The sequence below is a fragment of the Anomaloglossus baeobatrachus genome, chromosome 2 (assembly GCF_048569485.1).
Source record: "Anomaloglossus baeobatrachus isolate aAnoBae1 chromosome 2, aAnoBae1.hap1, whole genome shotgun sequence".
In the NCBI taxonomy this organism is placed as follows: Eukaryota; Metazoa; Chordata; class Amphibia; order Anura; family Aromobatidae; genus Anomaloglossus; species Anomaloglossus baeobatrachus.
This window is the reverse complement of record NC_134354.1, coordinates 400,151,643-400,295,821: the sequence shown is the minus strand read 5'-3', so window position 1 is coordinate 400,295,821 and position 144,179 is coordinate 400,151,643. Positions and strand designations below refer to the sequence as shown.

Sequence of the window (144,179 nt, the reverse complement as noted above, 5' to 3'; positions counted from 1 at the left end):
CTACAGCCGATCGTCACCCATCAACCGCTGGAGTTGGTTGCTTTGGACCACGTCAAGCTCACACCCAGCCGGAATGGATATACCTACGCCTTGACCATCGTGGACCACTACTCCAGATTCATGGTGGTTGTTCCAGTCAAAGATGTGACCGGCCATACCGCAGCTAGGGCATTCCAGGCCTACTTCTGTCAATCGCATGGATACCCGGAGAGGGTGCTTAAAGACCAGGGTTAAGCCTTTGAAGCAGAGGTGTTTCAAGAGTTCTGCCAATTGTACGGTTGTAAGAAGATCAGGACCACGCCATACCATGCCCAGACTAATGGGATGTGTGAGAAGATGAACCACCTGGTCCTGGATCTCCTCAGGTGATACCATTTGAAGAGCGGAACCTGTGGCCAGAAAAGCTGCCTGACCTGGTAGACATGTACAATAACATCCCTTGTAGTTCTACCAAATGCACCCCAGCGTATCTGATGAGAGCCCGACCGTGCCGGCTGCCAGTGGACCTAGAAATGGACTTGGAAGCTCCAGAGGCCCTTCCGTCGACTGCTGGCTGGGATACCCGGCGACAAATCCAATACCGACAGTTCCAGGAGTATGTGGAGAAGAATCTCGGTCAGAGCCGAGAGAAACAAGCACAACGCTTCAACAATCGAGCGTCAGCCGTCCCCTTTGAGCCGGGAGATGTAGTGCTGAAGCGGAAGAGAAGGACCCATAAGCTTGATGACCAGTGGGAAAAGACCCAGTATGTCATACAGCCCACTGAATGGGAGAATGAGAAGGCTTATCTGATCAGTCGGTTTCCAGGGACCACCTGAAGAAATTCCCTCACCCCTTGAGAGTGACAAATGAGGTTCCGGTTCCCACGCCGAGCGGGAAAAAGGAGAAGGAGGTGATCCACACAGTGATGGGTGATTTTCCAGCAGACTGGCCTATGCAAAACGGTGCGGTGATTGTTCCGGTGATAATGTTCCCACAACACGTGGAAGAAATGGAGACAGAGATGCCCGCCAGTGAGCCACTCGAACAAACGCCCAGGGATGCACCTATACCCCCTCCCCTTGGGTCTCCACTTGCCATATCTGACAGACGGGAAGAGGAAACGGTCGTCTCCTCTATCCCCTTGCCTGCTACTAGCGACCTTGTCCTCCGAAGGTCCACACGCCCCAACCTAGGTAGGCCCCCGCTTAGGTATAGGGAAACTACCATCTAGGGGTGAAGTATGCTGATTGTGTAAATATTGAATGAATGAATGAATACTAATCAATCCGAAGTTTCACCTGATCATCAACCAGTTGATTGCCATCTGTTGTAAGACAAGTTGTCCCTGTTGGGATCATCAGTGTGTTTACCCAAAACAGCCCACATGAGGAACTGCTCATGAACATGGCCGAGAACTTGCAGGCCACCCACGAACTTGCGGGCTTGTAAATAGTTTGTGGGCCGTTTTCCATTCTGTGCCACCTCCGGAGAGGCAGATTGGAGGAAGGGCCCGCAGCAGAGCAGGGTGGGGCTCGGCCACCACCAGGACCGCTGGCCATCCTCCGGGGGTCAGAGGTCCCCCTGGACGTGGGGTCCCCTGAAGTGACAGCCGGGTGCGAGACACTGTACCCGTTCCCGCTCGGGTAACCTGGACCAGGACTGGGGTAAAGGGGTGCTGCCTGTTTCTTAGGGGCAGCATCAAGGTTTAGTTTGCTTGGGTGGGGGAGCGGATGACCATGAACCTGTCCGTCAGTATAAAAAAATGTTTTTATGTGTTTGAAACGTTAAAGTGCCATGCCTCCCGTAAGGGAAGAACTGAAAAGAATGCTTGTGTTCAATGTTTGATATGTTAATTTATATTTTGCAGAAAAAATAAAACCGGTGATGAACGGGCAGCCCGCGGACGGTCTGCATTTTACCAAGGGGGAATGTGATGCCCTGGACTAGCCAGGTAGTCACAGACATAACACCATACACACCCCTTCCCCTAGACAGTTACACCAGTCAAGCAAAAACCCTTGTTGCCTCCCTCCAGGGTCTGATGTCCACACCAGGTGGGGCGGAGCCAGGCGGTTGACCCCACCCACCGAGGAGTTCACAGGTCTGGAGGTGGGAAAACAGACAGATCAGTTTTGGAGGTGAAAGGGAGAGGACACAAACTGTCGGTGTCTGGGTAGGGGCCCAGACACAAACAGCAAGGTTGGCAGACAGTGGTGACCATCTGCAGGAGTTAGTGAATCTCTGCAGAGCCGTAGGACCGAGGTCGGGCGTTGGCCCGCCGGTACCGAACCGGGGAGTGGAGTGAAGCTAAGCACACAGGCAGGGCCATCGGACCCCGACCAGGCTTGGAGCCGCCGACAATAGTCAAATCCGAGTGTGACAGGAACCCCAGCGGTTTCCCAACAACCAAGACCCGACAGAAGGCAACAGTCCACACCGAGAGGATATACAGCCACCGCCATAGGCTAGAGATCCAAGGGCCAGCGCCTTCGGGCAAAACGGGCTCCAACGGCACCTACTGTATACGCCGGGGAGCGGACTACCGGTGGGCAACCATAGGAGTCAGAACATTCTAACAGGTGCAGGGAAAGACAGCCACCATCAGCCGTCCGGGGAGAGCACAACACTGCAGCCGGCTGCGGAACCCGTCCATCCAGCCGTTTGGTTTGGTTGGTGAGTACACCAGTGCCATCTGGCACCGTGCCGCGCTGCCCCTGCAACCCTGCATCCCAGCCATCCAGCCTCCCCGTTACACCACCGGGCCCCGGGATCACCAACCCCTACCCACGGAGGGGACAACATCCTAGCTGCTCCCTACCATCCTTCCCGGGATCCCCGTCACCAGCAGCGGTGGTGCTAATAATCACCACGACCCATGGGTGGCGTCACGAACTATCTCCCTAAACAAACCACCCCCTTTTCACTCGTGGACGAGGAGCGCTGCTCAAGTCCTCGGGTCCGGCCCACCGCTCGAGCCATCGAGCAGCAGCAGAAGCCCCAGACCCAAGCGTGGCGAGCGCGTCCCCTCCGCCCGCGACACATGCAAAGGGATGAGTCATCCTCCCTAATTATCATATACATGTGGGAGCTTAGTAATGTTTTACACTGAAGCACCTATGTAATAATGATACATTTTATAAAAGGATGTATAAGGTAATGTAATAAGAATTTATATATGAAATGACACTAAAGAATCCTTATATTTTTATATGAATTTGTTAATAAAAACACAATTATGAAGTTAATGGATAATTGCTTGATATATGTTCTCAGGAACTGAAACGTTGCCACTGGGTTCAATAAAGTCCATATTTTTCAGTTAAAAACCTGGAGTGCTGCCGATGCCTTTTTTTTGGATTTACATACTACAACTTTTTAGATAATTGAGGTAAGGCCACCTAGTACCTGCAATAGTTGTGCTGTTCTATTTTTTTTGCCTCTATAAATAAATACATAAATAAATACAAAGCTTCTCATTTTCTTTGCAATGCTAAATACAAACAGAACATTAATCAGATCTATGAGCTGTACGTGTTTTTCATGGACCCATATTACATATACAGAAAAAAATGAGCATGTCTCTGGGTTCTGCATGGATACACGGTCTGTGAAAAAACACAGATGTGCCGCCCCCCGTGACAGCAGTCGCCGCTGCTCGGATCCGGACCTTCCAAGGGGGTGGCTTGAGGGTCTCCGGACACGGGGGTCTCGCGGACACGCCGAATAAAAAGGGGGGACGTAGATGTACGGGCTAGGCCATATCCTGTTCGTGACGCCAAGTTTTCGGGGTGTGCCGCCCCCTTGCCAGCAGCCGCCGCTGCTCGGATCCAGGCCTTCCAAAGGGGTGGCTCGAGGGTCTCTGGACCCGGGGGTCTCGCGGACATGCCGAATAAAAAGGGGGGACGTAGATGTACGGGCTAGGCCGTATGAAGTTTGTGACACCACCCACGATGTGTGGTGAGGTGGGACACCACCGCTGCTGTTATGAGGCACCCAAGGGAGATGTAGTGGCAGCTGGATGTTAACCCCTCCATGGGTAGGGGTGGTTGCCGTGGGACGCGGTGTCTCTGTGCAGGGTATGGCGATGGCAAGGGTCGGCGCACCTGAGCAGGCAGGGGGGATGTTTGGTTACTCACAGTAAATGAATCACACGAGTCTTTCGGTAAACCAAAGGTGCTGGTGGCCGGTTGCATTCAGGTCCCCCACCCAGGCTGGTGGTCACTGTCCTTTTCTTCTGCACTGACTTTGTGTAAGGTGGACTTCCTAGTCTGGAACTCAGGAGTCCGCTCCCGGCTGGATGTGGCCTAAGGGGCCGTGACCACAGACGCTGGCCCGTGGGATCTATGGGCCCTGGTGGTGACCTCCTATCCCTATCGGTGAGCTGTTGTCTTATATGAGAGACTTTGAGGCTAGGACTAGAGGTCATGTCCCACCCAATCGGTTAATTAACCAGGCCGTTGGTTTCCGGTCCTGGCTTCAGGGTCCGAGTACCCCCCTTTGTGCTCCGGTTTCCGGATCGGTTCCCTGTGTCGGTACCGGCGGGCTACAACCCTGTCTCGGTCCACCTCGGTTCTGCCGAGCCGTGTTCCTGTCTCCTGCTGAAGGAGACCACCTTCTGCCTCCTAGCCAAGGCACCAGAGCTCCTACCCTGGCACCGTTCAACTTGAACCTCCTCTGCTGGAGCTACACCTAGCTCTAGCCCACACTCCTCTCAACTTGAACTACAAAGCTTAACTGTTTGTTTTCCCACCCCGGGCTGTCTAGACGCCTGGGTGAGCGAGTCCAACCACCTGGTCCTGCCCACTGGTGTATCTATCTTTCCCTAAGGGGGGGGTGACAAGGGTTTCAGGTCGGCTGTGTGTTTCCTAAGTGAGGGAAGGTGTTATGCAGGGGGCCTATCTGTGACTACCTGGTTTTGCCAGGGCGTCACACAGACATGTGAACAGCACCATAGACTTTAAGGGGTACGTGCTGTATTCATGAAAAACACAGACAGAACAAAGTATGTGATACACACGTGTGCAGCGGCGGACTGGAGTACCTGGGGCCCACCAGGAAAAATCAATCTTGGGGCCCACCAGCACCATGCAGTTACCGTACTGTAAATAGCAGGGGTGGGATTAAAATTTTTTACCAGGTTCTCTGTAAACCCCGCCCATTTGAAAACCACACCCATTCTGTAACCACACCCATTCTTTTAGCCACACCCATTTTCACGCAATTTCCTCAACCAAAAATACAAGTAATTTAAAGTAAAATCTCCTTCCCCTCCTGTACCGTCACTGTCCTGTCCAGCACCAGTTGTTCCAGTCACTGTCAGTCTTATTGTATTAAATGATTTTTATACAGTTTTTAAAAATTATTACTAAAGGAGCCCTGCTAAAATTGGAATGGACGACCTTCCCGATACAGATCTCATCCCATTATGGCCTCTTTCCCCTGCAGATCCCATCCCATTATGGCCTCTTTCCCCTGCAGATCCCATCCCATTATGGCCTCTTTCCCCAGCAGATCCCATCCCATCTGCTCCTTTTCCCATATAGCTCCCATCTTATGTGGCCCCTCTCCCCATATAGCTGCCATCTTAATGCGGCTCCTCTCCCCATATAGCCACATATAGCTGCCATCTTAATGCGGCTCCTCTCCCCATATAGCCACATATAGCTGCCATCTTATGTGGCCCCTCTCCCCATATAGCCACATATAGCTGCCATCTTATGTGGCCCCTCTCCCTGCATCTTCAGCTCACTGAACGCTTACCTGCTCCAAGCACCGGTGACCTCTCCTCTGTCTTCCGTCCTCCGCGGCTCTCTGCACACTAAGGGTATGTGCGCACTAGGTGTTTTTTTCACACCGCGTTTTTTGTGCATTTTTGGCCGCAAAAAAGGCACAAAAACACACTCGCGGTAAAAACGCAATGCGTTTTTGGCTGCGTTTTTGCTCACTGCTTTTTTATGCGTTTTTTTATCAGTGAACAATGCCATTAAAGATTGTTGAAAAAAAGGCCTGATGTAATTTCCTTCTTCAATATGTTCTTCATTCTCCACTAGTGTATGCAGGAGAGCAGACAGCAGCTGCAGAACCACAAGGCTCAGCATGCTCCATCCAGGACTGTATGCAGGAGTTTTGTGCCCCCCAAAAAATGACGTGGGCTTCGCCATATTTTTGTATGCTAGCCAGGTACAGCAGGCAGCTATGGGCTGCCCCCAAACCCCAGCTGCCTATGTGTACCCGGCTGGGAACCAAAAATATAGAGAAGCCCTTTTTTTTTTTTATTTCATGAATTTCATTAAATAATTTAAAAAAAAAATGCCGTGGGCTTCGCCCAATTGAGTCCAGCCAGGTACAACTAGGCGGCTGGGGATTGGAATCCGCAGTGCAGGGTGCCCAAGATTTCTGGGCACCCACTCTGCGAATTGCAGTCCGCAGCCACCCCAGAAAATGGCGCTTTCATAGAAGCGCCATCTTCTGGCGCTGTATCCAACTCTTCCAGCTGCCCTGTCGGGTGGCTCGCTGGGTAATAATGGGGTTAGGGCTAGCTGTATATTATCAGCTGGCCTTAAGCCCGAAATTCATGGTGTCACGCCAATATTAGACATGGCCACCATGAATTTCTAATAAAGATAAAAAAAAAACACAACACACAGAAAAATATTTTTATTAGAAATAAAACACAACACAATTAGTGACTCCATCTTTATTGAAATAAAGAACCCCCCTCCTCCGCAGAAATCCTGGGTCAAGGGTCCCGCGCCGTCCAATCCGGATCCAATATCCTCTGATCGGTTTGCTGGAAGGCAGAGCGATCTGATGATGTGTCAGGATCAAGGATGTGAATTCCATCACACAGCAGCTGATTGTATAAACATTAAGGAATAACGTTTGGAACTCCACTCTATGTCTGAACTGGGTGCAAAAAACCTAAAAAACATCACCATGGGGAGACAAGGTATGCACACCAGTGACTATGGAAGGGGAATTCCCCTTCCATAGTCACTGGTGTGCATACCTTGTCTCCCCATGCTGATTGTATAAAAGCCGTTTATACAATCAGCTGATGCATCACTGCAAAAAAAAACCAAAAAAAACAAACTACACACTTCAGTGCAGACTCCTGTCAGACCGATCAATGCAGGACCCGGCGGTAATCAGCTGATAAAGTCTCCTGACGGCATCAGCTGATAGTTTAGCCGGCCGGGTAGTAAAAAGCCGGCGTCACCACTGTCACTGTCAGCTGATTCCGTCAGGTGACCGCATCAGGTGATCAGCGCCAGGTCCTGCAGCTATCGGAGGTGTCCCGGCTGTCTGCACACACCCGGATCATGGGTGGCGGTACCGGGAGAGGAGCTGGGAGCACACATGGCACCGGGAGGCTGCAGACAGGTGAGTATGAGATTTTTTTCTCTACTGTTCACTTTTGACTTCGCAGCTGCTTCCATCTCCTGCCCATACATGGCGCCGCACGGGAGCGGACGTGTCACAGGACGGGAGATGGAAGTAGCAGTGCCGGTACCGGGAGGATTCACACTTCTGTGTTTACCAACAGAAGGAATCCTCTTCCTGTACACATCACTGTACTTCTCACCCCTTGCGTTTACAGCTGCGTTTTTAGTCATAGAAACGCAGCTATATTTGCAATATGTGTTTTTCATTGCGTTTTTGAACATCTCATTGAACTCAATGGGTGGAAAACGCAGTGAAAACGCAAAAAAGCGCTGTGTGCGGACAGCACTTCTGAAAACCCATAGACATTGCTGGGGAAGCAATGTCACATAGTTTTCTGCAAAAAAACGCGGTAAAAAACGCTGCTAAAAGCGCAGCAAAAACGTCTAGTGCGCACAGGGCCTGACGCTGACAGACGGCAGGAGGAGGAGCTATCTCCCCACACTGCCATGACCTCTGCAGCATCAGCACGTCGCTGCACGCCGGGTCAGGGTCCACTGAACCCGGAAGTGCGGCGCATACGGAGGTACAGGGATTCATTTGTGTCAGTGTCTTAAAGAGACACTAACACAAATGAATACAGGGAACCGGATCGCTGGAGCTGTTTCTTGCTGGTTCTGGGAACCGGCTGCTATTTTAACAACCGGTTCTCCAGAACCAGACAGAACCAGCTGAATCCCACCCCTGACTGTGCAGACATTTGAATGGAATAAGGGTTAATGTTACTGATCTGATTGCCCACAGTCTCCACATGACCAACCGCCCCTCCCCCCCGGACCCCTGCTTGCCCCCCTGGGCCCCCGTACACCACCCCTGGGCCCCCACACCACCCCTGGGCCCCCGCACCCCCCCCCCCGGGGCCCCTGCTTGCATCGTGGGGCCCCGCACCCCCCCCGGGCTCCTGCTTGCCCCCCTGGGCCCCCGTACACCCCCGCACCCCCCCGAGGCCCCTGCGCACCCCCCCGGGCTTGTGCTTGCTCCCCTAGGCCCCCGTACACCCCCCTGGGCCCCCGCACTCTCCCCGGGGCCCCTACTCGCTTCTCGGGCCCCCGCACCCCCCCGGGGCTCCTGCTTGCCCCCCTGGGCCCCCGTACACCCCCCCCTGGGCCCCCTCCCCCCTGAGGCCCCTGCTCGCTTCTCGGGCCCCCGCACCCCCCCCCCCGGGTCCCTGCTTGCCCCCCTGGGCCCCCGCACCCCACCGGGGCCCCTGCTCGCCCCCCTGGGTCCCTGCTTGCTTCTTGGGCCCCCGCACCCCCCCTGGGCTCCTGCTGGGCCCCCGCACCCCACCCCCCCGGGCCCCTGCTTGCCCCCATGGGCCCCCGTACACCCCCCCTGGGCCCCCGCATCCTCCTCAGGGCCCCTGCTCGCTTCTCGGGCCCCTGCTTGCCCCCCTGGGCCCCCGCACCCCACCCCCCCAGGCCCCTGCTTGCCCCCCTGGGCCCCCGCACCCCCCCGGGGCCCCTGCGCGCTTCTTGGGCCCCCGCACTTCCCCATGGCTCCTGCTGGGCCCCCGCACCCCACCCCCCGGGCCCCTGCTTGCCCCCCTGGGCCCCCGCATCCTCCCCGGGGCCCCTGCTCGCTTCTCGGGCCCCTGCTTGCCCCCCTGGGTCCCCGCACCCCACCGGGCCCCTGCTTGCCCCCCTGGGCCCCCGCACCCCCCCGGGGCCCCTGCTCGCTTCTTGGGCCCCCCGCACCCCCCCGGGGCTCCTGCTGGGCCCCCGCACCCCACCCCCCCGGGCCCCTGCTTGCCCCCCTGGGCCCCCGTACACCCCCCCTGGGCCCCCGCATCCTCCCCGGGACCCGTGCTCGCTTCTCGGGCCCCTGCACCCCCCCGGGCCCCTGCTTGCCCCCCTGAGCGCCCGTACACCCCCCTGGGCCCCCTGCTTGCCCCCCTGGGCCCCCGTACACCCCCCCTGGGCCCCCCCCCTCCCCGGGCCCCTGCTTGCCCCCCTGGGCCCCCGTACACCCCCCCTGGGCCCCCGCACCCTCCCCGGGGCCCCTGCTCGCTTCTTGGGCCCCGCACCCCCCCTGGGCTCCTGCTTGCCCCCTGGGCCCCCGTACACCCCCCCTGGGCCCCTGCACCCCCCCCCGGGCCCCTGCTTGCCCCCCTGGGCCCCCGTACACCCCCCCTGGGCCCCCGCACCCTCCCCGGGGCCCCTGCTCGCTTCTCTAGCCCCCGCACCCCCCGGGCCCCTGCGTGCCCCCTTGGGCCCCCGTACACCACCCCTGGGCTCTTGCACCCCCCCTGGGGCCCCTGCTCGCTTCTTGGGCCCCCCCACCCCCCCTGGGCTCCTGCTTGCCCCCCTGGGCCCCCGTACACCCCCCTTGGGCCCCCGCACCTCCCCCCCGGGGCCCCTGCTTAGACCCCCTGGGCCCCCGTACACCCCCCCCCCGGGGCCCCCGTACACCCCCCCCCCGGGGCCCCCGCCTTCTATACTCACGTGCTGCTGCTCCTGCAGCCTGGCCTGGGGCGACGCCGGGTCCGTCCTGTGGAGCGCGATGCTGCCAGCACCTGCACAGGAAGGAAGCAGTCATCGCTCTGAGACTGCTTCCTCCTGCAGTGTCGCTGGCTGCATAGAAGAGTCAGAGCCGCGCGGCACTGACAGTGACAGCAGGCAGAGCTGCAGATCGCTCTCCCTGCTTGCCGCTGAAGAGGCAATGGAATTGTCACTAATCATATCGGCAATGTGCCGATATGTTTAGTGAAATTACCGGCCGGGGGAGGGGGGGGGGGGCCTCTCACATATATCCATAGGGGCCCAAGGGGGGTAGGGGGGCGGGGCCTAGGGGGCGTGGCCATCAATAGCAGGGGCCAACCGGGGGTTCTCCCGACCTCCTGGTGGGCCAGTCCGCCCCTGCACGTGTGAATGAGGCCTAACTTGGGGTTGGAAGCCTGCGTACTTTGGTCATAATATTGACCATAACCTCCATGCATATTTTACATGTTTTTTGTTGCATATTTTTCTTTTTTTGCAGCATGCAGCCATTTAGCCCTTATAGTAATTTATGTGGATTTCAATCCACATTTCTTAGCATCCCATAATACTGCCATGTTACCAGGAAAAATTGATTTTAACTGTTTAATTGTTTAGAGATCAAGAAAATAAAGTTCTTTCCTTTTTATTTTAAAGAAAACAGTTTAATATTTATACTATATCACATAAATCCTATTATTAGACACACAGGAGAAGCTTCTGTAATTTTAAAATGCATAGACATAGTTTTTAATATTGCAAGTGAACAATCAGTATAGAGCAATTTCGTTTCTTACCACAAGAGGGCAGCAAAATACCAGTGCATAGTTTATTTATGGCTTCATAACATTGTGGTTATTACTGTAATGTATTTTAAAAAATATTTTATAGAAAATTGTATTTTCTTACTTTTTTTATTGCAAGAATCTTTATTATTATGACATGAAATAGCTGAAAAATCCAATATATTATATATTTGGAGAGAAAAAGTGCAAAAATAACTTAATAACCTGACATTAATTGTAGTTACATAGGGAAACAACTCTGTAACCTGTAACAGGAATGAATGCAAAATCTGATGATGATAATAATAGTAATCCTTGTACAGCACTAACATACGGTATTTATCATCACTTGATGACTCGGACGGCCGAGAATATCAGACATGAAAGGCTAAAGAAAAAAAGGGAACCAGCACGATCTGAAATTGGCATGCATCATATAAAAAGTGAAAATTCACAAATTTATTCCAACTGTACTATAATAAAAAAATGAGATTTTTAGCAAATAATTGATCAATTTTTTGAGCCACCCCTGCCAACGTCACGGCAAATCTCAATAGGGGGGTCCTACTCTACATTCTGTATTTCATGTGCCATGCGGCCTCCTAGATAAAGTTAAAAGCAGAACCATAATGGAGCACACATACCTGTAACCTGTATATAGCCGCTTCCATGTTGCAAAAAAGGCACTTGTGGATAGAGACCAGCCCAGGTCCCAGCATGTGGAGCAAGCCCTACACATACCAGGACTATATCAGAACTGACCCTCCCAGTGTCAAACAGCAACCATTGATAAAGGCGGACCAGATCCAAGAATGGTGCTTAATTAGCATTGCCTTGGAAAGGGGTGAGGTAACTGAGTCTGAACAGCTACCAACAGGAGGAATATATTGCAAACCAAAATCAGGCGTGCATGGTATGGTGTTGGTCAGACACCAGATTTGTAGCATAACTACGGTCAAAACAGAGAAAAATTGATCAATTATTTGCTAAAAATCTCATTTTTTTATTGTAGTACAGTTGGAATAAATCTGTGAATTTTCACTTTTTATATGATGCATGCCAATTTCAGATCGTGCTGGCTCCCCTCTCTCTCTGTTTGGTCGTAGTTATGCTACAAATTCTGGTGGCCGGTCACCACCATGCCATGCACGCCTGATTTTGGTTTGCTATGTATTCCTCCTGTTGGTAGCTGTTCAGATTCAGTTACCTCACCCCTTTCCACAGGCAATGCTAATTAAGCACCATCTTGGATCTGGTCCGCCTTTATCAATGGTTGCTGTTTGGCACTGGGAGGATCAGTTCTGATATAGTCCTGGTATGGTGCAGAGCTTGCTCCACATGCTGGAACCTGGGCTGGTCTCTATCCACAAGTGCCTTTTTTGCAACATAGAAGCGGTTATATACAGGTTACAGGTATGTGTGCTCTATTATGGTTCTGCTTTTAACTTTATCTAGGAGGCCGCATGGCACATGAAATACAGAATGTAGAGTAGGACCCCCCTATTGAGATTTGCCGTGACGTTGGCAGGGGTGGCTCAAAAAATTGATCAATTATTTGCTAAAAATCTCATTTTTTTATTGTAGTACAGTTGGAATAAATCTGTGAATTTTCCCTTTTTATATGATGCATGCCAATTTCAGATCGTGCTGGCTCCCCTCTCTCTCTGTTTGGTCGTAGTTATGCTACAAATTCTGGTGGCCGGTCACCACCATGCCATGCACGCCTGATTTTGGTTTGCTATGTATTCCTCCTGTTGGTAGCTGTTCAGTTTCAGTTACCTCACCCCTTTCCACAGGCAATGCTAATTAAGCACCATCTTGGATCTGGTCCGCCTTTATCAATGGTTGCTGTTTGGCACTGGGAGGATCAGTTCTGATATAGTCCTGGTATGGTGCAGAGCTTGCTCCACATGCTGGGACCTGGGCTGGTCTCTATCCACAAGTGCCTTTTTTGCAACATAGAAGCGGTTATATACAGGTTACAGGTATGTGTGCTCTATTATGGTTCTGCTTTTAACTTTATCTAGGAGGCCGCATGGCACATGAAATACAGAATGTAGAGTAGGACCCCCCTATTGAGATTTGCCGTGACGTTGGCAGGGGTGGCTCAAAAAATTGATCAATTATTTGCTAAAAATCTCATTTTTTTATTGTAGTACAGTTGGAATAAATCTGTGAATTTTCACTTTTTATATGATGCATGCCAATTTCAGATCGTGCTGGCTCCCCTCTCTCTATGAAAGGCTAAAGGCCTCATTCAGACAGCCGTGTTGTCCTAACGTGTTGTATCTGGGGGTTTTCATGGATAACACATGTATCCATTACAATCTATAATGCTATTCACATGTCTATGTTTTTCACAGAGCGTGTGTCCATGCAAAACACACAGAGACATGTCTGGGTTTTTCGATATCACAAATGAAAACGGCCAATATAAATCTATGGGTCAATGAAAAACACATACAGCTTACAAATGGCATCCATGTGCCATTCATGTGCTGTACATAAATACCATTGAAAAGTATAAGAGAAGCCATGTAAGTAGTGATAGGCGAACCCAGACTGTAAAAGTCCTGAGAGGTGCAAGTTCAAAAGTACCTGAGCACCGACTCTAGGCCTAGAATTCTCAGAGAACTCTGAGTAATGATCCGAGCTGGCAACTCGGGTAAGTAAAATAAAGGAAAAAATAAACAAAGAAAGGGGAAAGGAGGTGCATTATACTTGCCAAGTCTCTTGCGTGGGTGTATACTGCTTCCAGGCCGCTGATACTACTTCTGGGGCCGCCAATTATCCTTCATGCATAAGCACTGCTTACCCCGCCCACTGGCAGTCCCTGTGTCTCTAAGTGGTTACAGTCAGATGTGCCCCTCAGCCTGTGTGACAGCATGTCTGACTACTTTCAATCAGGGATGCTATCTGTGTGTCTCTATTGATGTAAAAATAAATTAATTAGTAAAAATATTGGCATTAAGTCCCACCAAATTATGAAACCCAGTGCAGGTAAAGCACATGGCTACAGCATGTAGTGGCCAGCTGTGCAGTTATCTCGCTGTGTATCAAAATAAGAGGGACTCCATGCAGCTTTTATTTATTTAAATAAAAATAATTTTATAAACAGCGTGCGGTCCCCCTGAATTTTGATACCCACCCATGATAAAGCCGATAGCTGGGGGCTGGTATTCTCAGACTGGGGAAACCCATGCTGATTGGGACCCCAGCCACTTAAAAATAGCAGGCTGCATCTGCCCAGGATTGTCACATCCATTAGATGTGACAATCGAGGAACTTTAAACTGCTCATCATGAATTGACTTAAAGGTTCTGTCCTGGGGCCAGTGCAGTTTAATATCTTTTTAAATGATCTGGACAATGGAATTATTGGGAAACTCATAAACTTTGCAGCTAATACTAAGATAGGAGGAGTAGCCAACACTAGAGAGGAAATAGATCGTATGCAAAGAGATCTATACACATTCGAACAGTGAGGTGAGGAGAGCAGAATGGTTTTTAACAGGGACAAATGCAAAGTCCTACATCTGGGTAAAAGAAAAGTAAAAAGCATATATAGTATGGGAGGAATAGAACTAGGTGATAGCAGCGGGAAAAAGGACTTGGCTCATGTTGAATCTAGGATCCACTATTATACCCAACAGTGCGGAGCTGCAGCTAAAAAGGCCAGCAAAATTCTGGGATGTAGCGAGACAAGCATTGAATCTAGATTAAGAGAGGTAATTATTCCCGTATACTCTGCCCTGGTCAGACCCCACCTGGAATACTGTGTACAATTCTGGGCGAACCAATTCAAGAAAGACATCGATATATTGGAGCAAGTCCAGAGAAGAGCAACCAAGATGGTAGAAGGGCTGCAAACCATGTCATATGAAGAACGGCTAAAAGAACTAGGGATGTTTAGTTTGAAAAAGAGAAGGCTGAAAGGAGATTTAATAGTGGTCTACAAATATCTGAAAGGAAGTCACAGTGCAGAGGGAACTACCCTATTTTCATTAGCACAAGGCAGTACAAAAAGCAATGGGATGAAACTTAAAGGAATGAGATTCAGAATAGACATTAGGAAAACCTTTCTGACAGTGAGGGCAGTCAGGGAGTGGAACAGGCTACCACGGGAGGTGGTGAGCTCTCCATCAATGGAAATCTTCTAGCGGAAACTGGATAAACATATAGCTGGGATCAGGTGCGTAACTACCGCGGTCGCAGGGGTCGCAATTGCGACCGGGCCCGCAGGTTAGGGGCCCGCGCTGCAGATCAGCAGCCGCTCCTGTCAGTGAGAGGAGGTGCGCTGTTCCTGCATTTTCAGTAGAAGCGGCCAGGCAGCGTGAGCTCTGCCCCCTCCAGTCTCTGCCTGTGATTACTGTACAGTGTGCTGCCGGCCTCTGCAGGAGATAGATCAGGTGAGGGCAGCAGTGCAGTCTTACCGGCACATGTTTGTGAGGCAGCACTTACCGTGCCTCTCCGTCCCAGCAGTGCAGGCATGGCTGTATATACTCTGCCTCCCTTCCCATCGCTCTGTGCAGTCACTGACAGTGTCCGATTGTTTATTTACTGATGTGCGACCATGTGGAGAGGGGTGAGCTGTATGGCAGGAAAGTTTATCTGACCTTCTTTATGTTCTATGTTATCTTAATGTAAACCGTTCAGGTGCTGCTTTGGATACTTTGGGATTTGGGGTGGGGGGGCTGAGAAGGTGATTGGGGTCGCCAGCCCATAGAATCAGGCACACTGAGCAGTGGGGGAAGTGTTTGCAGCAGTTTGATGAAAGCAGCACAGCCAGGTCCTGTATCTAAATCCAGCTAAATTACTGTGCACTGCTCAGCTACATACACAGAATACCTTGTGCACACGTGGCTTTTTTCATGCATTTTTCCTTGCTTTTTTAATCGATAAAAGCAAGGAAAAATCATCCCAGCAAAGTCTGAGAATCCTGACTTGCTGTGCCCTCGCTGTTTCTTTCAGTTTTTGTTGCTGAAAAAAGAAGCAGCGTGTCAGTTGTTTCTGCATTTTTTTTCCTGCTTTTTCACCAATTGACTTCAATGGAGTCAGTGAAAAATGCAGGAAAAAATGCATGTGTAATGCCCACGTTGAATATTTGTGTGTTAAAAGTGCTTTTTTGACGTCACTGGGGCTCCCTGCAGCCATTTCGTCATCTCACAGTCTTTACTGCAGGACATTGCTTCTGGGAAGTCCGGTGATATCACAAGGAAAATCGAGTTCATGCCTGTGTGGCGCCCTGGACAAGCCAGGACGTCACAGGTACTGCAACACACCCCACACCCCGGTTAGGAACATCAAGGTCAGACACAAATCCTTGTTGCCTCCCTCCAGGGGCTGATGTCCACACCAGGTGGCATGGAGCCAGGTGGTTGGCTCCTCCCACTGAGGAGTTTACAGTCCTGGAGGCGGGAAAGAAGGTCAGATAGTGAAAAGGAGTTGGAGTTCCGTGAGGGAAAGTGAAGGAGGAGAAGTAATAGTTGAGGGGCTGGAGCAGACTGACCGTGTCCGGGTACGTGGCCCGGGCACCTGAGAGCAAGGTTGGCAGACGGTGGTGACCGTCTGCAGGCAAGGCCGATCGACGCGGAACCGTATGACCGGGGTCGGGCGGTGGCCCGGCGGTACCAAACCAGGGAGCGAAGAGAGGCCAGCACCATTCGGCAGGGCCTACGGACCCCGACGAGGCTTGGAGTCGCCGTTAAACCGGTCAAATCCGTCAGCGACGGGAACCTCCGGGGTTTCCCAGCAGTAAAGACCCGACTGAAGGCAACCGTCCAAACCGTGAGGGAGATAAAGCTACCGCCAGAGCTAGAGCTCCCAGGGCCAGAGCCTGCGGGCAAAGGAAGGGCTCCCTTAGCCCGCTCCCCAGCGGTATCAGTGGGAAGCCATTGGGGCCGAGAACAGAACACCGGTGCAGGGAGAGACAGTTGCCGCCAACCTACCGGGAGTGACCGCCGCAGCCTTCTGTGGGACTCGTCCATCCAGCCGTTTGTTTTACCAGAGACTCTGTGTGCGTTACTGGCTGAGTAAGTACCACCGTGCCGTCTGGCACTGCGCTGCCCCGCGACCCTGCACCCGGCCAGGCCCCGCAACCCACCTTCCGACCTCCACCACCGGGCCCCGGGACCACCAATCCCCCCCTACCCATGGAGGGGAGAAAACATCTCAGCTGCTCCCTGTCAACGCTCCCGGGATCCCCGTACAGAGCAGCGGTGGTGTCCCAACCTCACCACAAACCGTGGGTGGAGTCACGGACAATATCCCTAAACCAAACCACCCCTTTCACTCACGGGCGAGAAGCGCTGCTCGAGTCCCCGGGATCCAGCCCACCGCTCGAGCCACCGACCGAGCGAGCAGCAGCCGGACCCGAGCAGTGGGTGAGCGCAGCGCCCTCCCCGCCCGCGACAACTTGGCGTCACGAACAGGATTTGACCGTTCTACCGCTGGTGGAAGTGCGCCTTGTGTCCCGCCGGAAGTGTCCGGCCGAAAATTTTCAGAATCCGCCATCTTGGGCGCGAAAAGTCCCCGCTCGAGTGTCTTCCCGAGCAGTGGAGGCGCAAAAGCCGAAGCTCCGCCCCTGAAGAGGAGGTGCCGGAAAGAGATCAAGGGGGCACGGATGGCGTCTGGCCGCATGTAGCCCGCGGCTATAAAAGCGGGGACGCCAGGACCCTGCGGCCATCTTTTGGTTCCTGGAAGAGGCCGCCGCAGTGATGCACCAACCGTCCAGCAGCACCGTAGCTCCCGCGCCCGGGACCGCGGCGTGGGTGGAGGTCCGGACCGCTCAGCTACAACAACGGCTGCAGATCCGCGTGCAGCTCCTCTTGGAGGAGTGGGAGGCCGACATGGCGGATGTGGTGGCGGCCATATGGAGACGCGAGGTGGAGGGAGTTCTGGAAGTGCGGGTAAGTGACCCATCCCAATGTACCCCTAGCGGGTCGGTCATCGTGGCTGAGGGGCCCGGTCTACACCCGCTCACCCTGCTACATCCCCCACTACCCGTGTTGGCTGCTGCACCGCCACTAGGCCCGCTACCACTGGAATCGGTAGCGGCACCCAGCCAATCCGCCCAAGCGGACCGACCTGCAGCCGAGGTCCGTGACCGTCAGGAACCGCTTCCGTGGAAGAAACCGAAAGCTGAGCCCGTCAGCCGAGATGCACCGGAGGCACCTGTAGAGGCCGTACCCGGGCCCGAACCGACTCCGGCAGCTTGTTCCGTGCACGAGGAGACGGAGGCTCAGCGGGAGAGGACCCCTGTACCCATTCCCCACGCCTCGGCTGAGGCTGCGCCGGGTCGCCGCTGTGAGGCAGCACCCCAGGCCATGACACCGCGGGACCTTCCACCCAGATTGCCAGTGGTGGGCAGCGTAAAGTCGGTCTCGCGGGGCCCGACCCGTGCGCAGGGGCCCGCAGCAGCCCCTTACTGGGACAGGGAACCGACACCGCTGGGTCGGGAGATTGCCGAGAGAGAGAAGAGGAAAGCGGAGCTGGTGGCCCGCACTATCGAGGAGAAGGGGCATCTCCGCGGAGCCACCTTCCGAGTATGGGGCCCGAGATATGAAGGGCAAGTGAGGAGGTTCAATACCCGTAGAGGATACGGCTTCATCTATGAACCGGGCCTGGAGGCCGAGATTTTTGTGGCCCGGAGGGATGTGAATGACCACCTGCCGGAAGACCGCCCGGACCGCAACTTGCTCGCTGGTGACCTAGTTACCTATAACCGGCGCTGTGGGGAAAGGGGCTGGTACGCCCTGGATGCTAAGCTGAGAGGAGGCCAGGGGCCTCAAGCACCCGCTCAGCCCCCTCCCCCGGTCGGTGGGCTGGACCTGAAGTGAAGGCAGCGGTCCTCCGCTGCAAGTTGTCCCCGTTGGGACCACCAGTACTGTAATGTAACCGAATGATAAGAGAAAGTAATCAACCGAACTGTGACCAGATTAGCACCGTGATTGAACCGTCCGTTGTCGGCAAGTAGTCCCAGTAGGGACTTTCTGCAACCGTTGCATAAGGAACTGCTTACGGACACGCCCGTGAACTTGCAGGGCAACCATAAACTTAGTGGCATGTAAATATATTTGTTGGCTTAATACCGTGACCACCTCCGGAGAGGCAGATTGGAGGAAGGGCCCGCAGTGGAGTAGGCTGGGGCCCGGCCACCACCTTGACCGGTGGCGATCCTCCGGGGGATCAGGGGTCCCCCATGGACGTGGGTCCCCTGAAAGAGACCGTACCCGCTCGGGCAACTTGGGTCTGGACTGGGACAAGGGGTGCTGCCCATTTTCTTAGGGGCAGCATCAGGGCCAGGTTGTTTGGGCGGGGGGAGAGCGGAAGCTGTTACCGTTTAATAAAAATGTTTAGTAACGTTAAAAGAAAGTGCCTCCCGTTAAGGGAAGTTTTATAGAAATGCTTGTGTTTTATATGTTTTACCGTTTTCTTTTTTTCCTAGTTGTGAAAATGAAACCGGTGATGGACGAGCAGCCCGCAGACGGTCTGCGCTTAACCAAGGGGGAATGTGGCGCCCTGGACAAGCCAGGACGTCACATGTACTGCAACAACACACCCCACACCCGGGTTAGGAACATCAAGGTCAGACACAAATCCTTGTTGCCTCCCTCCAGGGGCTGATGTCCACACCAGGTGGGGTGGAGCCAGGCGGTTGGCTCCTTCCACTGAGGAGTTCACAGTCCTGGAGGCGGGAAAGAAGGTCAGATAGTGAAAAGGAGTTGGAGTTCCATGAGGGAAAGTGAAGGAGGAGAAGTAATAGTTGAGGAGCTGGAGCAGACTGACCGTTTCCGGGTACGTGGCCCGGGCACCTGAGATCAAGGTTGGCAGACGGTGGTGACCATCTGCAGGCGAGGCCGATCGACGCAGAACCGTAGGACCGGGGTCGGGCGGTGGCCCGCCGGTACCGAACCGGGGAGCGAAGAGAGGCCAGCACAATTCGGCAGGGCATACGGACCCCGACCAGGCTTGGAGTCGCCGTTAAACCGGTCAAATCCGTCAGCGACGAGAACCTCCGGGGTTTCCCAGCAGTAAAGACCCGACTGAAGGCAACCGTCCAAACCGTGAGGGAGATAAAGCTACCGCCAGAGCTAGAGCTCCCAGGGCCAGAGCCTGCGGGCAAAGGAAGGGCTCCCTTAGCCCGCTCCCCAGCGGTATGTTGGCTATCAGTGGGAAGCCATTGGGGCCGAGAACAGAACACCGGTTCAGGGAGAGACAGTTACCGCCAACCTACCGGGAGTGACCGCCGCAGCCGTCTGTGGGACTCATCCATCCAGCCGTTTGTTTTACCAGAGACTCCGTGTGCGTTACTGGCTGAGTAAGTACCACCGTGCCGTCTGGCACTGCGCTGCCCCGCGACCCTGCACCCGGCCAGGCCCCGCAACCCACCTTCCGACCACCACCGGGCCCCGGGACCACCAAACCCCCCCTACCCACGGAGGGGAGAAAACATCTCAGCTGCCCCTGTCAACGCTCCCGGGATCCCCGTACAGAGCAGCGGTGGTGTCCCAACCTCACCACAAACCGTGGGTGGCGTCACGGACAATATCCCTAAGCCAAACCACCCCTTTCACTCACGGGCGAGGAGCACCGCTCGAGTCCCCAGGATCCGGCCCACCGCTCGAGCCACCGACTGAGCGAGCAGCAGCCGCAGCCGGACCCGAGTAGTGGGTGAGCGCAGCGCCCTCCCCGCCCGCGACACCTGCGGATCACCAGGGTTTCCTGCAGATCCGCCGACATGAACTCCCGTTCACCTTGTGATGTCACCAGGGTTTCCTGCACCTATGCCTTGTGGTCTTTACCACAGGACCTTGTTGCAGGGAAGTCTGGTGACGTAGGTGCCCTGGTTTGTGAGGCGATCCATACCTCAGTAAACCGGGGTCATCATGGTGATGAACCAGGGTTGCCATGGCAGTGATCGGGTCCCTGTGATTGCACTACAGGGACCTGATCGCCAGAGAGGGGTAAGCGATTCCTCTCCCTGCCTTCTGAATGCAGCAATCGCATTGATTGCAGCATTTAGAGGGTTAAACTGCCGAGAGCGGCGCGGGTACTGCTCCTGGCAGCGAGAGCCAGGTCCTGGCGACCGCGGGGGTACAGCGCTTGAACCCCCATGATCGCCATGACTAAAAAATGCTCAAAAAGAAGTAGGTGAAAAACACGCAAACGCAATAAAAAATGCTCGCTTTTTTTCGTTCCAAACATGCGTTTTTATGTGCAGATTTTCTGCACATAAAAACACAATGTGGGTACATAGCCTAAAGTAGATTTGATGCAGTATGTCCTGGGAGGGTGCTTTATCTTTACAATATGTGAGCTGACTTCAGCAACCATAGTTGGTGGTTGGGGTGAGGAGAGCAGGCAGGGGAGTAACAATCACAAACGTAGAGATTGTTACCAGGCCCAAAGGTACACACCAACCCCAGCTCCTACTTCAGCTGGATGTGCGTCTGAGGGCACACATCCAGCTAAAATGCATCATAGCACATAGACCCGCTGGGTCCCTGCACTGCGATACACGCTGCCGGGCAAACAGTGTCTGGCAGCTGACGTTCATACCATGACTGGGGGCAGCGCATGGTAGTACTGTCATGCTCTATAGCACACACTCTGATGTCAGCTGCAGGCCACTCCGTGCTCGATACAGAGGACACTTGATGAAGTGGGAGCAGAGGCAAGATGAGTAGAATTTTTTTTAAATTATTTATATTTTTTTAATTATGCATTAGAGACAGTCCCAGACCATATATACCAGGATGGGGGACATATATACCAGGATGAGGAACATATACTGCATATCAGGATGGGAGACATATATTAGGATGGGCCCAGGATGTGCAACATTTTTATTAGGATTGGCCCAGGATTGGATAAATATATACCAGGATGGGGACGTTATATACCATGTATACCAGGATGGGGAACATGTATACCAGGATGGGGACATATATACCAGTATGGGGGACATATGTACCAGGATTGGGAACATTACTGCATAATGAAGGGGGGGGAAGGGGCAATTAATATGTCTCTATAGGATTTAGAACGCTACAGGTGCCCATTCATCTGACCAACGTCCGGAGGGGGGCCCAGGTCCAACTTTCGCACCGGGGCCCATTGCAGTCTAGTTACGCCACTGGCTGGGATGATCTAGAAAAGTCTGCACTCGCAGGGGGTTGGACCCGATGGACCTTGAAGTCCCTTCCAATTCTACCATTCTATGATTCTATGATTCTATATGCAGTGGCAATCAGGCTAATAAGATATTAAAAACAGCTCCAAGCTGCCTCTAAGCCCTAGATTGGTAATTGGAAGCATCTATGAGACCCCCCCCCCATTACTAATCTGTAAGTGAAAAGAAATAAACACAAAACACAGAAAAAAAATCCTTTATTTGAAATTAAATAAAAGCATCCTCTTTCACTCACTTATTAACTCAAATACACCCAGACATTTCAGCACCAAATTTGCACCTCCTGGTAGAAAACAACACTGAATTGGCATCAAGACTATTTTGTCCATTTTTTGGCCAAGAGATGCAGATTAGGTGCTGAAATTTTTACACCATTGTCCTGCACCAAATCAACACCTGGTGCAAAAAAAAAAAAATCGCATTACCATCACATCAAAACCTCATGGTGTTTTAATGCATTTTTTTGCCAGGAGGTGTAGATTGGGTGCAGGAATATGGTGTATAAATTTGAGGTCACTGAGTTCAATGAGGTCACCTGAGGTCAAGTTACCTGCCTGCGGTCACAGGTGTAGGACTGTCGGAACTTCCAGCTGTGACAGCAAATAACCTGAGTAACGCCATAGCGCATCACTGCAGCTCAGTCTCTCCCTGAAGTCTACAGTGGGAAGTTATGTTTTATGCCTGCACACTGTGCCTTCAGTAATGTAGCAGAGCTGGAATCATCATGGGTCCTTGGGTGGATTACACACTAGGGCAATCAGGATGAGTCTGAGAAAGTGCTGGAATTGTCGCATCTTCTAATGGATGGGCCAATCCTGGGTAGCTGCAAGCTGCTATTTTTAGGCTAGGGGGCCCAAAAAGTATGTGTCTCCAAAAGTCTGAGAATACCAGCCCCCAGCTGTTGGTTTCATAATGGCTGGGTATCAAAATGGGGGGGAGAGAAAGACCTTTTTCTTAATTATTTATTTAAATATTTTTTTTTTTTTACAAAATCCACATGCGGTTCCTCTTATTTTGATACACAGCCAAGATAAGCGCATGTCTGGGGTTACAGCCTATAGCTGTATGTTTTATCTGTGCTGGGTATCATAATATCCATCCCCAATTTATTTATTTATTTTTGCACCAATATAGACACACACACAGAGTCTCTGATTGCATGCAGCCTGTCACACAAGGTCTGGGCGCGTCTGACTGCAACCATCAGAGACACGGGGACTGAAGGTGGGGGAAGCAGTGCATATGCATGAAGGTTAATGAGCAGCCTTAGAAGTAGCGTTACAGCCACGCGACGACTGGTATGTATAAAGCAATTTTTTCTAAATTTTGAATTGTCACTTCCAAGTTGAATATGTATTATCAATCAAATTTTCTACAATGGCATTTGTTACTTTATATTCATATATATTTCACTCTGTTTAATAGCTCAATGGCCAATTTTTATTTAACCCCTGTGGTAGATCCACTCACTCAGCTGCATTATGAGGTAGACACAGGAATGCTTCTCGGTTTAAATTTCAGCTGTTTTATTAACTCCATAAACCAGCCTGAACAAAATAAAACAAAAACAGCCTTGCTGGCATAAAAGAAAACAAAACCTCATGTATCAAGTCCATACACTGCGGGTTCAGCCCGCTAAAGTTTGTGGTTCCACACTGTTCACAGAGAGGAGGAACTGCTTCCTCCAACACAGAAAAACACATGACCCTGGAATTGTTGATTCCAGTCTTCCTTCATACCCCACCCCTCCATTTCCATTTCTTATCTAAAATGATTACACAGACAGCAATTTATAATTTTGGCCATTGCAGCCATTTATTAAACAATATACATAACAAGTAAAATTGCAATATGGTAAGGTCCTTGAAGCTACAAACCCTGGTGATTCCTACAACTGAACCATAAAAACTAACTTGCTCCCAGCCGTTACCCACACTGGCTCAAGAGCACCAAACGGTAAGGGTTAGTCCTCCATTAACACCAAGCCCACCCACAGGGGCCCCGACATACCCCGTCGGGATCCCCCCAAAATCACCAGGTGACCAGCCATTCTGCCAATGAGGCGATCCATACCCGGATGGATTCCCCGAACCAATTTTTAAACCAACTTCAAGGACCCACCAATAAACCTGCCACAACGAAGGCACCTTGATAAACCTCAAGTGCCTGAGACCCCCCGCAACTGCAGAGCCCTCTCAATACCTCCCTACAGGCCAAGGGCCCACAAATCAATCCCCACCGCATTCAAGTGTACTCCGTCTGCCAACCAAAATTCCTCTTCCGTCCTTTCCAACTAAACATGCCGTATTGAAACTCCCCCGTTCCGAATAACAAACTTCGAAATCGACCTATTAACTTTTGCCTGCGCCTTGTTCAACCTGTCAACAGACCGCGCTTTTCGCCATCTCCTTCTCGCCACCATCTCAGACCAAACTATCGTTAGACTTGGAAATGACACCCATAACTGTAATAAATAATGCTTGATGTCTTTTATCAAAATTCGAAAAGGACGCTCACCAAGATCATTTCCCCCGACATGAAAAACCAAAACGTCAGGAGGCTTGTCTAAACGGGCATACCTATGCACCTCTTGCAATACCCTGTTCCACCCCAAACCCCTAACTACAAGTCATCGAACGAGAGCCATATCCCTTTTAAAACCTAGTTGTCTCCAGTTTCTACTCGCATCCGCTCGCCGGGCACCCCAGTACACGTTATTATGGCCCAGGATCCAAACCAGATAAGGGGGGGGTGTTTCTGCAATACAAAATGCACAAACAAACAACACCATTTAATTCCATTACAAACCCAAATTGAAAAACACACTGTCCAGCCACCCATCCCCCCCTCCCGCTGCTACTGAAGCACCCCCAGCTCATTTGCCGACGACCGCCTGGGGGCGGACATACAACTTAAAACGCTGCGACTTCCACCTACCAATATGCTTAACTGTCTCTTCCGGCAAACCACACATAGAGACCTCTATCGCTGCCCCAATGCGAAAAGAATGTGACGCGAAAGACCTCGGATCCAACCCCAATGACTTTAAACACGCCCTAAAAACACTCACAAATTGGTATCTAGATAAAAAAGACCCATCTTCATGACATAACAAGGGGCCATCCACATTCGAACGGATCTGTTCAAAATTCCCGAGACACTTAAACGGGCACATATCAGATACCACAACCACCCCCAAACGAACTAGCCTGCCCGCGCCTCTTTGATCTGTTTTGGATTTCCTAATCCAAAATTCGATTCCGTTTTCAACAGCAATAATGTCACCACGACCCAGGCCCCTGGGGGACGTCTTACTGGGCGATACCAATTCTCCAACCTGCAGAGCCCCAAAATGCGCCAAGGAAAACGCTAACCTAAACAAACTCACCTCAAACGGAGATATACAAACCCCCCGCAATGCCCTACCCAACCGCTACAATAAGCTAAATGACACAGGCCACCTACCATCCCACGGCTTGCGCCCTTTACGAAACCCCTTCAAAGCCTGGACAACCCAAAAACTCTTAGGCGGGCTTTGCACACTGCGACATCGCAGGTGCGATGTCGGTGGGGTCAAATTGAAAATGACGCACTTCCGGCATCGCATGCGACATCGCAGTGTGTAAAGCCTAGATGATACGATTAACGAGCGCAAAAGCGTCGTTATCGTATCATCGGTGCAGCGTCGGCGTAATCCATGATTACGCTGACGCAATGGTCCGATGTTGTTCCTCGCTCCTGCGGCAGCACACATCACTGTGTGTGAAGCCGCAGGAGCGAGGAACATCTCCTACCGGCCTCACTGCGGCTTCCGTAGGATATGCGGAAGGAAAGAGATGGGCAGGATGTTTACATCCTGCTCATCTCCGCCCCTCCTCTCCGATTGGCCGCCTGCCGTGTGACGTCACAGTGACGCCGCACGACCCGCCCCCTTAACAAGGAGGCGGGCCGCCGGCCACAGGGACGTCGCACGGCAGGTGAGTGTGTGTGTGAAGCTGGCGTAGCGATAATTTTCGCTACGCCAGCTATCACCACATATCGCTGCTGCGACGGGGGCGGGCACTATCGCACTCGGCATCGCAGCATCGGGCTGCGATGTCGCAGTGTGCAAAGCCCGCCTTAGTCAAATCCCATAAACCTCGCAACCGAAAACCAAATGCTAAATCTGCAATAAAGCGATTTACTTTTGCAAAAGAGCACCCTGTAACCGCCAACCTCCCCCAACTTTTCCAACAATACTCCCAACTGATCGTCCTCAGAAAACCCACACCCATGCAACCACTGCTCCCAAAGAACCCATGCTGCCTGATATGCCGTCCATGTGTTACCAGACAAGGAAGCCCGAATCAGTGATCCTGCTGCCTGAAGACCACGTTCCAAAGCTGTGCTGGGCACTCCAAGCCGCTGGCCTCTGCCTCTGGCGCGCAAACCCGGACCCGATCCCACTGGAAACGAGAGAGGGAATTGGCAATTAGGTTCTGAACTCCTGGCACATGAGCTGCCGTAACGCATGCATTGATTTGCAAACAAACCAACACCAGCTCCCGTAACACCCGAACAACTGGAGGAGAGGGCGCTGAAAACTTATTAATTACCAACACCACCCCATATTGTCACAGTTAAAACGAATCTTCTTGTTGGCTAACTGGTCTCTCCAAATATGGAGCCCCACCAATATCAGAAAAATGTCCAATAGCGCCACATTTCTCGTCAAGCTTTCAGCAGTCCACTTGTCCGGCCACTGATCCGCACACCACTGAACCTGGAAGAATGGTTACAAGCCTTCGCAATTTTGGCAAGTGTGATTGGCAAAAAGGCGCCGGAGAAGTGTTCTCATTGTTTTGCTATATGGATTCAATTAGCAAGGCTTACAGGGTGTATGGGGGGCAGACTTGGCTTAGGTATGACGAACAGTTTCGTCAGAGGAAGGTCGTACGTCCATCTATAAGATGGGATCAAAATTATATAGGGTTGTGGTTGTGGTCTGCCGGCCAGTCTGGAATGCAGGGTGCCGGTAGTCAACAGGGTCAGGCGGGATCGCATAAGTCAGGTGTATGCTGGCAATTCAACGAGGGGCAATGTAAGTTTGGGGCCACCTGCCGTTTTAAGCACCTCTGCACCCATTGTAACGGGACATCCCATGGAGCGTCTAAGGGCGGCTTTGCACGTTGCGACATCGCAAGCCGATGCTGCGATGTCGCACGCGATAGTCCACGCCCCCGTCGCAGGTACGATATTGTGTGATAGCTGGCGTAGCGAACATGATCGCTACGCCACCTTCACATGCACTCACCTGCCCTGCGACCGTCGCTCTGGCCGGCGACCCGCCTCCTTCCTAAGGGGGCGGGTCGTGCGGCGTCATAGCGACGTCACACGGCAGGCGGTCAATAGCGGCGGAGGGGCGGAGATGAGCAGGATGTAAACATCCCGCCCACCTCCTTCCTTCCGCATATCCTACGGAAGCCGCGGTGACACCGGTAGATGTTCCTCGCTCCTGCGACTTCACACACAGCGATGTACAGCACAGCGAAGAACAACATCGGACCGTTGCGCCAGCGTAATTATGGATTACGCCGACGCTGCACCGATGATACGATTACGACGATTTTGCGCTCGTAAATCGTATCATCTAAGCTTTCCACACTACGATGTCGCATGCGATGCCGGATGTGCGTCACTTTCAATTTGACCCCACCGACATCGCACCTGCGATGTCGTAGTGTGCAAAGCCTGCCTAAGTGTTTTAAGGCCCTGTCACACACAGAGATAACTCTGTGGTAGATCTGTTGTAGATCTGTAGTAGATCTGTGGTTTCAGTGAAATTGTGGACAATCAGTGCCAGGTTTGTGGCTGTGTACAAATGGAACAATATGTCCACGATTTCACTGCAACCACAGACCTGCCAAAGATTTATCTCTGTGTGTGACGGGGCCTTTAAGAAAGGAAAACCCAAGCCCGGTACCTCTCATACCCAAGGGTCTGATGCCGGTGAGCTTGGTCGCGATGCTTCCGTACCTAAATAGGTACCCGGATAAGGAAAAGGCTGAAGTGTTGCGGTTGGGTTTTGGGGACGTCTTCAAAAATGAGATTCTCAAAGCGCAATCCCTAAAAGATGGAAGAATAAGAAACATTTAAGGAAATCAGGATGCATGAACACATGATGAGAAAAATGTGAGGGGGCACAGAATAGAGACTGGGTAGTGGAGGGACATGGTATGGAGAGGGGGCAAAATTGGAGGACAGTGTGAGGCCATAGCGAGGAGGGGGTAGGATGAGAGGGCACAGTATAAAGACTGGGCAGTATAGGGTGATACAGTGAGAGGACAGTGTGAAGAGTAGTGTGGAAAGGAGAGGGAGTGTGGAGGGCATGTACCATAGGAGGGACAGTGTGGGTCATATTTTGTGCAGAGAATACTGTGAGGAGCCATTATTTATTCTGGGGCACAGTGTAGGGAAGATATTTTTAAATAGAAGTATTATAATCATTCTGCTATTTTAGGGGCATTGTGATGTGATGTGCTGCAGAAGACCGGAGAAGATGGAAATCTGCAGGGATGAGATGTGAATGGGAAAAGTCATCATGGTGTCAGGACAAGATGAATAGAAAGAAACGACTCAGAGGCAACATCATCTATAAGGTACCTGTATGTAAATGTTTATTTGTGATACTGACTATGTCCCATCTTTAGGCCTTGGTCCCACTTGCGCATTGTTTCTGATGTGAGCACAATTGGACCCCCACTGATCAGCTGTTCTTGGTGCAGGTGGCCGGAAATGCTTATTTCTGGATCTGCTCCATCCTCTGATGGTATCCGCAGCCGAGTACTCCACATCCACCTCATTGATTTTAATAGGAGACTGCTGCCACTATCAGAAGATGGAGCAGATCCAGAACTGAGCACTTCCGGCCACCTGCCACCACCGGCACGACACCTAGAACAGGCGGTTGGCAGGGGTGCCAGGTGCTGGATCCTGACCAATCAGACATTGGTGATCTATCCTAAAGGTACCGTCACACTAAGCGACGCTCCAGCGATCCCACCAGCAACCTGACCTGGCAGGGATCGCTGGTGCCTCGCTACACGGGTTGCTGGTGAGCTGTCAAACAGGCAGATCTCACCAGCAACCAGTGACCAGCCCCCAATCCTACCCTCCTTCCCTGTGGAAGACTTGGATTTTAGAACAAAGTGGGAACAGGTCTGTGACACTTGTTCTAGGGACCTGATCCGGCTGCTAGTTGATATTAATCAAAGTAGTCTGGTGTCTGCGGAGAAAGAGATTAAAGTTAACCAAACTAAATTGAATGAGATCTTGTCTACATTAAGTATGGAATCCTTCAAGGCAGAAGTTGACAAGCAATTTCTCATTTGTGAGAAAGAAGTTCAAGAACAAAAAGTTAAAAAATTTCAGAGAGACCTCCAAGATTACCAACTTAGAGTATACAGATGGCAGGGGACAACGCAGAAGAAGGGGCCTTCTAGACGACCTATAGCTTCCACCTCTATCTCCTCCACTGAAGATGATTCAGAACCCTATAACTTGAGGAGTAATATGAATGATCGGATTGGCAAACAGAAATATGTTGGTAAGAATGTTGTACATAAAAAGACTCCTCACCTTCCGGACACTCCCAAGTTGAAGGTAATTAAGTTATCTGACATACATCTTACTACTGATCAAGTAGATGTCTTGAGTCTAGGTCTGAGCTTTTCTCCCACTTGTTCATTTGATCCTTTTATAGCAATAAAGGACTTGCATCTCTTTGCTCGCAAACTTGTCCTAAAGAAAATTCACGAAAAATCAGATGGCTGGTCTAGTGAAGAACTACAGGCAATTGAAAATCTTAAAGAATTGAGTGGTGAACAAGATGCCCCTGCTGAATGTGGTAAGTTTATGGTTCCGAAACCAAAGAAATTTCCTCCTCTTGCCATGTACCCTGACATTGATGTATTTGTGCGCCATGTCTCTGAAGAACTTGGCAGAATTTCTACAAGGGTACAAAAGGATAACCTCTCAATATCTTAGAGAAGGGCCCTACAGGATCTCAAAAGACTTAGGGACGTAGTCATCAAACCCACCGACAAAGGGGGTAATGTTGTTGTATGGCCCTCAGCGATGTATGAGAAGGAAGCATTTAGGCAGCTGAATGACAGCACTTGTTCTAAAAAAAACTTACTTTTAACCCTACGTCTTCCTTCCATACACAGTTATCTGCTATTTTGGAAGAAGCCTGTGAAAATGGCATCATCAATAAAGAGATGAAAGAGGGTCTTATTCCCAAGTCCGGACGGCTTGTTTATATTTACTACCTAAAGTCCACAAGGACGCGGTGTCACCCTCTGGACGTCCAATTGTATCCGGAAATGGGAGTCTATGCGAAATCATAGGTAGGTACATAGATTTTCATCTTAAACCTATTGTGGAAAATCAACCTTCCTTTTTAAAAGACACCAATGATTTCCTTAAGAAAATTGAGAATATCCAAATGGATGCTGATATGTGGTTGGTGACTTGTGACATTGAGTCATTATATACGTCCATACGCCATCAGGATGGGATGAGAGCCGTGGAAACTTTCCTCAATATGACTATGATGGATCAGGGGGATATATATTTTCTTCTCTCCCTTATTGATTTTGATCTCACCCACAACTATTTCCTGTTCAAGGGCGCCCTCTACCTGCAGCTCCAGGGCACTGCAATGGGGGTGGCTTTTGCACCCTCTTATGCAAATTTCTTCCTGGGGTTGTGGGAAAGGGGCGTCTTTTTTTCACCTGATTTCTCTGAATATATTGAACAGGTTCTTGTTTGGACACGTTATATTGATGATGTCTTTATGATCTGGCAGGGTTCTGAAGGAGATCTGGTGGTGATCTTGCAGAAGCTCAATTCGAACTCCATGAACATCAAGGTAACACATAAATACAGTCAATCTAGTATTGAATTCCTTGATGTTCTTGTTTCTAAGGATGTTGAAGGCTTTTTACAGTCTGAGGTCTTTCGAAAACCCTCGTCTGTCAATGCACTTTTGCATGCTACGTCGTCACATCCTTATTCCCTCATTTCTGGTATCCCCACAGGCCAGTTCCTGAGGACCCGACGAATTCGTTCGTCTGAAGAGACTTTTTCCAAACAAGCAGAGGATTTGAGTAATCGCTTTAGGAATCATGGCTATTCAAATAGGAGTATCAAGAAAGGCTTCTTGAGAGCCAAGAGTACCAAGAGAGAAGCTTTGTTACATTCACGCAGGCATAAGCAAAACGACCAGCAGGTAAGATTCATCTCTACCTATAATAATAGATGGCAAGAAGTTAAGGCAGTCTTGGAGAAGTTTTGGCCCATCCTCCGGTCTGACCCTACTTTGTCTAAATATCTCTCACCAACTCCTGCCATTACTTATAGGAGATCTCATAATTTGAAAGATCTCCTCACACACAGCTGTTATGAAGGTCCTCAGACTAACTTTTTCAGAACAACTGGACCTAAATGGGGTTTCTACCCATGCCGTAGCTGTATTGCAAGCCCTAATATGGTCAGAGCTTTGAATTTCAAATCTAGCGATGGTAATCGTGAATTTCGGATTACTCAGCATATTACTTGTAACACAACGCATGTAGTATATTATGCAATATGCCCATGCAATTTAATATATGTTGGTCTCACATCCAGACCATTAAAAACGCGCATTAGAGAACATGTACGCGATATTGAAAAGGCAGCTACGATCCAGGACACCTCCACGTTGAAACCCATTCCACGACACTTTAAGTCTAAACATGGCTGCGACAGTAGAAGCTTGCGGGCTTTCGGCATTGACAGGGTGATCCTGGATAATAGAGGAGGTGATTTCAAAAAGCGGCTAGCCCGACTGGAAACCCGCTGGATCTCCAAGATTGGTTGTGTTCGCCCATTGGGTCTTAATGACGTTATGAGCTTTGTCCCGTTCTGATGATTTTATTCTGCGTTTTTTAGTCTATGCCCGTTGGTATATTTTAATATTTTTGTATGTTTTCGTAATAAATATGGTTTTAATTTTCCTCTGTCTGTTTGTTTTTTAGTTTTTATCTCCGCTGGCATCTTTTCGAGTGGATCTACAAAACAACACCTATGCACATTGCACTTTTGGATCTGTATTGTTAATATATTGATAAAATTATTGGCACATCCTTCGTAATTTTCTGCATTTTACATGCATTTTTATGCACTCCTTTCACTTTCTTTCTCATATTCATTTTTACCATCCTCTTTTTTATGTTTCTATATTTATATATATATATATATATATAATATATATATATATATATACACATTTTAATATCCACACATATTTTATACTCTCACTTACCTTATTTGTAGGCATTTCATACACCCTTCATGTTTTTACAACACTTCTTTTACCATAAAATATTATAAACATTATGTTTCCATTATTATTATACTTATTGTAGGTATTTCTTTCCCCTCTCTTTTTGCTCACTATTTCATGTTTTACTGTACCATTACCACTATTCCCCTTTTCTTATTGTTCTTACACTTTTTCTCGTACACCCTGCACTTAATGCACCTTTTTTGCACCTTGTGTCAACATGGATGGTGCTTGCTTGTGTGCCACCGACACGCTGTTGTTTTGATTCCAATAGCTACGCTAAGCTATCTCCCAGCGCTGTGTGGAGCGCTCCTTATCTCCGCCCACCTCCTGCACATTGGGGCGACGTGTCTTTGTATCTCGCTGCGCTCCTCCCATGTCATGACGCGTCTGACGTGGGCGGATCGCAGAGACGTCAGACGCCAAGCCCCATGTGCGTGATGGTGGAGCTGAGATGGAGCGCCGCTGTTACACATTACCTTGGTAAGTAGGGGTATATATACCTGGGCATTTACCCCCTTGGAAGAAGCTTTTGCAAAACACGTGTTGGGGTATCCTGTTACCCTCAGGTTGTTATCTGCTTGTATTTTGTGTCTTTATCTTGTGTCTTTACCACTGTTATGGCTGGTTTCTATGGCCTTTGGCTATATCCTATAGGATCACTATCCTGTGGATACTATGGGCATTTACCCTTGATTGCCATCTGAATATTTTCTCCTATTGTCTTGGCATTCCTAATGCATTATGGTTTTGGGATTAAGGCCTTTGTAATACTAGTCCTTTTTTGGGGTAAATTGTCTTTTTCTGCTACGAATGGATTATATATATTTTCCTTGCCTTCAGTATTCCCCTTTTCTTGGGGTTTATCTCCTTCCAGTCTGATTTATAAGCTTTTTTTGCACTTACTGTCCAGTATCTCACTTCCTATATTAAAATTATTTTCTATTCTATCTTAGGCCTTATCATTATGCTATGAGCATCTGCTGTCATTTAGTGGATAAAACGGGCTTTTGCCTTTGAATTTCTCTTTCCCATTGGAACAGTATCATATGGCATCTATATGTGTTGTATTTACTCAGTATCTTTGTGGATGTTTTCTACCTATCTCAGGCCTTATTACTATGCTATGAGCACTTGCTGCCATTCAGTGGATACAACGGGCTTCTGCTTTTGAATTTTTTCTTTCTCATTGAGACAGTATTAGATGGCATCTATGTGTGTTGTATTTCATTACTTCTTCTGACACATTTCCACTGTGCATTTATGCCACTTATAGATTAAAAATTTTGATCACCTGAGGGTACTTGATCGTGACCTCATCTTTTGTCTTTTATATGTCTGTGTTTTTTAATCATTATCTAATAAAAATATGTTTTTATTATCTGGCTTGTTCACTCCTTGTTCTTTATAGGTCTTGTTGCTGAGTGAGTGGAGCCATTATTTATATCTAATTCTTGGTCAAAAAATTGTTTTTTCAGCCCCCAGTCAGCAGCGACGCGTGGAAGCGATGCTGCGCTTGGTAACTAAGGTAAATATCGGGTAACCAACCCGATATTTACCTTGGTTACCAGTGCACACTGCTTAGCGCTGGCTCCCTGCACTCCTAGCCAGAGTACACATCGGGTTAATTACCCGATGTGTAGTCTGGCTATGTGTGCAGGGAGCCGGCACTGGCAGCATGAGAGCGGCGGACGCTGGTAACGAAGGTAAATATCGGGTAACCAAGGAAAGGGCTTCTTGGTTACCTGATATTTACATTGGTTACCAGCGTCCGCAGAAGCCGGCTCCCTGCTCACTGCACATTCAGTTGTTGCTCTCTCGCTGTCACACACAACGATGTGTGCTTCACAGCGAGAGAGCAACAACTAAAAAATGGTCCAGGACATTCAGCCACAACCAGCGACCTCACAGCAGGAGCCAGGATGTTGCTGGATGTCACACACAGCAACATCGCTAGCAACATCGCTGTTGTGTCACAAAAGTCGTGCTTCAGCAGCGATGTTGCTAGCGATGTTGCTTAGTGAGACGTGGCCTTAAGGAAAGGCCTTCAGTGTTAACGTAGTGGACAATTGGACAATCTCTTTAATAAAGTCTTGTGCCGTCTGACATGTTAAGGGTAACTATGTTTTTATTTATGTTGTTAGGAGCATTAAAGGGGTTGTCCAAGTTTGTGATGAGTCTGCAGTCACTCCTTGTGTCACTCTATGTGACTGCAGACATCTGAATTCTCACAGTGTGCACACTGCACGCTGTCAGTATTCTCTGGTGTCGGCAGTGACAGTGGGAGGTCACGAAGCTGACAAGTATGCAATTTACATAGATGTGGTCACGTGTTGAACAGACACGCTCAATGAAAATGAATTGACTGAGGCTGGACACATCAAACCAGAATGTGTCCAGAAGTCTACAAATCTCATACTTGTGCTCACATGATCGTCCATTCTCGTCACTGGCACCGGAGAATCCTAAAAGTGTGCAGAGCATGCGTTGTAAGAATTCAGAAGCCAGAAGTCACAAATAGATTCACTGCAGATTTTCATCTCTAATCTGGACAATCCCTTTAATTACAAAATTAAGTAGTGTAGTATGATCAGTTCTACCAGCGTGTAATATACCCACTGTCACAATTCAGCTCTGCTCGCTGGTCACCACATGGCCACTCCACTCATATGTGATTTTCACACTTGCATGTGACAACTGGCTTTTCTTCATACGTTTCTCATTGAACATTGAGAGAATTATTAAGAGAAGCTCGTCCTCACGTGACTAAAGGCACGCTGCGACATTGCTCAAGCGAACTCGTTGGGGTCACGGAATATGTGACGCACATCCAGTCGCTTTAGCGATGCCGTTGCGTGTGACACCTTTGAGCGATTTTGCATCATTGCAAAAACGTGCAAAATCGCTCATCGGTGACATGGGGGTCCATTCTCTCATATCGTTGCTGCAGCAGTAATGAAGTTGTTCCTTGTTCCTGCGGCAGCAAACATCGCTCCGTGTGACACCGCAGGAACGAGGAACCTCTCCTTACCTGCCTCCCGCCCGCAATGAGGCAGCGTCGCTGTGACGCTGAACGAACCGCCCCCTTAGAAAGGAGGCGTTTCGCCGGTCACAGCGATGTCGCACGGCAGGTAAGTAGTGCGACGGGTCTGGACGATGTTGTGCGCCTCGGGCAGCGATTTGCCCATGTCACATAACCGATGGGGGCGGGTACCCACGCTAGCGATATCGGTCACGATATCGCAGCGTGTAAAGCGGCCTTAAGTGTGCAAATCATATATGAGTGACTGGTCAGATGACGACCACCCAAATTGCTTGGTGGGGAGCGGGGCGCCAAACTGGATTCTTACCCCGGGTGCTGGAAAGCCTAGATACACCTTGTGGAGACACGGGGGTCAGTGGGTGCTCTCGTCCGCTGGCCCGGCCGCCTTTAGAAAGACAGAGTGGCCCAGGGCTCATCCCAACTGAATGCCCGACCTCCGTAACCGTGGACGGAACACTACTCACACAGCACAGGGTGAGGGAATCACAATAGTAAGACTTTATTGGATCCCCAAACAATTAACGGCACATAGCACATAACCAGCAAAACACACAAATGTAACAGGCAACAGTCTCACCCTTCCGCTGGCTCACCAGGGATTAGAATGTCCGTGCTTCAGACCTTCCAGGGCTATTTACTCCAATCCAGCAGCACCCCACTTTTGGCGGGCACGCACCGAGAATGGAATAACGCCAGATTTAGGAAGCTGGCTGAGGTCCGCAAAGTCTGTAGCCAGGTGACCAAATTGTCCCAACCTGGGTTTTTTCCTTAAGTAGTCTCTGGTATGATGAGATGATATAATCCTGGCAGCCGGAGTCGAAATCCCTAGACTGTGGTATGGTCTCCAATCGGAATCGAAGTCCCTAGATTGAAGCTATGTAGCCAAGTGATCCTGTAGTCGGAGCCAAAGTCCCTTGACCGAGTCCACAAGGCATCCTGGTTCTGATCCCCTAGCCAGCTCCTAAGAGCTTAGACTGGATCATGCAACATCCATCAACCACTGGTGACTTAAAGAAGTCCCTTTTTATAGCCATAGCCTTCCCTTCGGATATACTGTGTCCTTATCGGATTGGTTGCACAAGATTGCTTCTCTTATTGGATGAATTTCAAGCTATATTCAAATATCCAGAGACAATGGTGAGGCAGGTAAGTTACATCACATCTAGCAATTCACTTAGTAATACAATGGGAAGTTCGCATAATTGAGTTATCTGGTTGTCTGGCCTTCAGTGGCCAAAACAATTACATAAGTCAACAAAAACTTCAATACTAAACTCCCAAGAGTCTTGTAGAATAATGAGGGATTATCCCCCGATTTATAAACAAACTGTCTTCATGTCTGGCTGAATTTTAAGAAAGTTAAACCATGTTAGGCAGTGAGTGTCCATGTCATCACATTCCTCCCCCTTCTTAATATTAGCCAGAAAGGATGGGCTTCCGATCACCCTTCTCCTCTTGATGGCATTGTCCTTTTTAATGGTGAGGTCAGCATCAGAGGCTCACATCTATACACCTCCTCCTGATTACCTCCCCCAGGTTGAGCAGCCATATTGCGGACAAGCACTAAGGTGGGGTCCATGAGTTGGCTTGCATAAATTCCTTACTATCAATCTTCCTCCAGTCAATAGCCACAGTCTGGTTAGGCTTACTCACGGTTGTTGGCTCAGAAGTGGATGATGGAGACTGAGAATGTGAATTATACTTGGAAAAGATGTTAGAAAGTTCCACATCAGGGTCCTGCTTGGCTTGGAAGTGGGTGATGGCTGCTACAAACTGGCTGGATAGTCCTTGTCCTAGGTCATACTCCAAAATTACTGGTGTGAGCAGGTAATCCACAAGCCCCACTTCCACTTCCCTCTGGGTGGTATCTGAAACAACAGGCTTGGTGGGGCCATCCATGAACCCCACTTCAACTTCCTCCTGGCTAGTCCCCGAAACAACAGAAGTGGGGAGACCATCCATGAGCCTTACATCAACTTCCTCCTGGTTAATCCCCGAAACAACAGGGGTGGGGAGGCTGTCCATAAGCTCCATATGGACCTCTTCCTGGTCAGACCCCAAAATAACATAGGTGGAGATGCTGTTCATAAGCTCCACATCAGCCTTGCTCTGGTCAGTCTCCACAATGACAGGTATGGGGAGGCTGTTCACAAGTCCCACATCGATCGCTTCTTGGTTGGTCCCCAAAATAGCAGGTGTTAGGAGGCTGTTTACAAGTCTCACATCAACCTCTCCCTGGTTGGTCCTTAGGTCCAACTGCACACATGCCAGAGGGATGTTCGAGCGCTGACCCTCAGCCAGGGAGATGGATAATTGGGAATCTGGTAAATGGTCTTCTAGGGAAACAATAACTGGTCTTACCAGGGTAATGGAGGAACTAGTGCCTCGTAGTCCCTGGCTCTGAATATCACAGACCTTGACCGGCTGAGCTGGCAGATGGGCTCCAAGCATGGGGCCTCGGTTTCGGAGACAATCTTTATCGATATGTCCAAGGCGCCCACATGTATAACAGCGCCGTAGATTGGGCAAGTCACAGGCCCTGTTTGTAGACCTTTGTTTTGGTGCAGCTTCTACTGAGTATCGGGACCATCCTTCTCGAGTGGCTGGTGTTAGCAGTACGGCAGCTGGAACCCCATAAACATATTCCAGAACACAAGTCCTCTCTTCTCTTGAGGATTTAGGCCCCAATGCAGCGAACAATGCTGTGGCTCGGGCCATTTGGGACCAAGTTGATTCCCGATTGTCACTAGATCCATGATGCGGCACATAGTTTAAATCCTCTGTGTCAATATCGGTGGGATCCTCATCATCCTCTGCATCATTCTGGGCATCCCAACGGACTAATTTCCGGATCAAGTCCGACTGAGTGTCAGCGTTCCTGTAGTCAATCTTTCGCCTCTGGCACAGATCCTGTAGCATCCATTTACTGCTGCAGTCCTAACTCCTCTCTTGTCCTTGTCCCATGGCTGAGCTAGTGGAGTTGCACATGGCAGTGTCCGAAACCTGAATGCCTCCCCTATGGCCTGCTAGGTATGCTTATGTGCCTCCCTTGTTGTTGAGCCCTGGACGGTGTCCGCGAACACCAGTCCTCTGCAGCTCCCATGGATAAACCAGGCTGAGTAGTATCCCACCGCTGCCACCAATTGTGGAGACATGGGAGTCAGTGGGTGCTCTCGTCCGCTGGCACGGCCGCCTTTAAAAAGACAGCGTGGCCCAGGGCTCATCCCAACTGAACGCCCGACCTCCGTAACCGTGGGCGAAACACTACTCAGACAACACAGGGTGAGGGAATCACAATATTAAGACTTTATTGGATCCCCAAACAATTAACGGCACATAGCACATAACCAGGAAAAACACACAAATGTAACAGGCAACAGAGTCTCACCCTTCCGCTGGCTCACCAGGGATTAGAATGTCCGTGCTTCAGAGCTTCCAGGGCTATTTACTCCAATCCAGCAGCACCCCTCTTTTGGCGGGCATGCACCGAGAATGGAATAACGCCAGATTTAGGAAGCTGGCTGAGGTCCGCAAAGTCTGTAGCCAGGTGACCAAATTGTCCCAACCTGGGTTTCTTCCTTAAGTAGTCTCTGGTATGATGAGATGATATAATCCTGGCAGCCGGAGTCGAAATCCCTAGACTGTGGTATGGTCTCTAATTGGAATCGAAGTCCCTAGATTGAAGCTATGTAGCCAAGTGATCCTGTAGTCGGAGCCAAAGTCCCTAGACCGAGTCCACAAAGCATCCTGGTTCTGATCCCCTAGCTAGCTCGAGCTTAGACTGGATCATGCAACATCCATCAACCACTGGTGACTTAAAGAAGTCCCTTTTTATAGCCATAGCCTTCCCTTCGGATATACTGTGCCCTTATCGGATTGGTTGTTCAAGATCGCTTCTCTTATTGGATGAATTTCAAGCTATATTTAAATATCCAGAGACAAGGGTGAGGCAGGTAAAGCTGTGTTCACACATCGCAACAACGACAACGACGTCGCTGCTACGTCACCATTTTCTGTGACGTAGCAGCGACGTCCCATCGCTGTCGCTGTGTGTGACATCCAGCAACGACCTGGCCCCTGCTGTGAGGTCACCGCTCGTTGCCGAATGTCCTGCTTCATTTTTTGCTCATTGCTCTCCCGCTGTGAAGCACACATTGCTGTGTGTGACAGCGAGAGAGCGACGAACTGAAGCAAGCAGGATGCAGGAGCCAGCTTCTGGCAGCCTGCGGTAAGCTGTAACTAAGGTAAACATCGGGTAACCAAGGGAAGCCCTTTCCTTGGTTACCCGATATTTACCTTCGTTACAAGCGTCCGACGCTCTCACGCTGCCTGTGCTGCCGGCTCCCTGCACGCCAGAGTACACATCGGGAAATAAGCAAAGGTTTGCTTATTAACCCGATGTGTACTGTGGCTATGAGTGCAAGGAGCCAGCGCTAAGCGGTGTGCGCTTGTAACCAAGGTAAATATCGGGTAACCAGAGAAGCACTTTGGTTGGTTACCCGATATTTACCTTAGTTACCAAGCGTAGCATCGCTTCCACAGCGACGCGTGTCGTTATGATCGCTGCTGCGTCTGCTGTGTTTGACAGCTAAGTAGCGATCATAACAGCGACTTACAAGGTCGCTTTTACGTCACAGAAAATGGTGACGTAACAGCGACGTCATTGTCGCTGTCGCTATGTGTGAACCCAGCTTTAGTTACATCACATCTAGCAATTCACTAAAGGCCCCGTCACACTAAGCAACATCGCTAGCAACATCGCTGCTAACGAACAACTTTTGTGACGTTGCTAGCGATGTTGCTGTGTGTGACATCCAGCAACAACCTGGCCCCTGCTGTGAGGTCGTTGGTTGTTGCTGAATGTCCTGGGCCAGTTTTTAGTTGTTGCTGTCCCGCTGTGAAGCACAGATCGCTGTGTGTGACAGCGAGACAGCAACAACTAAATGTGCAGTGAGCAGGGAGCCGGCTTCTGCGGAGGCTGGTAACCAATGTAAACATCGGGTAACCAAGAAGCCCTGTCCTTGGTTACCCGATATTTACCTTTGTTACCAGCCTCCGCCGCTCTCACTGTCAGTGCCGGCTCCTGCTCTGTGCACATGTAGCTGCAGCACACATCGGGTTAATTAACCCGATGTGTGCTGTAACTAGGAGAGCAAGGAGCCAGCGCTAAGCATTGTGCGCTGCTCCCTGCTCTGTGCACATGTAGCTGCAGCACACATCGGGTTAATTAACCCGATGTGTGCTGTAACTAGGAGAGCAAGGAGCCAGCGCTAAGCATTGTGCGCTGCTCCCTGCTCTGTGCACATGTAGCTGCAGCACACATCGGGTTAATTAACCCGATGTGTGCTGTAACTAGGAGAGCAAGGAGCCAGCGCTAAGCATTGTGCGCTGCTCCCTACTCTGTGCACATTTAGCTGCAGCACACATCGGGTAATTAACCTGATGTGTGCTGTAACTAGGAGAGCAGGGAGCCAGCGCTCAGTGTGCGCCGCTCCCTGCTCTCTGCACGTGTAGCTCCGTGCGGTGGTAACCAAGGTAAATATCGGTGTGGTTACCCGATATTTACCTTAGTTACCAAGCGCAGCATCTTCCACGCTGCGCTGGGGGCTTGTCACTGGTTGCTGGTGAGCTCACCAGCAACTTGTGTAGCGACGCTCCAGCGATCCCTGCCAGGTCAGGTTGCTGGTGGGATCGCTGGAGCGTCGCAGTGTGACATCTCACCAGCAACCTCCTAGCAACTTACCAGCGATCCCTATCATTGTTGGGATCGCTGGTAAGTTGCTTAGTGTGACTGGACCCTTAGTAATACAATGGGAAGTTTGCATGATTGAGTTATCTGGGTGTCTGGCCTTCAGTGGACAAAACAATTACATGAGTCAACAAAAACTTCAATACTAAACTCCCAAGAGTCTTGTAGAACAATGAGGGATTATCCCCCCATCTGTAAACTGTCTTCATGTCTGGCTGAATTTTAAGAAAGTTAACCCATGCTAGGCAGTGAGTGTCCATGTCGTCACACACCTCTGCTTAAACACATGCTAAAAAGAAACAAAGAAATGTTTATTAAATGGAAAGAGGGAGGCATATCTAAAGAAGAATATAACACCATCTACAAAACCTGCAGGGTACACATCAGATTAGCCAAAGCTGATAGTAAAATAAGGCTTGCAAGAGATGTCAAAAGCAATAAAAAAGGATTTTGGAGTTATGTCAAAAATAAAAGAAAATTCAAAGATGTTATAGGAATTTTACAGGATGAAAATGATGACGTTGTAAAAGATGATGTTGAGAAGGGCGAGCTTTTAAATTCTTTTTTTGCATCTGTTTTCTCTGAAAAAGTAAATGTAAAATCAACTGATCTTCACCGTTCTATTGTAGGATTAGAAAAATCCAGGCCATCAATAAACAAAGAGATAGTGAGGTAATACTTAGCTAACATTAATGAATTTAAGTCCCCAGGTCCAGATGAATTACACCCCAGAGTACTGAAGGAGATAGCAGAGGAAATGTTAGAACCACTCTTCATAGTTTTTGAAAATTCCTGGAGAACAGGAAAAGTTCCAGAAGACTGGAGAAGAGCAAATGCTGTCCCTATCTTCAAAAAAGGGAAGAAGGTGGACCCAGGGAACTACAGGCCTGTGAGCCTGACTTCCATACCAGGAAAGATCTTTGAACAAATTATTAAGCAACATTTATGCGAGTACCTGGATGAGAATGAAGTGATTAACCAGAGCCAGCATGGGTTTGTAACTAATAAGTCATGTCTTGTTATTTTTCATTTTCAGATACCTTGCAACTGGGCAATCCATCAGCAGTCTACATTTCGAATTCTTATTGGGAAGATCTACAATAGGCAAGATAATCCTGCATACCTGCACTGTGCTGTGGGAGACCCTTAGGCATCATGTCATGCAGCAGCCAACAACACAGGATTGGATGCACATTTTGGATGAATTTTTGGAGAAAACATCTTTCCCAAATTGTATTGGCACCATTGACGGAAAGCACATTAGAGTGAAGAAACCACCTAACTCTGCATCATGATTTTTTAATTTTCACAAGTTTTTCTCTGTATTCATATTGGCAATGGTAGATACAAACTACTGCTTTGTTTTTGCTGATATTGGGGCCTATGGCAGTGCCTCAGATGCGCACATTTTCATAAGCTCACGTTTAGCAAGACAATTAATGTCTGATAGTTTAAGTTTGCCTGCACCAAGACCATTGCCTGGTACTAATGGGCCTATTTTACCTTTTGTCATGGTTGCAGATAAGGGGTTTGCCTTGTCTAGGCATTTGATGCGTCCATATCCCAGAAGGGGGCTGGACAGATCAAAAGCCCAATTTAATAGCAACTTGGCAAGAGCACGTTGCTATGTTGAACGTGCCTTTGGCATTTTGGCCTCAAGATGGCGCATTTATCAAACCACCATCCAACTCCAACCATCCACCGTCAAGGCTGTCATGAAAGCTACAGTAGTGTTACATAATTACTGTACAGTGCCTACAAGTAGTTTTCAACCCCCTGCAGATTTAGCAGGTTTACACATTCGGAATTAACTTGGCATTGTGACATTTGGACTGTAGATCAGCCTGGAAGTGTGAAATGCACTGCAGCAAAAAAGAATGTTATTTCTTTTTTTTTTTTTAATTGAGAAAAGTTTATTCAGAGGGTCATTTATTATTCAACCCCTCAAACCACCAGAATTCTGTTTGGTTCCCCTAAAGTATTAAGAAGTATTTCAGGCACAAAGAACAATGAGCTTCACATGTTTGGATTAATTATCTCTTTTTCCAGCCTTTCCTGACTAATTAAGACCCTCCCCAAACTTGTGAACAGCACTCATACATGGTCAACATGGGAAAGACAAAGGAGCATTCCAAGGCCATCAGAAACAAGATCGTGGAGGGTCACAAGGCTGGCAAGGGGTACAAAACCCTTTCCAAGGATTTGGGCCTACCTGTCTCCACTGTTGGGAGCATCATCCGGAAGTGGAAGGCTTATGGAACTACTGTTAGCCTTCCACGGCCTGGACAGCCTTTGAAAGTTTCCTCCCGTGCCGAGGCCAGGCTTGTCCGAAGAGTCAAGGCTAACCCAAGGACAACAAGGAAGGAGCTCCGGGAAGATCTCATGGCAGTGGGGACATTGGTTTCAGTCAATACCATAAGTAACGTACTCCACCGCAATGGTCTCCGTTCCAGACGAGCCCGTAAGGTACCTTTACTTTCAAAGCGTCATGTCAAGGCTCGTCTACAGTTTGCTCATGATCACTTGGAGGACTCTGAGACAGACTGGTTCAAGGTTCTCTGGTCTGATGAGACCAAGATCGAGATCTTTGGTGCCAACCACACACGTGACGTTTGGAGACTGGATGGCACTGCATACGACCCCATGAATACCATCCCTACAGTCAAGCATGGTGGTGGCAGCATCATGCTGTGGGGCTGTTTCTCAGCCAAAGGGCCTGGCCATCTGGTCCGCATCCATGGGAAGATGGATAGCACGGCCTACCTGGAGATTTTGGCCAAGAACCTCCGCTCCTCCATCAAGGATCTTAAGATGGGTCGTCATTTCATCTTCCAACAAGACAACGACCCAAAGCACACAGCCAAGAAAACCAAGGCCTGGTTCAAGAGGGAAAAAATCAAGGTGTTGCAGTGGCCTAGTCAGTCTCCTGACCTTAACCCAATTGAAAACTTGTGGAAGGAGCTCAAGATTAAAGTCCACATGAGACACCCAAAGAACCTAGATAACTTGGAGAAGATCTGCATGGAGGAGTGGGCCAAGACAACTCCAGAGACCTGTGCCGGCCTGATCAGGTCTTATAAAAGACGATTATTAGCTGTAATTGCAAACAAGGGTTATTCCACAAAATATTAAACCTAGGGGTTGAATAATAATTGACCCACACTTTTATGTTGAAAATTTATTAAAATTTAACTGAGCAACATAACTTGTTGGTTTGTAAGATTTATGCATCTGTTAATAAATCCTGCTCTTGTTTGAAGTTTGCAGGCTCTAACTTATTTGCATCTTATCAAACCTGCTAAATCTGCAGGGGGTTGAATACTACTTGTAGGCACTGTATATATTAAACAATGTGTAGTATATAAATACTTACACAGAAAAATAATTTATCAAGTGCAAGAAACATTCATAGAGAATCTACAAAATCCGCCTAGTGCGCACAGGATTTTTTTTTCCCATAGGTTTTGCTGGTGATTCACTGCAGAGATGTTATGAACATTTTCTGCAGCGAAACATGCAGCAAAACCGCAAAAAATCCGCGGCAAATTCCGGTAAGTGCGCACATAGCCTTAAAGTGCATATTATACGTACGATTAATTGTGTCAAGGTTTTTACATTGAATACTGATGTTTGTTACACTGTAGATTCTCTATGAATGTTTCTTGCACTTCATAAATTATATTTCTGTGTATTTATATACTACACATTGTTTAATATATACATGAACATTCTTTGAGATCTCCATTGTTTCTAAAAAATTGTGCTACATAGCAGCTTCATTGAATGTACCAACCTGCATGCATTCTTGTCCCTCATAGAAGTGTTTCTGTTTGATGCTAGTATATTTCGTGTAATTTTTCTTAAAATCTTTTATTAAAATATTTTTGCATGAATCTCTTGTTTCCATTGTTTCATATAATGATGGTTCATTGAATAAGTTGATGATGAAGTGTCATGTTCTTATGCTGTTTTGGACTATTATAAAACTAATACATACATACACACACACACACAACTTGAACAAAGGACCGGCACTCCAAATCTTCTGGAATTTTTTACAATTTATTCCACATCATAAGCATACAGGTGAACGCGTTTCGGCTAATAGTGAGCCTTTTTCACTGTTAGCCGAAACGCGTTCGCCTCTATGCTTGTGATGTGGAATAAATTGTAAAAAATTCCAGAAGATTTGGAGTGCCGGTCCTTTGTTCAAGTTATACTGTTACTGTGAATGCCTTCCTGGACACGTGCACCTTGGATTGTGTACCGCCTGGAACTTTTGTTTCTGTGTGTGTATATATACATTATATATATATATATATATATATATATATATATATATATACACACACATACACACACAATCTTATTTTTCGCTTTATAAGACGCACTTGATTATAAGACGCACCCTCAAATTTGGTGAAGGAAAAGAGAATTATTTTTTTTATGTTAAATAGGGTCCGTCTTATAATGCCAGTGTCCATCTAACAAATCATATAGAGAATATGTCCCTCATGGCCCCCCCATCCTAAAATTAGCCCCGTTAATCTGGATCTGGCCCCCTTATATTGAATATAGCCACTTGTGCTGGCACACGTCCCCCAGTGATGCCCATTGCCCCCTATGGATGGCACACGTCCCCCTGTTTCATATGGCCCCCTATGGATGGCACACCTCCCCGTGTTTCATATGGCCCTCTATGGATGGCACACCTCCCCGTGTTTGATATGGCCCTCTATGGATGGCACACCTCCCCGTTTGATATGGCCCCCTATGGATGGCACACCTCCACCTGTGTTTGATATGGCCCCCTATGGATGGCACACCTCCCCGTGTTTCATATGGCCCCCTATGGATGGCACACCTCCCCGTGTTTCATATGGCCCTCTATGGATGGCACACCTCCCCGTGTTTGATATGGCCCTCTATGGATGGCACACCTCCCCGTTTGATATGGCCCCCTATGGATGGCACACCTCCGCCTGTGTTTGATATGGCTCCCTATGGATGGCACACTTACCCCTGTGTTTGATATGACCCCCTATGAATGGCACACGTCCCCTGTTTGATCTGGCCCCCTATAGATAGCACACGTCCCCCTGTGTGTGATATGGCCCCCTATGGATGGCACATTTCCCCCTGTGTTAGATATGGCCCCCTATGAATTGCACACGTCCCCGTGTTTGATATGGCCAATATGGATGGCACACCTCCCCCCGTGTTTGATATGGCCCACTATGGATGGCAAACTTCCCTGTGTTTGATATTGCCCCCTATGGATGGCACACCTCCCCCTGTGTTTGATATGGCCCCCTATGGATGGCACACCTCCCCCTGTGTTTGATATGACCCCCTATGGATGGCACACGCCCCGTTTGATCTGGCCTCCTATGGATGTCCCCCTGTGTGTGATATGGCCCCTATGGATGGCACACGTCCCCCTGTGTTAGATATGGCCCCCTATGTATGGCACACCTCCCCCTGTTTGATATGGCCCACTATGGATGGCACAACTCCCTGTGTTTGATATGGCCCTCTGGAAGGTACACCTCCCCCTGTGTTTGATATTACCCCCTATGGATGGCACACCTCCCCCTGTGATTGCTATGGCCCCTTATGGATGGCACACCTGCCCCTGTGTTTGATATGGCACCCTATGGATGGCACACCTCCCCCTGTGTTTCATATGGCCCCCTATGGATGGCACACCTCCCCCTGTGTTTCATATGGCCCCCTATGGATGGCACACCTCCCCGTGTTTGATATGGCCCACTATGGATGGCACACCTCCCAGTGTTTGAAATGGCCCCCTATGGATGGCACACCTCCCCGTTTGATATGGCCCCCTATGGATGGCACAAGTCCCCGTTTGATATGGCCCCCTATGGATGGCACACCTCCCCCTGTGTTTGATATGGCCCTCTATGGATGGCACACCTCCCCGTGTTAGATATGCCCCATCCTGGTTCTCGGTGCCGGTCATGTGATCGGCACAGCAGAGTGATATCATCTCTGTGTGCCTGATCACAGCGGCAGCAGATAGACCAGGAGATCAGCGCTGGAGGAGGCAAGTAAAGAGTTTTTTATTTTACTATGAGCAGCAGCATGGAGGCCATCTCTAACACAGGGGTGGCATGTGCCATCAAAGGGGGGGCGCAGGTAGATATATGCGCCGCTGCCCCAGCCCATCACCGCGGTGCGGTTCAGCACCACAGTGATTGACAGCGGCAGTGCATATTATATGAGCGGGAGCAGAAGATCTCCTGCTGCCTCCTGCAGCTTTCACCAGCCCCCAGCACTACTCCAGAGCTGCCCCTACCTCCCCTGGACTCTGTAGTAATTTTATATATATATATATATATATATATATATATATATATATATATATATATATATATACACACACACACACACACACACAGTGTATATACAGTATATATATATATATATATATATATATATATATATATATATATATATATATATTTTTCCCCCGCACACATTCATAATAGGAACATACATGGAAATAATGTATATGGAAAATAACAGCCGGCATTCACAGCTCCACAATCTATTGTACTAATACGTGGACTATAATGGAGTATATACTGTGAAGCTGTGTATATAGTATACACATACATTGCACAGTAACACTTTCGTCCTGTATCATAGGTGTAAGCTTTACTAAAAAGTGCACCTTATAGTCAGAAAAATACAGGAATCACATTCAAGCCAACTATTATATGGGCACCTATAGACTATGGACGACTTAACATCCAGAAAGTCATTCTCCAACCTGCTCCAAAAATGCAGGATTGGTAAAGTCTTTTGTCACCAAAGCCAAACTCACATGGGAGATTTTGTTCAAGGAGTAATATAAAACAAGACTCAAGTCCAGACAATTATCATTCAAAACTTTAGTTGTATTGACCAAGAAAATTACAAATTAGCAAAAGTATAAACCACATTTAAAAAGCAAAAACATAAGTTGCAGGGCCATCGCCTCTTCTTCTGAGCTTCTTGGTGGACAGGTTGCTCGGCCGTCGGTGGCCATGCTTGTTCCTGGTCTTCCGCTACATGTGGATTCTGAAGTCGAGGAGGCTGCTGAGGGTCAGTCTTCCCGGCCTGCAGCTGCTCTTCATTTGCAAAGAGATCAGAATTCCTTGGAGATATGTTGCCTTCAGTTCAGGAAAGCAAAAAGGAAAAAAAATGTGATGTACTAACAAGAGAGTTAAAAATCATACATGAAATATCAAGGATCACTGCAAGCTGCACAGAAAATGACCCACATTAAGTGGTGCAGCACTAAAGAGCATGGCAAGCACATGACATAAACCTGTTACAGTGCTGCTCACCTTTACTGGCACTCCATCTTTTTCATAGAAGGTAATATCTTCAGAAATAAATGGAAATGTACATGTATGTATATACTCAGGACTTTTTAAGTGGTCCAAAGTAATACAATAATAAAACATTGTCTACTTACATGTGGCAATTTCACAGAAGACACCAAATAAACAGCATGTGCTTCAAAAAAGGCACCCCTCTTTAATACTTGGTTGTACACCCTCTGGCATTGATGACAGCCTCCAAACGTTTCTTGTAGCCATCTATAAGCTTCTCGCACTTGTCACCTGGTATTTTCTTCCACTCTCCTGTTGCTGTTTGTTCAAGCTTTTGAATGTTTGCAGGGGTTTTTTTTCCCAATGGCAGATTTCAGCTCACCTGAAAGATTTTCAATGGGATTTAGGTCAGGGCTCATTGCTGTCCATTTTAAAATAGTTCATATATTCTTTTTCAACCATTCCTGTGTACTTTTGAATGTGTGCTTTGGGTATTTGTCTTGCTTGAAGACCCATGATCTTCGACTCAAACCAAGTTTTCTTACACTGGGTAGGAGATTTTGCTCTAAAATCTCTAGATAATTCTCTAATTTCATGATTCCTGTTATACAGGCAAGTTCTCCAGGAGCAGACGCAGCAAAAAAATCCCACAACATTCTGGATCCTCCGCCATGCTTAACTATTGGCAGGATGTTCTTTTCCTTATAAGCTTCACTACGCCGTCTGTAAACAAACTGTTGCTTTGCATTGCCAAAAAGGTCTATTTTTATTTCATCTTTCCACAGAACATTTTCCCAGAAGGATTGTGGTTCCTTTTTATGTCTTTTGTTCAGTAAAGAGAATTTTGTTTACTTACCGTAAATTCTTTTTCTTATAGTTCCGACATGGGAGACCCAAACCATGGGTGTATAGCTTCTGCCTCCGGAGGACACACAAAGTACTACACTCAAACGTGTAGCTCCTCCCTCCGGGCTATATACACCCCCTGGATGACAATCTAACCAGTTCAGTGCAAAAGCTGAAGGAGGACATCCACCCATAAGTAGAGATAGAGTAAAACTCGGAAGAACCGGAACTCTGTCTACTAACAACAGCCGGTGAAACACACGGAACAAAAAACTGCCAACAGGCAACAGGGAGGGTGCTGGGTCTCCCATGTCGGAACTATAAGAAAAAGAATTTACGGTAAGTAAACAAAATTCTCTTTTTCTTTATCGTTCCTTATGGGAGACCCAAACCATGGGACGTTCCAAAGCAGTCCATGGGTGGGAAATAGACCAAACTGAGAAGTAGGCAAAACCTAACTTCACAAATGGGCGACAGCCGCCTGAAGAATGCGTCTGCCCAAGCTCGCATCTGCCGAAGCATGAGCATGCACTTGATAGTGCTTCGAAAAAGTGTGCAGACTGGACCACATGGCAGCCTGACAAACCTGCTGAGCCGTAGCCTGGTGCCTGAAAGCCCAGGAGGCACCGACAGCTCTGGTCGAGTGCGCCTTAATCCCTGGCGGGGGAGGCACCTGAGAACACTGGTAGGCATCGATGATAGCCGACCTGATCCAACGAGCTAGGGTCGGTTTAGAAGCAGCGAGACCCTTGCGCTGACCAGTGGTTAGCACAAAAAGTGAGGTGCACTGCCTAAAAACGGCGGTGCGTGACACATAGATTCGGAGCGCCCGCACCAAATCTAAGGAGTGCAACGCCTTCTCAAAGCGATGCACAGGGGCCGGACAAAGAGAAGGCAATGAAATGTCCTGGTTAAGGTGGAAAGGAGACACCACCTTAGGGAGAAAGTCCGGAGTCGGACGAAGAACCACCTTGTCTTGGTGAAACACCAAAAAGGGGGATTCCGAAGAGAGCGCAGCCAAATCAGAAACTCTCCTGAGAGAAGTTATGGCTACTAGAAAAACAACTTTCTGTGAAAGTCTAAACAAGGGAACCTCCCTGAGAGGCTCAAAGGGGGGTTTCTGTAAGGCCGTGAGGACCAGATTAAGGTCCCAGGGATCCAAGGGCTGCCGGTAAGGAGGAATGATGTGAGATGCGCCCTGCATGAAGGTGCGCACCTGGGCCAGTCGGGCGATACGCCGCTGGAACAATACCGACAGAGCCGACACCTGTCCCTTGAGGGAATTGAGGGACAGTCCTAGCTGTAGACCGGACTGTAGAAAAGACAGGATGGTCGGCAAGGAGAACGGCCAAGGAGCATGGTCGGAAGAGCGACACCAGGACAGGAAAATCCTCCAAGTCCTGTGGTAAATCTTGGCCGAGGAAGACTTCCGAGCCTGAGTCATGGTGGAGATGACCTCAGAGGGAATGCCTGAAGCCGTCAGGATCCAGGACTCAAGAGCCACGCCGTCAATCTGAGAGCCGCAGAATTCTGGCGGAAGAACGGACCTTGAGAGAGAAGGTCTGGGCGGTCCGGGAGATGCCACGGCACCTCTACGGACAGACGGAGCAGGTCTGGGTACCAAGCTCGCCTGGGCCAGTCCGGAGCAATGAGTATGACTCGACGGCCCTCCATTCTGATCTTGCGCAGAACCCTGGGCAAGAGCGCTAGAGGGGGAAACACATAGGCCAGACGGAACTGAGACCAATCTTGAACCAGTGCGTCTGCTGCGAAGGCTTGAGGATCGTGAGAGCGAGCCACGTAAACCGGAACCTTGTTGTTGTGCCGGTATGCCATTAGATCCACTTCCGGAGTGCCCCACTTGCGGCAGATTGATCTGAACACTGACGGATGCAGGGCCCACTCGCCGCTGTCCACGGTTTGACGGCTGAGGTAATCGGCCTCCCAGTTTTCCACGCCTGGGATGTGGACTACAGATATGGTGGACTTGGAGTCCTCCGTCCACTGGAGGATTCGTTGAACCTCCAACATCGCCAGACGGCTGTGAGTCCCGCCCTGGTGATTGATGTAGGCAACCGCTGTCGCGTTGTCCGACTGAACTCGAATGTGTCTGCCCGCCAACAGGTGGTGAAAGGCTAGGAGAGCTAGAAACACAGCTCTGATCTCCAGCACATTGATCGAGAGGGCTGATTCGGACGGAGTCCAAGTGCCCTGTGCTCGGTGATGGAGAAATACTGCTCCCCAACCGGAGAGGCTGGCATCCGTGGTGAGGATCACCCAGGACGGAGTCAGGAAGGAGCGTCCCTGTGACAGAGAGAGGGGCCGAAGCCACCACTGAAGGGAGCTCCTGGTCTGTGACGACAGAGCCACCAGCCTGTGCAAGGAAGAGATCCGCTTGTCCCAACAGCGGGGAATGTCCAGCTGCAGGGGACGCAGATGGAACTGGGCAAAGGGAACCGCTTCCATTGACGCCACCATCTGACCCAGCACCTGCATGAGGTGTCTGATGGAATGACGGCGGTGCCTCAGCAGAGAGCGCACCGCCAGACGAAGGGACTGCTGTTTGACTAAGGGCAACTTGACAAGTGCCGGCAGAGTCTCGAATTGCATCCCTAGGTTCAAAAGCACCTGGGTCGGGGTCAGAGTGGACTTGGGCAGGTTGACAAGCCACCCGAACTGAACTAGCGTGGCGAGAGTGAGAGAGACACTCCGCTGGCAGTCTGCACTGGATGAGGCCTTGACTAGAAGGTCATCCAGGTAAGGAATCACTGCCAACCCCTGGAGGTACAGGACCGCAACCACTGCTGCCATGACCTTGGTGAATACTCGAGGGGCCGTGGCTAAGCCGAAGGGGAGAGCCACGAATTGGAAATGTTCCTCTCCGATTGCAAAGCGTAGCCAACGCTGGTGGCACATGCAGATAGGCATCTCTGATGTCGATGGATGCCAGAAAATCTCCTTGGGTCATTGAGGCAATGACCGATCTCAGAGATTCCATGCGAAAGTGCCGCACCTGAACATGCTTGTTGAGAAGCTTGAGATCCAGGATGGGCCGGAAGGAACCGTCCTTTTTGGGGACTAGAAAGAGGTTTGAGTAGAAACCGCTGAACCGTTCCCGGGCGGGAACCGGAACAATTACACCGTTGGCCTGCAGGGATGCCACGGCCTGAGAGAAGGCGGCGGCTTTGGAGCAGGGGGGGTGGACAGAAAAAATCTGTTTGGCGGGCTGGAAGAAAATTCTATCCTGTAGCCGTGGGAGATGATATCCCGCACCCACTGATCGGAGACGTGTTGAAACCACACGTTGCCAAAGTGGGAGAGCCTGCCACCGACCAAGGACGTTGCTGGCGCAGCCAGATAGTCAAGAGGAGGCTGCCTTAGTGGCAGCGGCTCCTCCGGTCTTTTGAGGACGCGGCTTTGCGCGCCAGTTGGATTTACGATCGCTGCGGTAGTGGACGAGGTCGAGGGCTTAGAGGATGACCAGTTAGAGGAACGAAAGGAACGAAACCTCGATTGGTTCCTGCCCTGGACAGGTTTCTTGGCTTTAGTTTGTGGCAAGGAAGTACTCTTCCCGCCAGTAGCTTCCTTAATTATGTCATCCAGCTGTTCCCCAAACAGCCGGGACCCAGCAAAGGGGAGACTCGCAAGGTACTTCTTAGAGGAAGCGTCTGCTTTCCACTCTCGAAGCCACAAGATCCTGCGGATCGCGAGGGAGTTAGCGGAGGCCACCGCCGTGCGGTGAGAAGCCTCCAGGATGGCAGACATGGCGTAGGATGCAAAAGCCGAAGCTTGAGAAGTTAAGGCATCCGTCTCAGGAATAGAGTCCCTGGTGAGGGAATGTATCTCCGTCAGAGAGGCAGAGACTGCCTTAAGAGCCCACACTGCCGCAAAAGACGGGGAGAACGAGGCTCCTGCCGCCTCATATACAGACTTGGCCAGAAGGTCAACCTGGCGGTCAGTGGGATCCTTAAGAGAAGTGCCATCAGCCACAGCTACGACTGTGCGGGCTGAGATTCTGGACACCGGAGGGTCTACCTTTGGGGACTGGGCCCATTCCTTAACCACCTCTGGTGGAAAAGGAAAACGGTCATCTGAACTACGCTTCGGAAAACGTTTGTCAGGACAGGCCCTGGGCTTGGTAACAGTGGTGTGAAAGCTGGAGTGGTTAAAAAACATACTCCTAGCTCTCTTAGGTGAGGTAAACTGGTGTATCTCTACCAGAGAGGGTTGTTCCTCTGACTCTTGTGGGTTGAGGTTCAGTACGGAGTTAATGGACGCAATCAAGTCACTAACATCCGCATCACCCTCAGACAAGTCAATGGGGTACATAGAGGTAGCGTCTGAGCCCACAGTAAACGAATCCTCCTCGCCCTGCACCTCGGCATGTGAATCAGAGCCGTGGGAAGAGGAAGGAGAAGGGTCCCTGCGTCTCCGTTTAGGGGGACGGGGTCCTAGGACATGCTCTGAGAGCTCCGCAGAGCTCGGAGCAGCAGAGGCACCCTGAGAAGGGGGCTGATGCATGGTCAGCAGTGTCCGGGACAGCTGCCCCATGGAGTCGGCAAAAGACTGGGAAATAGCTTGTGAAAAGGAAGCTACCCAAGCCGGGGGTTCAGCCACCGGGGCCGGAGCAGCCGGGGGGACCCCTGAGGAGGCTCCAGGCTGAGACACAACCATATTAGCACAGGCATCACAATGTGGGTATGTGCTTGGCTCTGGCAGAATGAGCTTACAAGCAGTGCATATAGCGTACATGTTTGCAGCCTTGCTTCGGGTGACAGACATGCTGCTGAGGTGGAAGCTCTGCAGTAGTAATACACTCCTATAGAATGCCCTGAGAGTGTAATAAAAGCCCACAACCGGAGGTTGTGGCTTACCAGCCCGCTCTCTGTGTGCCCTCCGGATTCCACAGCTCAAAGCCCCAGTGAAGCGTCAGCCTTCCTAAACAGCAGCAGCTGCAGCATCCAGCGCCATCCAGTGTAAGAACGCTGAGAAAATGGCGCTGGAAGGAGGAGGGGGGGCGGGTATGAGCCCAAGAGCGGGAAAACGGAGGGCCAGGGAGAGATACAGAGGAGGAAACATCTCCCCAGAGAGGAGTGTCCTCCCCTCTGCTGGCCGAGCGGTGGGCGGCGCCACGCTATGCATCCTGTATGCATGACATGCAGAGGAGCCGAAACTAGGCCCAAACTGAAGCCGGGGCCTAGATTTTAAAATGCGGCCGACGAGCAGGCACCTTCGGCGCGGTTCTCAGGGGAAACCCCCAGAACCGGCCGGAATTTACAGTAACGATAAAACACATACTGTCCCCCTAATAAAAGTACCCGGGACCCCTGAAAAACGTCTCAATACTTAGCTTTGAGATGCAGGGCCAGTCCCTGAGGGGGGGTGAACGCTCCTTCCAGCAGAAACCAGACAGGGCTGTGGATGGAGACCGGTCTTCTGCAAGCAGAGAGGACCGAGACGGCTCCCACTTCAACCCAGAGCCTCTCAGAGGATGTGAAGGAGCGCGGCATGTGAAGGGACATGCCGGGAGTCCAGACTGGACCCGCTTTTCTTCCAAATCTTTAAAATTAAAATAAAAATGAAAAAAATATCAGAGAATGCAAGTGTGTGTGACCTCCTGAAACCCAAAGCATTGAACTGGTTAGATTGTCATCCAGGGGGTGTATATAGCCCGGAGGGAGGAGCTACACGTTTGAGTGTAGTACTTTGTGTGTCCTCCGGAGGCAGAAGCTATACACCCATGGTTTGGGTCTCCCATAAGGAACGATAAAGAAAATGTTTTTTTCCTTGGCCTTTGCCCTCTCCTTAGTTTAGTGTATGGTGTATGGTACTTGTTGAAACCATGACCTCAGACTGTTCCAGGTTGGTCTACAGGTCTTCGGATGTTTCATGGAGTGTGTTTGTTTTTTTTTTTTTTTTTACACCAAACTTCGAAGATATCTCTTGTCAATTTTCCTCACTCCCCCACGTCCAGGGAAGTTCTTGATGGTTGCATGCTTGGCAAACTTCTTAATAACATTGTGCACTGTTGAAACTGGGATACCAAGGTCTTTGGAGGTGGCCTTATACACTTTGGAAGTCTTGTGTTTACTAATAAAAGCAGTTTTGATGTCTTTAGACAGCTCCTTTCTCTTCACCATCGTGACAAAAGTAATAGGGGCTACCATGTGGCTTTTTAAAACTGTGAAGTAATCATTTATTGGATAATTCATGTCCCATGGGCACCAAAAAATTGTCACAATTAATTCTCATTTGTGATTTTCCACAAGCAAGTAAAAATGTGTTTCTATACTTATTTAATGTAAAGGGTGCCAATCCCAGCGTCACAGCAGCTTTAGGTTTTTCTATTTTGCCCTTCCATTGTTTTTTGTTTAAAATTGTTGTTTATCATTTGCTCTTTTGTATTTCACACGAGTGCTCTATACAAAAAAAAGCAGTTTCACTTCATTTATTTTTTCAGTAACTATTCCACATTATGTACTTAAACTTCATGGGTGCCAATAATGATGAGCAGGACTGTACTTGTTATAAATCTGTCATTTTTTTATCTTGTCTAAAATTAAGAAAAAAATCCCCACAAGATTGAAAGGATCAGCAGCATTTAAGAACAGGTAAAAAAAAAAGGTGTCAGATGTTAAAGGGGTGATACGAAAACTAAAGGTCATTTTAATCTTAAATATTTCTTAAAAGGTAAAGGGGAGTTTTTTTCTGACAGGTGGCTTTTCTTATATGCCACTGGGCGCTCCATTTCTTATCTCCTTTCCCTTTGTGACATCTCCTAGTTGTACCTAATTTTGCTGGGTTATCACTCTGCACTGTACTGCAGTGATCGAGCATTGCATTGCAGTACAGTGTATCTGCGATCAGAGCACTGTGGTAAGTAAAAAAAAAATAATAATGTAAAAGTATTTTAAATTAAGAAAAAATAAAAATCACAAAATCTGCTTACTAATAGAGCTCCCGGCTAGACATAAAGAAATGCAGCTCAGAAGAGTGACACTTCTTTCCATCTTGGCTAAGAACATCTCTTCTCAGTCCCTCACGGACCTCCATCGATTCTTGATATCCTGCACAGAGAAGCAAAAAAGAAAACCAATTAGATACAAACAAAATTTTGAAGACAAAACCAAAAACACTGCAAAAAAGTAGCATTCGAAAAAAACCACAGGTGCTATCTGCAGAGCATAATATTTTTTTTATTTAAAGGGAACCAAACATCAGCATTTTCCTATATAAGGTGCAGCCAGTGCAGTACTGGCACTATCAGGCACAGTGTGTACATACCATTAGTGGGCAGCTCGGGTGTTTAGGCTGTGAAATTCAACTTTATAAAGTTTGAAAATTCATGCACTTTTTGATTGACGTGTGCACCTCGCTGCTAATGTACGGGCGGGTTATGCACGTGTATCCCCGCCCCTGCTCCTCCCTCCCTCTGGCCGTATGTAAATTTCAAATCTTCAGTTACACGGCGTCGGATTTAGCGCCTGCGCATAGCGCTCACCTCTGGCGCCATGTTTCTGAAGCCCACAGTATTATGGTGCATGAGACGTGCTCCCGCGGTCACAACAGATCTTAAGAAGCGAGGGTGCATGCGCCGCTCTCTCATGTACCATAATACTGTGGGGTTCAGAAACATGGCGCCGGAGATGAGCGCTATGCGCAGGCGCTAACTCCGACGCCGTGTAACTGAAGATTAGAAATTTACATACGGCCAGTGAGAGGGAGGAACAGGCCCGGACATTAGCAGCAAAGGTGCACACGTCAATCAAAAAGTGCATGAATTTTCAAACTTTATAAAGTTGAATTTCACAGCCTAAACACCCGAGCTGCCCACTAATGGTATGTACACACTGTGCCTGATAGTGCGGTGTGGGATAATTGGGGATCTGTAGATGACGCACGGTTTTGGGGATCTGGGACTACCAGCCCCCTCATCCTTAGCAATACACCCATGTACTGGGTGTATTCTGAAAGAGGAGAAGGGTGGTAGTCACATTTACAACACTTTAGCCACTACATTACAGTCCCTCCCTGGAGTGTTTATACTAAATATGACTACAGCCCCCATCATCCTTCAGAATACACCCATTGATACAATACATTCTGAAGGCTGATGATGGGGGTTGTGTTCCCCTTCAGTGTATTTTTTCACCTATTAAGAACCCTTTATTCAACTGATAATTTTGTCAGGGTCAGATCACTGATTGGTGGAGGCAGCTCTGCAGCAATCAGCATCCAGCCCTGCAGAGGAGGAGGAGAAGGATCGCTCTTCTCTTTCTCCTCTATCTTAAAAATAGTCTCCACCTGCTGAGGAGAACAAAATCTGAGCCCTTTGCGATCTCTATCTGCGCCTGCGCTGCTTCCGACTTGATGGACTACAGGAAAATGGATGCAGAGGCTTCCGCACCCATTTTCCTGAAGTCCACCAAGTCGAAGGCAGTGCAGGCGCAGATAGAGATCTCGGTTCTCAGACCTGTGGCGCCCGCCTCCACAGTTATTTGCCAGCAGATCCATGGTACCCTCCTTAAGCCAGCCACCATGACACTCCAGCTACGGGCCTACAGCAAAGCCACCGCTGCAGGAAGCAGGTGACAGTGGTGGCGCAAGCCTCCTGCGACTCTGCTCCACCGCTGCAGCACTCCCCCCCCCCCGGCGACAGCAGCGGCCCCAGCCTCCTGTGACTCCGCTCCACCGCTCCTCGGTAAACTAGATTCAGTTTTTAAGACGCACCCCTATTTTCCACTCAATTTTGAGGAAAAAAAAAAGTGCGTCTTACAAAGCTAAATATACTTACCGACCATCGATGTATATGTACATCTAGCAATTGTGTTGGGGTATTAGCGCTGTACCCAGCGCGATTGCCGCTGGGGACTCTTGCTTTTCTGACAGCTGATCTCCAGCCCTCACAGCCAGGGACGGTCTCCACACTGTCCCTGGCTCTTTAACCCTCTAAATGCTGGACTTGATATCGAATGCGGCACTTTGGGATTTGGGAGAGGGATCATGCTCCTTCTCCCCTCCAATCGGGCCCTCCGTGATGTAATTGCGAGGGTCTGATCGTCATCATGGTAGGACTTCCAGGTCACCTTACTACAGGAAGCCTGAGGGATCATGGCTCCAGAACGATTACTCAGGCTTTCACAGCGCAGCTCTGGCAGCTACACTGTACTGTAGTGATCGAGCATTACAGTACAATGTATCGGCAATCAGAGCACTATAGGGTAATGTCTCGTTGAAGGACTAAATTAAAAAGTAAAAAAAAACAAAAAAAACAAAAAAAAAGTAAAATTGTTTTATCAAAAATCATAAAATAAAGAACAAAAAAATATTCCAATAGTGTTATTTGTGTAAAAAAATAAACAAAAAGTGCACATATTTGGTATCACCGAGTCCATAAGAAGCCGATCTATAAAACCATCACAGTAGTTAACCCAACCGTTAACCATAAAAAAAGTAGCAAAAACTGTCTTTTCATTAAACTGCTGACAAAAATTGGAATAAAACACGATCAAAAAGTTATACATAAAAATGGTACAGCTGAAAACGTCATCTTGTCCCACAAAAGAAGGGAATTTTGTTACTTACCGTAAATTCCTTTTCTTCTAGCTCCAATTGGGAGACCCAGACGATTGGGTGTATAGCTACTGCCTCCGGAGGCCACACAAAGCACTACACTTAAAAGTGTAAGGCCCCTCCCCTTCTGCCTATACACCCCCCGTGGGATCACGGGCTCCTCAGTTTTAGTGCAAAAGCAAGAAGGAGGAAAGCCAATAACTGGTTTAAAAACAAATTCAATCCGAAGAACATCGGAGAACTGAACCATTTAACATGCACAACATGTGTACCCGGAAAAACAAAAATCCCTAAGACAACAGGGCGGGTGCTGGGTCTCCCAATTGGAGCTAGAAGAAAAGGAATTTACGGTAAGTAACAAAATTCCCTTCTTCTTTATCGCTCCTAATTGGGAGACCCAGACGATTGGGACGTCCAAAAGCAGTCCCTGGGTGGGTAAAATAACACCTCGTGACAGGACCGTAAAAACAGTCCCTTCCTACAGGTGGGCAACCGCCGCCTGAAGGACTTGTCTACCTAGGCTGGCGTCCGCCGAAGCGTAGGTATGCACCTGATAATGCTTGGTGAAAGTGTGCAGACTCGACCAGGTAGCCGCCTGGCACACCTGCTGAGCCGTAGCCTGGTGCCGTAATGCCCAGGACGCACCCACGGCTCTGGTAGAATGGGCTTTCAGCCCTGAGGGAACCGGAAGCCCAGCAGAACGGTAGGCATCAAGAATTGGTTCCTTGATCCACCGAGCCAAGGTGGATTTGGAAGCTTGCAACCCTTTACGCTGACCAGCGACAAGGACAAAGAGTGCATCCGAGCGGCGCAGGGGCGCCGTGCGGGAAATGTAGATTCTGAGTGCTCTCACCAGATCCAACACATGCAAATCCTTCTCACATTGATGAACTGGATGAGGACACAAAGAGGGTAAGGAGATATCCTGATTGAGATGAAAGGGGGATACCACCTTAGGGAGAAACTCCGGAATCGGGCGCAGAACCACCTTGTCCTGGTGAATCACCAGGAAGGGAGATTTGCATGAGAGCGCTGCTAGCTCGGACACTCTCCGAAGCGAGGTGACCGCTACTAGAAAAGTCACCTTCTGTGAAAGTCGAGAAAGGGAAACATCCCTCATAGGCTCGAAAGGCGGCTTCTGGAGAGCAACTAGAACCCTGTTCAGATCCCAGGGCTCTAACGGCCGCTTGTAAGGAGGGATGATATGACAAACCCCTTGCAGGAACGTGCGTACCTGAGGAAGCCGTGCTAGTCGCTTCTGAAAAAATACAGATAGCGCTGAGACTTGGCCTTTAAGGGAGCTGAGCGACAAACCTTTTTCCAAACCGGATTGTAGAAAGGAAAGAAAAGTAGGCAATGCAAATGGCCAGGGAGAAACTCCCTGAGCAGAACACCAAGATAAGAATATCTTCCACGTCCTGTGGTAGATCTTGGCGGAGGTTGGTTTTCTAGCTTGTCTCATGGTGGCAATGATGTCTTGAGATAATCCTGAATACGCTAGGATCCAGGACTCAATGGCCACACAGTCAGGTTCAGGGCAGCAGAATTCCGATGGAAAAACGGCCCTTGAGACAGCAAGTCTGGTCGGTCTGGTAGCGCCCACGGTTGGCCTACCGTGAGATGCCACAGATCTGGGTACCACGACCTCCTCGGCCAGTCTGGAGCGACGAGGATGGCGCGGCGGCAGTCGGACCTGATCTTGCGCAGCACTCTGGGCAACAGTGCCAGAGGTGGGAACACATAAGAGAGCCGGAACTGCGACCAATTTTGAACTAAGGCGTCTGCCGCCAGAGCTCGGTGATCGTGAGACCGCGCCATGAAGACTGGGACCTTGTTGTTGTGTCGGGACGCCATTAGGTCGACGTCCGGCGTCCACCAGCGGCGACAGATCTCTTGAAACACGTCCGGGTGAAGAGACCATTCCCCTGCGTCCATACCCTGGTGACTGAGAAAATCTGCTTCCCAGTTGTCCACGCCTGGGATGTGAACTGCTGATATGGTGGATGCCGTGTCTTCCACCCACGTCAGAATTCGCCGGACTTCCTGGAAGGCTTGCCGACTGCGTGTTCCTCCTTGGTGGTTGATGTATGCCACCGCTGTGGAGTTGTCCGACTGAATTCGGATCTGCTTCCCTTCCAGCCACTGCTGGAAGGCTTGTAGGGCAAGATACACTGCTCTGATTTCCAGAACATTGATCTGAAGGGTGGACTCTTGCTGAGTCCACGTACCCTGAGCCCTGTGGTGGAGAAAAACCGCTCCCCACCCTGACAGACTCGCGTCCGTCGTGACCACCGCCCAGGATGGGGGTAGGAAGGACTTTCCCTTTGACAATGAGGTGGGAAGAAGCCACCACTGAAGAGATTCCTTTGCCGCCTGAGAAAGGGAGACGTTCCTGTCGAGGGACGTCGACTTCCCGTCCCATTGGCGTAGAATGTCCCACTGTAGTGGACGCAGATGAAACTGCGCGAAAGGGACTGCCTCCATTGCTGCTACCATCTTCCCTAGGAAGTGCATGAGGCGTCTCAAGGGGTGTGACTGGTCTTGAAGGAGGGATCGCACCCCTGTCTGTAGTGAACGCTGTTTGTCCAGCGGAAGCTTCACTATCGCTGAGAGAGTATGAAACTCCATGCCAAGATATGTCAGCGATTGGGTCGGGGTCAGATTTGACTTGGAAAAGTTGATGACCCACCCGAAACTCTGGAGAGTCTCCAGTGCAACGTCCAGGCTGTGTTGGCATGCCTCTTGAGAGGGAGCCTTGACAAGCAGATCGTCTAAGTAAGGGATCACAGAGTGTCCCTGAGAGTGCAGGACTGCTACTACTGCTGCCATGACCTTGGTGAAGGCCCGTGGGGCTGTCGCCAGACCGAAAGGCAGAGCTACGAACTGAAGGTGTTCGTCTCCTATAACGAACCGTAGAAAACGCTGATGCTCTGGAGCAATCGGCACGTGGAGATAAGCATCCTTGATGTCTATTGATGCTAGGAAATCTCCTTGAGACATTGAGGCGATGACGGATCGGAGGGATTCCATCCGGAACCGTCTGGTTTTTTACGTACTTGTTGAGAAGTTTTAGGTCCAGAACGGGACGGAAGGATCCGTCCTTTTTTGGCACCAGAAACAAATTGGAGTAAAAACCGTGACCTTGCTCCTGAAGAGGAACAGGGATCACCACACCTTCTGCCTTGAGAGTGCACACCGCCTGCAGAAGAGCATCGGCTCGGTCGGGAGGCGGAGACGTTCTGAAGAATCGAGTTGGAGGACGAGAACTGAACTCTATCCTGTACCCGTGGGACAGAATGTCTCTCACCCAACGGTCTTGGACCTGTGGCAGCCAAATGTCGCCAAAGCGGGAGAGCCTGCCACCGACCGAGGATGCGGAGAGAGGAGGCCGAACGTCATGAGGAAGCCGCCTTGGTAGCGGGTCTTCCGGCTGTCTTTTTTGGGCGTGACTGAGCCCGCCAAGAATCTGAGTTCCTCTGATCCTTTTGAGTCCTTTTGGACGAGGAGAATCGGGACCTGCCCGAGCCTCGAAAGGACCGAAACCCCGACTGTCCCCTCCTCTGCTGGGGTTTGGTTTGTCTGGGCTGAGGTAAGGATGAATCCTTACCCTTGGACTGTTTAATGATCTCATCCAACCGCTCACCAAACAGTCGGTCACCAGAGAATGGCAAACTGGTTAAGCACTTTTTGGAAGCAGAATCTGCCTTCCATTCCCTTAACCACAAGGCTCTGCGTAAAACCACAGAGTTGGCGGACGCCACTGCCGTACGGCTCGTAGAGTCCAGAACCGCATTAATCGCGTAAGACGCAAATGCAGACATTTGAGAGGTTAAGGATGCCACCTGCGGCACAGATGCCCGTGTGACAGTGTCAACCTGTGTAAGACCAGCTGAAATAGCTTGGAGTGCCCATACGGCAGCGAATGCTGGAGCAAACGACGCGCCGATAGCTTCATAGATGGATTTCAACCAGAGCTCCATCTGTCTGTCAGTGGCATCTTTAAGTGCAGCCCCATCCTCCACTGCAACTATGGATCTAGCCGCAAGCCTGGAGATAGGGGGATCCACCTTGGGACACTGGGTCCAGCCTTTGACCACGTCAGGAGGAAAGGGATAACGTGTGTCCTTAAGCCGTTTGGAGAAACGTTTATCTGGATAAGCGTGATGTTTCTGGACTGACTCTCTAAAGTCAGAGTGGTCCAGAAAAGAACTCAATTTACGCTTGGGATATCTGAAATGGAATTTCTCCTGCTGTGAAGCTGATTTCTCCACCGGAGGAGCTGGGGGAGAAATATCCAGCATTCTATTGATGGACGCTATAAGATCATTCACTATGGCGTCCCCATCCGGCGTATCCAAGTTGAGAGCAGTCTCAGGATCAGAATCCTGATCAGCTACCTCCGCCTCATCACACAGAGAGCCTTCCTGCTGGGACCCTGACCAGTGTGATGAAGTCGAGGGCCGCTCATAGCGAGCTCGCTTAGGCTGTCTGGGACTGTCGTCCGTGTCCGAACCGTCCCACTGGGATGCATGGGACACCCCCGGAGCCCGGGGCTGTTCCAACAGAGGGGGACCAGGGAGCAATGATTGAACAGTGCCCATGGTCTGAGTTACTGGTCTAGACTGCAACGTTTCTAGAATTCTAGTCATAGTCACAGACAATCTATCAGCGAAAGCTGCAAACTCTGTCCCCGTCACCTGGACAGTATTCACAGGTGGTTCTCCCTGGGTCACCTCTAGCAGAGGCCCCGGCCGAGCAGTTGCCACAGGGGCCGAGCACTGCACACAGTGGGGGTCAGTGGAACCTGCCGGTAAAGAAGCCTCACATGCGGTACAAGCAGCATAGAAAGCCTGTGCCTTGGCACCCTTGCTTTTTGCGGATGACATGCTGTTGTCTCCTCTGAGCAATCTAGGAGGGTATATAGCCAGGAAGCACCAGCGACCGTACAGTGCAATGTATAGCTTACAAGCATAAAAATACAAATGTACACTTCGGCACTAGTGGGTTCAGCACCAGAGGCGCCACTTACCGCCCGCTCAAACGCGGGTGTGTGGTCGCCAGAATCCCGTGTCTGGGTCTCCCAAAACTTGTCTCCCCTCTCCAGCTCAGACTGCACACAGGAATGGCTGACGGCGTTCTGTGAAGAGGGGCGGACCGTGGGCGTGCCTCAGACAAAGTGCGGGAAACTGGTGTCCCACTGTGCCCAGTGTGAGGGCTGGAGTATGTAAAGTAGACTCCAGCCCTCTGTGCTGACATTCTGCACAGCGTCCCGCCCTTCCCCTGACTGGCAGGCCTGGGGGCGGGAACGAAACGAAACTAGGCCGCAAAAGCCGGGGACTCGAGTAATAAGCGCGGCCGTCATACATGCACGGCCAGCGCGGAAGTCCCCGGCGCACCACAAGTCCCAGCCGCGCCGCAGCAAACTGACAGCAGCGGCCGGCGCGGCAGTTCCAAATACATATACTCCTTCAGCAGAGCTGTAGTGAGCAGTGGCACAAGCGTGCGCGCTGTTGTCCCCGGCGCACTAACACACCCAGCAATGCTGCAGTGTGTCTGCGTCTGTGTGGGGACACAGAGTACCTTGATGAAGCAGGGTCCTGTCCCTGACGATACTCAGCTCCATATGCAGCAGATCCTTTCAGGGGCTGTGGATGAAGCACGGTCTCAGTGCCTGGAGACCGGTAAAATCCCACTTCACCCAGAGCCCTAAGGGGGATGGGGAAGGATGCAGCATGTGGGCTCCAGCCTCCGTACCCGCAATGGGTACCTCAACCTTAACAAACACCGCCGACAAAAGTGGGGTGAGAAGGGAGCATGCTGGGGGCCCTATATGGGCCCTCTTTTCTTCCATCCGACAAAGTCAGCAGCTGCTGCTGACTAAACAGTGGAGCTATGCGTGGATGTCTGACCTCCTTCGCACAAAGCATGAAAACTGAGGAGCCCGTGATCCCACGGGGGGTGTATAGGCAGAAGGGGAGGGGCCTTACACTTTTAAGTGTAGTGCTTTGTGTGGCCTCCGGAGGCAGTAGCTATACACCCAATCGTCTGGGTCTCCCAATTAGGAGCGATAAAGAAAACAAGCCGCCATACAGCTCCATGAGCGAAAAATTAAGTTATAGCTCTTAGAATACAGCCATGCAAAAACTTTTTTTGTCTATAAAATAGTTTTTATGGTATAAAAGCAGCAAAACATAAAAAACCCCCACAAATATAATATCTAATATATAAAGGTGTGTGTGTGTGTGTGTGTGTGTGTGTGTCTGTCTCCGCTAAAGGAATCCGCACAGTTGCATTTACAATCACAAAATTTTACACAGACGCCTCATGTGACTCGGGGAACTTCATACACTGTTTTGACAAGAAAATGTAATACTGGGCTTTACAGTTACTCTCCATAAAACATGCCTCCATTAAAGTGAATGGAGCTGCAAGCTACAGGCTATTAATAGGATCTATGATTGATTGCTATAGGAACAAAGAATATTCATAGTATAAGAAGCTTATGTGTGAGGTAATATATCGGTGGAAAGACGGATAGAGAGAGACAGACTGACAGACAGACAAAGAGGCACACAGAAAAAGAGACAAAGACAGATAGGGGAAAAAAAGCCAGACAGACAGAAAGACAGACTGGGAAAGAGACAGACAAAGACAGACAGGGAAAGAGACAAAGACAGACGGGGAGAGGGACAGACGGGGAGAGGGACAGACGGGGAGAGGGACAGACGGGGAGAGGGACAGAGGGACCGTTACTATCCCGGGCAACGCCGGGTACTACAGCTAGTCTAATATATAAAGCTGAGTGTATATGTATATATATATATATATATATATATATATATATATATATATATATATATATATATATGTGTATGTATGTGTATATGTCCGCTAAAGGAATCCGCACCGTCGCATTTACAATCAAAATTTTGCATAGATGCTTCATGTGACTCAGGGCACGTCATAGACTATGTTTTGACAGGAAAATTTAACTCCGCGCTTTACAGTTACTCTCCAAAACACCTGCCTCTAGTAAAGTGAATGGAACTGCGACCTACAGCCTATTAACAGCTCTGATTGGTTGCTATAGGAAGGAAAGTGTTATTATAAGAAGCTTCTGTGTGAGGTAATAAGATGTCGGTGGGGAGACGGATAGAGAGACAGAGACAGACAGACAGACATAGGCACAGACAGGGAAAGAGACAGAGACAAGCAGACAGACAGATAGGAATAAAAAGCCAGATAGACCGAAAGACAGACAGAAAGACACACGGGGAAAGAGACAGACAGACAGAGGTAGAAAGGGAAAAAGGCAGACAGGCAGGGAAAGAGACAGACAGAGAAAGAGACAGACGGAGAAAGACAGAGCTAGAATGAGACAGGCAGGGAAAGAGACTGACAGACAGACACAGAGAGAGAGAGACAGACAAAGACAGAGAGTCACAGACAACAGAAAAGGGGGGAGCCTGCACTGCTTGAGAATGGCATGCAAATAATTAAAAGTGAAAATTCACATATTATTCCATCTGTACTATAATGCAAAATGAGATTTTTAGCAAATTGATCAATTTTTTGAGCCCTTTTGCCACGTCACAGCAAATCTCGATAGGGGGGTCCTACTCTATATTTAATATTTACATTGTGCCATGCGGCCTCCTAAATTCATTAAAAGCAGAACCATATTAAAGCAACACTATCTTGTTTTTTCTTCATTGAATTGGTCGGTGGCTGACCCCCACTTTACCGTGCACCCCAAATTCGGGTTGTATTCCATCTGTCCTGATTTTGGCAATTGGTGGCTGTTCACATGCGGCCATCAAACCCTGTCCACAGGCTATTTACTACAAGCAACATATTTGCTTGGGCCTGTCCCGCCCACAGCCATGATTCAGTCATGGGTACAGGATTGAAAAGCACCAGGTAGGTGCTGCTATAAGTAGTTCTATTTTTTTCATATATGAGGCCATATGGTACATTTTAAATAAAAATATTTTAGAGTAGGACTGCCCCAAAGAGATTTGCTGTCACGTGGCGCTGTAGGTCAAGAAATTGCAATTTTTTGCCAAAAATCTCAAATTTTAATAATAAGTACAGTTTGGAATTTTTAGTGCAGTAGTGCACATTTAGTGCTGGTTATATCTTGTTTTTTCTTCAGACACACAAACAGACACAGACACAGAGACAAGCGGACAGAGACAAGCGGACACAGAGGCAAGCGGACACAGAGGCAAGCAGACACAGAGGCAAGCAGACACAGAGGCAAGCAGAAACAGAGGCAAGCAGACACACAGGCAAGCAGACACGGAGGCAAGCAGACACGGAGGCAAACAGACTGGGAGACAAACAGACTGGGAGACAAACAGACTGGGAGACAAACAGACTGGGAGAGAGACTGTTACTATCCCGGGCAACGCCGGGTACTACAGATAGTAATTATATATATGGCAATGAAGATGTAGACCAGCTCACCTGTGACAGCTCTGAATGAATAGTTCCTCCTGTTATCCTGAAAGGTGCACGGATCCAGACCGGGAGTAGATCTTAAATCAATGTATAAAAAGAAAAAAGGATCCAGCAATTATCAAGAGGTCCAGTTGGCATAAAACGTTACATTTTTTAATTTTTCTTCCAATAAATTCAACAGCTGTAAATAATAAATGGTAGGAAAAGGTGCGTTATGGACAACCCATTTCGGCGGTATAAACCGCCTTCTTCACGGTCCAAGCTAAAACTGATCTGAAGGTGTGCTAGGGCTCCTATAAGAACAATTGATTGCAGTCAAGCTGTAATCGAAAATCTTCACAGGTGTTGCAATCGAATGGAGAGCACCCTAGTGGCAGCCGTTGAAATAACGCATCACATGATAATACAGAAAATAGCACAAAAAACAACACTACAAGCATAGCCTGTAGAAAGATACAACAAAGAATACAAAAAAATACATATAAATGTACAGAAAAAAATCTATTATAATAAAACCATTAACGATGCAATGCATTTTAAGTAATGGAGAGTAAAAATGTAAGCAATAAACACATGATTTTTATGAGTGATTTTTATGAAATAACATGAAAGATCCGAATAAAAAAACTGTAATGAATATATTAACATTATGACCAACAATAGATCAGGACAAAAGGATCAAATTCAAAAACTGACCAAAAACACTTTCAATATATCGCAAAATCCATCCTGCTATTAAAACCATGTGGTGTTCTAGTATCTAATGTGAACATCCACTTGTTCTCTCTGGCCAAAACTTTTTTCTGCAAATCTCCCCCTCTCTCCAGTTTGAAAACTTTCTCTATGCCTATGAAAGAAAATCCTTTCAGGTCACCTGCATGTACTTTATTAAAGTGGTGAGTTTTCTTCATCTTCATGACTCTGTAAATTGTAGATTCACATTGAAGGCATCAAAACTATGAATTAACACATGTGGAATGAAATACTTAAAGTGTGAAACAACTGAAAATATGTCTTATATTCTAGGTTCTTCAAAGTAGCCACCTTTTGCTTTGATTACTGCTTTGCACACTCTTGGCATTCTCTTGATGAGCTTCAAGAGGTAGTCACCGGAAATGGTCTTCCAACAGTCTTGAAAAAGTTCCCAGAAATGCTTAGCACTTGTTGGCCCTTTTCCCTTCACTCTGTGGTTCAGCTCACCCCAAACCATCTCGATTGGGTTCAGGTCTGGTGACTGGAGGCCAGGTCATCTGGCGTATTACTTCATCACTCTCCTTAGTCAAATAGCCCTTACACAGCCTGGAGGTGTGTTTGGGGTCATTGTCCTGTTGAAAAATAAATGATGGTCCAACTAAATGCAAACCGGACGGAATAGCATGCCGCTGCAAGATGCTGTGGTAGCCATGCTGGTTCAGTATGCCTTCAATTTTGAATAAATCCCCAACAGTGTCACCAGCAAAGCACCCCCACACCATCACACCTCCTCCTACATGCTTCACGGTGGGAACCAGGCATGTAGAGTCCATCCGTTCACCTTTTCTGCGTCGCACAAAGACACGGTGGTTGGGTCCAAAGATCTCAAATTTGGACTCATCAGACCAAAGAACACCTTTCCACTGGTCTAATGTCCATTCCTTGTGTTCTTCAGCCCAAACAAGTCTCTTCTGCTTGTTGCCTGTCCTTAGCAGTGGTTTCCTAGCAGCTATTTTACCATGAAGGCCTGCTGCACAAAGTCACCTCTTAACAGTTGTTCTAGAGATGTGTCTGCTGCTAGAACTCTGTGTGGCATTGACCTGGTCTCTAATCTGAGCTGCTGTTAACCTGCAATTTGAGGCTGGTGACTCGGATAAACTTATCCTCCGCAGCAGAGGTGACTCTTAGTCTTCCTTTCCTGGGGCGGTCCTCATGTGAGCCAGTTTCTTTGTAGCGTTTGATGTTTTTTGCCACTGCACTTGGGGACACTTTCAAAGTTTTCCCAATTTTTCGGACTCACTGACCTTCATTCCTTAAAGTAATGATGGCCACTGGTTTTTCTTTACTTAGCTGCTTTTTTTCTTGCCATAATACAAATTCTAACAGTCTATTCAGGAAGACTATCAGCTGTGTATCCATCACACTTCTGCACAACACAACTGAAGATCCCAACCCCATTTATAAGGCAAGAAATCCCACTTATTAAACCTGACAGGGCACACCTGTGAAGTGAAAACCATTTCCGGTGACTACCTCTTGACGCTCATCAAGAGAATGCCAAGAGTGTGCAAAGCAGTAATCAAAGCAAAAGGTGGCTACTTTAAAGAACCTAGAATATAAGACATTTTCAGTTGTTTCACACTTTTTTGTTAAGTATTTAATTCCACATGTGTTAATAGCTTTGATGCCTTCAATGTGAATCTACAATTTTCAGAGTCATGAAAATAAAGAAAACCCTTTGAATGAGGTGTGTCCAAACATTTGTTCTGTACTGTATATATATATATATTAATATATATGTATATATACTATATATATTGTAGTGGGTACGGAAAGTATTCAGACCCCTTTCAATTTTTCACTCTGTTTCATTGCAGCTATTTGGTAAATTCAAAAAAGTTCATTTTTTTTCTCATTAAGGGTATGTGCGCACGTTGCTTTTTACCTGCTTTTTACCTGCTTTTTTGCTGCTTTTTCTTCTGCGCTGTTTAATGCCAAAATGGATGTGTTCTTCTATTCAAGCAAAGTCTATGGGAATTTGGGTTTCTTGTTCACACTATGTTGTTCAAAATGCTGCCTTTTTGTGGCAGAACTTTGGTCAAAAACTCAGCTTTGCAGTGCAAAACCCAAATGGCAAAAACAATTGACATGTTGCTTCTTTGAAAAGCTGAGTTTTTGACCAAAGTTCTGCCTCAAAAAGGCAGCATTTTGAACAACATAGTGTGAACAAGAAACCCAAATTCCCATAGACTTTGCTTGAATAGAAGAACACATCCATTTTGGCATTAAACAGCGCAGAAGAAAAAGCAGCAAAAAAGCAGGTAAAAAGCAGGTAAAAAGCAACGTGCGCACATACCCTTAATGTAGACTCTGCACCCCATCTTCACAGAAAATAACAGAACTGTAGACATTTTTACAAATTTATTAAACAAGAAAAACTGAAATATCACACGGTCATAAGTATTCAGACCCCTTGCTCAGACACTCATTTAAAGGGTACTTTACATGCTACGACATCGCTAGTGATCTCATTAGCGATGTGAAATTCTAGATCGCAAGTGCGATCTTTAGAGATCGCACATAGGTTATTTTACGCATGTACGATCTCTAAAGATCGCACTTGCGATCTAGAATTTCACATCGATAATGAGATCGCTAGCGATGTCGTAGCATGTAAAGTAGCCTTAAGTCACATGCTGTACATTTACGGGTGATCCTCCTTGAGATGGTTCTACTCCTTCAGTGGAGTCCAGCTGTGTTTAAACTGATAGGACTTGATTTGGAAAGGCACACACCAGCGTATGGGTAAGTTCACACAGTGCGTTTTTCGGGTGCGTCTTTGCTCAGAAAACGCTGTGACATTGCTTCCCCAGCAAAGTCTATGAGTTTTCATTTTTGCTGTCTGCACACAGCGTTTTATTTAGCTGCATTTTTGTGCTGCACACAAAAACGCAGCATGTCAATTATTTTTGCGTTTTTCATTGCGTTTTCCACCCATTGAGTTGAATGAGATGTTCAAAAATGCAATGAAAAACGCAAATTGCAAATATAGCTGTGTTTTAGTGTGTTTCTATGACTAAAAACGCAGCTATAAACGCAAGGGGTGGGTAGTAAAGTGACATGTACAGGAAGAGGATTCCTTTTGTCAGTAAACACAGAAGCATGAATCCTCCCGGTACTGTCACCGCCGCTTCCACCTCCAGTCCTGTGCATGTCTGCTGACATGCGGCGCCATGGCCGGGTGGGAGGTGGAAGCAACTGTGAAATCAAAAGTGAACAGCAGAAAAAAAAAATGTCATACTCACGTGTCTGCAGACTCCCGGTGCCATGTCCGCTCCCAGCTCCTCTCCTGGTACCTCCGTTCCGGCTGTGTGCAGTGTCCCCGGGCACGTCCGATGGCTGCAGGACCTGGCGATGGATCACCTGATGCGGTCACCTGACGCGTCAGCTGATCGTAAGTCTCGCGGTGACGCCGGCGCCCGGCCGGCTTCACCTATCAGTTGATGCCGTTAGGAGACTTCATCACTGATTACCGGCAGCTCCTGGAGCGATCGGGCGGGATCAGATTCCGCTCCAGGAGCTGCCGGTAATCAGCACATAAGTGAGTATTTTTTTATTTTTTTTTTTGCACTGTTGCTTCAGCTGATTGTGTAAACGGCTTTAATACAATCAGCTGCTGTGTCATTTGATTCACATCCTTGAACCTGACACATCATCTGATCGCTTTGCCTTCCAGCAAACTGATCAGATGATATTGGATCCGGATTGGATGGCGCGGGACCCTTGACCCAGGATTAATGCAGAGGGGGGTTCTTTCTTTCAATAAAGATGGAGTCACTAATTGTGTTGTGTTTTATTTCTAATAAAAATATTTTTGTGTGTTTTTTTTTTATCTTTACTAGAAATTCATGGTGGCCATGTCTAATATTGGCGTGACACCATGAATTTCTGGCGTAGGGCTAGCTGATAATATACAGCTATCCCTAACCCTATTATTACCCAGCGAGCCAACCGTCACCAGGGCAGCAGGAAGAGTTGGATACAGCGCCAGAAGATGGCGCTTCTATGAAAGCGACATTTTCTGGGGTGGCTGTGGACTGCAATTCGCAGCGGGGGTGCCCAGAAAGCATGGGCACCCTGCATTGCGGATTCCAATCCTCAGCTGCCTAGTTGCACCTGGCTGGACTCAAAAATTGGGCAAAGCCCACGTCATTTTTTTTTTTTTAATTATTTCATGAAATTCATGAAATAATTAAAAAAAAAAAGGGCTTCCCTATATTTTTGGTTACCAGCCGGGTACAAATAGGCAGCTGGGGGTTGGGGACAGCCCGTACCTGCCTGCTGTACCTGGCTAGCATGCAAAAATATAGTGAACCCCATGTCATTTGGGGGAGGGGGAGGGCAAAAAAACTCCTGCATACAGTCCTGGATGGAGGATGCTGAGCCTTCTAGTTCTGCAGCTGCTGTCTGCTCTCCTGCATACACTATTGGATGGAGGATGCTGAGCCTTGTAGTTCTGCTCGCCCTGCCTCTCCCTCCAGCATACAGTCCTGGATTGAGCATGCTGAGCCTTGTAGTTCTGCAGCTGTCTGCTCTCCTGCATGCACTAGTGGAGAATGAAGAGCATATTGAAGAAGGAAATGACATCAGACTTTTTTCTTTTTTTTTCTTCAACAAACTTTAATGGCATTGTTCACTGATAAAAAACGCATAAAACCGCAGTGAGCAAATACGCAGCAAAACGCAGCAAAAAACGCACCAAATCGCGGTAAAAACGCACCTGCGTTTTTTTGCCACGGGTGCGTTTTTGTGCGTTTTTTTGCCGCAAAACGCACAAAAACGCAGCGTAAAAAAAACCGCAGTGTGTGAGCCTAGGCTATATAATACTTCACAGGTCACAGTGCATGTCAGGCCAAATGAGAATCATAAGGTCAAAGGAACTGTCCAACGAGCTTAGAGAGAGTTGTGGCAAGGCACAGATATGGCCAAGGATACAAACTAATTTATGCAGTAGTCAAGGTTCCTAGCAGCACAGTGGCCTCCACAATCCTTAAATGAAAGAAGTATGGGAACACCAGAACTTTTTCTAGACCTGGCCGTCGAACCAAACTGAGCAATCATGGACGAAGAGCCTTGGTGAGAGAGGTAAAGAACAACCTCAATATCACTGTGACTGAGCTCCAGAGATGCAGTAGGGAGATGGGAGAAAGTTGCACACAGTCAATCATCACAGGAGCCCTCTAACAGTCGGTCCTTTATGGTAGAGTGGCTCGACGGAAGCCTCTCCTCAGTGCAAAACATAAAAGCCCGCATAGAGTTTGGAAAAAAACACATTAAGGACTCCCAGACTATGAGAAATAAGATTCTCTGGTCTGATGAGACGAAGATAGACCTTTTTGGTGATCATTCTAAGCGGTATGTTTGGAGAAAACCAGGTACCTCATCATAGTGAAACATGGTGGATGCAGCATCATGCCAGGTTGGTGTTTTTCAGCTACAGGTACAGAACGACTGGTTGCAATTGAAGGAAAGGAATGTGGCTAAGTACATAGATATCCTGGAAAAAACCTCTTCCAGAGTGCTCTTGACCTCAGACTTGGCCAAAGGTTCACCTTCCAACAAGACAATGACCCTAAGCACACAGCTAAAATAACAAAGGAGTGGCTTCAGAACAACTCTGTGACCATTCTTGAATGGCCCAGCCAGTGCCCTGACCTAAAACCAATTGAGCATCTCTGGAGAGACCTGAAAATGACTGTCCACCAATATTCACTGTCCAACCTGACGGAACTGGAGAGGATCTGCAAGGAAGAATGGCAGAGGATCCCCAAATCCATGTGTGAAAAACTTATTACATCATTCCCAAGAAGACTCATGGCTGTATTAGCTCAAAAGAGTGCTTCTACTCAATACTAAGCAAAGGATCTGAATACTTAAATGACTACGTGATATTTCAGTTTTTCTTGTTTAAAAATTTGGAAAAATTTCAACATTTGTTTTTTTTTCTGTCAAGCTGGGGTGCAGAGTGTATATTAATGAGAAAAAAAAATGTTTTTTAATTTGACAAATGGCTGCAATGAAACAGGGAAAAATTTAAAGGGGACTGAATACTTTTTGTACTCACTGTATATGTATACACACACACTGTAGATGGTACTGTCTTATCACTTTTACAACACTGTGAACTGCGTAAAAGAGAAATAAAACAAAAAACAATTCCTGACTTTCTTCTTGACTCTGCCTCACAAACAGAAAAGAACATGATCAAAAATTGTGTTCTAAAATGGTACCAATAAAAATTACAACTCATCCCGCAAAAAATAAGCCCTCACATGACTGTCGACAGAAAAATAATACTATAGCCTTCAAAATGTAGTGATACAAAAAAACATTTTGTAAAAGCTTTTTTTGTGTGATAGCCAAACCTGAAAAAACCCAAACAAAAAATATCCCAACTATATAAATCTAGTATCGCTGTAATCGTACTGACCAGTAGGAATAAAGCCGCCTAATTATTTATTCCGCTAAGTCAGGGGTGGGGAACCTCCGGCCCGCGGGCCGTATACGGCCCGTGACGACTTTTTATGCGGCCCCCAGGCACATTCCCAGGGACCGCTGTGCTCTGGCAGCAGCCGCGCTTTTCCCGGCTGCTGGCCCTTTAAATCTCACTGCCTGATGCCTTGAGGGTAGATGCTAGAATGTACGGGCTCTATCCAGATCCTGACTTCCAGGACCTGACTGCAGCCCATACATTCTAGGCTTAACCCCGGCCTGTGCTAGTGTGCTCTGGTGGGCGGGGTAAGCAGCACGCTGCGATATGTCACAGAAGAGCTGCAGCAGATTTACCAGCCTCCCGGACCTGAAGTGTGTGTGACTCCTCCTCCCCCTCACTGTGAGTACGCAACCCATCGCTGCGGCCCCCCCCCGCTAAGTGCTGTGTACTGTGTACTCCCTCGTGCTGTGTGTACCCCTCAATGCTGTGTACCCCTAATGCTGTGTACCCCCCAGTACTGTGTGTACCTCCCAGTGCTGTGTATCCCCTAATGCTGTGTGTATCCCCTAATGCTGTGTGTACCCCCCAGTGTTGTGTACCCCTCCAGTGCTGTGTGTACCCCTCCAGTGCTGTGTGTACCCCCCAGTGCTGTGTGTACCCCCCAGTGCTGTGTGTACCCCCTAATGCTGTGTGTACCCACTAATGCTGTGTGTACCCCCTAATGCAGTGTGTACCCCCTAATGCAGTGTGTACCCCCTAATGCAGTGTGTACCCCCTAATGTTGAGTACACCCCTAGTACAGTGTGTACCCCCTAGTACTGTGTGTGCTCCACTAGTGCTGTCTGTACCCCTTGGGTGATGTCTATGCCCCCCCAGTGCTGTCCGCACCACCTAATGCTGTCCATGCTGCCACCAGTGCTGTCCATGCCACGGTCAGTGCTGTCTGTGCCCCCTTATGCTGTCCGTGCTCCCCAGTGCTGTGTGCCACCCCTCAGTACTATGTACCCCCCAGTGCTCTGAACTTGCTACTGCTGTCTGTGCCCTCCTGTTGATGTCTATGCTCCCCCAGACTTCTCTGTGTCTCCCTAGTGCTGCCTCCTAGTGCAGTCCGTGCTGCCACCTAGTGCAGTCCGTGCTGCCACCTAGTGCAGTCCGTGCTGCCACCTAGTGCAGTCCGTGCTGCCACCTAGTGCAGTCCGTGCTGCCACCTAGTGCAGTCCGTGCAGCCACCTAGTGCTGTCTGTGCCACAGCCAAGGCTGTCCATGCCCCCCTACTGATATATATGCCCCAGCCCCTCCTGTGATGTGTACTCCCAGTGTCTCCTGTAATTTATGCACCCCAGCCCCTCCTGTGATCTATATGCCCCCAGCATCTCCAGACCGAGATAAACCTAGAAAAGCAGCTGTGAGAAACAAGATGATCAATATCACCGAACATCACAGTCACACCAAACAGAAGCAGCTCCTGCCTCCACAGTAGGGGTGAGTTAATTAATCGTTTGACCAAATATAGCTGGGTTATTTTTCAAGTTGATAATGTTGTGCGGCCCCCAAAGGTTAGTAGGAAATTCCAAATGGCCCACGGCAGTAAAAAGGTTCCCCACCCCTGCGCTAAGTGAAAGGCATAAAAGATGCAATTTTTCACTTCCTCTTGATTTGTTCATTCTGCCTCCCGAAGACCACAGTTCGGCGCAGCTCATTTATCCTGCGCTCTATGCTGAACGCTTATACCAGGGAATAAGTGTTAAATCTCTGAAAAGTGTGATTCAGACATAATTCCCAATGAAAATTCACTGTAATGGGGCAGAAGGAGTCAGTTTAACCTTCCATCTGACTTGTGACACAGCAGTGTCCAACTTTTTAAGGATCATTTCAAACATGCACAAAAGTGCGGTCATCAACAGTTTTGTGCACCTTTCAAAAGATGGACACCACTGAACAGGGGACGAATGGAGTTCGGGGTAACTGTGCTGCCTCATTAGTGAATGATTCCGTCAGGGGTTTCACATGAATCATGTATTTCAGATTTATCGGATTATAAGACTTTTGTCCATCAAAATTGGGGGAAAATGGTCGTATGTCTTATAATACGAACAAAGAGCACCAGAAAGGAGGGGGCGGGGGGGGGGGTCAGTGGATTAGCGGGGTCACAGGAGGGAGGGTCGCAGCTGAACAACAGTGGTGGTGGCATGAGTGGGGCAATACTGTGGACCCGGGAAGAGGGGGTGTCACGGCAGTGCGATGCGGAGCCATTGATGTCCAAGCAGTGGACGCGATGGGCTTCAGGAAAATTACTCTACAAGTTCTCAATCTGCGCCTGTGCAGCCTCCACAGCCATTTACCTGAAGCCCATAGAGTCAACTGCCTGGAGATCAATGGCGCCCGCATCGCATCATCACGACACCCCCTCATCCAAGCCCCGGGCCCATAGCATTTCCCCTCTCATGCAGCCGCCGACGTTCTTTAGCTGTGACCCTGACTCCTGTGACCCAGCTCCGTCAGCGTATACCCGTCTCGCCCCAGTAAAGGGACTCTAGGATTATAAGCTGGACACCCGTTTTTAATGTTAAAAATTCTTTCCCTATTTTCTCTCTCTAAATTTCAAATGCATTTCATAATACGCAAAATACGGTAGATGGAAACCCCAATGTAAGTGCTTAGCATAGAGCGCAAGATAAATGTGACATGATACAAAAGGTTCTGTACCCAAATTGCCACCAAACAGCATTCAATTCAATCAACAACAACACACGTCCCCTATCAGGTCTGTCATCTGTTAACGGAAATATTGGGGGCTTCCACATTCCTGGTAGCAGAAAGGTTCTGAAGAGTGCTATGGCTCCCTCCTTAAATAAGAAAAACAGAAAAATCTGCTTTCCCAAATCCAAATGCTCGCCTTCTTTTTGAGCACCACAGTGTGCCTAAACCACAATTAGCGTCCACATGTCTGGCATTGTAGTGAGGAAGCCCGCTTACTTTATGGGTTACAGGTATCCAGAAACACAAGCTGGGCACAATTTACGGGCACTACAATGTGCTGGGCATGACAAGGACCTATGTGCAATTTTTAATTCTGGTACATTAACTGCTTTTGACACCATGGGTGTTTTCCAGTGACTAAATCGTCACTACACCCGTAAATGAATTCCCAGAGTGTCATAATTTCCAAAATTTGGTAACTTAAGGGGGTTTATTCTGTCCTGGCACTTTGGCGCTCTGCAGATGGAGTTTGTAAACTATTCTAGGAAAATCTGTGCTCCAAAAAAATCAAATGGCACTCCTTCCCTCCTGAGCCCTTTGGTGTAGTCAAACAGTACTGCACAGTCACAAGTGGGGTATTGCCACGTTTAGGAGAAATTGTGTAACACATTATGCGGCTTGTTTTAGCTATTCCCCATGTAAAAATTGGAAACATTGGGTTAAAACAAGAATTTGGTGGTAAAAATGTAATTATTTTTTGTTCACAGCCCATTAGTATAAAATTTTGGCACACACCTGTGGTGTAAATATATTAACTGCACCCTTGGATAAATTCATTGAGGGGTGCAGTTTGTAAAATGGAGTCACTTGAGGGTGGTTTCTGCTGTTATAGCACCTCAGGGGTTCTGCTAATGTGACATGAAACTCGCAAACCATTCCAACTAAATCTGCACTTTAATATGGCATTACTTCCCTTCACTTTGTACTGTGCCTTAAAAGTAGTTCTTGACCACATATGGTGTATTGGCATACTCAGGTGATATCGAACAAAATTATCGGTTCTATTATCTCATGGTAACCTAGTGAATTTGAAAAATTAATGGTTAATACAACAGTTTTGTGGTTAAAATGTATTTAATGGCTCAACGTTAAAAAATTCTGTGAAGCACCTGGGGTTCAATATGCTCACCTAACATCTAAATAAATTTTCTTGAGGGGTCTAGTTTACAAAATGGGGTTACACCAAGAGCAATACCGCAGATCCAGGATATGAGGCACCTGAAACAACGGATACAGGAGGCCTGTGGTAGCATTTCTTCAGCGGTATTGCTCTCGGTGTCTTAAGAGTGGGAGAAGAGAATCACGTTGACAATTCAACACAATGGACAGCACTTTGAGCACATCCTTTAGTGGGTTACTCTTGTTCCTTGTCACAAACGTGTCAATAACTTTATAATGAATAAAGCTACGTTAAAAATGAGCACACCATTGTTTTTCTTGTGCAATTTTCTGTGTTTGATGTGTCACATGACCCCCCCTCCCATTGAAAAAATGCGTTTTATGGAGAGAAATCAATCCCAACTGGAACAGAAATAAGCTGCATAAAATAATTTTTCTTGGAGAATTGGAAAAATCACTAGTTAGGCTGTATATCGAAGCCAGAAAACTAAACCCCAGAAGCAAAGGAGCAACAGCCATTGTGAGGAGTGCCCAGCAGCATGCTCAAGAAAGACTCCTCGGCCTCCACCAGCACAGCTTCCAGCCAAAAAAAAGAAGTGTGGCTTCTGTCTTCTGGTGATAATAAAACAAATCTGACGTGTTGGGTGTGCAAAATCTCTATGTAAGGGTACTTTCACACTTGCGTTATTTTCCTTCCGTTACAATCCGCCGTTTTGGGAAACAGCGGAATCCGTTAACGGATTCCGCTGTTTCCCATAGGCTTGTATGGTTGACGGATTGTACCAAAAGGAGCTGCGTTGCTTCCGCTGGGCGACGCTCCGTTGCTTCCGCCCAGCGGGAGGAACGCAGCATGTAACGTTATTTTGAGCAGCGGAATCCTCTGGATTTCACTGCGCATGCTCTTTTTTTTTTTTTTTTTTTTTTTTTTTTTAAATCAAACTTTATTTTGGCTCGCGGTGGCCGAACGTTCAGCTGAGCGCCCGGCCGTCGGCAAGCGACAGCGCTCAGCTGAATGACCGGCCACCAGCATGCCCGGCCGCCGGCAAGTCACAGCGCTCAGCTGAGCGCCCGCCCGCCGGCATGCCCGGGCGCCGGCAAGTGACAGCGATCAGCTGATCACCCGGCGGCCGGCTGCAGGGAGCGATCAGCTGATCACCCGGCGGCCGGGAGCGATCAGCTGATCACCCGGCGGCCGGCTGCAGGGAGCGATCAGCTGATCACCCGGCGGCCGGCTGCAGGGAGCGATCAGCTGATCACCCGGCGGCCGGCTGCAGGGAGCGATCAGCTGATCACCCGGCGGCCGGCTACTGGGAGCAATCAGCTGATCACCCAGCGGCCGGCTACTGGGAGCAATCAGCTGATCACCCAGCGGCCGGCTGCAGGGAACGATCAGCTGATCGTTCACTATAGTCTGCCGCTGGTAAAACCGGGAAAAAAAAAAAAAAAAAAATCAAAACGAATTGCGTTGTTTTGCAGCATCCGTTGCATCCGTTGTGTCACTATATGCAACACATCCGTTGCATCCGTTACACAACGCAATGCAACGGATACCGTTCAACGCAAGTGTGAAAGTAGCCTTAAGGACATGTGTTTTATAATTGTGTTCAATGTAAAACCTGTTCAACCTTTTTAGAAAGAAAAACTGAAATTATTTATCATTTGTTATTTTATAAAATATGTTATCACAACGTTAGATTTAGTTAGATTTCATGTTATAGTAATAGAAAGCTAAAGCATGTTTGTTATTTGTGTACAGAATGCTATAAAGCTAACATAATTGCAAACAGCCCATGTAACCTTTTTCTGAAAAAAAAAAAGTTTTAATTTAATTTTTCATTTGTTTATGATCAACAATGCTCAGTTTAATAATGAATTAGGTATTCAAATAAAACACAGTAGCTAAAAAGATCAAGATTTTAATAGGTCGGGTCATATTGACCTGAAACAGTACAAGTGTATCATAAATGTGAACAGACCAGCAGGGTTAAAGTCACTTCGAATGTGATGTGCTCCATAAAAAAAAAAATGGTTTTGTAAATTTTGTTGGAAAAATGAGAAATTGCTGATAGACTTTGAACCCTTCTAACTTCCTAATTTTTTTTTTGTTAAGTCTCAAAAATTGTGCTGATGTAGACATTGGGAAATGTTATTTATTAACCATTTTGTGGGATATAATTTTCTGGTTTTAGATTAAAAATTGCAAAATTTCAATTTTTTTCATAAATAAGCGAAAAAATATTCTAAATTTACCACTAACATGAAGTACAATATGTCACAAAAGAAAAACTCCGAATCACAGTGATCCGTTGAAATGTTCCAGAGTTATAACCTCATTAACACTAGAAGTCCCAGAGAGGGGTCATTTAACATTTCTACCTTTGGGTCATTGCACATCAAGTGGACCAGTTTTAAAAATCGTCCCCACTCGACCTTCTCCGATTTTGCTGAAAATTTATAAGGATGCACATGTATGTTTGAAAAGAGGTTCTGTAAATTTTTAGGGCCAGATCTCAAATACATTGGGCACTGTTGACCTTTCACTGGAGGTCCCACCAAGCCTGCGGCTTCAGCTAAGAGGATTTTGCAAACTTTGGCACATAGCCATTAGAGTTCTATACTGGCTATGATGCTGAAATTTGGCATACTAGCTCAACTTTTGCTGCTAAACACGATAAAATTATTACCGGCTATGACAAAACAATATTTCGGCCGCAATTTTGTGTCAAAGTAGCTTGTAAAACGCCTCGCATAAAATTTTTGCCTAACTTTGCCCATATATAACTCAAGACCAAAAACCAATAGTAACTGGTGCTTTGCCCTGTACACCAAACATCTACATGACTTTGCATTGCTGCAATATCACGGTCAAAGCATATGTATTTGTGGAAATATTCACACCCACATATGATGACAAACTTTAAAAAAACGAATTTTACCTATTTTTAGGTCAAATTTCTCAAAAAGGGTACCCCTAAAATATATTAATTCTGATATCATTAGAAAGAGCACATTTTTCTCTACAAGGATCATTGGGGGTTTTTTTGGAGTCTCTCAGTGTAAGAAAAGAAAAATGCCACCGATCATGGTGTTATTTATTAATACGCAATGAATGCTAACTGCACTATTCAAACCCTTGTATTGGACCATGGTGGTTATACCACAACCAATTCCCTAAGAATTGGTATTATAATCCTACTAAGAATTGTAATAATGCTGTCTTTCGAGAATTGGCAGCCCCATCGCCTAGGAGCCATGGCCGATAGCCGTGCAAGGCAAGTCGCGGGTGGTCTCTTTATCGCAGGTTCCAAAGCCTGAGGGTGGGTGTCTTTGCCTAGATCCCAAGCCTAATATTGGGTATCTTTTGTTGGTTCCCAAGCCATAATGTTCAGTCTAAGTGGTCTGGAATTGTTGCTGAATTTGCAACATAATCAGTTCAGAGAAGCTGTAATGTCGCCCATTGCTGTTGCAGCTGGTGCTGGAATTATTGCAATGATTGACTGCTCGAGAATCCAGCGTTTATCATTTCTCACAGGCCAGTGAAAGAAGCTAGCTGCTCCATGAGGATGCATAAAATGTATTAATGCATTATGGTCGTCGACTGAAATTTCAGAAATATTTCCAATCCACCAGTTCCTATCGTAAATGCAGGCAATGTATTGCCCTGGCTGGAGGTTTGCAATTGGCACAAAAGGCATTTCTGATCTGACAGATCCATCTACATGGGCAATGAAAGATGATGGGTCATTTGACACCCTTGAAATGCCAATCTTTTTGTCATCAATTGGCACAAACTGGTGATTTTCTCTTGTTCCAGCAATTGTATGTCCATCTTTGAACCTTTCCTCTTGAACTACCCGTATTTCGTCAATTTTTCTTTTGGAACAAAAAAAAACTTGATTCCATGCAGTTGCTCGTTGCAAAAGTTGAATAAATCCACCGGGGTCAGTATTTGGTTTTCAGTTGGGCGTTGAAGACTGGCACGAGCTGCCAACCTCTTTGCTGTCCCTCCAATCCCATCACAGGGCGACTTTCCATGACTGGTACCAAAAAAATTCCATTCAGCGCTGATATTGAAATCAGCATTGTGGTGGCACAAGTTGCGAAAAGTTTTGAAATTTTTGTACTGGGCTGCAGATCCATCGCTGAAGCAACAATTCCAGACCACTTAGACTGAACATTATGGCTTGGGAACCAACAAAAGATACCCAATATTAGGCTTGGGATCTAGGCAAAGACACCCACCCTCAGGCTTCGGAACCTGCGATAAAGAGTCCGCCCGCGGCTGGCCTTGCACGGCTATCGGCCATGGCTCCCAGTCCTAGGCGATGGGGCTACCAATACTCGAAAGACAGCATTATTACAATTCTTAATAGGATTATAATACCAATTCTTAGTGAATTGGTTGTGGTATAACCACCATGGACCAACACAAGGGTTTGAATAGTGCAGTTACCATTCATTGCGTATTAACCCCTTAGTGACGGAGCTAATTTTCACCTTAATGACCAGACCAAATTTTGCAGTTCTGACCAGTGTCACTTCATGAGGTTATAACTCTGGAACGCTTCAACGGATCCTGGTGATTTTGAGATTGTTTTTTCGTCACATATTGGACTTCATGTTAGTACCAAATTTAGGACAATATTTTTTGCGTTTATTTATGAAAAAAATTGAATTTTGGCAAAAATTTTGAAAATTTAGCAATTTTCAACTTTTGAATTTTTATACCGTTAAACCAGAGATTTCTGTGACACAAAATAGTTAATAAATAACATTTCCCACTTGTCTACTTTACATAAGCACAATTTTGGAAACAAATTTTTTTTTTGTTAGGAAGTTAGAAGAGTTCAAAGTTTATCAGCGATTTCTCATTTTTACATCAAAATTTACAAAACCATTCTTTTAGGGACCACATCATATTTGAAGTGACTTCGATAGGCCTAGATGACAGAAAATACCCAAAAGTGACACCATTCTAAAAACTGCACCCCCCAAAGTACTCAAAACCATATTCAAGAAGTTTATTAACCCTTCAGGTGCTTCACATGAACAAAAGCAATGTGGAATGAAATAAAGCAAAAATTAAATTTTAACTAAAAATGTTGCTCTAACCCAAATTTATTCACTTTTAGAAGAAATAACACAACAAAAAGGACCACAAAACTTGTTTCCCACTTTGTTATGAACGCACTGATACCCCACATGTGGTCAGAAACCTCTGTTTGGACAAATGGGAGGGCTCGGAACAGAAGGAGCAATATTTGAATTTTGGAAAGCAAATTTGGCTGAAATAGATTGCGGGCACCATGTGGCATTTACATGTCCGCTAAGGTACCTAAACAGAAGAAATCCCTCACAAGTGATGCCATTTTAGAAACTAGACCCCTCAAGGCTTCTATCTAGGGGTATAGTGAGCATTTTAGATCCACAGGTACTTCACAGATTTTGTTAACGTTACGTTGTCATATTGAAAATTTTAATAATTTTCTCAAAAATGTTGCTTTAGCATCAATTTTCTCACTTTTTCAAGAGGTAATTCCAAAAATTTGACCTCAATGTTTGTTACCCACTTTTTTATGAGCGCGGTGATATCTCACATGTGGTCTGAAACCTTCGTTTGGACATATGGGAGGGCTTGGCATGGAAGAAGCAATATTTGAATTTTGGAAAGGAAATTTGGCTGAAAAAGATTGCGGGCACCATGTCGCATTTGGGGGTCCCCTAAGGTACCTAAACAGCAGAAACCCCGCACAAGTGACCCCATTTTGGAAACTAGGCCCCTCAAGGAATTTATCTAGATGTTTGGTGAGTACCCTGAATCCCCAGGTGCTTCACAGAATTTTATAACGTTGAGCCATAAAAATAAAAAAATAGAATTTTACCACAAAATTGTTATTTCAACCAGGTAGCTTTTTTTTCACAAGGGTAACAGGAAAAAAATCACCATGAAATTTATTGTGCAATTTCTCCTGAGTTTGGCGATACCTTATATGTGGTGGAAATCAACTGCTTGGGCGCATGACAGGGCTCGGAAGGGAAGAAGCGCCATTTGACTGCAAAATTGGCTGGAATCAATAGTGGACGCTATGTTGCATTAGGAGAGCCCCTGAGGTGTCTATACAGTGAAGCTCCCCAACATGTGGCCCCATTTTGGAAAATAGACCCCTGAAGGAATTTATCTAGATGTTTGGTGAGTACCCTGAACCCTCAGGTGCTTCACAGAAGTTTATAATGTTGAGCTGTGAAAATAAAAAAATACATTTTTACCACAAAATTGTTACTTCAACCAGGTAGCTTTTTTTTTTACAAGTGTAAAAGGAAAAAATTCAGCATAAGATTTATTGTGCAATTTCTCCTGAGTATGCTGATACCTTATGTGTGATGAAAATCAACTGTTTGGGTGCACAGCAGGGCTCGGAAGGGAAGGAGCGCCATTTGACTGCACAATTGGCTGGAATCATTAGCAGACGCTATGTTGCATTTGGAAAGCCCCTAAGGTGCCTAAACAGTGGAGGTCCCCCACAAGTGACCCCATTCTGGAAACAAGACACCTCAAGGCTTTTATCTAGGTGTATATTGAGCAGTTTGAATCCAAGAGTACTTCACAGAATTTGATAAGCTTAGGTTGCCATATTGAAAATTTTCATTTTTTTTCACAAACATGTTGCTTTAGCATCATATTTCTTACTTTTTCAAGAGGCAACTGTGGCGCCCCTGAGGCTTCCGTCGCCACAGGTCATTGTACCCCATCTGCGGTGTGATGCCCATTCTGGGAGAGGAAGAGAGTGAACTCCGGTCCCCTGGTAAATTCACACTACACCCATTGCTAGGGACACACAGGACCAGGGAAAGTGGCAGGCAACCCTCCCATGCTGCATGCTGAGAGGGGCTGTAAGACCCATCCCTGCTCCCATAGGGTGGTAGCTTAGCAACTGGGGAGGTGGGAGGAGCCACCAGAGAGCAGATAGAGAAAGGAAGGTCAAGTTAGTTTCAGTTTACCTCAGGGAGTGAGAGAAGCAGCATGTAGTTGGAGAAGAAGAACGAGAGAAAGGAGGGAGGAGGAGGCCTGCTGGAGGCAGGCAAGAAGGAGAAAGAAAAGAAAGAAAGAAAGAAAGAAAGAAAGAAAGAAGGAAAGAAAGCTCCAAGTCAGACAGGAGCAGAGGAACTGAAAGAGACGCTTCCTGGTGAAGACCCTGGGACCCATAGGTCCAGGTGACCCCACGTAGGAAAAGAAGGAGTCGCAGGGCCGCGGGTAGTCCTGTAAGTACCACGAGCAGTCCTTGTTGGGTACCGAAGCCGAGGGCCTAGAGGCGCTACGAGTAGTTGCAGGCTGCGGTGGCCTGGTCCACAGTGACATCGGTGGAGGGATTAAGCTGCGACAGGGGACGGTCCCTAGAGACTGGAGGAGTGCAAAGACAATCTCCAAACAGTAAAAACCGAGGCCCAGGGACGTTGTAAGCTCCCAGGGCCAGAACCCATAGCAGACCTTCAGAAAAGGGGTACTCAGCCGACAGGTGACCCCCCAGCCTGGAGGCTGTAGTGGAGGCCAAGCCAGGGCCATCCAAACTCGGGCAAGGCTAGTGAAGACAGCAGAGAAGGAGACACTAAGAGAGAGGGTACCGGATTTCACGCTCTGAATCACCCAGAAGACGGAGGTCCCTGACAGCGGTCACAGCAGTCCAAGGGTCCTGCCTGCCCTGACAAGAACTGTGAGTAAAGAACTTGAACTGCACCTCTGAAGTTGCCTCAGTTATTTCACCTGCATAGACATTCCCAAGCACCAACTGTGCCCCGGGCATTGCTCCACCTGTGGGGAGCAGTACTACCATTGCTGCCATAACATCATCCCGGAGGCCTCACACAGCAGCGGCGGCTTATTAGCCGCATACCACAGGTGGCGTCACGAACACAAACATTAACAAGCAAGCCACATATTTACTGACACCCACCAGGGCCACGGAGCCGGGCCCAGCCACCACGGACTACCACCGGACTAGTCCAGCCCGGCACCGGGTGTCCCATAGCCCTGGGGTGGGCGAGTCACAACAACAAACCGTGGACCCCACAGGTTGTTATCCAAAGTCTTATGATCACAGGGATACCCCACATGTGGCCAAAAACCTCTGTTTGGATAAATGGGAGGGCTTGGAATGGAAGGAGCACCATTTGAATTCTGGAAAAGTTGAAATAAATTGCGGGCACCATGTCACATTAGCAGGGCCCCTTGGGTACCTATACAGCAGAAACCCCCACAAGTGACCCCATTTTGGAAACTGGATTTTATTCAGGAGTATAGTAAGCATTTTGAATCCACAGGTACTTCACAAAAATGTTGCTGTAGCAACAAATTTCTCACTTTTAGGCTATGTGGCCATGATCCAGCGACACGGCGTCTAGTACACAGTGTCAGCCTTCCTGCAGAGATGTGAGTGTTGTCCACGGGAGAACGCAGCTGCCCATGCCCACGATTTGGGTTCAGGCTGCTGTGGACTTTAGCTCTATGCTACCTGCAGAGAACACTCTTGTCTCCGCAGCATAAATTGACATGCTGAGGCTTGGGAAGCTGCACCACAGGTCAGTGTATGCTGCGGAGAAAAGAAGCACAGTGGGCATGAGATTTCTAAAAATCCTTCCACTGTGCTTCTACTGCACAACGCAGCGTTATGGATGCAGGGAAAACACTGCGCCCAAAACGCTGCAAACCCTGATTGTGGGCGCACAGCGTAAAATGCTACAATGGATGAATGGATAAATGTCAAACATATATAACGTCCCACCCCCCTGCATATTCTAAGCTGGCGCCCTTTAGTGCCTTTCATGTGGCACTAAAGGGTGCCTAGCCTTGTATTTAGCCCCCCAAAAAATTAATAATTAAAATAAACGATGTGAGGTCCCCACTATTTTTGATAGCCAGCTAGGGTAAAGCAGACAGCTGTAGCCTGCAAACCCAGCTGACAGCTTCACCTTGGCTGGTGATCAATTTGGAGGGCTCCCCAGGCATTTTTTTTTAAAAAAACAAAACAAAAAAACAAACGTGGAATATACGGGGTTGATATCAGCTGTAATGTCACCTGGCATCAAGCCCTGGGGTTAGTGATGTCACAGCATCTAAACAGATACCCGACATCACTAACCCAGTCAGTAATAGAAAAAAATAAACACAAAAAAAAAAATTTATTTGAAAAAAAAACTCCCCGAAACATTCCTTTTTCACCAATTTATTGAAAATAAATAAATTTCGGTCGCTGTAATCCATTTTGGAGGTCCCTCGGCGACTCTGGACCTTCTAGAATATGGGGGACACGTTCAGGGAACATATCCCCCATTTTCTGGAAGAGCAAGCTCTCCATGAGCAGTGTGGGTGCAGTAATCTGAGAATACTGCACTCACACTGCCCCGGTCCAACCTAGGGCAGAGTGACCTGCAGTAACCTCATTCCAGAATATGAGGGGCACGCTCACAGAACGTACCCCCCATATTCTAGAACAGCAGGCTCTCCATGTGAGGAGTGTGGCTGCAGATTACTGCACTCACTCTCCCCCGGTCCACAGCGCAGCAGCGAGGTCAGCGTCCCAAGGATCCAGCTGACAGCCACTGACTGCGCATGCGCCGCCAGCTTTCTAGGAGGCGGAGTGATCGCGGGGACGGAGCAGCAGGTAGGTAACGGGGCTGACCGGGGGACGACCGGAGGACGACCGGGGGCTGACCGGGGGACGACTTTTCTGCCGCATGTGACGTGTCACATGCGGCAGAAAGAGCAGGATGAATGCGGCCGCGCGCTGTGCGCTGCGCGCCGCAATCTTGCATGCTCCGGAGGGGGGGGAGGGGGAGCGCTCCAGAGAACCGGAGGGGGCTCCGGTGGACCAGAGGGCTCCGGTGGACCGGAGGAGGGGTCAGGGGGAGGACATTTCCCTGCGATCTGAAATGTTTGATCATTTCAGATCGAAGGGAAATGAATGCAGAGCCGGCGCCAGTTTTCTGTGCGCTTCGGCGCCATTTTGACTGCTCCGGAGGGGGGGTAGGGGTGGTGGGGGGACTCTCCGGTACCGGGGGCCTTGGGGGCACTAGAGGATTATATTTCTTTATCATCTGACATGTTTGATCATGTCAGATGAGAAAGAAATCAGCATTATTTGCCATTTTTTTTTTATGTGTACGCCGGTATACGGTGTATACCGGCGATCACATTATCGGGGTCCAAAAAAAACACCCCGATTCATAATCTTGGGGGTCTCAGCTACCTCCGGTAGCTGAAACCCCCGAGATTTTTCGTCACTGGGGGGCGCTACAGGGTTTTTCCGGCCTGACGTCTCAAGACGTCGGAACAGAATAAGTACCCTGTTTTTCCGACGTCTTGAGACGTTAGGCCGTCGCTATGAGGTTAATAAATAACACCATGTTCAGTAGCATTTTTCTTTACTTAAACTGAGAGACTCCAAAAAAAACCCAAATGATCCTTGTAGAGAAAAATGTGCTCTTTCTAATGATATCAGAATTAATATATTTTAGGGGTACCCTTTTTGAGAAATTTTACCTAAAAATAGGTAAAATTCGTTTTTAAAGTTTGTCATCATATGTGGGTGTGAATATTACCACAAATACATATGCTTTGACCGTGATATTGCAGCATTGCAAAGTCATGTAGATGTTTGGTGTACAGGGCAAAGCACCAGTTACTATGGTTTTTTGGTCTTGAGTTATATATGGGCAAAGTTAGGCAAAAATTTTATGCAAGGCTTTTTACAAGCTACTTTGACACAAAATTGCGGCCGAAATATTGTTTTGTCATAGCCGGTAATAATTTTATCATGTTTAGCAGCAAAAGTTGAGCTAGTATGCCAAATTTCAGCATCATAGCCAGTATAGAACTCTAATGGCTATGTGCCAAAGTTTGCAAAATCCTCTTAGCTGAAGCCGCAGGCTTGGTGGGACCTCCAGTGAAAGGTCAACAGTGCCCAATATATTTGAGATCTGGCCCTAAAAATTTACAGAACCTCTTTTCAAACATACATGTACATTGTTATAAATTTTCAGCAAAATCGGAGAAGGTCGAGTGGGGACGATTTTTAAAACTGGTCCACTTGATGTGGAATGACCCAAAGGTAGAAATGTTAAATGACCCCTTGAAGGTCAAGTGGGGACCACTGGTCCACTTGACATGGAATGACCCCTTTGGAACCCAGAGACGGGTCGAATGACGTGAAGGATTTTAGCTAACATCCTATAATCACCGTCTTTTGTTCTGTAATTAAGGCCATTACTGTCGCACCACAAGAGGTTGTTGTTTTCCCATCAGTTTAGCCATTTAGTTTCTAGTTAGTTCTATTCAGTTTGGACTAAAGGCCCAGTCACACACGACTTACCAGCGATCCCGAAAACGATGAGACCTGATAGGCATCGCTGGTAAGTTGCTGGGAGGTCGCTGGTGAGATGTCACACAGTCAGACCTTACCAGCGATGCAGGAACGATACAGGTCGCAGTAGCGACCTGTATAATGATCTCAGCAGTCACTGTGACCCTGTCACACAGTGTCAAACACAGCGATCGCCTTTGAAGAAAATGGCCTGGACCATTCTGCAACGACTAGCGATCTCACAGCAGGGGCCTGATCGCTGGTAGATGTCACACATAACGAGATCGCTAACGGGATCACTACTGCGTCACAGAAAACTAGCGATCTCGTTATGTGTGACGGTACCTTAAGGGTCATTTGACCCTCTTTCGGGACTTCAGGGGGGAGCTCGAAAATTTCTGGGACTTCTAGTGTTAAGTGACTGGTTGGAATTATAAAAAATGGCCTGGTGATGAAGGTTAAAACAGGCTAGGGGTTTAGGGTTAAACTATATTAGTGGCCACTTGTGCAAAATCTTGTGCCAAATTACTGCATCAGTATTGTTAAACTAAAGAAAACGTTAAAAAAAAATAAATAAATAAATAAAAAAAAAAACAACTTACAAATGGCTCAATGCTTGTCATTGTGTTGCATCATCTCTGGACACATCTCACTGTCTCCTGAAGTTGCTCCATTCCTTCCATTCTGACTTTTATCTCCTCGAGATGCCTGATGCCAAGGACTTCTCAACTGGAAGTTTTAGAACAAAGTCAATGCCTGTGAAACATTGTTAGTAGACTTCTCTTACTTTATCTAGCAATTGGTTCAGCCATCACATTATTCACTGCTCCAACTAATATTGTCTATCCAAAAAACACTGACTGACCTATTAGATCCTCTAAAAACAGAACATTATTAGTGATGAGCGAGCATGCTTGTTACTACTCGGTACTCGCACGAGTATCACTGTACTCGGGCTACTCGGCGGGGACCGAGTAATCTCGCGATACTCGTGCTGTACTCATGGTCTTCATTTCTGCATGTTGGTGCTCTTTTGAGAGCCAGCCCTCATGCAGGGATTGGCTGGCAGACCACTGCAATGCCACAGCCCTGTTAGTTGTGGAATTGCAGTGATTGGCCGGCCCGCACAGCGTGACCGAGCCTTTATACCGGCCGGCGCGCTGTGCTCTGCTCACAGCCATCCAGACAGTCAGTGCAGGGAGAGTGTCGCTGCTTCAGGGAAAGGTTTGCGGCCCTTTATAGCTATTTCCGTAGCAGGGCTGCAAACAGTGTGACCAAAAGTCCTTCTCAGGACTATTCTAGTTGTATACAGGCAGGCAGGGTATAGCCAGGTCGGAGTACAGTAGCAGAGTCCTTCTCAGGACTATTGTTGCTGTATACAGGCAGGGTATAGCCAGGTCGGAATACAGGCTAGTGACCAGAAGAGTCCTTGTCAGGACTATTGTAGCAGTATACAGGCAGGCAGGCAGGCAGGCAGGGTATATAGCCATTCCTAGTGGTGACCGTATACCAGCCTTCATCATATCTGGGGCTGGTGTACACAGTCTAAAACAGTCCAGATAGTGTCAGACTTCTCATTAATTTTTGCTCCTAAAACCTGTTAGGTTCTTAGTGCGTCCGTGCTTGCATTTAAAAACCGCACGTGTGTGCCTGTCGGTGGCAGCGTACAGGTGCACTTGTGTGCGTTTTTACCAAACTATTATATAACGCACAAGTGTAGTGTATAATACACGTCAGTCAGCAGTGGCTGATAGTGTCAGAGTTCTCATTAATTTTTGCTCCTAAAACCTGTTAGGTTCTTAGTGCGTCCGTGCTTGCATTTAAAAAACGCACGTGTGTGCCTGTCGGTGGCAGCGTACAGGTGCACTTGTGTGCGTTTTTACCAAACTATTATATAACGCACAAGTGTAGTGTATAATACACGTCAGTCAGCAGTGGCTGATAGTGTCAGAGTTCTCATTAATTTTTGCTCCTAAAACCTGTTAGGTTCTTAGTGCGTCCGTGCTTGCATTTAAAAACCGCACGTGTGTGCCTGTCGGTGGCAGCGTACAGGTGCACTTGTGTGCGTTTTTACCAAACTATTATATAACGCACAAGTGTAGTGTATAATACACGTCAGTCAGCAGTGGCTGATAGTGTCAGAGTTCTCATTAATTTTTGCTCCTAAAACCTGTTAGGTTCTTAGTGCGTCCGTGCTTGCATTTAAAAACCGCACGTGTGTGCCTGTCGGTGGCAGCGTACAGGTGCACTTGTGTGCGTTTTTACCAAACTATTATATAACGCACAAGTGTAGTGTATAATACACGTCAGTCAGCAGTGGCTGATAGTGTCAGAGTTCTCATTAATTTTTGCTCCTAAAACCTGTTAGGTTCTTAGTGCGTCCGTGCTTGCATTTAAAAACCGCACGTGTGTGCCTGTCGGTGGCAGCGTACAGGTGCACGATTTGCACAAACTTGGATATAACGCCCAAGTCTAGTGAATACACGTCAGCACAGCATTGCAAAATGCGCAAGGGCGTTGGCAAGGAACAAGGAAGTGGACGTGATGGTGGTGCAGGCAGAGGCCGAGGTCGTGAGCAAGCTCTAATTTCGCCACAACAAAGGGCCACATCTAGTCGCTCGCACGTCCTGTCCCAAATTCTTGGGGAACGCAGCAGTACACCGCTCTTGAACCAAGACCAGTGTCAACAGGTTGTTAGTTGGATAGCGGATAATGCTTCCAGTCAGATTGGCACCACCACAAACACTCTGTCTTCCACACGGTCAAGTGTCAGTAGCCGTGATACTGCACCGCACATTTCAGAACCTGATCCTCCTTCCTACCACAAGGCTGAGTACACGTCCTCGGACATTAATGATCCCACACTTGGACACTCGGAAGAGCTGTTCACGTTTCCATTCGCACATTCTGGCCTCTCGCCAGCTCATGTTGAAGTGGGTCATGAGGAGATCGTATGTACAGATGGCCAAATATTTGAGCAGCCACGTTCTCACGAAGTTGGCAACGTGTCTCAACAAGGGGTGGACGATGATGAGACACAATTGTCAGGAAGTCAGGAGGAGGAGCAGGGTGCGGAAGAGGAAGACGACGTGGTGGATGATCCAGTAACTGACCCAACCTGGCAGGAGGATATGCAGAGCGAGGACAGCAGTGCACAGGGGGAGGGAGGCGTAGCATCCCAACAGGCAGTAAGAAGCAGGGTGGTGGCTCCAGGCAGAAGTCAGGCAACCGTTTCCCGGAACAACAACACGACACAAGGTGCCTGTACAAATGTTAGGTCTTCCCGAGTCTGGCAGTTTTTTAAGTTGGCTCCAGATGATTCTAAAAAGGCCATTTGCAACACCTGCCGTGCCAGCATCAGCAGGGGTACCAAAACTAGCAGCCTGACCACCACCAGCATGATCAGGCACATGTCAGCCAAGCACCCGACTTTGTGGGAAGTACAACAGAGTCGAGGAGCAGTGCTTGCTGATGTTACTGCTACGTCTTCGCTGGTTGTGCATGCGAGCCAATCCCCTGTCCATGCTGCCTGCGAACAAGCCTCATCCGGTCCTGCACCTGCAGTTGCCTACGCAGAAATAACACCATCATCAAGCACGTCCTTGTCCCAGCGCAGCGTTCAGTTATCCATTCAGCAAACCTTTGAACGCAGGCGCAAATACACTGCCAACACCCCACATGCCACAGTTCTAAATGCTAACATTTCGCGACTGCTTGCGCTGGAAATGTTGCCTTTTAGGCTGGTGGAGACAGAAGCATTCCGCGACCTGATGGCGGCAGCTGTCCCACGTTACTCGGTCCCCAGCCGCCACTATTTCTCCCGGTGTGCCGTCCCCGTGTTGCATAACCACGTGTCACAAAACATCACACGTGCCCTGAACAACGCTGTTTCACCCAAAGTCCACCTAACCACAGACACGTGGACAAGTGCTTGTGGGCAAGGCCGCTACATCTCGTTGACGGCACACTGAGTTAATATTGTGGAAGCTGGGACCCAGTCTGAGCGAGGGACGGAACACGTCCTTCCCACACCAAGGTTTGCAGGCCCTACCTCAGTCAGTGTTTCACCCACACTCTACAGCTCCGGAATGTCATGCTCTTCAGCCTCCTCCTCCTCCTGCGCATCCTCATCCACTGTACCCTCCACACCAGTCCCAAGCTGGAAGCACTGCATCGGCGAAGCGGCAACAGGCTGTGCTGAAGCTAATCTGCATAGGTGACAAACCCCACAATACAGAAGAGGTGTGGACAGCTCTGAAACAGCAGGCAGATCACTGGCTCACACCTCTGAACCTAAAGCCAGGAAAGGTCGTGTGTGACAATGGCCGGAACCTGGTGGCGGCTTTGAGGCGAGGCCAGCTGACACATGTTCCATGCGTGGCCCATGTGCTCAACCTCGTGGTTCAGCGGTTTCTAAAGTCATACCCAGAGCTGTCTGATCTGCTGGTAAAAGTTCGCCGCCTGTCTGCACATTTTCGAAAGTCACCTACTGCTTCAGCCAGCCTTGCCGGCTTTCAGCGCCGTTTGCATCTTCCGGCTCACAGACTGGTGTGTGATGTCCCCACGCGTTGGAATTCAACTCTGCACATGTTGGTCAGGATATGTGAGCAGAAGAGGGCAGTTGTTGAGTACCTGCATCACCTAAGCCGTCGGGAAATGGGTCAAACTCCACACATAACACCTGAGGAGTGGAGATGGATGTCCGACCTATGTACCATCCTCCAAAACTTTGAGGACTCCACCAAGATGGTGAGTGGTGATGACGCCATTATTAGCGTCACCATACCGCTACTCTGCCTTCTAAAACGGTCTCTGCTCAAAACCAAACATGATGCATTGCAGGCGGAGCGCGATGAGTTGCAGCAAGAAACAGTAGTGGGTGTGGGTGATAACACACAGCCCAGCCTCGTCTCATCACAACGTGCAGTGAAGGACTATGACGAGGAGGAGGATGAAGACATGGAGCAAATCTCCGGCCAAATTGAGGATATGACATGCACACCAGTCATATCCTCGGTTCAGCGTGGCTGGCCAGAGGACTGGGTAGATGAGGAGGAGGAGGAGGAGGACAGCATGTTCAGTCATCGTGTTGGTCAGGCTACTGAAGTCCTGGCTGTTAAGAGTCTGGCGCACATGGCTGACATTATGGTAAGCTGCCTGTCTCGTGACCCTCGCGTTAAGAACATCTTGGCCGACAATCATTACTGGTTGGTAACACTGTTAGACCCACGCTACAAGGAGAACTTTATGTCTCTTATTCCCGAGGCGGAGAGGTCAACCAAAATGCAGCAGTTCCAGAAGGCCATAGTCACGGAAGTAGGCAAAGCATTCCCCTCACAAAACGCTAGCGGCATAGGTCAGGAATCAGTGGACAACCAAGGCGTACAGCCGAGAGAGGCACAAGTCCAATCCGCCAGAGGTAGGGGAACAGTCTTTAAGATGTGGGACAGTTTTCTCAGCCCCTCACGTACCACAGCCCCTGAGGTGCGGGGTAGTGCCACAAGAAATCCTAAGTTTGCCCAGATGCTCAAGGAGTACCTTGCAGATCGAACAACTGTACTCCGACATTCCTCTGTGCCTTACAATTATTGGTATCCAAGGTGGACACGTGGCATGAATTGGCTCTCTACGCCTTGGAAGTCCTGGCCTGCCCTGCCGCTAGCGTTTTGTCAGAGCGTGTTTTTAGTGCCGCAGGTGGAATCATTACAGAGAAACGCACCCGCCTGTCAACTGAAAATGCAATGGGTACACACTTCTGGACTTTGGATAATCGCTGGATTGCTCCTCCTTCTCCTCATGCGCCACCATGATGACCGTTACAAGAGTTAGGCCTTTGTTTCAGGTATACCCCCAGTGGTAAATTTTTTCGCCCATTCTTTGCAGAATGGACATTACAACGACAGGAGACCCGCTCCTTTGCAATGGGAACAATGTTTTGAGGCCCTCATGCACGTCTCTATCCAGGGACAACGTGGAGCCTCCCAATTTTTGGCTGCCCTGCCTAAGGGCTATACTATAATACACCCACTTCCTGACAATGGACACTTAATGTTTTGAGGCCCTCATGCACGTCTCTATCCAGGGACAACGTGGAGCCTCCCAATTTTTGGCTGCCCTGCCAAAGGGCTATACTATAATACACCCACTTCCTGACAATGGACACTTAATGTTTTGAGGCCCTCATGCACGTCTCTATCCAGGGACAACGTGGAGCCTCCCAATTTTTGGCTGCCCTGCCAAAGGGCTATACTATAATACACCCACTTCCTGACAATGGACACTTAATGTTTTGAGGCCCTCATGCACGTCTCTATCCAGGGACAACGTGGAGCCTCCCAATTTTTGGCTGCCCTGCCTAAGGGCTATACTACAATAGACCCACTTCCTGACAATGGGCACTTCAGGTTTACAGGCCATCATGCACGTCTCTATCCAGGGACAACGTGGAGCCTCCCAATTTTTGGCTGCCCTGCCAAAGGGCTATACTACAATAGACCCACTTCCTTACAATGGCCACTTCAGGTTTACAGGCCATCATGCACATCTGTATGCAGGGGCATTGGTGAACCTCAAAATTTTGGACTGCCCTGGCAAAGGAAAATACTACAAAGACTCACTTCCTCAAAATGGCCACATTAGACTCAGAGGCCTTTATGTACGTCTCTTCTCAGGGACATCGGAGTGCCACACAATGTTTTACGTAAAATCTTTCATGTATTGATCTCAAAAGTAACATACATTAGCTCTATCTCACTATTGGGTATGTGCCCTTAACATTTCCGCCATGAAAATTCATTTTGGTGTCATTTTGGAAGGTTTTCTGGTGAGTCCGTAAAAATGGCGTAAAACGCGGACAAAATTGTTCACAGCTGTGACTTTTGAGTGATAAATGCTTCAAGGGGTCTTCCCCATGCTGTTGCCATGTCATTTGAGCACTCTTCTGAGACTTTTGTGCTATTTTTAGGGTTTCTACATGCTGCCGGTGGTCATTTCACAAAAATACTCGGGTCTCCCATAGGATAACATTGGGCTCGGTGCTCGGGCCGAGTACACGAGTATCTTGGGATGCTCGGCCCGAGCCTCGAGCACCCGAGCTTTTTAGTACTCGCTCATCACTAAACATTATTAACCCTTTAGTGACGGAGCTAATTTTCACCTTAATGACCAGACCAAATTTTGCAATTCTGACCAGTGTCACTTCATGAGGTTATAACTCTGGAACGCTTCAACGGGTCCCGGTGATTCTGAGATTGTTTTTTCGTCACATATTGGACTTCATGTTAGTACCAAATTTAGGACAATATTTTTTGCGTTTATTTATGAAAAAAGAAGGGAATTTTGTTACTTACCGTAAATTCCTTTTCTTCTAGCTCTTATTGGGAGACCCAGACGATTGGGGTATAGCTACTGCCCTCTGGAGGCCACACAAAGCACTACATTAAAAGTGCAAGGCCCCTCCCCCTCTGGCTATACCCCCCCCGTGGTATCACGGGTTCTCCAGTTTTAGTGCCAAAGCAAGAAGGAGGAAGCCAATAACTGGTTTAAACAAATTAACTCCGAATAACATCGGAGAACTGAAAAACCGTTCAACATGAACAACATGTGTACCCGCAAACAACAAAAAAACATCCCGAAGGACAACAGGGCGGGTGCTGGGTCTCCCAATAAGAGCTAGAAGAAAAGGAATTTACGGTAAGTAACAAAATTCCCTTCTTCTTCAGCGCTCTATTGGGAGACCCAGACGATTGGGACGTCCAAAAGCTGTCCCTGGGTGGGTAAATAAATACCTCATGTTAGAGCTGCAAAACAGCCCTCCCCTACGGGGGTGTCACTGCCGCCTGCAGGACTCTTCTACCTAAGCTGGCATCCGCCGAAGCATAGGTATGCACCTGATAATGCTTGGTGAAAGTGTGCAGACTGGACCAGGTAGCTGCCTGGCACACCTGTTGAGCCGAAGCCTGGTGACGTAATGCCCAGGACGCACCCACGGCTCTGGTTGAGTGGGCTTTTAGCCCTGAAGGAACCGGAAGCCCCGCAGAACGGTAGGCCTCTAGAATTGGTTCTTTGATCCATCGAGCCAGGGTGGCTTTAGAAGCCTGCAACCCCTTGCGCGGACCAGCGACAAGGACGAAAAGTGCATCGGCACGGCGTATGGGCGCCGTGCGGGAAATGTAGATTCTGAGTGCTCTCACCAGATCTAGCAAACGTAAGTCCTTTTCATACCGGTGAACCGGATGAGGGCAAAAAGAAGGCAAGGAAATATCCTGATTAAGATGAAAAGAGGATACGACCTTAGGAAGAAACTCCGGAATGGGGCGCAGCACAACCTTGTCCTGGTGGAACACCAGGAAGGGAGCCTTGGATGACAGAGCTGCCAGCTCAGACACTCGCCGAAGCGATGTGATCGCAACAAGAAACGCCACTTTCTGCGACAGCCGAGAAAAGGAAACTTCCGTCAGAGGCTCGAAGGGCGGCTTCTGGAGAGCAACTAGTACCCTGTTCAGATCCCATGGATCTAACGGTCGCTTGTACGGGGGCACAATATGACAGACCCCCTGCAGGAACGTGCGCACCTTAGGAAGACGTGCTAGACGCTTCTGAAAAAACACGGATAGTGCCGAAACTTGCCCTTTAAGGGAGCTGAGCGACAAGCCCTTTTCTAACCCCGATTGCAGGAAGGAAAGAAACTTGGGTAATGCAAATGGCCAGGGAGACACTCCCTGGGCCGAGCACCAGGATAAGAAAATCTTCCACGTTCTGTGGTAGATCTTAGCAGAATTCGACTTTCTAGCTTGTCTCATTGTGGCAACCACTCCTTGAGATAATCCTGCAGATGCTAGGATCCAGGACTCAATGGCCACACAGTCAGGTTCAGGGCCGCAGAATTCTGATGGAAAAACGGCCCTTGGGACAGTAAGTCTGGTCGGTCTGGCAGTGACCACGGTCGACCGATCGTGAGATGCCACAGATCCGGATACCACGACCTCCTCGGCCAGTTTGGAGCGACGAATATGATGCGGCTGCACTCGGATCTGATCTTGCGTAGCACTCTGGGCAAGAGCGCCAGAGGCGGAAACACGTAAGGGAGCTGAAACTGCGACCAATCTTGAACCAAGGCGTCTGCCGCCAGAGCTCTTTGATCGCGCGACCTCGCCATGAATGCTGGGACCTTGTTGTTGTGCCGGGATGCCATTAGGTCGACGTCCGGCACTCCCCAGCGGCGACAGATTTCCTGAAACACGTCCGGGTGAAGGGACCATTCCCCTGCGTCCATGCCCTGGCGACTGAGGAAGTCTGCTTCCCAGTTTTCTACGCCTGGGATGTGAACCGCGGATATGGTGGATGCTCTGTCCTCCACCCACATTAGAATGCGCCGGACTTCTTGGAAGGCTTGCCGACTGCGCGTCCCTCCTTGGTGGTTGATGTATGCCACCGCTGTGGAGTTGTCCGATTGGATTCGGATCTGCTTTCCTTCCAGCCACTGCTGGAAGGCTAGTAGGGCAAGATACACTGCTCTGATTTCCAGAACATTGATCTGAAGGGTGGACTCCTGCGGAGTCCACGTCCCCTGAGCCCTGTGGTGGAGAAACACTGCTCCCCACCCCGACAGACTCGCATCTGTCGTAACTACTGCCCAGGATGGGGGCAGGAAGGATCTTCCCTGAGATAATGAGGTGGGAAGGAGCCACCATTGTAGAGAGTCCTTGGCCGTCTGGGAAAGCGAGACTTTCCTGTCCAGGGACGTTGACTTCCCGTCCCATTGGCGGAGAATGTCCCATTGAAGTGGGCGCAGATGAAACTGCGCAAAGGGAACTGCTTCCATGGCTGCCACCATCTTCCCTAGGAAATGCATGAGACGCCGCAAGGGATGCAACTGGCCCTGCAGGAGAGATTGCACCCCTGTCTGTAGTGACCGCTGCTTGTTCAGCGGCAGCTTCACTATCGCTGCTAGAGTATGAAACTCCATGCCAAGATACGTTAGTGACTGAGTCGGTGATAGGATCGACTTTGGAAAGTTGATGATCCATCCGAAAGACTGTAGAGTCTCCAGCGTAGCATTCAGGCTGTGCTGACATGCCTCCTGAGAGGGAGCTTTGACCAATAAGTCGTCTAGGTAAGGGATCACCGAGTGTCCCTGAGAGTGCAAGACTGCTACCACCGCCGCCATGACCTTGGTGAAGACCCGTGGGGCTGTCGCCAGACCAAATGGAAGAGCTACGAACTGAAAATGGTCGTCTCCTATCACAAAACGTAGAAAACGTTGATGTTCTGTAGCAATTGGCACGTGGAGATAAGCATCTTTGATGTCTATTGAGGCAAGGAAGTCTCCTCTGGACATTGAGGCAATGACAGAGCGGAGGGTTTCCATCCGGAACCTCCTGGCGTGCACATGTTTGTTGAGCCGTTTTAGGTCCAGAACAGGACGGAACGAGCCGTCCTTTTTTGGAACCACAAAGAGATTGGAGTAAAACCCTTGCCCTTGTTCCTGAGGAGGGACTGGGATCACCACTCCTTCTGCTTTTAGGGAATCCACCGCCTGCAGCAGAGCATCTGCTCGGTCTGGATGTGGGGAGGTTCTGAAGAACCGAGCTGGAGGACGAGAATTGAACTCGATTCTGTACCCGCGAGACAAAATGTCCGTCACCCACCGGTCTTTGACCTGTGACATCCAAATGCCGGAAAAGCGGGAGAGCCTGCCCCCGACCGGCGATGCGGAGGGGGGGGGCTGGAAGTCATGAGGTAGCCGCTTTGGAAGCGGTACCTCCATTTGCTTTCTTGGGGCGTGTGTGAGTCCGCCACGAATCTGAGTTTCTTTGCGTCCTCTGAGTCCCTTTGGACGAGGTAAATGGTGTCTTGCCCGAACCTCGAAAGGACTGAAACCTCTGCTGCCACTTTTTCTGCTGAGGTTTGGATGTTCTGGGTTGTGGTAAAGAGGAGTCTTTACCCTTGGACTGCTTAATGATGTCAGCCAATGGCTCGCCAAACAGTCTATCTCTAGACAAAGGCAAACTGGTTAAACATTTTTTGGAACCAGCATCTGCTTTCCAGTCCTTTAACCACAAGGCTCTGCGCAAAACTACCGAATTGGCGGACGCCATTGAGGTGCGACTGGTAGATTCTAGGACCGCATTGATAGCGTAAGACGCAAACGCCGACATCTGCGTGGTAAGGTGCGCCACTTGCGGCACTGCTGGATGCATGATAGCATCCACTTTTGCTAAGCCAGCTGAAATAGCCTGGAGTGCCCATACGGCTGCGAATGCCGGAGCAAACGACGCGCCGATAGCTTCATAGACAGATTTTAACCAAAGGTCCATCTGTCTGTCATTGGCATCTTTAAGTGAAGCGCCATCCTCCACTGCAACTATGGATCTAGCTGCAAGTTTGGAAATCGGGGGGTCTACCTTTGGACACTGTGTCCAGCGCTTGACCACCTCAGGGGGGAAAGGGAAACGCGTATCTTTAGATCGTTTAGAGAAACGCCTTTCTGGGTGAGCGTCGTGCTTCTGGATTGATTCTCTGAAGTCAGAGTGATCTAACAAAGCACTCAATTTACGCTTGGGATAAAGGAAACGAAACTTCTCCTGCTCCGCAGCCGCCTCTTCTGCTGAAGGGGCTGGGGGAGAAATATCCAACAGCCTATTGATGGCTGAGATAAGGTCGTTTACCATGGCATCCCCATCCGGGGTATCCAGGTTGAGAGGGGTTCCAGGAGTGGATTCCTGATCACTCTCATCAGACACATCACAGGGAGACTGATTGCGCTGAGACCCTGAGCAGTGTGAAGACGTCGAGGGTCTTTCCCAGCGAGCTCGCTTAGGGTGGCTGGGGCCATCATCTGAGTCATAATCCTCGGCCTGTGAAGCCGGGGACCCCCCTGTGGGCTGGATACATTCCAAGTAAGGGGGACCTGAGGACAGAGGCCTCGCCGTGCCCAGAGACTGAGCCCCATGCATAGATTGCAAGGTTTCAAGGATTTTTGCCATAGACACAGACATATTATCTGCAAAAACTGCAAAGTCTGTCCCTGTCACCGGGGCAGAACTTACAAGCGTCTCAGCCTGGGTCGCTACCTCTCCTGACTCCGGCTGGCGAAGCAGCACCGGGTCGGAGCATTGCACACAATGGGGGTCATCGGAGCCTGCTGGTAGATTAGCCCCACATGCAGCACACGCAGTATACACAGCCCTTTTTGCCTTGGCCGCCTTGCGTTTTGAGGATGACATGTTGCTGCTTCCACAGAGCGATCTGGGATATGCAGCCAGAAGCGACCTCACAGTGCAAGAAATACAATCTATATATATAATTGCCTTATTCTGTCTGTCTGTCTGTCTGTCATGCTCCAAAATTGTGTCACCGTGACAGTGTCACCGTGACATGTCCTTACGGTGACACAAAGCTGATTGGCCGCTGGGCTCGCCATGGCCCCGCCCCCCCACACCGATTGGCCGCTCGCCCAGGCTGCGCCCCCACACGGATTGGCCAGCCGCCAGCCTCCGCCCCCCCCACAGATTGGCCTCTCGCCCCGGCACCCTGCAGGCATTGGCAATTCGGCCACGCCACGCCCCGCCCCCCTCACGCAACGCACGTTAGCTCTGGCCCCGCCCACCTCCCCCCGCGCATTCCCCGAACTGACAGGGCTGTCACGGAGGTGAGTACTGTACTCCCCCCCCCCCCTCTCCCCCCCCCCTCTCCCCCCCCCCCCGCGCATTCCCCGAACTGACACGGCTGTCAAGGGGGGTGAGTACTGTACTCCCCCCCCCCCCCCATCCCCCATCCCCCGCTCGCACGGGAGTGGTGTGGGCTCCCGTGCGAGCGGGGGACGGGATACGTTGGCATGGTTACAAGCGCATCGAGGTCCTGTAGCGGCGGAAGATCCAAACGCACACACACACACACACACACACACACACACACATCAGCTCACACTCACTCTCACACTCACTCTCACACTCACTCTCACACTCACTCTCACACACACCTCACACACACCTCACACACACATCACATCGCATCCACACACTCTCAGCATCCGGCGATATCCCTTGCTTCTCGGCCTCGATACTGTGCTGTTGTGACCTTCCAGGACCTGACGGAGGATCACATGGCCAGAAGCATGTGGTATCTCCGGATGTTGTGACTGTGAGCGCGTATGTGCGATATCGTCAGTGTCTGTGTGTGTGAGTGGATGCGATCGTGTGTGTGAGTGGATGCGATCGTGTGTGTGAGTGGATGCGATCGTGTGTGTGAGTGGATGCGATCGTGTGTGTGAGTGTCGCCAGAGGAGGGGACAGAGAGGGGCTGAGGCTGGGGACAGAGAGGGGCTGAGGCTGGGGACAGAAAGGGGCTGAGGCTGGGGACAGAAGGCTGATGCTGCGGGTAGAGAGGCTGATGCTGGTGCAGCATGGGGGATGGATTACAATGGGAGGTGCGCAGCATGGGGGATGGAGCACGTTTGGGAGTGCGCAGCATGGGGAATGGAGCACGTTTGGGAGTGCGCAGCATGGCGGATGGAGCACGTTTGGGAGTGCGCAGCATGGCGGATGGAGCACGTTTGGGAGTGCGCAGCATGGCGGATGGAGCACGTTTGGGAGTGCGCAGCATGGCGGATGGAGCACGTTTGGGAGTGCGCAGCATGGCGGATGGAGCACGTTTGGGAGTGCGCAGCATGGCGGATGGAGCACGTTTGGGAGTGCGCAGCATGGCGGATGGAGCACGTTTGGGAGTGCGCAGCATGGCGGATGGAGCACGTTTGGGAGTGCGCAGCATGGCGGATGGAGCACGTTTGGGAGTGCGCAGCATGGCGGATGGAGCACGTTTGGGAGTGCGCAGCATGGCGGATGGAGCACGTTTGGGAGTGCGCAGCATGGCGGATGGAGCACGTTTGGGAGTGCGCAGCCTGGCGGATGGAGCACGTTTGGGAGTGCGCAGCATGGCGGATGGAGCACGTTTGGGAGTGCGCAGCCTGGCGGATGGAGCACGTTTGGGAGTGCGCAGCCTGGCGGATGGAGCACGTTTGGGAGTGCGCAGCATGGCGGATGGTGCACGTTTGGGAGTGCGCAGCATGGCGGATGGAGCACGATGGGAAGTGCACAACACACCACACACACACACACACACACTGGGAACCACAAACAACTGCCCTACACAGACACCTACACACACAGACAACGCTGCACACACAAATATACGCACATACCGCACAACACACACATTGCACAAAACATACCTCCCCCCAAAACACACCACACACACACAAACCGCGCAACACACAACGCTACAGACACACAGCGCTCCACAAACAACGCAACACACATACAACACCGCTCTCACCCCCGTCACACCCAGACAACACCCAGAACATGTACAGCACCTACACAAACACTTGGTAACTACACACAACATATATATATATATATATATATATATAACAAAAATCATACATGAACTACACAATACGTAAATTCTAGAATACCCGATGCGTAGAATCGGGCCACCTTCTAGTATCTATATATCTGTACACAGTACACCGATACACCGTGAGGCACTAGAGGGACCAGCACAGAAAAATCGCTTACCGCCCGCTTAAAAAAGCGGGTGTGTGGTCGCCAGATAGCCCCTAGTCCAGGTCTCCCAGAGCCTTGCGTCCTTCCTCCAGCCAGGCATGCATGTAATGGCTGCCGGCGTCTCGAGAGAGGAAGGGGGGCGGGCCCTGGGCGTTCCTGGCCAAGAGCGGGAAGCCTGCTTCCCTCTGTGCCAAGTGAGAGGGCTGGAGCATGTAAATCAGGCTCCAGCCCTCGTCGCTGCTAGCGAACAGCGTCTCTCCCCTACCCTGAATGACAGGGTGGGGGCGGGAACGAATCGGAGCTGCCGGCGTCCTAGGCCCAAAAAGCCGGGGACTAAATTTATAACCGCCGCCGCCGTAAAAGCGCGGACGGCGGATCCCCGGCGCACCACAAGTCACAGCAGCGCCGCCCGGTCCAGAGGGGGTCGGCGCTGCGTTCCCATACACAAAAAAGTCGCCCAGTAATCTGTAGGGACACCAACTCCACGTTGCGGTCCCCGGCGCACTACAACACCCAGCCAGCCCGGAGTGTGTCTGTGCCTGCCGGGGACACAGAGTACCTGTATGATGCAGGGCCTGTCCCTGATCGTACTCCTGCTCCGTCTCCATCAGGTTCTAATGGGTCTGTGGATGGAGCCCGGCGTCAGAGCTGAGAGGCCGGCAGGATCCCACTTCCACAGAGCCCTACAAGGGGATGTGGAAGGAAAACCGCATGTCAGGCTCCAGCCCTGTACCAGCAATAGGTACCTCAACCTTACAACACCATCCAGGGGTGAGAAGGGAGCATGCTGGGAACACTATATGTGTCCTCTTTTCTTCCATCCGAAACAGTCAGCAGCTACTGCTGACTAAAATCTGTGGAGCTATGCATGGAATGTCTGACCTCCTTCGCACACAAAGCTAAAACTGGAGAACCCGTGATACCACGGGGGGGGTATAGCCAGAGGGGGAGGGGCCTTGCACTTTTAATGTAGTGCTTTGTGTGGCCTCCAGAGGGCAGTAGCTATACCCCAATCGTCTGGGTCTCCCAATAGAGCGCTGAAGAAAATTGAATTTTGGCAAAAATTTCGAAAATTTAGCAATTTTCAACTTTTGAATTTTTATACCGTTAAACCAGAGATTTCTGTGACACAAAATAGTTAATAAATAACATTTCCCACTTGTCTACTTTACATCAGCACAATTTTGTAAACAAATTTTTTTTTTTGTTAGGAAGTTAGAAGAGTTCAAAGTTTATCAGCGATTTCTCATTTTTACATCAAAATTTACAAAACCATTTTTTTAGGGACCACATCACATTTGAAGTGACTTTGAGGGGCCTAGGTGACAGAAATTACCCAAAAGTGACACAATTCTAAAAACTGCACCCCCAAAGTACTCAAAACCACATTCAAAAAGTTTATTAACCCTTCAGGTGCTTCACATGAACAAAAGCAATGTGGAATGAAAAAAAGCAAAAATTAAATTTTACCTAAAAATGTTGCTCTAACCCAAATTTATTCACTTTTAGAAGAAATAACACAACAAAATGCATCCCAAAACTTGTTACTCACTTTCTTATGAACGCGCCAATACCCCACATGTGGTCAGAAACCTCTGTTTGGACAAATGGGAGGGCTCGGAACAGAAGGAGCAATATTTGAATTTTGGAAAGCAAATTTGGCTGAAATAGATTGCGGGCACCATGTTGCATTTACAGGTCCGCTAAGGTACCTAAACAGAAGAAACCCCTCACAAGTGATGCCATTTTGGAAACTAGACCCCTCAAGGCTTCTATCTAGGGGTATAGTGAGCATTTTGGATCCATAGGTACTTCACAGATTTTGTTATCGTTACGTTGTCATATTGAAAATTTTAATAATTTTCTCAAAAATGTTGCTTTAGCATTAATTTTTTCACTTTAAGAGGTAATACCAAAAAGTTGACCTCAAGGTTTGTTACCCACTTTTTTATGAGCGCAGTGATACCTCACATGTGGTCTGAAACCTTTGTTTGGACAAATGGGAGGGCTTGGAACGGAAGGAACAATATTTGAATTTTGGAAAGGAAATTTGGCTGAAAAAGATTGCAGGCACCATGTCGCATTTGGAGGTCCCCTAAGGTACCTAAACAGCAGAAACCCCGCACAAGTGACCCCATTTTGGAAACTAGGCCCCTCAAGGAATTTATCTAGAACTTTGGTGAGTACCCTGAACCCCCAGGTGCTTCACAGAATTTTATAACGTTGAGCCATGAAAAAAAAAAAAAAAAATTTACCACAAAATTGTTATTTCAACCAGGTAGCTTTTTTTTTTTACAAGAGTAAAAGGAAAAAATTCAGCATAACATTTATTTTGCAATTTCTCCTGAGTTTGGCGATACCTTATATGTGGTGGAAATCAACTGTTTGGGCGCATGGCAGGGCTCGGAAGGGAAGGAGTGCCATTTGACTGCAAAATTGGCTGGAATCAATAGCGGACGCCATGTTGCATTTGGAGAGCCCCTGAGGTGTCTATACAGTGAAGCTCCCCAACATGTGGCCCCATTTTGGAAAATAGACCCCAGAAGGAATTTATCTAGAAGTTTGGTGAGTACCCTGAACCCTCAGGTGCTTCACAGAAGTTTAGAATGTTGAGCTGTGAAAATAAAAAAATACATTTTTACCACAAAATTGTTATTTCAACCAGGTAGCTTTTTTTTTTACAAGTGTAAAAGGAAAAAATTCAGCATACAATTTATTGTGCAATTTCTCCTGAGTTTGGCGATACCTTATATGTGGTGGAAATCAACTGTTTGGGTGCATGGCAGGGCTCGGAAGGGAAGGAGTGCCATTTGACTGCAAAATTGGCTGGAATCAATAGCGGACGCCATGTTGCATTTGGAGAGCCCCTGAGGTGCCTAAACAGTGGAGGTCCCCCACAAATGACCCCATTCTGGAAACAAGACACCTCAAGGCTTTTATCTAGGTGTATATTGAGCAGTTTGAATCCAAGAGTACTTCACAGAATTTGCTAAGCTTAGGTTGCCATATTGAAAATTTTCATTTTTTTCACAAAAATGTTGCTTCAGCATCAAATTTCTTACTTTTTCAAGAGACAACAACAAACCGTGGACCCCACAGGTTGTTATTCAATGTCTTATGAGCACAGGGATACCCCACATGTGGCCAAAAACCTCTGTTTGGATAAATGGGAGGGCTTGGAATGGAAGGAGCACCATTTGAATTCTGGAAAAGTTGAAATAAATTGCGGGCACCATGTCACATTTGCAGGGCCCCTTGGGTCCCTATACAGCAGAAACCCCCCACAAGTGACCCCATTTTGGAAACTGGATTTTATTCAGGAGTATAGTAAGCATTTTGAATCCACAGGTACTTCACAAAAATGTTGCTGTAGCAACAAATGTCTCACTTTTAGGCTATGTGGCCATGATCCAGCGACACGGCGTCTAGTATACAGTGTCAGCCTTCCTGCAGAGATGTGTGTTGTCCACGGGAGAACGCAGCTGCCCATGCCCACGATTTGGGTTCAGGCCGCTGTGGAGCTCTATGCTACCTGCAGAGAACACTCATCTCCGCAGCATAAATTGACATGCTGAGGCTCGGGAAGCTGCGCCACACGTCAGTGTATGCTGCGGAGAAAAGAAGCACAGTGGGCACGGGATTTCTAAAAATCCTTCCACTGTGCTTCTACTGCACAACGCAGCGCTATGGACGCAGGGAAAACACTCTGCACCCAAAACGCTGCAAACCCCGATTGTGGGCACACAGCCTAAAATGCTACAATGGATGAATGGATAGATGTCAAACAAATATAACGTCCCATTCCCCTGCATATTCTAAGCTGGCGCCCTTTAGTGCCTTTCATGTTGCACTAAAGGGTGCCTAGCCTTGTATTTAGCCCCCCAAAAAATTAATAATTAAAATAAACGACGTGGGGTCCCCCCTATTTTTGATAGCCAGCTAGGGTAAAGCAGACAGCTGTAGCCTGCAAACCACAGCTGACAGCTTCACCTTGGCTGGTGATCAATTTGGAGGGCTCCCCAGGCGTTTTTTTAAAAAAAAAAAAAAAAACGTGGGTCCCCCCCAAATTAGATCACCAGCCAAGGTGAAGCGGACAGCTGGGGTCTGGTATTCTCAGGGTGGGAAGAGCCATGGTTATTGGACTCTTCCCAGCCTAAAAATAGCAGGCCGCAGCCGCCCCAGAAGTGGCGCATCCATTAGATGCGCCAATCCTGGCGCTTCGCTCCAGCTCATCCCGCGCCCTGGTGCGGTGGCTAACGGGGTAATATACGGGGTTGATACCAGCTGTAATGTCACCTGGCATCAAGCCCTGGGGTTAGTGATGTCACGGCATCTAAACAGATACCCGACATCACTAACCCAGTCAGTAATAGAAAAAAATAAAGACAAAAAAAAAATTTATTTGAAAAAAAAACTCCCCGAAACATTCCTCTTTCAACAATTTATTGAAAATAAATACATTTCGGTCGCTGTAATCCATTTTGGAGGTCCCTCGGCGACTCTGGACCTTCTAGAATATGGGGGGCACGTTCAGGGAACGTATCCCCCATTTTCTAGAAGAGCAAGCTCTCCATGAGCAGTGTGGGCGCAGTAATCTGAGAATACTGCACTCACACTGCCCCGGTCCAACCTAGGGCAGTGACCTGCAGTAACCTCATTCTAGAATATGAGGGGCACGCTCACAGAACGTACCCCCCATTTTCTAGAACAGCAGTCTCTCCATGTGAGGAGTGTGGCTGCAGATTACCGCACTCACCCTCCCCCGGTCCACAGTGCAGCAGCCTGTGCAGCAGCGACGTCAGCGTCCCTGCTTGCAGGGATCCAGCTGACAGCCGCTGTCTGCGCATGCGCCGCCAGCTTTCAAGAAGGAGGCGGCGTGATCGCGGGGACGGAGCACCAGCATCCAGGTAACGTAAAACCGGGGGCTGGGGGGGGTGACGGCGGGACCTGGGGACAACTTTCTGCCGCATGTGACGTGTCACATGCGGCAGAAAGAGCAGGATGAATGCGGCCGCGCGCTACTGTGCGCTGCGCGCCGCCATCTTCCACGCTCCGGAGGGGGGAGGGGGGGACGGTTCTGGAGAACCGGAGGGGGCTCCGGGGACCAGAGATCTCCGTTGTACCGGAGGAGGGGTCAGGGGGAGGACATTTCCCTCCGATCTGAAATGTTTGATCATTTCAGATCGGAGGGAAATGAATGCAGAGCCGGCGGCGGCGGGAGTTTTCAGCGCGCGTCGGCGCCATCTTGGATTTTCCGGAAGGGGGGGGGGTGTTGGATAGATTTCTCCGGTACTTTGGGGGCACTAAGGGCTCATATTTATTTCTCATCTGACATGTTTGATCACGTCAGATGAGAAATAAATCAGTTTTACCGGCCATTTACTTTTTTTAATGTTGTCGCCGGTATACGGTGTATACCGGCGATCGCATTAACGGGGTCCAGAAAAAACACCCCGATTTATAATTTAGGGGGTTTTAAGCTACCCCCGGTAGCTGAAACCCCCGAGATTTTTGGTCGCTGGGGGGCGCTACAGGGTTTTTTCGGGCCGCCGCTTTAAAGCGGCGGAACAGAATAAAGAGAATTTTGTTTACTTACCGTAAATTCTTTTTCTTATAGTTCCGACATGGGAGACCCAGACCATGGGTGTATAGCTTCTGCCTCCGGAGGACACACAAAGTACTACACTAAAAGTGTAGCTCCTCCCTCCGAGCATATACACCCCCTGGATGACAAATCCAACCAGTTCAGTGCAAAAGCTGAAGGAGAACATCCACCCATAAGTAGAGATAGAGTAAAACCCGGAATAACCGGAACCTCTGTCTACAACAACAGCCGGTGAAAAACACACGGAACAAGAACTGCCAACAGGCAACAGGGAGGGTGCTGGGTCTCCCATGTCGGAACTATAAGAAAAAGAATTTACGGTAAGTAAACAAAATTCTCTTTTTCTTCATCGTTCCTTATGGGAGACCCAGACCATGGGACGTCTCAAAGCAGTCCATGGGTGGGAAATAAACAGAAACTGAGAAGTAGGCAAAACCTAACTTCACAAATGGGCGACAGCCGCCTGAAGGATGCGTCTGCCCAAGCTCGCATCTGCCGAAGCATGAGCATGCACTTGGTAGTGCTTCGAAAAGGTGTGCAGACTAGACCAAGTGGCAGCCTGACAGACTTGCTGAGCCGTAGCCTGGTGCCTGAAAGCCCAGGAGGCACCGACAGCTCTGGTCGAGTGCGCCTTAATCCCTGGCGGAGGAGGCACCTGAGAACATTGGTAGGCATCGGATATGGCCGACCTAATCCAACGAGCTAGGGTCGGTTTAGAAGCCGAGAGACCCTTGCGCTGACCCGTGGTTAGCACAAAAAGAGAGGTGCACCGCCTAAGAGCGGCGGTGCGTGACACATAGATCCGGAGCGCCCGCACCAAATCCAAGGTATGCAACGCTTTCTCAAAGCGATGTACAGGGGCCGGACAAAGGGAAGGCAATGAAATGTCCTGGTTAAGGTGGAAAGGAGACACCACCTTAGGGAGAAAGTCCGGAGTCGGAAGGAGAACCACCTTCTCTTGGTGAAAAACCAAAAAGGGTGACTCCGAAGAGAGTGCAGCCAAATCAGAGACTCTTCTGAGAGAAGTTATGGCCACCAGAAAGACCACTTTCTGTGAAAGTCGAAACAAAGAAACCTCCCTAAGAGGCTCAAAGGGGGGTTTCTGTAAGGCCGTGAGGACCAGATTAAGGTCCCAGGGATCCAAAGGCCGCCGGTAAGGCGGAATGATGTGAGATGCGCCCTGCATGAAGGTGCGCACCTGAGCCAGCCGGGCGATACGCCGCTGGAGCAACACTGACAGAGCCGAGAAAGACTTCCGAGCCTGAGTCATAGTGGAGATGACCTCGGAAGGAATGCCTGAAGCCGTCAGGATCCAGGACTCAAGAGCCACGCCGTCAATCTGAGAGCCGCAGAATTCTGGCGGAAAAACGGACCTTGAGAGAGAAGGTCTGGGCGGTCCGGGAGATGCCACGGCATTTCTACGGACAGACGGAGCAGGTCTGGGTACCAAGATCGCCTGGGCCAGTCTGGAGCAATGATTATGACCCGACGGCCCTCCATTCTGATCTTGCGCAGGACTCTGGGCAAGAGAGCTAGAGGGGAAAACACGTAGGCCAGACGGAACTGGGGCCAATCTTGAACCAGCGCATCCGCTGCCAAGGCCTGAGGATCGTGGGAACGAGCCACGTAAACCGGGACCTTGTTGTTGTGCCGGGATGCCATTAGATCCACTTCCGGAGTGCCCCACTTGCGGCAGATTGACCGGAACACTGCCGGATGCAGGGCCCACTCGCCGCTGTCCACGGTTTGACGGCTGAGATAGTCTGCCTCCCAGTTTTCTACGCCTGGGATGTGGACTGCGGATATGGTGGACTTGGAGTCATCCGTCCACTGAAGGATGCGTTGAACCTCCAACATCGCCAGGCGGCTGCGAGTCCCGCCCTGGTGATTGATGTAAGCAACTGCTGTCGCGTTGTCCGACTGGACTCGAATGTGCCTGCCCGCCAAGAGGTGGTGAAATGCTACGAGAGCTAGGAGTACAGCCCTGATCCAGCACATTGATCGAGAGGGCTGATTCGGACGGAGTCCAAGTGCCCTGTGCTCAGTGGTGGAGAAATACTGCTCCCCAGCCGGAGAGACTGGCGTCCGTGGTGAGGATCACCCAGGACGGAGTCAGGAAGGAGCGCCCCTGAGACAGAGAGAGGGGCCGAAGCCACCACTGAAGAGAGCTCCTGGTCTGTGGCGACAGAGCCACTAGCCTGTGCAAAGAAGAGGTCCGCTTGTCCCAAAAGTGGAGAATGTCCAGCTGCAGAGGACGTAGATGGAACTGGGCAAAGGGAACCGCTTCCATTGACGCCACCATCTGACCCAGCACCTGCATGAGGTGCCTGATGGAATGACGGCGGGGCTTCAACAGAGAACGCACCGCCAGATGAAGGGACTGCTGTTTGACTAAGGGCAGCTTCACAAGTGCCGGCAGAGTCTCGAATTTCATCCCTAATTACGTAAGTTTCTGGGTCGGGGTCAGAGTGGACTTGGGCAGATTGACAAGCCACCCGAAACGAACAAGCGTGGCGAGAGTGAGCAAGACACTCCGCTGACAGTCTGCACTGGATGAAGCCTTGACTAGAAGGTCGTCCAGGTAAGGAATCACTGCCAACCCCTGGAGGTGCAGAACCGCAACCACTGCTGCCATGACCTTGGTGAATACACGAGGGGCCGTGGCTAACCCGAAGGGGAGAGCCACGAATTGGAAATGTTCCTCTCCGATTGCAAAACGTAGCCAACGCTGGTGTGAAACTGCAATTAGCACATGCAGATAGGCATCTCTGATGTCGATGGATGCTAGAAAATCTCCTTGGGTCATTGAGGCAATGACCGATCGCAGAGATTCCATGCGAAAGTGCCGCACCTGAACATGCTTGTTGAGAAGCTTGAGATCCAGGATGGGTCGGAAGGAACCGTCCTTCTTGGGGACTAGGAAGAGGTTTGAGTAGAAACCTCTGAACCGTTCCCGGGCGGGAACCGGAACAATAACTCCGTTGGCCTGCAAGGATGCCACGGCCTGTGAGAAGGCGGCGGCTTTGGAACAGGGGGGAGTGGACAGAAAAAATCTGTTTGGCGGGCTGGAAGAAAATTCTATCCTGTAGCCGTGGGAGATGATATCCCGCACCCACTGATCGGAGACGTGTTGAAACCACACGTCGCCAAAGTGGGAGAGCCTGCCACCGACCAAGGACGTTGCTGGTGCAGCCATATAGTCAAGAGGAGGCTGCCTTAGTGGCAGCGGCTCCTCCGTTCTTCTGAGGACGCGGTTTCGCGCGCCAGCTGGGTTTTCGATCCTTGGCTGAGTTAGTGGACGAAGCTGAAGGCTTAGAGGATGACCAGCTAGAGGAATGAAAGGAACGAAACCTCGACTGGTTCCTGCCCTGGACAGGTTTCCTGGTTTTAGTTTGTGGCAAGGAAGTACTCTTCCCGCCAGTAGCTTCCTTAATAATTTCATCCAGTTGTTCACCGAACAGCCGGGACCCAGCAAAGGGGAGCCCAGCAAGGTACTTCTTGGAAAAAGCGTCTGCTTTCCATTCTCGAAGCCACAAGATCCTGCGGATCGCGAGTGAATTAGCGGAAGCCACCGCCGTGCGGTGAGAAGCCTCCGGAATGGCAGACATGGCATAGGATGAAAAGGCCGAAGCCTGGGAAGTTAAGGCAACCATTTCGGGTATAGAGTCCCTGGCGAGGGAATGTATCTCCGCCAGAGAAGCAGAGACTGCCTTAAGAGCCCACACTGCTGCAAAGGACGGGGAGAACGAGGCCCCTGCCGCCTCATATACAGATTTGGCCAGAAGGTCAACTTGGCGGTCAGTGGGATCCTTAAGTGAGGTGCCATCGGCCACAGATACAACTGTCCGGGCTGAGATTCTAGACACCGGAGGATCCACCTTTGGTGACTGAGCCCACTCCTTGACCACTTCTGGTGGAAAGGGAAAACGGTCATCAGAACTACGCTTTGGGAAGCGTTTGTCAGGACAGGCCCTGGGCTTGGTCACAGTGGCCTGAAAACTGGAGTGGTTAAAAAACATACTCCTTGCGCTCTTAGGTGAGGTAAACTGGTGTTTTTCTACCAGAGAGGCTTGTTCCTCTGACACTGGTGGATTGAGGTTCAGAACGGAGTTAATGGACGCAATCAAGTCACTAACATCCGCATCACCGTCAGATAGATCAATGGGGTACATAGAGGTAGCGTCCGAGCCCACAGTAAAGGCATCCTCCTCGCCCTTCAAGTCAGCTCGTGAATCAGAGCCGTGGGACGAGGAGGGAGAAGAGTCCCTGCGTCTCCGTTTAGGAGGACGGGGTCCGGGAACAGATAAAAAATCCTCTGTGAGCTCTGCAGAGCGAGTCGGAGCAGCAGAGGCGCCCTGAGAAGGGGGCTGATGCATGGTCAGCAGAGTCCGGGACAGCTGTCCCATGTAGTCGGCAAAGGACTGTGAGATAGCTTTAGAAAACGATGCTACCCAAGCCGGGGGTTCAGCCACCGGGGCTGGAGCAGCCGGAGGGACCCTAGGGAGACTCCAGGCTGAGGCACCACCATGTTAGAGCAGGCATCACAATGTGGATATGTGCTCGGTTCAGGCAGTATGAGCTTACATGCAGTGCATATAGAGTAAAGCCTTGCAGCCTTGCTCCTAGTGAGAGACATGCTGCTGAGGTGGAGGCTCTGCAGTAAAGAACACACTTCTTCAGAATGACCCCCAGAGAGTGTATAATAAAGTCCACAACCAGCGGTTGTGGCTTACCAGACCGCTTTTTGTGTGCCCTCCGGATTCCACAGCTCAGACCCCCAGCAGATGCAGAGCTGCAGCAGCCAGCGCCGATCAGTGTGAGAACGCTGATAAAATGGCGCCGGAGTGAGGAGGGGGGCGGGGTTTAGTCCAGGAGCGGGAACCGGAGGGCCAAGGAGAAACACAGGGGAGGGGAACATCTTCTCAGAGAGGAGTGTCCTCCCCTCTGCTGAACGGCCGGTGGGCGGCGCCGCACTGTTCCCCTGCATGACTGACATGCAGGGGCACTGAAAACGAAACTAGGCCGCATCTGAAGCCGGGGCCTAGATTTTTCCATGCGGCCGACGAGCAGGCACCCTCGGCGCGGTTCTCAGGAAAAACCAGAGAACCGGCCGGAAATCACAGCAAAGTGAACAAAACACACTCTCCCCACAATAAATGTACAAGGGACCCCTGAATAACGTCTCAATACTTGGCTTATGAGACGCAGGGCCAGGTCCCTGGGGGGTGAGCGCTCCGTCCGGCAGGGTCCTGAAAGGGCTGCGGATGGAGACCGGTCTCCTGCAAAGCAGTGAGAACCGTGATGGCTCCCACTTCAAGCCAGAGCCTCAGGGGATGGTGAAGGAGCGCGGCATGTGAAGACTCCAGCCTTGTAAAATCAACCTTAACAGCACCGCCGACACAGTGGGGTGAGAAGGGACATGCCGGGAGTCCAGATTGGACCCGCTTTTCTTCCAAATCTTTGAAATCAAAAATCAAAATTCAGATGAGAATGCATGTGTGTGTGTGACCTCCTGAACACAAAGCATTGAACTGGTTGGATTTGTCATCCAGGGGGTGTATATGCTCGGAGGGAGGAGCTACACTTTTAGTGTAGTACTTTGTGTGTCCTCCGGAGGCAGAAGCTATACACCCATGGTCTGGGTCTCCCATAAGGAACGATGAAGAAAAGTACCCTGTTTTGCCGCCGCTTTAAGTCGTACGGCCGTCGTTATGAGGTTAAATATCATTAAAAATCCATCAAGTCAAAACATCCAGACAAGACAGAAAACAAAACAAAAACAGAGGGTGTTATAGTTGCTGATTCTGAATAGACACAAGCGGGCTGAACCTGAGGACGTTCATAAAAATCTTTTGTTTTCCTGAGGTGGTGGGTGCCTCTAAGTGGAAGGAAGGGTCATTCAGGGCTAGCTGCCATTGAGCGGGGCCACCAAATAAATTAGGGTAAATACCTCCACTGTAAGGCAGGGCACAGATGGGGAACATTTTAGGCTTCATATCCTGATGTTGAAAATCCCTTTGACCCTGGGCCCTTCATTTTCCTATTTTTCCACCTTCAAAGTATTGGGTTGTTGATCATACACCCTTTCTTTGTTTGTTTTCTGTCTTGTCTGGATGTTTTGACTATTGACGGATTTTTAATGATCTATATATATATATAATTGCCTTATTCTGTCTGTCTGTCTGTCTGTCTGTCTTGCTCCAAAATTGTGTCCTTATGGTGACACAAAGCTGATTGTCCGCTGGGCTCGCCATGGCCCCGCCCCCCGCACGGATTGGCCGCTCGCCCAGGCTCTGCCCACACACGGATTGGCCGGCTGCTCGCCCAGGCTCCTCCCCCCACACGGATTGGCCTCTCGCCCCGGCACCTTGCACGCATTGGCAACTCGGCCACGCCCCGCCCCCCTCATGCAATGCACGGTCGCTCTGGCCCCGCCCCCCGCACGCATTCCCCGAACCGACACGGAGCCACGACTCCCAGGTGAGTACTGTACCCCCGGGAGCCCACATCAGCGTACGCCGCCAACCCAGCCGACACATACCCTCGCATTGCTGGGGTTGCCGCCGTATGCTGGTGTGGGCTCCCGTGCGAGCGGGGGACGGGTACGCTGGTAACCATGGTAGCATAGTTACCAGCGCATCAAGGTCCTGCAGCGGCGGAACATTCACACGCACACACATAACAACACACACACACACACATCAGATCACACTCACTCTCACACACACATCACATCGCATCCACACACTCACAACATCCTGGGATATCGCTTGCTTCTCGGCGGCGATACTGTGGTGTGACCTTCCAGGACCTGCCGGAGGATCACATGGCCAGAAGCATGTGGTATCTCCGGATGTTGTGAGTGTGAGCGCGTATGTGCGATATCGTCAGTGTGTGTGTGAGTGTATGCGATCGGATGTGTGTGAGTGTGTTCTGATGTGTGAGTGTGTGTGTGTGTGTGTGTGAGTGTATGCGATCGGATCTGTGAGTGTCGGCAGAGGAGCACGGCGTGCTGGGGGAGGCTGGGAGGACAGAGGCTGATCCTGGGGAAGGCTGGGAGGGGGAGGCTGATGCTAGGGGAGGCTGGGAGAAGAGAGGCTGATGCTGGGGTAGGCTTATGCTGGGGTAGGCTGATGCTGGGGTAGGCTGATGCTGGGGTAGGCTGGGAGGGTGTAGGTTGATGCTGTGGGAGGCTGAGAGGAGAGAGGCTTATGCTGGGGGAGGCTGGGAGGGTGTAGGCTGATGCTGGGGGAGGCTGAGAGGAGAGAGGCTGATGCTGGGGGAGGCTGGGAGGAGAGAGGCTGATGCTGGGGGAGGCTGGGAGGAGAGAGGCTGATGCTGGGGGAGGCTGGGAGGGGGAGGCTGGGAGTAGAGAGGCTGATCCTGGGGAAGGCTGGGAGGGGGAGGCTGATGCTGGGGGAGGCTGGGAGGAGAGAGGCTGATGCTGGAGGAGGCTGGGAGGAGAGAGGCTGATGCTGGGGGAGGCTGGGAGGCGAGAGGCTGATGCTGGGAGGGGGAGGCTGATGCTGGGGGAGGCTGGGAGGGGGAGGTTGATGCTGGGGGAGGCTGGGAGGGGGAGGCTGATGCTGGGGGAGGCTGGGAGGAGGGAGGCTGGCAGGGGGGAGGCTGAGAGAAGAGAGGCTGATGCTGGGGGAGGCTGAGGCTGGGAGGAGAGAGGCTGATGCTGGGGACAGAGAGGCTGATGCTGGGGACAGAGAGGCTGATGCTGGGGACAGAGAGGCTGATGCTGGGAGGAGAGAGGCTGATGCTGGGAGGAGAGAGGCTGATACTGGGAGGAGAGAGGCTGATGCTGGGGGCAGAGAGGCTGATGCTGGTGCAGCATGGGGGATGGAGCACGATGGGGGGGGGTGCGCAGCATGGGGGATGGAGCACGTTTGGGAGTGCGCAGCATGGCGGATGGAGCACGTTTGGGAGTGCGCAGCATGGCGGATGGAGCACGTTTGGGAGTACGCAGCATGGCGGATGGAGCACGTTTGGGAGTGCGCAGCATGGCGGATGGAGCATGTTTGGGAGTGCGCAGCATGGCGGATGGAGCACGATGGGGGGTGCGCAGCATGGGGGATGGAGCACGATGGGAGGTGCACACCTCCCCCCAACACACACACACACACACACACACACAACACACCACACACACACTGGGAACCACAAACACCGCCCTACACAGACACCCACACACACAGACAACGCTGCACACACACAACACCCAACACACAAACACCGCGGCATACATAAATATACGCACATACCACGCAACACACACACATTGCACAAAACATACCTCCCCCCAAAACACACCACACCCACACAAACCGCGCAACACACACACACACACACACACAACGCTACAGACACACAGTGCTCCACAAACAACGCAACACACATACAACGCTCTCACCCCCCGCCAAACCCAGACAACACCCAGAACATGTACAGCGCCCTACACAAACACTTGGTAACTACAGACAACATCTATATATGTATATATATATATATATAACAAAAATCATACATTAACTACACAATACGTAAATTCTAGAATACCCGATGCGGAGAATCGGGCCACCTTCTAGTATTTAATAAAGTTATTCTGATTTTAGAGGATCTAATAAATCAGTCACTTTTTCATACCTCTAAGACATTTATATTTTGGTTTGGTTGTCTGTCCAAAAAACACCCAACTATTTTCCAATTTAACTTTCTAAAGCTCACCTGCCCCTACAATTTGGAATAATTCTACCAGTAAATTTCTTCTGTCGCCCCTTTTTTGAAGAGAGATGGAGTTGGAGAACTCCATCTCTCTTCAAAAAAAGGTATCAAAACCCAATGAACGAGGCATTCATGGATAAATTAGTGCATTAATTTTCCTCATACTGCAAAATTCTCTATTGAAAAATGTATAACCCTCATTTGTTGAAAGGTTTTATTGACCCCTAAAGGGTGCTTTACACGCTGCAACATCGCTAGCGATTGCTAGCGATGTCGTGAGCGTTAGCACCCAACCCTGTCGTTGGTGCGATATGTGGTGATTGCTGCCGTAGCGAACATTATCGCTACGGCAGCGTCACGCGCACATACCTGTTTTGCGTCGTCGCTGTGCCCTCCTTCAAGGGGGGAGGTGCGTTCGGCATCACAGCGACGTCACAAAACGGCCGTCAAAGAGGAGGGGCGGAGATGAGCGGCCGGAACATGCCGCCCACCTCCTTCCTTCCTCATTGCCGGTGGACGCAGGTAAGGAGATGTTCGTTGCTCCTGCGGTGTCACACATAGCGATGTGTGATGCCACAGGAACGAGGAACAACCTCGCTACGTATGAGACAACGATTTTTGGTAAATGAATGACCTCTCATATACCAACGATTTGTATCTCGTTTGTGATCGTTTAAGGTCGCTCCTGCATGTCACATGCTGCGATGTCGCTAACGGCGCCGGATGTGCGTCACAAACACCGTGACCACGACGATATATCGTTAGCGATGTCACAGCGTGTAAATGGCCCTTAACTCTGCTTAACTTCAGTTGCCTGAAGAAAATCTTCATTGCACTCTCAACGTGCAAAGTTCAGGAAACATAACATATCTTTGTACTGTGTTAACCAGTAGAGATAAAAAATTCTTTAAAAAGGTTGATACCTTTTAATGGCTAACTGAAAAGATGGTAATAATATCAAGCTTTCAAGACTACTCAGATCTCTTCATCAATCTGAAGAGTCACACATTTATACATAACAGGACAGAATGTAGCAGTAACTAAGACAAGTTGTGTGAAGCAGAACTATCAGCATGGCAAGGGGACAATCAGTTGTGACAGTAAATATTGCAGCAGTTCATATATAAGGAGTGTGGAAGTTTTATTGACCTCTGATTGAGGTCTGGTCAAGAGTTGTGATGCTCCCAGATCCTCTGAGGAGCACATTTCTTAATTGATGTAAAAAAACAAATTCATGTGATACATTCATTCCTGCTCTGAATGTGTCAAAGGTCATCATAAGTTTGTATTCCCAGAGTCTGTCTCTCTGGGATTTGAAATTTCCTTTCAATACCACAATTTCATGTCCATGATGCTGTGCTCTGGGTTACAAAAATGTTTAGCCACAAATAGATCAATCCTTTTTTCTTTAATTGTGTGGCGATGAGAATTCATCCTTGTTCTGAACTGTTGTCCTGTCTCCCCAGTTGGACATTTTTTTACATATAATTAAAGGGGTTATCCGGCTTATTTTGACTTTTTTTTATTATTACCCTATTGGGCTACATTGGGGCAGGTAAGTAGATAGTGAGCACTTACCTGCCCTGCTGTCAGCCCCTCTCCCCCGGCTCAGAGCGGTCATGTGACCACTCCTGCCGCGATTTTGCTGCTTCCGGTCATTTCATGTGAACATGGGCAGGACCATGTTGACATGCAAATCTGGGAACAGCATGTTGCCGCCCTGCTGGGCAGGTACAGTGTGTGAGTCCCCGCCCCCTTCCCTGCACCCTCCCACACATTCCCCTGCACCCCGTACTCTCCCCGCCTACGGTGTCACCGCCAGCACCGGCCCCCCTGCTTACAGTGCTTAGGATAGCAGGAGTGCCCGTGCAGTCTGTGTCCCGCTCCCTGCCAGCCCCGCGGCTGCTCGCACTCAGTGTATCAGCAGCTTCTCACAGCGCGTGCAGCCGCGGGGATGATGAGCGCTGCTGGCAGGAGGTTATATGAGATCATTACCTTCTGTGACGATCTCCTCCTCTGCCGACGTCAGCGCTGTCACTGCCTTCTATGCCCGCCGCGTTCTCACGTCACGTCTCGCGGGCGGCTCGAGACTGTCACTAGCGGTGATGTCACGGGCTCTCGCGATACTGCTGAGAACGCGGTGGGCATAGAAGTCAGCGACAGCTGTGACGTCGGCAGAGGAGATCGTCACAGGAGGTAATGATCTCATATAACCTCCTGCCAGCAGCGCTCATCATCCCCTGCAGTGACCTGGGCTGACCTATTGATGTTAGCTCAGGTAACTTCACTGGTCTCCCAGACAATGGGGAACATTCTGTTCTTCATTGACTGGGACATTGACTATGGTATGGATGTCATGGGACCCCCTTATTGGATTACGCCGGACCCTGATTTTATTGTTCTTTTCAATAAACTGGTGAAAGAGGGAATGTTTTAGGGAGTGTTTTTTCAAATAAAACTTTTTTTGTTGTCTATTTTTTTTTTATTACTGACTGGGTTGGTGATGTCGGGTGTCTGATGGACGCCTGACAACACCAACTGCTGGGCTTGATGCCAGGTGACATTACACATCTGGCATCAACCCCGTATATTACCCCGTTTGCCTCCGCACCAGGGCAATGGGATGAGTTGGGGCGAAGCGTCAGGACTGGCACATCTAATGGATGCGCCACTTCTGGGGCGGCTGTAGCCTGCTATTTTTAGACTGGGGAGTGTCCAATAACAGTGGACCTCCCTAGTCTGAGAATACCAGACCACAGCTGTCCGCTTTACCTTGGCTGGTGATCCAATTTGGGGGGGACCTCACGTTTGTTTTAAATTATTTATATAATTTAAAATAACAGCGTGAGGTGCCCTCTGTTTTGGATTACCAGCCAAGGTCAAGCTACCAGCTGTGGTTTGTAGGCTGCAGCCGTCTGCTTTACCCTAGCTGGCTACAAAAGATAGGGGGGACCTGACGTCGTTTGTTTTTTAATTATTTATTTTTTTTGCTAAATACAAGGCTAAGCACCCTTTAGTGCCACATGAAAGTCACTAAAGGGTGCCAGCTTAGAATATGCAGGGAGGTGGGACATTATATAGGTCTTTCTCATCTATCTATCTAATTCATGCATCCGTCTATCTCTCTGTCTCTATATCTATATCCATCTCTATATCTACTCATCTATTTATCTTTCTTGCTGCTTCCGTTTTTTGCGGTCCGCAAAAAAACGGAAGGCACACGGATGACACAGATGCATCCGTGAAAAAAACGGACCTTTTTTTGCGGACCACAAAAACGGAACGGTCATGTGAATGTAGCCTACATGTGTTCCCTATGGGGGTGAGGGTCGGTACAGAACGATGGTGGGGAGGGGGGGGGTCGGTACAGAGCGCCATTTGTGTGTGGGGGGGATTGCAGAGCCCGATGTGTGTGGGGGGCGCAGAGCCCGATGTGGGGCTATTATTTCCAATGCTAGAGTGATGACAGGTCAGGTGCTGGGGCAGAATACTGATAGGGAATGTGTGTGCAGGGGGCAGGCAGGGGGCGAGCCTGGACACTGAGAACGGGCAGGGGGCGAGCCTGGACACTGAGGCTGGGCGGTGCCATCTGTGACTGGGAGGTATGGCACAGGAAGTGGTCAGTTTGCTGGAGCTGAATGTAAACATGGAGCTGCAGAGATTAAAGGGATAATTCAAGAGGAACAAAAGTTAGAAAACAAAAAAAACAACAATGTAGGGGTGATTTATATGACAATACAGCACAGATAAACTCAAAAATGTTTGGTAAGCTAATGTCGGACAACTCCTTTAAGTACACCACATTGGTTGTGGTGCAGCTAAAGGTACCTTGGATCTTGTAGTAGTGGAAACCTAACAAAAACTACATATTTCTAATTGCCACCATTACAACCCTTCTTAAACCCCTTCAGCTACAAAGCGTTTTCCGTTTTTTTTTTTTTCTTTGCTCCCCTTCTTCCGAGAGCCGTAACTTTTTTAATTTTTCTTCAATCTTGCCATATAAGGGCTTGTTTATTGCGGACGAATTGTACTTTTGAATTAAACCATAAGTTTTACCAAATAGTGTACTGGAAATCAGCCAAAAAATTCCAAGTGTGGAAAAACTGCAAAAAAAGTGTGATTGCACAATATTTTTTGGGATATTAGTCACCATGATCACTAAATGGTAAAACTGATGTGTTGCTGTGATGCCTGAGGTTGGTGCGAGTTTGTAGACACCAAACATGTATAGCTTTACTTCTAAGGGGTTAAAAAAAATTCACAAGCTTATCCAATAAAAGTGGCGTACGTTTTGCGCCATTGTCCGAAACCCGTAGCGTTCTCATTTTTTGGTATTTATGGCTGACTGCTTATTTTTTGCGTCTCGAGCTGACATTTCTAATGGTACCATTTTTGTGCAGATGCTACGTTTTGATTGCCTGTTATTGCATTTTGCGCAAAACGTGCGGCAACCAAAAAATGTAATTTTGTCGTTTGGAATTTTTTTTAACCAATCAGATTAATTTATTTTCCATTTTGATAGATCGGGCATTTCTAAACACGGCGATACCAAATATGTGTAAGTTTTTTTATTTTTTTAACCCTTTAATTTTCAATGGGGTGAAAGGGGGGTGATTTGAACTTTTAGGTTTTTGTTTTTTTTATTTTACTAGTCCCCCTAGGGGACTATATGGATCAACAATCCGATCGCTTTTCCATATCTGTAGATCTCTTATACAGAGCTGAGAACTGCAGATACGCTGCTTTACTTTCAATGCCGGAAGTATGCCGCCGGCACTGAAAGTGACTCATGTTAGCTACAGGTGTCATCACATGACCCTGTGCTACCATGGCAACCACAGAAAGTCATGTGATCACGCACGTGGCTTCCGGTGGGGGTGGCGGTAAGTGAAAGTAATGGCCGCGCGCATATACATCTCGCTGCCAGACTTTGGCAGCGACATGTAAGGGGTTAATAGTCGCGGGTGGAAGTGATTCCACTCGTAACTTGCATGCACACGTCAGCTGTTAAACATAGCTGTTATGTGCGCGGATCGCCACAAGCTGCCCTCGGCAGGGGGCAGGGATTAACCTCACACGATCCATGACGGATATATCAGTCAGGGGTCGTGAAGGGGTTAAAGAAGCATCACTTTGACTAGACTTCTATCGAGCCCACTTTTTTCCTTTCCATTTTACTTAATTCAATAATTTTTCCTCCAAAATTATTGGCAACCCCAAGTTTCATAGTTTGACAATTTCATTTGCTGATTTTAAATCTGGGGGGACAATGAACAGACATATACATCTTAAAACCCTGATCGCCAGAACTTTTCCTAATAAGGCTGGTTTCACAAACTTTTTTTGCTGCAAAAGCGGATCCTGCTTTTACAGCAAAAAACGCATACAAACGCATCTGTTATTTTGCAGGATCCTGTCACTGGATGTTTAGGGGTGGGCATTGGAGTCATGTGATCGGGAGTGAGGGGAACTAGACTGGGAGCCGGCTTCTGACAGCTGCAGACGCTGGTAACCAAGGTAAACATCGGGCTTGGATACCCGATATTTATCTTGGTTACGAGCGTCTGCAGCTGCTAGGAGCAGGGCTGTCTGCACACGTAACCAACGTAAACATCGGGTAACTAAGAGAAGTGGTTACCCGATATTTACCTTGGTTACGAGTGTCCGCAGCTCTCAGGTGGGAGAGAGAGGGAGGGGAGGAAGGGGGAAAGACAGAGATAGAGAGAGAGGGTGAGGGAGGGAGGAGGAGAGAGAGACAGATCACGCGAGACTGGTTCTGGGCATGCTCAGTAGAGCAAGCAGGATCCTGTCTATCAGCACGCCAGCGTTCACCTGCGTTTGCGTGCTGTTTAGTCAGGAACCGGTGACATGCAGTATTTGGACGCAGCTCAAAAACGCTACAAGTAGCGTTTTTGAAAGATGTTAAAAAACTGCAAGTCGCTGGATCCTCACTATAACGCACGCAAACGCAGGTGAACGCATGTTAACGCGAGTCCATTGCAAATGCATTGAAATGAAAACGCATTTGCACTGGATCCGTTTTTCCGCTAAAAAAACGTTGAGGACGCATGTTAAATAAACGTAGTGTGAAACCAGCCTTACTCACTATTCTGAGCTTTCCCCACTGAAGAAAACCCCCTTTTTCCCCTCCATAGCTTTGAGACACTCAAGAGTATTAACATATTAAACATATTTCATTTCTTACGGCATCCCTCTTCATCTGATCATACATCTCAGTCTAAACCATCACAATAAGACTTACTCGGCTGCTGCGGTGCTTCTTGGATTTTCTCTGACATCGACTTGTGTCACTGCTTACAGTGTCTTTAACCAACTCCTGCTGCTCAGTGCCAACATCTTGTTGCACTATTGTCGTTTTGATCCCTGCAACAAGAGGCACTGTGCGAGTATGGGTTCACATGTATTATGGTGACAAAATTTTGGAAAAACCACAACTACACAACTAAACTGAGAAGGCAGTACATTTTTGTCTGCTACATAAAAAACAGTCACAATCCTTCATACCAGGGTGTCTAATGACATGTTCCTTTTGGCATCCTCTAGAAAATCCTGTTGCTATGCACTTGCCTACTTAACTAGTGGAGCTGGAGACTCCTAACTGAAAGAATCTAATTTTGCAAAATTTTTGGGGTGCCAATCTATCCACAAATGCATTTCTGTACTAAAAAGGTTTCCCATTTGTGTGTTACTGGAGCACATTTCCCTTTGGCCTTTTTTAAAACCACCATGGTGCACACTTGGGCTTTTTAGCCTGTCAGTGGGATGCATTCATTGGCCTTTTTGCTTACATTGGGAAGTATTCTTGCTGTTATACAACTATGTGGTACATTCTTGGGCCTATTTAGCATGCCAACAGCGAATACGCAGGAAAAAGTCCAGCCACTGGTATGAAATCAAAAGCCATTTGTGTGCCACCGACGCACGCCTCTTCCCGTTGGTGTGCCCCCGAAGCATGCCTCTTGCCGTTGGCGTGCCCCCGAAGCACGCCTCTTGCCGTTGGCGTGCCCCCGAAGCACGCCTCCTCCCGTTGGCATGTCCCCGAAGTACGCCTCCTCCCGTTGGCGTGACCCCGAAGCATGCCTCTTCCCGTTGGCGTGCCCCCGAAGCACGCCTCTTCCTGTTGGCGTGCCCCCGAAGCACGACTCTTCCCGTTGGCGTGCCCCCGAAGCACGACTCTTCCCGTTGGCGTGCCCCCGAAGCACGACTCTTCCCGTTGGTGTGCCCCCGAAGCACGACTCTTCCCGTTGGCGTGCCCTCGAAGCACGACTCTTCCCGTTGGCGTGCCCCGAAGCACGCCTCTTCCCGTTGGCGTGCTGCCTGTTGCCGCTCTTGGGCCGACCACCGGGCTGCACCCTTGGGCCTACCATCGGGCTGCACCCTCACGCCTTTCTTGGGCCAACCACTGGGCTGCACCCTTGGATCTTTGGCCATCGGGCTGCACCCTTGGGCCTCTCCTAGGCCAACCACCGCTTCCCGTTGGCGTGACCCCGAAGCACGCCTCTTCCCGTTGGGGTGCCCCCGAAGCATGCCTCTTCCCGTTGGCGTGCCCCCGAAGCACGCCTCTTTCCGTTGGCGTGCCCCCGAAGCACGGCTCCTCCCGTTGGCGTGCCCCCGAAACATGCCTCCTCCCGTTGGCGTGCCCTCGAAGCACGCCTCCTCCCATTGGCGTGCCCCCGAAACATGCCTCCTCCCGTTGGCGTGCCCTCGAAGAACGCCTCCTCCCGTTGGCGTGCCCCCGAAGCACGCCTCATCCCGTTGGCGTGCCCCCGAAGCACGCCTCCTCCCATTGGCGTGCCCCCGAAGCACGCCTCCTCCTATTGGAGTGCCCCCGAAGCACGATTTTTCCCGTTGGCGTGCCCCCGAAGCATGCCTCTTCCTGTTGGCGTGCCCCCGAAGCACGCCTCTTCCAGTTGGCGTGCTGCCTGTTTCCCTCTCTTGGCCCGACCACCGGGCTGCACCCTCAGGCCTTTCTTGGGCCGACAACTGCACCCTCAGGCCTTTCTTGAACCGTCAACTGGGCTGCACCCTTGGGTCTTGGGCCATTGGGCTGCACCCTTGAGCCTCTCCTGGGCCAACCACTCGGCTGCACCCTTGGGCCTCTCTTGGGCCAACCATTGAGCTGCACCCTTGGGCCTCTCTTGGGCCAACCTCTGGGCTGCACCGTTGTGCCTCTCTTGGGCCAACCACCGGGCTGCACCCTTGGGCCTACCATCGGGCTGCACCCTCCGGCCTTTCTTGGGCCGAACACTGGGCTGCACCCTTGGGTCTTGGGCCATCGGGCTGCACCCTTGAGTTTCTCCTGGGCCAACCATTGGGCTGCACCCTTGGGCCTCTCTTGGGCCAACCGCCGGGCTGTCCCCTTGGGCCTCGCTTCTCGTTGGTGTGCCCCCGAAGCACGCCTCTTCCCGTTGGCGTGCCCGCGAAGCACGCCTCCTCCCGTTGGCGTGCCCCCGAAGCACGCCTCTTGAGGTTGGCGTGCCCCCGAAGCACGCCTCTTGACGTTGGCGTGCCCCCGAAGCACGCCTCTTCCCGTTGGCGTGCCCCCGAAAAACGCCTCTTCCCGTTGGCGTGCCCCCGAAGCACGCCTCTTCCCGTTGGCGTGCCCCCGAAGCACGCCTCTTCCCGTTGGTGTGCCCCCGAAGCACGACTCTTCCCGTTGGCGTGCCCTCGAAGCACGACTCTTCCCGGTGGCGTGCCCCGAAGCACGCCTCTTCCCGTTGGCGTGCTGCCTGTTGCCGCTCTTGGGCCGACCACCGGGCTGCACCCTTGGGCCTACCATCAGGCTGCACCCTCACGCCTTTCTTGGGCCAACCACTGGGCTGCACCCTTGGATCTTTGGCCATCGGGCTGCACCCTTGGGCCTCTCCTAGGCCAACCACCGCTTCCCGTTGGCGTGACCCCGAAACACGCCTCTTCCCGTTGGGGTGCCCCCGAAGCACGCCTCTTCCCGTTGACGTGCCCCCGAAGCACGCCTCTTTCCGTTGGCGTGCCCCCGAAGCACGGCTCCTCCCGTTGGCGTGCCCCCGAAACATGCCTCCTCCCGTTGGCGTGCCCTCGAAGCACGCCTCCTCCCGTTGGCGTGCCCCCGAAACATGCCTCCCCCCGTTGGCGTGCCCTCGAAGCACGCCTCCTCCCGTTGGCGTGCCCCCGAAACATGCCTCCCCCCGTTGGCGTGCCCTCGAAGCACGCCTCCTCCCGTTGGCGTGCCCCCGAAGCACGCCTCATCCCGTTGGCGTGCCCCCGAAGCACGCCTCCTCCCATTGGCGTGCCCCCGAAGCACGCCTCCTCCTATTGGCGTGCCCCCGAAGCACGATTTTTCCCGTTGGCGTGCCCCCGAAGCATGCCTCTTCCTGTTGGCGTGCCCCCGAAGCACGCCTCTTCCAGTTGGCGTGCTGCCTGTTTCCCTCTCTTGGCCCGACCACCGGGCTGCACCCTCAGGCCTTTCTTGGGCCGACAACTGCACCCTCAGGCCTTTCTTGAACCGTCAACTGGGCTGCACCCTTGGGTCTTGGGCCATCGGGCTGCACCCTTGAGCCTCTCCTGGGCCAACCACTCGGCTGCACCCTTGGGCCTCTCTTGGGCCAACTATTGAGCTGCACCCTTGGGCCTCTCTTGGGCCAACCTCTGGGCTGCACCGTTGTGCCTCTCTTGGGCCAACCACCGGGCTGCACCCTTGGGCCTACCATCGGGCTGCACCCTCCGGCCTTTCTTGGGCCGAACACTGGGCTGCACCCTTGAGTCTTGGGCCATCGGGCTGCACCCTTGAGTTTCTCCTGGGCCAACCAATGGGCTGCACCCTTGGGCCTCTCTTGGGCCAACCGCCGGGCTGTCCCCTTGGGCCTCGCTTCTCGTTGGTGTGCCCCCGAAGCACGCCTCTTCCCGTTGGCGTGCCCGCGAAGCACGCCTCCTCCCGTTGGCGTGCCCCCGAAGCACACCTCTTGAGGCTGGCGTGCCCCCGAAGCACGCCTCTTGCATTGGCGTGCCCCCGAAGCACGCCTCTTCCCGTTGGCGTGCCCCCGAAGCACGCCTCTTCCCGTTGGCGTGCCCCCGAAGCACGCCTCTTCCCGTTGGCGTGCCCCCGAAGCACGCCTCTTCCCGTTGGCGTGCCCCCGAAGCACGCCTCATCCCGTTGGCGTACCCCCGAAGCACGCTTCTTCCCGTTGGCGTGCCCCCGAAGCACGCCTCTTCCCGTTGGCGTGCCCCCGAAGCACGCCTCTTCCTGTTGGCGTTCCCCCGAAGCACGCCTCTTCGCGTTGGCGTGCCCTCGAAGCACGCCTCTTCGCGTTGGCGTGCCACCGAAGCACGCCTCTTCCCGTTGGCATGCTGTCTGTTTCCCTCTCTTGGGCCGACCACCGGGCTGCACCCTCAGGCCTTTCTTGGGCCGACAACCGGGCTGCACCCTTGGGCCTACCATCGGACTGCACCCTCAGGCCTTTCTTGAACCATCAACTGGGCTGCACCCTTGGGTTTTGGGCCATCGACTGCACCCTTGAGCCTCTCCTGGGCTAACCACTCGGCTGCACCCTTGGGCCTCTCTTGGGCCAACCATTGAGCTGCACCCTTGGGCCTCTCTTGGGCCAACCTCTGGGCTGCACCGTTGTGCCTCTCTTGGGCCAACCACCGGGCTGCACCCTTGGGCCTACCATCGGGCTGCACCCTCAGGCCTTTCTTGGGCCGACAACTGGGCTGCACCCTTGGGTCTTGGGCCATCGGGCTGCACCCTTCAGTTTCTCCTGGGCCAACCATTGGGCTGCACCCTTGGGCCTCTCTTGGGCCAACCGCCGGGCTGTCCCCTTGGGCCTCGCTTCTCGTTGGCGTGCCCGCGAAGCACGCCTCCTCTCGTTGGCGTGCCCCCGAAGCACGCCTCTTGACGTTGGCGTGCCCCCGAAGCACGCCTCTTCCCTTGGCGTGCCCCCGAAGCACGCCTCTTCCCGTTGGCGTGCCCCCGAAGCACGCCTCTTCCCGTTGGCGTGCCCCCGAAGCACGCCTCTTCCCGTTGGCGTGCCCCCGAAGCACGCCTCTTCCCGTTGGCGTGCCCCCGAAGCACGCTTCTTCCCGTTGGCGTGCCCCCGAAGCACGCCTCTTCCCGTTGGCGTGCCCCCGAAGCACGCCTCTTCCCGTTCGCGTGCCCCCGAAGCACGCCTCTTCGCGTTGGCGTGCCCTCAAAGCACGCCTCTTCGCTTTGGCGTGCCCCCGAAGCACGCCTCTTCCCGTTGGCATGCTGTCTGTTTCCCTGTCTTGGGCCGACCACCGGGCTGCACCCTCAGGCCTTTCTTGGGCCGACAACCGGGCTGCACCCTTGGGCCTACCATCGGGCTGCACCCTCAGGCCTTTCTTGAACTGTCAACTGGGCTGCACCCTTGGGTCTTGGGTCATCGGGCTGCACCCTTGAGCCTCTCCTGGGCCAACCACTCGGCTGCACCCTTGGGCCTCTCTTGGGCCAACCATTGGGCTGCAACCTTGGGCCTCTCTTGGGCCAACCACCGGGCTGCACCCTTGGGCCTACCATCGGGCTGCACCCTCAGGCCTTTCTTGGGCCGACAATTGGGCTGCACCCTTCGGTCTTGGGCCATCGGGCTGCACCCTTGAGTTTCTCCTGGGCCAACCATTGGGCTGCACCCTTGGGCCTCTCTTGGGCCAACCGCCGGGCTGCACCCTTGGGCCTCTCTTGGGCCAACCACCAGGCTGTCCCCTTGGGCCTCTCTTGGGCCAAGCTTCTCGTTGGTGTGCCCCCGAAGCACGCCTCTGCCCGTTGGCGTGCCCCCGAAGCACGCCTCCTCCCGTTTGCGTGCCCCCAAAGCACGCCTCTTGCTGTTGGCGTGCCCCCGAAGCACGCCTCTTCCCGTTGGCGTGCCCCCGAAGCACGCCTCTTCCCGTTGGCGTGCCCCCGAAGCACGCCTCTTCCCGTTGGCGTGCCCCCGAAGCACGCCTCTTCCCGATGGCGTGCCCCCGAAGCACACCTCTTCCCGTTGGCGTGCCCCCGAAGCACGCCTCTTCCCGTTGGCGTGCCCCCGAAGCACGCCTCTTCCCGTTGGCGTGCCCCCGAAGCACGCCTCTTCGCGTTGGCGTGCCTCCGAAGCACGCCTCTTCACGTTGGCGTGCCCTCGAAGCATGCCTCTTCGCGTTGGCGTGCCCCCGAAGCACGCCTCTTCCCGTTGGCATGCTGCCTGTTTCCCTCTCTTGGCCCGACCACCGGGCTGCACCCTCAGGCCTTTCTTGGGCCGACAACTGCACCCTCAGGCCTTTCTTGAACCGTCAACTGGGCTGCACCCTTGAGTCTTGGGGCTGCACCCTTGAGCCTCTCCTGGGCCAACCACTCGGCTGCACCCTTGGGCCAACCATTGAGCTGCACCCTTGGGCCTCTCTTGGGCCAACCTCTGGGCTGCACCCTTGGGCCTCTCTTGGGCCAACCACCGGGCTGCACCCTTGGGCCTACCATCGGGCTGCACCCTCAGGCCTTTCTTGGGCCGACAACTGGGCTGCACCCTTGGGTCTTGGGCCATCGGGCTGCACCCTTGAGTTTCTCCTGGGCCAACCATTGGGCTGCACCCTTGGGCCTCTCTTGGGCCAACCGCCGGGCTGCACCCTTAGGCCTCTCTTGGGCCAACCGCCGGGCTACACCCTTGGGCCTTTCTTCGGCCAACCACCAGGCTGTCCCCTTGGGCCTCTCTTGGGCCAAGCTTCTCGTTGGTGTGCCCCCGAAGCACGCCTCTTCCCGTTGGCGTGCCCGCGAAGCACGCCTCCTCCCGTTGGCGTGCCCCCGAAGCACGCCTCTTCCCGTTGGCGTGCCCGCGAAGCACGCCTCCTCCCGTTGGCGTGCCCCCGAAGCACGCCTCCTCCCGTTGGCGTGCCCCCGAAGCACGCCTCTTGCCGTTGGCGTGCCCCCGAAGCACGCCCCTTCCCGTTGGCGTGCCCCCGAAGCACGCCTCTTCCCGTTGGCGTGCCCCCAAAGCACGCCTCTTCCCGTTGGCGTGCCCCCGAAGCACGCCTCTTCCCGTTGGCGTGCCCCCGAAGCACGCCTCTTCGCGTTGGCGTGCCCCCGAAGCACGCCTCTTCGCGTTGGCGTGCCCTCGAAGCACGCCTCTTCGCGTTGGCGTGCCCCCGAAGCACGCCTCTTCGCGTTGGCGTGCCTTCGAAGCACGCCTCTTCGCGTTGGCGTGCCCCCGAAGCACGCCTCTTCCCGTTGGCATGCTGTCTGTTTCCCTCTCTTGGGCCGACCACCGGGCTGCACCCTCATGCCTTTCTTGGGCCGACAACCGGGCTGCACCCTTGGGCCTACCATCGGGCTGCACCCTCAGGTCTTTCTTGAACAGTCAACTGGGCTGCACCCTTGGGTTTTGGGCCATCGGGCTGCACCCTTGAGCATCTCCTGGGCCAACCACTCGGCTGCACCCTTGGGCCTCTCTTGGGCCAACCATTGAGCTGCACCCTTGGGCCTCTCTTGGGCCAACCTCTGGGCTGCACCGTTGTGCCTCTCTTGGGCCAACCACCGGGCTGCACCCTTGGGCCTACCATCGGGCTGCACCCTCCGGCCTTTCTTGGCCCGACAACTGGGCTGCACCCTTGGGTCTTGGGCCATCGGGCTGCACCCTTGAGTTTCTCCTGGGCCAACCATTGGGCTGCACCCTTGGGCCTCTCTTGGGCCAACCGCCGGGCTGCACCCTTAGGCCTCTCTTGGGCCAACCGCCGGGCTGCACCCTTGGGCCTTTCTTCGGCCAACCACCAGGCTGTCCCCTTGGGCCTCTCTTGGGCCAAGCTTCTCGTTGGTGTGCCCCCGAAGCACGCCTCTTCCCGTTGGCGTGCCCACGAAGCACGCCTCCTCCCGTTGGCGTGCCCCCGAAGCACGCCTCCTCCCGTTGGCGTGCCCCCGAAGCACGCCTCTTGCCGTTGGCGTGCCCCCGAAGCACGCCCCTTCCCGTTGGCGTGCCCCCGAAGCACGCCTCTTCCCGTTGGCGTGCCCCCAAAGCACGCCTCTTCCCGTTGGCGTGCCCCCGAAGCACGCCTCTTCCCGTTGGCGTGCCCCCGAAGCACGCCTCTTCCCGTTGGCGTGCCCCCGAAGCACGCCTCTTCGCGTTGGCGTGCCCCCGAAGCACGCCTCTTCGCGTTGGCGTGCCCTCGAAGCACGCCTCTTCGCGTTGGCGTGCCCCCGAAGCACGCCTCTTCGCGTTGGCGTGCCTTCGAAGCACGCCTCTTCGCGTTGGCGTGCCCCCGAAGCACGCCTCTTCCCGTTGGCATGCTGTCTGTTTCCCTCTCTTGGGCCGACCACCGGGCTGCACCCTCATGCCTTTCTTGGGCCGACAACCGGGCTGCACCCTTGGGCCTACCATCGGGCTGCACCCTCAGGTCTTTCTTGAACAGTCAACTGGGCTGCACCCTTGGGTTTTGGGCCATCGGGCTGCACCCTTGAGCATCTCCTGGGCCAACCACTCGGCTGCACCCTTGGGCCTCTCTTGGGCCAACCATTGAGCTGCACCCTTGGGCCTCTCTTGGGCCAACCTCTGGGCTGCACCGTTGTGCCTCTCTTGGGCCAACCACCGGGCTGCACCCTTGGGCCTACCATCGGGCTGCACCCTCCGGCCTTTCTTGGGCCGACAACTGGGCTGCACCCTTGGGTCTTGGGCCATCGGGCTGCACCCTTGAGTTTCTCCTGGGCCAACCATTGGGCTGCACCCTTGGGCCTCTCTTGGGCCAACCGCCGGGCTGCACCCTTAGGCCTCTCTTGGGCCAACCGCCGGGCTGCACCCTTGGGCCTTTCTTCGGCCAACCACCAGGCTGTCCCCTTGGGCCTCTCTTGGGCCAAGCTTCTCGTTGGTGTGCCCCCGAAGCACGCCTCTTCCCGTTGGCGTGCCCGCGAAGCACGCCTCCTCCCGTTGGCGTGCCCCCGAAGCACGCCTCCTCCCGTTGGCGTGCCCCCGAAGCACGCCTCTTGCCGTTGGCGTGCCCCCGAAGCACGCCCCTTCCCGTTGGCGTGCCCCCGAAGCACGCCTCTTCCCGTTGGCGTGCCCCCAAAGCACGCCTCTTCCCGTTGGCGTGCCCCCGAAGCACGCCTCTTCCCGTTGGCGTGCCCCCGAAGCACGCCTCTTCCCGTTGGCGTGCCCCCGAAGCACGCCTCTTCGCGTTGGCGTGCCCCCGAAGCACGCCTCTTCGCGTTGGCGTGCCCTCGAAGCACGCCTCTTCGCGTTGGCGTGCCCCCGAAGCACGCCTCTTCGCGTTGGCGTGCCTTCGAAGCACGCCTCTTCGCGTTGGCGTGCCCCCGAAGCACGCCTCTTCCCGTTGGCATGCTGTCTGTTTCCCTCTCTTGGGCCGACCACCGGGCTGCACCCTCATGCCTTTCTTGGGCCGACAACCGGGCTGCACCCTTGGGCCTACCATCGGGCTGCACCCTCAGGTCTTTCTTGAACAGTCAACTGGGCTGCACCCTTGGGTTTTGGGCCATCGGGCTGCACCCTTGAGCATCTCCTGGGCCAACCACTCGGCTGCACCCTTGGGCCTCTCTTGGGCCAACCATTGAGCTGCACCCTTGGGCCTCTCTTGGGCCAACCTCTGGGCTGCACCGTTGTGCCTCTCTTGGGCCAACCACCGGGCTGCACCCTTGGGCCTACCATCGGGCTGCACCCTCCGGCCTTTCTTGGCCCGACAACTGGGCTGCACCCTTGGGTCTTGGGCCATCGGGCTGCACCCTTGAGTTTCTCCTGGGCCAACCATTGGGCTGCACCCTTGGGCCAACCGCCGGGCTGTCCCCTTGGGCCTCGCTTCTCGTTGGTGTGCCCCCGAAGCAAGCCTCTTCCCGTTGGCGTGCCCGCGAAGCACGCCTCCTCCCGTTGGCGTGCCCCCGAAGGACGCCTCTTGAAGTTGGCGTGCCTCCGAAGCACGCTTCTTGACGTTGGCGTGCCCCCGAAGCACGCCTCTTCCCGTTGGCGTGCCCCCGAAGCACGCCTCTTCCCGTTGGCGTGCCCCCGAAGCACGCCTCTTCCCGTTGGCGTGCCCCCGAAGCACGCCTCTTCCCGTTGGCGTGTCCCCGTAGCACGCCTCTTCCCGTTGGCGTGCCCCCGAAGCACACCTCTTCCCGTTGGCGTGCCCCCGAAGCACGCCTCTTCCCGTTGGCGTGCCCCCGAAGCATGCCTCTTCCCATTGGCGTGCCCCCGAAGCACGCCTCTTCCCGTTGGCGTGCCGCCGAAGCACGCCTCTTCGCGTTGGCGTGCCCTCGAAGCACGCCTCTTTGCGTTGGCGTGCCCCCGAAGCACGCCTCTTCCCGTTGGCATGCTGTCTGTTTCCCTCTCTTGGGCCGACCACCGGGCTGCACCCTCATGTCTTTCCTGGGCCGACAACCGGGCTGCACCCTTGGGCCTACCATCGGGCTGCACCCTCAGGCCTTTCTTGAACCGTCAACTGGGCTGCACCCTTGGGTTTTGGGCCATCGGGCTGCCCCCTTGAGCCTCTCCTGGGCCAACCACTCGGCTGGACCCTTGGGCCTCTCTTGGGCCAACCATTGAGCTGCACCCTTGGGCCTCTCTTGGGCCAACCTCTGGGCTGCACCGTTGTGCCTCTCTTGGGCCAACCACCGGGCTGCACCCTTGGGCCTACCATCGGGCTGCACCCTCAGGCCTTTCTTGGGCCGACAACTGGGCTGCACCCTTGGGTCTTGGGCCATCGGGCTGCACCCTTGAGTTTCTCCTGGGCCAACCATTGGGCTGCACCCTTGGGCCTCTCTTGGGCCAACCGCAGGGCTGTCCCCTTGGGCCTCGCTTCTCGTTGGTGTGCCCCCGAAGCACGCCTCTTCCCGTTGGCGTGCCCGCGAAGCACGCCTCCTCCCGTTGGCGTGCCCCCGAAGCACGCCTCTTGACGTTGGCGTGCCCCCGAAGCACGCCTCTTCCCGTTGGCGTGCCCCCGAAGCACGCCTCTTCCCGTTGGCGTGCCCCCGAAGCACGCCTCTTCCTGTTGGCGTGCCCCCGAAGCACGCCTCTTCCCGTTGGCGTGCCCCCGAAGCACGCCTCTTGACGTTGGCGTGCCCCCGAAGCACGCCTCTTCCCGTTGGCGTGCCCCCGAAGCACGCCTCTTCCCGTTGGCGTGCCCCCGAAGCACGCCTCTTCCTGTTGGCGTGCCCCCGAAGCACGCCTCTTCCCGTTGGCGTGCCCCCGAAGCACGCCTCTTCCCGTTGGCGTGCCCCCGAAGCACGCCTCTTCGCGTTGGCGTGCCCTCGAAGCACGCCTCTTCGCGTTGGCGTGCCCCCGAAGCACGCCTCTTCCCGTTGGCATGCTGCCTGTTTCCCTGTCTTGGGCCGACCACCGGGCTGCACCCTCAGGCCTTTCTTGGGCCGACAACTGCACCCTCAGGCCTTTCTTGAACCGTCAACTGGGCTGCACCCTTGAGTCTTGGGGCTGCACCCTTGAGCCTCTCCTGGGCCAACCACTCGGCTGCACCCTTGGGCCAACCATTGAGCTGCACCCTTGGGCCTCTCTTGGGCCAACCTCTGGGCTGCACCCTTGGGCCTCTCTTGGGCCAACCACCGGGCTGCACCCTTGGGCCTACCATCGGGCTGCACCCTCAGGCCTTTCTTGGGCCGACAACTGGGCTGCACCCTTGGGTCTTGGGCCATCGGGCTGCACCCTTGAGTTTCTCCTGGGCCAACCATTGGGCTGCACCCTTGGGCCTCTCTTGGGCCAACCGCCGGGCTGCACCCTTAGGCCTCTCTTGGGCCAACCGCCGGGCTGCACCCTTGGGCCTTTCTTCGGCCAACCACCAGGCTGTCCCCTTGGGCCTCTCTTGGGCCAAGCTTCTCGTTGGTGTGCCCCCGAAGCACGCCTCTTCCCGTTGGCGTGCCCGCGAAGCACGCCTCCTCCCGTTGGCGTGCCCCCGAAGCACGCCTCCTCCCGTTGGCGTGCCCCCGAAGCACGCCTCTTGCCGTTGGCGTGCCCCCGAAGCACGCCCCTTCCCGTTGGCGTGCCCCCGAAGCACGCCTCTTCCCGTTGGCGTGCCCCCAAAGCACGCCTCTTCCCGTTGGCGTGCCCCCGAAGCACGCCTCTTCCCGTTGGCGTGCCCCCGAAGCACGCCTCTTCGCGTTGGCGTGCCCCCGAAGCACGCCTCTTCGCGTTGGCGTGCCCTCGAAGCACGCCTCTTCGCGTTGGCGTGCCCCCGAAGCACGCCTCTTCGCGTTGGCGTGCCTTCGAAGCACGCCTCTTCGCGTTGGCGTGCCCCCGAAGCACGCCTCTTCCCGTTGGCATGCTGTCTGTTTCCCTCTCTTGGGCCGACCACCGGGCTGCACCCTCATGCCTTTCTTGGGCCGACAACCGGGCTGCACCCTTGGGCCTACCATCGGGCTGCACCCTCAGGTCTTTCTTGAACAGTCAACTGGGCTGCACCCTTGGGTTTTGGGCCATCGGGCTGCACCCTTGAGCATCTCCTGGGCCAACCACTCGGCTGCACCCTTGGGCCTCTCTTGGGCCAACCATTGAGCTGCACCCTTGGGCCTCTCTTGGGCCAACCTCTGGGCTGCACCGTTGTGCCTCTCTTGGGCCAACCACCGGGCTGCACCCTTGGGCCTACCATCGGGCTGCACCCTCCGGCCTTTCTTGGCCCGACAACTGGGCTGCACCCTTGGGTCTTGGGCCATCGGGCTGCACCCTTGAGTTTCTCCTGGGCCAACCATTGGGCTGCACCCTTGGGCCTCTCTTGGGCCAACCACCGGGCTGCACCCTTAGGCCTCTCTTGGGCCAACCGCCGGGCTGCACCCTTGGGCCTTTCTTCGGCCAACCACCAGGCTGTCCCCTTGGGCCTCTCTTGGGCCAAGCTTCTCGTTGGTGTGCCCCCGAAGCACGCCTCTTCCCGTTGGCGTGCCCGCGAAGCACGCCTCCTCCCGTTGGCGTGCCCCCGAAGCACGCCTCCTCCCGTTGGCGTGCCCCCGAAGCACGCCTCTTGCCGTTGGCGTGCCCCCGAAGCACGCCCCTTCCCGTTGGCGTGCCCCCGAAGCACGCCTCTTCCCGTTGGCGTGCCCCCAAAGCACGCCTCTTCCCGTTGGCGTGCCCCCGAAGCACGCCTCTTCCCGTTGGCGTGCCCCCGAAGCACGCCTCTTCCCGTTGGCGTGCCCCCGAAGCACGCCTCTTCGCGTTGGCGTGCCCCCGAAGCACGCCTCTTCGCGTTGGCGTGCCCTCGAAGCACGCCTCTTCGCGTTGGCGTGCCCCCGAAGCACGCCTCTTCGCGTTGGCGTGCCTTCGAAGCACGCCTCTTCGCGTTGGCGTGCCCCCGAAGCACGCCTCTTCCCGTTGGCATGCTGTCTGTTTCCCTCTCTTGGGCCGACCACCGGGCTGCACCCTCATGCCTTTCTTGGGCCGACAACCGGGCTGCACCCTTGGGCCTACCATCGGGCTGCACCCTCAGGTCTTTCTTGAACAGTCAACTGGGCTGCACCCTTGGGTTTTGGGCCATCGGGCTGCACCCTTGAGCATCTCCTGGGCCAACCACTCGGCTGCACCCTTGGGCCTCTCTTGGGCCAACTATTGAGCTGCACCCTTGGGCCTCTCTTGGGCCAACCTCTGGGCTGCACCGTTGTGCCTCTCTTGGGCCAACCACCGAGCTGCACCCTTGGGCCTACCATCGGGCTGCACCCTCCGGCCTTTCTTGGGCCGACAACTGGGCTGCACCCTTGGGTCTTGGGCCATCGGGCTGCACCCTTGAGTTTCTCCTGGGCCAACCATTGGGCTGCACCCTTGGGCCAACCGCCGGGCTGTCCCCTTGGGCCTCGCTTCTCGTTGGTGTGCCCCCGAAGCAAGCCTCTTCCCGTTGGCGTGCCCGCGAAGCACGCCTCCTCCCGTTGGCGTGCCCCCGAAGGACGCCTCTTGAAGTTGGCGTGCCTCCGAAGCACGCTTCTTGACGTTGGCGTGCCCCCGAAGCACGCCTCTTCCCGTTGGCGTGCCCCCGAAGCACGCCTCTTCCCGTTGGCGTGCCCCCGAAGCACGCCTCTTCCCGTTGGCGTGCCCCCGAAGCACGCCTCTTCCCGTTGGCGTGCCCCCGAAGCACGCCTCTTCCCGTTGGCGTGTCCCCGTAGCACGCCTCTTCCCGTTGGCGTGCCCCCGAAGCACACCTCTTCCCGTTGGCGTGCCCCCGAAGCACGCCTCTTCCCGTTGGCGTGCCCCCGAAGCATGCCTCTTCCCATTGGCGTGCCCCCGAAGCACGCCTCTTCCCGTTGGCGTGCCGCCGAAGCACGCCTCTTCGCGTTGGCGTGCCCTCGAAGCACGCCTCTTTGCGTTGGCGTGCCCCCGAAGCACGCCTCTTCCCGTTGGCATGCTGTCTGTTTCCCTCTCTTGGGCCGACCACCGGGCTGCACCCTCATGTCTTTCCTGGGCCGACAACCGGGCTGCACCCTTGGGCCTACCATCGGGCTGCACCCTCAGGCCTTTCTTGAACCGTCAACTGGGCTGCACCCTTGGGTTTTGGGCCATCGGGCTGCCCCCTTGAGCCTCTCCTGGGCCAACCACTCGGCTGGACCCTTGGGCCTCTCTTGGGCCAACCATTGAGCTGCACCCTTGGGCCTCTCTTGGGCCAACCTCTGGGCTGCACCGTTGTGCCTCTCTTGGGCCAACCACCGGGCTGCACCCTTGGGCCTACCATCGGGCTGCACCCTCAGGCCTTTCTTGGGCCGACAACTGGGCTGCACCCTTGGGTCTTGGGCCATCGGGCTGCACCCTTGAGTTTCTCCTGGGCCAACCATTGGGCTGCACCCTTGGGCCTCTCTTGGGCCAACCGCAGGGCTGTCCCCTTGGGCCTCGCTTCTCGTTGGTGTGCCCCCGAAGCACGCCTCTTCCCGTTGGCGTGCCCGCGAAGCACGCCTCCTCCCGTTGGCGTGCCCCCGAAGCACGCCTCTTGACGTTGGCGTGCCCCCGAAGCACGCCTCTTCCCGTTGGCGTGCCCCCGAAGCACGCCTCTTCCCGTTGGCGTGCCCCCGAAGCACGCCTCTTCCTGTTGGCGTGCCCCCGAAGCACGCCTCTTCCCGTTGGCGTGCCCCCGAAGCACGCCTCTTGACGTTGGCGTGCCCCCGAAGCACGCCTCTTCCCGTTGGCGTGCCCCTGAAGCACGCCTCTTCCCGTTGGCGTGCCCCCGAAGCACGCCTCTTCCTGTTGGCGTGCCCCCGAAGCACGCCTCTTCCCGTTGGCGTGCCCCCGAAGCACGCCTCTTCCCGTTGGCGTGCCCCCGAAGCACGCCTCTTCGCGTTGGCGTGCCCTCGAAGCACGCCTCTTCGCGTTGGCGTGCCCCCGAAGCACGCCTCTTCCCGTTGGCATGCTGCCTGTTTCCCTGTCTTGGGCCGACCACCGGGCTGCACCCTCAGGCCTTTCTTGGGCCGACAATCGGGCTGTACCCTTGGGCCTACCATCGGGCTGCACCCTCAGGCCTTTCTTGAACCGTCAACTGGGCTGCACCCTTGGGTCTTGGGCCATCGGGCTGCACCCTTGAGCCTCTCCTGGGCCAACCACTCGGCTGCACCCTTGGGCCTCTCTTGGGCCAACCATTGAGCTGCACCCTTGGGCCTCTCTTGGGCCAACCTCTGGGCTGCACCCTTGGGCCTCTCTTGGGCCAACCACCGGGCTGCACCCTTGGGCCTACCATCGGGCTGCACCCTCAGGCCTTTCTTGGGCCGACAATTGGGCTGCACCCTTGGGTCTTGGGCCATCGAGCTGCACCCTTGAGTTTCTCCTGGGCCAACCATTGGGCTGCACCCTTGGGCCTCTCTTGGGCCAACCGCCGGGCTGCACCCTTGGGCCTCTCTTGGTTCAACCACCAGGCTGTCCCCTTGGGCCTCTCTTGGGCCAAGCTTCTCGTTGGTGTGCCCCCGAAGCACGCCTCTGCCCGTTGGCGTGCCCCCGAAGCACGCCTCTTGCCGTTGGCGTGCACACGAAGCACGCCTCTTGCCGTTGGCGTGCCCCCGAAGCACGCCTCTTCCCGTTGGCGTGCCCCCAAAGCACGCCTCTTCACGTTGGCGTGCCCCCGAAACACGCCTCTTCCCGCTGGCGTGCCCCCGAAGCACGTCTCTTCCCGTTGGCGTGCCCCCGAAGCACGCCTCTTCCCGTTGGCGTGCCCCCAAAGCACGCCTCTTCCCGTTGGCGTGCCCCCGAAGCATGCCTCTTCCCGTTGGCGTGCCCCCGAAGCACGCCTCTTCCCGTTGGCGTGCCCCCGAAGCACGCCTCTTCGCGTTGGCGTGCCCCCGAAGCACGCCTCTTCGCGTTGGCGTGCCCTCGAAGCACGCCTCTTCGCGTTAGCGTGCCCCCGAAGCACGCCTCTTCCCGTTGGCATGCTGTCTGTTTCCCTCTCTTGGGCCGACCACCGGGCTGCACCCTCATGCCTTTCTTGGGCCGACAACCGGGCTGCACCCTTGGGCCTACCATCGGGCTGCACCCTCAGGCCTTTTTTGAACCGTCAACTGGGCTGCACCCTTGGGTTTTGGGCCATCGGGCTGCACCCTTGAGAATCTCCTGGGCCAACCACTCGGCTGCACCCTTGGGCCTCTCTTGGGCCAACCATTGAGCTGCACCCTTGGGACTCTCTTGGGCCAACCTCTGGGCTGCACCGTTGTGCCTCTCTTGGTCCAACCACCGGGCTGCACCCTTGGGCCTACCATCGGGCTGCACCCTCCGGCCTTTCTTGGGCCGACAACTGGGCTGCACCCTTGGGTCTTGGGCCATCGGGCTGCACCCTTGAGTTTCTCCTGCGCCAACCATTGGGCTGCACCCTTGGGCCAACCGCCGGGCTGTCCCCTTGGGCCTCGCTTCTCGTTGGTTTGCCCCCGAAGCAAGCCTCTTGCCGTTGGCGTGCCCGCGAAGCACGCCTCCTCCCGTTGGCGTGCCCCCGAAGGACGCCTCTTGAAGTTGGCGTGCCTCCGAAGCACGCTTCTTGACGTTGGCGTGCCCCCGAAGCACGCCTCTTCCCGTTGGCGTGCCCCCGAAGCACGCCTCTTCCCGTTGGCGTCCCCCCGAAGCACGCCTCTTCCCGTTGGCGTGCCCCCGAAGCACGCCTCTTCCCGTTGCCGTGTCCCCGTAGCACGCCTCTTCCCGTTGGCGTGCCCCCGAAGCATGCCTCTTCCCGTTGGCGTGCCCCCGAAGCACGCCTCTTCCCGTTGGCGTGCCCCCGAAGCATGCCTCTTCCCATTGGCGTGCCCCCGAAGCACGCCTCTTCCCGTTGGCGTGCCGCCGAAGCACGCCTCTTCGCGTTGGCGTGCCCTCGAAGCACGCCTCTTTGCGTTGGCGTGCCCCCGAAGCACGCCTCTTCCCGTTGGCATGCTGTCTGTTTCCCTCTCTTGGGCCGACCACCGGGCTGCACCCTCATGTCTTTCCTGGGCCGACAACCGGGCTGCACCCTTGGGCCTACCATCGGGCTGCACCCTCAGGCCTTTCTTGAACCGTCAACTGGGCTGCACCCTTGGGTTTTGGGCCATCGGGCTGCCCCCTTGAGCCTCTCCTGGGCCAACCACTCGGCTGGACCCTTGGGCCTCTCTTGGGCCAACCATTGAGCTGCACCCTTGGGCCTCTCTTGGGCCAACCTCTGGGCTGCACCGTTGTGCCTCTCGTGGGCCAACCACCGGGCTGCACCCTTGGGCCTACCATCGGGCTGCACCCTCAGGCCTTTCTTGGGCCGACAACTGGGCTGCACCCTTGGGTCTTGGGCCATCGGGCTGCACCCTTGAGTTTCTCCTGGGCCAACCATTGGGCTGCACCCTTGGGCCTCTCTTGGGCCAACCGCAGGGCTGTCCCCTTGGGCCTCGCTTCTCGTTGGTGTGCCCCCGAAGCACGCCTCTTCCCGTTGGCGTGCCCGCGAAGCACGCCTCCTCCCGTTGGCGTGCCCCCGAAGCACGCCTCTTGACGTTGGCGTGCCCCCGAAGCACGCCTCTTCCCGTTGGCGTGCCCCCGAAGCACGCCTCTTCCCGTTGGCGTGCCCCCGAAGCACGCCTCTTCCCGTTGGCGTGCCCCCGAAGCATGCCTCTTCCCGTTGGCGTGCCCCCGAAGCACGCCTCTTCCTGTTGGCGTGCCCCCGAAGCACGCCTCTTCCCGTTGGCGTGCCCCCGAAGCACGCCTCTTCCCGTTGGCGTGCCCCCGAAGCACGCCTCTTCGCGTTGGCGTGCCCTCGAAGCACGCCTCTTCGCGTTGGCGTGCCCCCGAAGCACGCCTCTTCCCGTTGGCATGCTGCCTGTTTCCCTGTCTTGGGCCGACCACCGGGCTGCACCCTCAGGCCTTTCTTGGGCCGACAATCGGGCTGCACCCTTGGGCCTACCATCGGGCTGCACCCTCAGGCCTTTCTTGAACCGTCAACTGGGCTGCACCCTTGGGTCTTGGGCCATCGGGCTGCATCCTTGAGCCTCTCCTGGGCCAACCACTCGGCTGCACCCTTGGGCCTCTCTTGGGCCAACCATTGAGCTGCACCCTTGGGCCTCTCTTGGGCCAACCTCTGGGCTGCACCCTTGGGCCTCTCTTGGGCCAACCACCGGGCTGCACCCTCGGGCCTTTCTTGGGCCGACAATTGGGCTGCACCCTTGGGTCTTGGGCCATCGAGCTGCACCCTTGAGTTTCTCCTGGGCCAACCATTGGGCTGCACCCTTGGGCGTCTCTTGGGCCAACCGCCGGGCTGCACCCTTGGGCCTCTCTTGGTTCAACCACCAGGCTGTCCCCTTGGGCCTCTCTTGGGCCAAGCTTCTCGTTGGTGTGCCCCCGAAGCACGCCTCTGCCCGTTGGCGTGCCCCCGAAGCACGCCTCTTGCCGTTGGCGTGCACACGAAGCACGCCTCTTGCCGTTGGCGTGCCCCCGAAGCATGCCTCTTCCCATTGGCGTGCCCCCAAAGCACGCCTCTTCACGTTGGCGTGCCCCCGAAACACGCCTCTTCCCGCTGGCATGCCCCCGAAGCACGTCTCTTCCCGTTGGCGTGCCCCCGAAGCACGCCTCTTCCCGTTGGCGTGCCCCCGAAGCACGCCTCTTCCCGTTGGCGTGCCCCCGAAGCACGCCTCTTCCCGTTGGCGTGCCCCCGAAGCACGCCTCTTCCCGTTGGCGTGCCCCCGAAGCACGCCTCTTCGCGTTGGCGTGCCCCCGAAGCACGCCTCTTCGCGTTGGCGTGCCCTCGAAGCACGCCTCTTCGCGTTAGCGTGCCCCCGAAGCACGCCTCTTCCCGTTGGCATGCTGTCTGTTTCCCTCTCTTGGGCCGACCACCGGGCTGCACCCTCATGCCTTTCTTGGGCCGACAACCGGGCTGCACCCTTGGGCCTACCATCGGGCTGCACCCTCAGGCCTTTTTTGAACCGTCAACTGGGCTGCACCCTTGGGTTTTGGGCCATCGGGCTGCACCCTTGAGCATCTCCTGGGCCAACCACTCGGCTGGACCCTTGGGCCTCTCGGGCCAACCATTGAGCTGCACCCTTGGGCCTCTCTTGGGCCAACCTCTGGGCTGCACCGTTGTGCCTCTCTTGGGCCAACCACCGGGCTGCACCCTTGGGCCTACCATCGGGCTGCACCCTCAGGCCTTTCTTGGGCCGACAACTGGGCTGCACCCTTGGGTCTTGGGCCAATCGGGCTGCACCCTTGAGTTTCTCCTGGGCCAACCGCAGGGCT

The 144,179-nt window shown here is 51.3% G+C and overlaps 1 long non-coding RNA gene across 2 annotated transcripts; it reads right to left on the bottom strand.

The window, feature by feature from the left end:
- Window positions 1-47,972: 47,972 nt before the first annotated feature.
- On the bottom strand, window positions 47,973-125,653 carry LOC142290171 (uncharacterized). 2 transcript variants are annotated; one of them, XR_012750230.1, is made up of 5 exons: window positions 124,844-125,653; window positions 90,282-90,408; window positions 67,267-67,337; window positions 56,174-56,291; window positions 47,973-48,213 (listed from the first exon to the last, which is right to left on the bottom strand). It is a non-coding gene; the product is annotated as an uncharacterized LOC142290171 (long non-coding RNA). The 2 variants fall into 2 exon arrangements; XR_012750231.1 differs by lacking the exon at window positions 47,973-48,213 and adding an exon at window positions 48,530-48,760.
- Between the last annotated feature and the right edge of the window lie 18,526 nt (window positions 125,654-144,179).